This window comes from Dama dama, chromosome 2 (genome assembly GCF_033118175.1).
Source record: "Dama dama isolate Ldn47 chromosome 2, ASM3311817v1, whole genome shotgun sequence".
NCBI lineage: Eukaryota > Metazoa > Chordata > Mammalia > Artiodactyla > Cervidae > Dama > Dama dama.
In genome coordinates, this window is record NC_083682.1 from 48,201,960 (window position 1) to 48,346,138 (window position 144,179).

The 144,179-nt window shown below is 47.0% G+C and overlaps 1 long non-coding RNA gene and 1 pseudogene across 1 annotated transcript; one reads left to right on the forward strand and one right to left on the reverse strand.

Moving 5' to 3' along the window:
- Positions 1–588: 588 nt before the first annotated feature.
- LOC133040651 (uncharacterized) lies at positions 589–83,777 on the reverse strand. The gene is made up of 4 exons (XR_009689021.1): positions 83,693–83,777; positions 81,856–81,936; positions 37,468–37,545; positions 589–648 (listed from the first exon to the last, which is right to left on the reverse strand). It is a non-coding gene; the product is annotated as an uncharacterized LOC133040651 (long non-coding RNA).
- A 47,416-nt stretch (positions 83,778–131,193) lies between these two features.
- On the forward strand, positions 131,194–143,511 carry LOC133068832 (etoposide-induced protein 2.4 homolog; annotated as a pseudogene).
- Positions 143,512–144,179: the final 668 nt, after the last annotated feature.

Below are 144,179 nucleotides of genomic sequence, written 5' to 3' on the forward strand. Positions count from 1 at the left end.
TCGACATATATTTCAAATCACATGAAGCATTACATGAAGAATTACAGTCCCTTCGGAAATCCTGAACACGTGTAGGAAAGAGTCATGTTCAAAGCAACAAGGATGGGGTAAGAAGCACTGATCCCAACTGATCCGTGACCCAGAAATTCCTCCTCTCATCAGGTGAAGCTGTCGACATATCGATTGGAGAGCAACACAGACACACACACACATACACACGCGCGCGCGCAGCTTTGAAGTCTGAAAGGCACATGAAGTGGACCATAAGGTGTATGGCACATTCACTGATAAAACGTTCCCTATTCCCTTCCCGAGAAAAGTGGAGAAACTTTAATCAAGTCACAGACCAGAGAAGACAGGGGGGCCCTGCTCAGAGCTCGGGAAACCCTGCGCACGGAAGCCACTCATCTGCGCCCTCACTCGGCGCTGGCGGGGCGCGTGGCCACGTACACGAAGACCACGATGAGCAGCACTACCACGGCCAGCGTGGGCAGCACCACCGTGGTGATCTGCCGCCGCGCCTCCTGCATGGCCTGCTTCCGCTCCTTCTTGTCCCGGGACGTCTCCTTCTTGGGCTTCCCCTTGAGCTGCCGCATCTTCCCGGGCTGCTAGGAGGGCCACGCCCCTCGGGTCAAGGCGCCGGATCTCCTGCGAGAGAACCACGGTCAAGAACCAACGGAGGGAAAGGGAAAATGAATCGAGAGTGAAAGGCAAACGCTAAACCAGGAGGAGGATCTGCGAGTCGAGGCCCAGGGGGGAAGGACAGAAGAGGCCTAGCCGTGCCTCCGGGCGGTGGGCAGCGGGGACACTGGGCACTGAGACAGGGCTTCTCAGTCCCAGGGCGGCCGACCAGGCCTGGGCAAACATGGACACTAGTGCTTTCATGGTATGAAGAGAGCGCCCACTGCCGCCTCCACTCAGCGGCTGGGGCACCCTTCTCCCGCCCAAGGCTCCGCGTACTCACCTCACTCTAAACCCACCAGCTCCCCAGCCAGGCCCAGCGCCGGACCGCCCACAGCTCCCCCGACCTGGGGCCTGATCGCAGGCCGGGCCGCCTCAGTGAGGCTGCAGAGAGCCCGGGCTCCGCCGCCTCTGCCTCTCGGTCGCTTCCCTCGCCCACCCACCCACACCTCCTGCATGCCAGGCTCTGCTCGCGGGGCTGAGGAAGGCGGGGCACCGCGGTCTGTGCTCCGGGGGTGCACCCTGGGCTGCAGGCGGAGTGGAGAGCTGGCGCAGGCAGACGATACAGGGGGACTGGCTGAGCCCAGGGCCCTGCCGCCCACTCATCCCATGTCTGTAAATCTGTGCCCCAGGGAGGCGCTCCGGGGCTGCAGCGGTGCTGCCGGGGCCCGGGGAAGGAAGGAAACCCGGGGGTAACTCCGTGAAAGTCCCATACCGAGTTTATAGCAACAGAAACAGGCCGCGGCCAACTTAAGTTGAGAAGGAGTTTAGGCCGTGGCCTTGGGCACAGCACGGGATCAAGGAAGCAATGTGACAAGGGGCTTCCCTGGTGGCTCAGGGGTAAAGAAGCCACCTGCAGTGCAGGAGACGCAGGTTCCATCCCTGGGTGGGGACGATTCCCTGGAGGAGGGCAGGGCAACCCACTCCAGTATTCTTGCCTGGGGAATCCCATGGACTGAGGAGCCTGGTGGGCTGCAGAGTCGGACACGACTGAGCACTCCGGAGCCAGCAGCCATCCCCAGAGGTCACTGACACCTCAGGTCTGGAGGCAGCCTCGGGCTGGAGCGCTGCCCGGCCGCTGCCTCTGGGGCCGGGGGGTGGGGGTGGGGGGATGGGGGCGAGGAGGGGTGAGGGACCAGACAGGCCGCTGTCACTGCTCTGGAGGATCCCCCAGGGCCCAGCTTTCCTGCGTCACCATGTGCACACGACCAGACAGGCGGAGGCCCAGCACGCCCGCAGCCCAGCCGTCCAACCTCCACAAGCCAGGCGAGCGTTTTCTGAGCACAGTGAAGGAGCAGAGGGTGAACAACGCCCAACTTAACATCTGGAGAAGGAAATGGCACCCCACTCCAGTGTTCTTGCCTGGAGAATCCCAGGGACAGAGGAGCCTGGTGGGCTGCCGTCTACGGGCTCACACAGAGCCGGACACGACTGAAGTCACTCAGCAGCGGCATCGTCACCTGCTGGGCCCTGGTACAAGCCGGGCCCTTTCGGAGGCAGAGGAGCAGCGGGCGCCCGTATTCCTCCAACAGAGACTTTTGCACCCCAGTACTGTGCTCTCAGTTTTCGCCCAGGGCAGCCGGGGGCCTGTCCCCATCCTGGTGAGGAAGATGACATCTACACCTAAAGGAATGTGTGAAATGGCAGGACATGGAATGTGAGTTCCCAGCTGGGAAAGGATGCCTTTCTTTTAAGGAAAGAATAATGGCTATTTTCCAAAGCCTGATGGAAATCATATGTCTGCCTAAATGGGGCTGCCCGGAACATTTACTATTTGCTATTGGCTGGCATCATGTCATCCCACTGCAGTAACATCAGCCCTCTTGCCCTTCGAGAAACTCTGCCTGACTGTGGATAATACAAAAAAGATACTGGGGTCTGTCTGGGATGAGAGGAATGGTAAGAGACTAGGAGCCCTCTACCATCAACAGGCCACTACTTTTTAGGACCTGACAGGTGTAGGAGCCCCTGGCTTTACAAACCCTCCTTTTCAAATCTTCCAGAGAACTGGCAGGCCAACCTGGGTTTAAACTCAGGATGGATCACTTGCTGTTTGAAGAGTTTGGGGCTTCACAAAGCCTCAGTGTCAGAAGTTCCCGGAGGCTTAAAAAAGCCTCATTCCGGGGTCAGTGCAGGTCTGGCCAGGACTTAGAGGACACACACAGGCTCAGCGGTGGCCTCCCTGCTCTCAGCCACCTGTGCTGTGGGCCTGAGACAGGGCCCCGAGCGTGTCTTCGGCCAGTGAGGGGGTGGTGGGCAGAGGGAAATGCCTCTGAGCTGACAGCCAGGGAGAAGAGAGGCCGAAGCCTGGGGAAGGGCAGCAGACAGAGGGAGTGGACAGAGCCCGAGGGTGGCGGGAGGGGACGTGGAGCTGGCACCGAGGCCAGGCCACCCAGGGGCTGCTGGACCACGGCTAGGGGTCAGGCTGCTCAGAGCAGCGTAAGGGCTGCACACGGGGAGGCGCAAGCTCTAAAAAGCTCTCCAGGCCGGTCCGTGGAGACCTGGGTACAGGGGGATGGGAAGGAAGGTGCTCAGAGCTGGCCAGGGAGGGACAAGGGTGGCTCAGACCTGGTGGGGACGACCGGTGGTGATAAACACGAGGGTAAAAGTGAAAGTTGCTCAGAAGTGTCCAGCTCTTTGCAACCCCATGGACTGTAGCCCGCCAGGCTCCTCTGTCCATGGAATTCTCCAGGCAAAAATACTGGAGTGGGTTGCCATTCCCGTCTCTCTCCAGGGGATCTTCCCAACCCAGGGATCGAACCTGGGTCTCCTGCATTGCAGACAGGTTCTTTACCATCTGAGCCAGCAGGGAAGCCAGTGGGCTTTAATTCAGGGCGTACAACGAACAAGACCTAGTGACAGATTAGACATGGCACGAGAGGGAAAGAAAGTCATGGGGAAGACCTCAGGTTTGGAGCTTGAGCATCTGGGTGGACGGCGATCACGCTCGTGAGGTAAAGGGGAGTCACAGGAAGTGGGGCTGGATTTGAGAAAGGCCATCAGTGCTCTGCGTGCACCCACCCACACGTGAGGAGGCCTGTCAGACATCAGCATGAAGACACTCAGGAAGTGGGGAGGACATGAGTCCAGAGCTTGGTCTCGGCTGAAGGCCTGCACTGGAAGTCACCGGCGATTGAGGATGTGAGCTCAGCAAGGACAAGGCAGATGCAGAAGAGGGCCCAGCCCAGGCATCTGACAGTTAGCACAGGGAGCATGTGTGTGTGTGTGTCTGTGGGAGTCGGGGGTTTGGGGGGCGGGGGAGCCTATGGAGAAGAGGCGCGTGAAGAAGAGAAAAGACTGTGGAGCCCTGGGGACCAAGAGTCGAGAAGAGCATGCTTCAGATGCCACCGGCACAAAGGGAAGGTGAAGCAGGAGCCTGCGGGCCTGGTGACCGGGTAGCTGCCGTGAGGAGCTTCATTTCGGGGCGGGAGGGGAGCGCCCAGGCTGGGGCTATCACAGGAGAGGCCACACACTGTCCCTGAACAGACAGAAGCTGTGCCCGACTGTAAATGGCACACTGCCTCCTTCATTGAGAAAGTTCCGCCGTGAAAAAATGTCAGCGGAACTAAAGTGCTTGCAGTGCACAGCTGATCAACATCCCATCACAAACTTCTCAGTCCTGTGATGACTCGTGACCAGAGACTCACACCCCAGCACTCTGCCTGGTCCTTGGACAGACAGCTGGTCTGAGGCTCTGCTGGAAGCCCCTGGGGGGCCCAGAGAGAAATGCAAGGACGTATGAGGGTTCCCACAGAAGGGAGAAAACCTCAAGGCTGAAGAAAAGAGGGGGGAAATCTTCAAGAGAAAGCTGGGAGCACAAAAGGACAGCTCTGCCTCTGAGAGAAGCAAAGGCAGGAGTTGGAATCCAGCGGGAGGCAAGACAAAGAAGTTCAGGAGGGGGCAGGTCTGAGGGGCCTGGCAGGGATGAGAGGCTTTCCCCTTCTCCGTGAAAGAGCGGAGGGCTTCTGGGCAAACCTAGGGAGCTGGGAGGCAGGCTCGAGGGAAGAGGAGGCAGGAACAACCCTGATGGAGAGGGAGAAGTCAAGCCGAGCAGGGAAACACCAGCCCACACGGCCGACCCCCTTGCGTCCTCTGTGCCCACGGCCCCCCTCTGGCAGGCTGAGGACCGGCTCACCCACTCTGGCTGCAGCCGCCTGGACCGGGTGGCCAGCCAGCCCAGGGCTGGGTCCTCCAGGCCTGCCAGGACCTTTGAAATGTGTGGCTTTGCCTGGAAAGGAAATCGGGCCAATCCACCTCTATTTCAGAAATCTAAACTAAGAAACCTGAATGGACACTGAAGCTGGAAAATCCTGCAGAGGCAGGCACCGGGGAAGCAACCTGAGGCCACGCGCAGCAGACGGCAGAGAAGGCCGCGCTGCGGACAGGAGCTGGGGTTCAGGGGCTCCTGAGAGCTGGGGAGCAGTCCGCCCCTGTCTCTCCAGCACAGCCTGCAAGGGCCTGCTCAGTACAGGCTCCTGAGCAGACCTGTGTACACATGCTTCTGAATCTTGGGATATCTCTGAATCTCTTTGAACTGGAGTTATTTCCAGTGGGTCACTGTGGCCTCTAATGAAGGAGCCCTGGCTAAAACGATTGCTCCAGTTTTACAAACGAGGAGACCAAAATGAGGGAGCGGCAGAGTCCTAGGTCAAACCTGCAGCAGTCTGACCCTGAAGCCTGACTCCTCACCATCCTCCGGTTCCTTCCCCATGGACCTTCCCAGCCCATTACCCCATTGCGGCCACATCGCTGCTCACCAGCCTCCGTTGGAAAGTCGAAGATGAAGCTCACGAGGCGCAGTCTGGCTCTTTCCCAGCAAGCAGCCCAGACTGGATCAAGGCCACTAGCTGAGTTCTAGCTTTACAGCCCGACTTTGACTGCCCCCTGGCCACCCCACTGTCTTGAGCTCCCCTACCAAGGAAATGGAAGACTTCACAAACACTGCAGTTCCACCAATGACCCTCCCCCACAACAGGCCCATAGCAACCGGTCAGCACTGGAACATTCCAACTGGTCCCCAGTGCGTGGTTAGAAGGGAGGTGGGTAGAGAAGAGGAGGAAACATATCCTTTAGTTTTGACTCATTTTATGGGTTTTTGCTAAGATTTCCAGTCTTTTTGCTATATTCGGTCACTAAGACTGAAGTTGTGTCTGAGCTGTGTCTGACTCTGCAACTCCATGGACTGCAGCACAGTAGGCTTCCCTGTCCTTCACCATCTCCCAGAGTTTGCTCAAACTCATGTCCATTGAGTTGGCAATGCCATCCAACCATCTCACCCCCTTCTCCTCCTGCCCTCAGTCTTTCCCAGCATCAGGGTATTTTCCAATGAGTCAGCTCTTTGCATCAGGTGGCCCAAGTATTGGAGCTTCAGGATCAGTCCTTCCAATGAATATTCAGGGTTGATTTCCTTTAGGACTGACTGGTTTGATCTTGTCCAAGGGACTCTCAAGAGTCAAAAGCATCAATTCTTTGGCTTCAAACTCCTTTACAGTCCAATTTTCACATCGGTACATGACTACCAGAAAAACCATAGCCTTTTCTATATATATGTGTGTGTGTGTGTATACATGTGTGCATACACATGCTTATTAAAATCTTTATGCATATTTCTTCCAACTTGGAGATCATAATATACATACAGCCTTAGAGTTTATGAGGGAAACAGTCAGGAGCAGAGGTTAGAATGTGGGTTTGATGCCAGGTTTGAGCTCAGCTGTGCCGTGTTTAGTTATACAACCCTGAGCAATGTACTTAATCTCTCATGGGCTTTCCTCTGTAAAATGGGACAAGAAAACCCGTTTTGTGGAGTTACTGAAAAAAAAGAGAAGGACCGAAGTATTGATTAACAGGCCAAACTAGATGCTCAATACACTAGTACAGAGTAACTAAGTCTCCAGGGATGTTTGTGCGGTGCAGATGCAGGTGAGGAGGGAGACACCAGGGAATTCTGCCCCTTTTTTGGTTTCGAACCATGTAACCCCTGGATGACAGAACCCCCAGTTTTTCTCTCTTCCCTGCTGAAAACCACCAGTTACCAATCTGCTGTTGGGCAGGTTTTCCCAGAGGTTTAATGGGAGAAGTAGGCTGGCATGGCAACTGAGGGAAGGTTCAGAATCACGGAGACCACGCCCAGCTCCCGTATCCCAGACGGGCTGGGCCCTCACCGCCCAGTAAGGCAGCCAGAGTCACATGCGGCTATGAGCCACGAGACGTGGTGCCATCCAGACTGAGCTGTACTGTAGCTTGAAATATTTGAAATACACACCAGAGATTGAAGCCGCAGTACCAAAAGAAAGAAAATAAAATATCTCATTAATATCTTCTATATTAATTACAAGAAATGATAGTATTTTGGAGATACTAGGTCCAATAAAGTATGTTATTAAAGTTATTTCACCTGTTTTCTTCTTACTGTCTTAATGTGGGCTACTCGAAAACACCAAATTCCATGAGTGGCTCACGTGGCATTTTAACTGAACATGCCTGCCCCATGCAAATAAGCACCAGGCTCAGCCTCCTGAGAAGCTCCCACATCGCGACCTTAACTCACAATGTCGAGGACTTCAGACCCCTCACAGCCCAGCCCCAGTGGGTCTCTTCAGCCTCCTCACACCTCATGCGACCCACAGCTACCAACACACCTGAGCGTGCACCGCACACACTCACACCCCACGTCCGTGTTCACACGCACGCCAGAGCTCTGTCATGCGCCCTCCCCCTGTGTAATTCTCACGCCCTTCCCCATGCACTGGCATCCTCTCTGTGCGCTCATCCGTGGTCATGCCCCATGCCCAGCCTTCAGCGCTCCCTCCTCGGCACCAGCACAGCCCTCAGCTTACGCCTACTGCAGCGCTGACCAGGGGCGACCACTCAGCAGCCAGGCCCCTGATGTTGCCACAGGACCAGGCATCCCCCTCCAGGCTGGCAGGATGCCTCTCACATAACAGGGGCTCAAACAAGCGTCTCCGGATTGAACATCAAAGGTGGAAGAGTTTAATACAAGCAGTCATCTTACGCACTCACCACAGAGTTACAGCAGAAAATGGCTCAGTAAAGGAGAAGAAGCTATAGCAGAAAATAACCAAGCAGCTAGCTGCCACTTGGAAATGCTCATCTCATTCTCAACACGGGGTTGGTATCCTCACTCCCACTTTATATGAAGAAACTGAGATTCAGAAAGTATGATGATTTGCCCACATCAAAGACTAACCAACATGGTCTCAATTCCAGTGTAAATCCCATAATGTGTATGTGTGTGTGTGTGTGTGTGTGTGTGTGTGTGTGTGTGTGTGTGTTCAGTCACTAAGTTATGTCTGACTCTTTGCGACCCCGTAGACTGCAGCACACACCAGGCTTTCCTGTCCTTCACCATCCCCAGAGTTTGCCCAAACTCATGTCCATTAAGTCGGTGATGTCATCCAACCATCTCAACCTCTATTTTCCCCTTCGCCTCCTGCCCTCAATGGTTCCCAGCATCAGGGTCTTGTCCAATAAGTCGGCTCTTTGAATCAGGTGGCTGAAGTAGTGGAGCTTCAGCTTCAGAATCGGTCTTTCCAATCAATATTCAAGGTTGATTTCCTTTAGGACTGAGCAGTTTGATCTCCTTGAAGTCCAAGGGACTCTCAAGAGTCTTCTCTAGGACCACAACTCGAAAAGCATTATCACTTGTTAAACACTGAATGAATGAATGGACTGAGGATTTGAACTTGGACTTAATTCCAAGTCCATGCATCCTCTCTGCATGACCCCACAGTGCCTCTCAGTTACCCCACAATTAAGAACGTCACCTATCACATCCTGAAGACTCACTTCCTGTTGCACTACTGCACTAAATCGCTCTACATGTATGTGTGCTCAGTTGCTAAGTCATGTCTGACTCTTTGTGACCCCGTGGACTGCAGCCCGCCAGGCTCCTCTGTCCATGGGATTCTCCAGGCAAGAATACTGGAGCGGGTTGCCATTTCCTTCTCCAGGGGATTTTCCTTACTCAGGGATTGAACCCGGATCTCCCGCACTACAGGCAGATTCTTTACCACTGAGCCACCTGGGAGGTCCCACTAAATCCCTCTACAAATACACAAACCTATTTCCCACTTTGCAGACAAGGGAACTGCGGCTCAGAGAAGAGCCCTCGGTCAGAGTGCATCTGGGCTTCTGCCCCAACTCTGTCTGCTCCAGTCCCACAGCTGCCTCCAGGCAGCCAGGCCATCCCTTGGAAGCATATGGAGTGACGGGGCACAGGGTCAAGGGTCCACACGGGCTCCTGCCTGTCAGCTCCCAAGGGAGGCTGTGCGGGGCGGGCAGGGTGAGCGGGAGCCAGGCCATCCGTAGCCTGCCCCACTTGGCAGCAGGTAAAGCCTGTTCTCGACTCACCCTGAGTCCTGGAAGGTATCCTGCATGCCCACCCCGGCTGGGCCACTATCCCGGGTTTAAAGACACACTGCTTGCTGCTTGGACTCACCATGGGTTAGGCCACCGGAAAGGCCCCCGGGATGTCCCCGGCCACTCGAGGGGCTTTTCCCGCTAAGAGCAGCGTGTCCCAGTAACCATGTGGAGGGGCTGTGAGCTGTGGGCTGCAGCCTCCCCACGCAGGCGACGGGAGGACAGAAACCAGGCCCGGGCGGCAGCCCCGGGGAGACCACTCCCAGGGGTGACGGCTAGAGACTGCCGCCCACCTCTGTGCTGTCCACTTGTTCAAAGCCCCCAGACCTCCCGTCTCTAGAAAAGGCAGTGAGCCTGAGGTGCTTGTGAAGAAAACGCTGCACTCTTCTCCTACTTCTAAATGAGGAAAGCAAACAAACAAACAGCACAGAAGGGTGCGGGCTTCCCTGGCGGCTCCGTGGTAAAGAATCCGCCTGCAATGCAGGAGACCCCAGGTCGATCCCTGGGTCAGGAAGGCCCCCTGGAGAAGGAAATGACAGCCCACTTCAGTAACTCTTGCCTGGAGAATCCCATGGACAGAGGAGCCAAGGGTCAGATACAACTGAGTGACTAACCCACCACCACCAAGAAGGGTGTGTGTGCAGGTGGCGCCGGACCTCACCAGCTCTTCTCCTGGCTGCGTCATTGAAACGGTACAGCATCAGAAGGCTGACCTGCTCCGCGCTCCCGGCCACGAGCCCGGGGGAGCCGCCCTGAGTGCAGGGAAACGTACGCGACTCATCAGGGAGCCTGCTTCACTTTCTGTCCTCAGATGTAGCCAGAAGGGGCCAGTGATGACCCCACTCCCCTCTGCCAGGGGGCCAGCAGGTCGCCGGGAGAACTGAGCAGGCTGGGAGTCCCGACACTCGCCTGCAGGTGCGGCTGACATCAGTGTCTCCGGGGTGCAGACGCGGGCGCACAGAGACAGCCCCCCAGGCTGCAGCGCCCCACTGCCCACGACCTCAGGCTGGGAGCTCGAGGGCCCACGGGAAGAGCAGACAGACAGACGCTGACAGACGCCAACCCGCGCGCATGCTTCTCTCAAGAGGCTGGAAGAAGAAAATAGGTAATTGGGTGGTGGCCGGGTCTGCTACTCCTAAATAAAAATCCGGGAACACTAAAAGAACCTTGGGTGGGCTGCTGAATAACACAGACGTAAAGAGCTGGGGTTATATCGATAAGTGGGATGAGGAGCCTTCCAGCCAAGTGCTTTCTGTACAGAGTCTGTTTCCTCTGCATCTTATCTACTACTGCCCTTTTTAACAAGAAAGAGGAGCGTACAGAGCAACTTCATGTCTGCGCTTTAACTCTCATCCTGGCACTTGTAGGGTCTGGGCAAGGAACCTTTAATCTCTTAGACCTTAAATGACTGTCTGTAAAACAGGGATAAAAATTCCAAGAAATGAATGAAAATGAAAACACAACAACCCAAAACCTATGGGACACTGTAAAAGCAGTGCTAAGGGGAAGGTTCATAGCATTACAGGCTTACCTCAAGAAACAAGAAAAAAGTCAAATAGATAACCTAACTCTACACCTAAAGCAATTAAAGAAGGAAGAAATGAAGAACCCCAGGGTTAGCAGAAAGAAAGAAATCTTAAAAATTAGGGCAGAAATAAATGCAAAAGAAACTAAAGAGACCATAGCAAAAATTGACAAAGCTAAAAGCTGGTTTTTTGAAAAAATAAACAAAATTGACAAACCATTAGCAAGACTCATTAAGAAACAAAGGGAGAAGAACCAAATTAACAAAATTAGAAACGAAAATGGAGAGATCACAACAGACAACACTGAAATACAAAGGCTCATAAGAGACTACTACCAGCAGCTCTATGCCAATAAAATGGACAACTTGGAAGAAATGGACAAGTTCTTAGAAAAGTATAACTTTCCAAAACTGAACTAGGAAGAAGTAGAAGATCTTAACAGACCTATCACAAGCAAGGAAATCGAAACTGTAATCAGAAATCTTCCAGCAAACAAAAGCCCAGGACCAGATGGCTTCACAGCTGAATTCTACCAAAGATTTAGAGAAGAGCTAACACCTATCTTACTCAAACTCTTCCAGAAAATTGCAGAAGAAGGTAAACTTCCAAACTCATTCTATGAGGCCACCATCACCCTAATTCCAAAACCAGACAAAGATGCCACAAAAAAAGAAAACTACAGGCCAATATCACTGATGAACATAGATGCAAAAATCCTTAACAAAATTCTAGCAAACAGAATCCAACAACATATTAAAAAAATCATACACCATGACCAAGTGGGCTTTATCCCAGGAATGTAAGGATTCTTTAATATCCGCAAATCAATCAATCAATGTAATACACCACATTAACAAATTGAAAGATAAAAACCATATGATTATCTCAAATGATGCAGAAAAAGCCTTTGACAAAATCCAACATCCATTTATGATTAAAACTCTTCAGAAAGCAGGAATAGAAGGAACATACCTCAACATAATAAAAGCTATATATGACAAACCCACAGCAAGCATTACCCTCAATGGTGAAAAATTGAAAGCATTTCCTCTAAAATCAGGAACAAGACAAGGGTGCTGACTCTCACCACTACTATTCAACATAGTTTTGGAAGTGTTGGCCACAGCAATCAGAGCAGAAAAAGAAGTAAAAGGAATCCATATAGGAAAAGAAGAAGTGAAACTCTCACTGTTTGCAGATGACATGATCCTCTACATAGAAAACCCTAAAGACTCTACCAGAAAATTAGTAGAGCTAATCAACGAATATAGTAAAGTTGCAGGATATAAAATTAACACACAGAAATCCCTTGCATTCCTATACACGAACAATGAGAAAACAGAAAGAGAAATTAAGGAAACAATACCATTCACCATTGCAACAAAAAGAATAAAATACTTAGGAGTATATCTACCTAAAGAAACAAAAGACCTATACATAGAAAACTATAAAACACTGATGAAAGAAATCAAAGAGGACACAAACAGATGGAGAAATATACCGTGTTCATGGATTGGAAGAATCAATATTGTCAAAATGGCTATACTACCCAAAGCAATCGATACATTCAATGCAATCCCTATCAAGCTACCAACGGTATTCTTCACAGAATGAGAACAAATAATTTCACAATTTGTATGGAAATACAAAAAACCTCAAATAGCCAAAGTAATCTTGAGAAAGAAGAATGGAACTGGAGGAATCAACCTGCCTGACTTCAGGCTCTACTACAAAGCCACAGTCATCAAGACAGTATGGTACTGGCACAAAGACAGAAATAGAGCTCAGTGGAACAGAACAGAAAGCCCAGAGATGAATCCACAAACCTATGGACACCTTATCTTCGACAAAGGAGGCAAGGATATACAATGGAAAAAAGACAACCTCTTTAACAAGTGGTGCTGGGAAAACTGGTCAACCACTTGTAAAAGAATGACACTAGAACACTTTCTAACACCATACACAAAAATAAACTCAAAATGGATAAAAGATCTAAAGGTAAGACCAGAAACTATAAAACTCCTAGAGGAGAACATAGGCAAAACACTCTCGGACATAAATCACAGCAGGATCGTCTATGACCCACATCCCAGAATATTAGAAACAAAAGCAAAAATAAACAAATGGGACCTAATGAAACTTAAAAGCTTTTGCACAACAAAGGAAACTATAAGCAAGGTGAAAAGACAGCCCTCAGATTGGGAGAAAATAATAGCAAATGAAGAAACAGACAAAGGATTAATCTCAAAAATATACAAGCAACTCCTGAAGCTCAATTCCAGAAAAATAAATGACCCAATCAAAAAATGGGCCAAAGAACTAAACAGACATTTCTCCAAAGAAGACATACAGATGGCTAACAAACACATGAAAAGATGCTCAACATCACTCATTATCAGAGAAATGCAAATCAAAACCACAGTGAGGTACCATTACACACCAGTCAGGATGGCTGCTATCCAAAAGTCTACAAGCAATAAATGCTGGAGAGGGTGTGGAGAAAAGGGAACCCTCTTACACTGTTGGTAGGAATGCAAACTAGTACAGCCGCTATGGAAAACAGTGTGGAGATTTCTTAAAAAACTGGAAATAGAACTGCCATATGACCCAGCAATACCACTTCTGGGCATACACACCAAGAAAACCAGATCTGAAAGAGACACGTGCACCCCAATGTTCATTGCAGCACTGTTTATAATAGCCAGGACATGGAAGCAACCTAGATGCCCATCAGCAGATGAATGGATAAGGAAGCTGTGGTACATATATACCATGGAATATTACTCAGCCATTAAAAAGAATTCATTTGAATCAGTTCTAATGAGATGGATGAAACTGGAGCGCATTATACAGAGTGAAGTAAGCCAGAAAGATAAAGACCATTACAGTATACTAACACATATATATGGAATTTAGAAAGATGGTAACGATAACCCTATACGCAAAACAGAAAGAGAGACACAGATGTACAGAACAGACTTTTGGACTCTGTGGGAGAAGGCGAGGGTGGGATGTTTCAAGAGAACAGCATCGAAACATGTATATTATCTAGGGTGAAACAGATCACCAGCCCAAGTTGGATGCATGAGACAAGTGCTCGGGCCTGGTGCACTGGGAAGACCCAGAGGGAGTGGGTAGAGAGGGAGGTGGGAGGGAGGATTGGGATGGGGAATACATGTAAATCCATGGCTAATTCAAGTCAATGTATGACAAAAACCACTACAATATAAAAAAAAAAAAATTCCTAGCATTCAAATATTTTTTGAGCATCTATATCAGGAGACATGGTGGGTAGTTTACAGGAACATGGGGGATGGGCAATCCACAAATGCATAGACTATGTGTCAGATGATGCTACATGCTTTAGAGAAAATAAAAATGAGGGAAACAGAGGCTGCAAATTTAGAGAAATCAATCAAAGAAGCTTCCTGAGAAAGTGACACTGGACCAGAGACTCCAGGAGGCGAGAAAGTGACCAAGGCAAGACTGGAGTCCCCGGGGGCTCTGCCTATGTTGAGAAGAGCAACGCTGGACCGCTGGCTGCGGGGGGCCAGGGCCGAGGCCAGGAAAGGGGTGCAGATGCCAGTGAATCACTCAGGAGGGACGTGGTGGCTTGGTCCCGGGAGGGGCAGGTGTCGTGAAAAGCAGCCGGGCACTGAGAGCTTTCTGAAGGGAATGCCAACACGACTTACAGCAGACTGGCAATGGAGTGTGAAACAATACAACGACTCAAGGTTCTGTGGCCCAAGCAAGTACAGAATGCAGGCACCACACAGGGGCAGGGGAAAGATGGGGGGTCATGAGGCAGGCAAAGCGACGGATGCCCAGCCGCTGATGGTCTCACCACTGAGCCCCGACGGCCCACTGCCCTCCTTCAAAAACAAGTCAGAGTTAAATTTATAGTGATCGGCAATGTCAAGCACAGCAATTTGTTTTAACTAGTTGACCTAAAGCAAACTCAACCGCGGAAAGGGCAAAGGAGACGAGTAAGCAGAAGCAAAGGAATGTGAAAGTCTTGTAAGAGTGTCCAAAACAGTAACTTTTGAAGCTGTTAAGATGCCCAGAGAGAAATACAGTTAACAGCAGCACACACCACACAAATTAAAACCAAAGTTTTACGGATGATATTGGACACGACTTAGTGACTAAACACCAATGCAAGCTTATTATGGGCAGCATGCTCTGATATTTCATATTTTGTTTCATTAGGGAAAATGCCACTTCAATCCATGGAAAACGACTTGCAGTAAAAAAAAAAAAAAAAAAAAAACACTGGATGGAGACCAGGAAGGGCTGGTAAATGTTTCAATCTCATTCCCAGAAGAAATCACAGAAACAGCCTGACAGCCTTTTCCACCTTGATGAATAACACGCTCTTATGAGAATGAAATGGAAGAAACACATGTTAAGTTACAAGCTCTTCTAGGTATTGTCAGTCCTTAAGTGGCAATTCTTGATTCAGACCTGCAGGTTCCCTGAACCTCATCTGCTATTCAATTAGGTACTTTTAGATAGTAGGTACTGAAAGTAAGCATCACTAATTTATCACTTTGGTAATGAGAGCTCAACTCTGTGACAGGTGAAAACTCAGACAAGGTTGCAGGAAAATTCTGAAGATAATCATACCAGCCAATTACATGCACTGCCCTGGATGTCTATTTTTTTAAGGCAATGTTTCTCTAACTTTTCCATCTCAAACATGGCAGAGAGGAGTGGAGAATCATTCCTGGAGGCAAAGCCAACACAGAACTAAAATTTCTCCTCTTTTGTTTTAAAATGTCAAGCAATCATATATGACATCAGCCATTGCTGTTCACCTGGGACGTGCATGGCACTGTGCTAAAGCGGCTCTCAGTGTCCCAGGCTCTCACCTTACAGGCAAGGAATGTTTTTGTTTTTTTTTTAATTTGGCTGTGCCGGGTCTTAGTTGTGACATACAGGTTCTTCGATCTTTGATGTGGCATGCAGGATGCTTAGTTGCGGCATGTGAACTTAGCTGTAGCATGTGAACTCTTAGTTGGGACGTGTAGGATCTAATTTCTGGACCAGGGATCAAATCTGGGTCATTGGGAACCTGAGCATTGGGAGCTCAGTCATAGCCACTGGACCACCAGGGATGTCCTGAGAAATGAGGTCTTGAGAGTCAATGTAACTTGCCCAGGACCATGAAGCAAGGAAGTGGTGGGACAGATTCAAATGCACCCAGTCCAGCTTCAGAACCCCACTGTAACCACTAAGCTATTTGAATTCTCCTCCAACAAAGAGCCATATTTGTTTTCGGTTCAGTTCAGTTGCTCAGTCATGCCCAACTCTTTGCAACCCCACGGACTGCAGCAGGCCAAGCTTTCCCGTCCACCACCAACTCCAGGAGCGTGCTCAAACTCATGTCCATTGAATCGGTGATGTCATTCAACCATCTCATCCTCTCGTTCCTTTCTCCTCCCACCTTCAATCTTTCCCAGCATCAGGGTCTTTTCCAAGGAGTCCATTCTTTTCATCAAGTGGCCAAAGTACTGGAGCTTCAGCTTCAGCATCAGTCCCTCCAATGAATATCCAGGACTCATTTTCTTTAGGATGGACTGATTCGATCTCCTTGCAGTCCAAGGGACTCTCAAGAGTCTTCTCCAACACCACAGTTCAAGAGCATCAATTCTTCAGTGCTCAGCTTTTTTTGCAGTCCAACTCTCACATCCATACATGACTACTGGAAAAACCAGAGCTTTGACTGGACCAACCTTTGTCTGCAAGGTAATGTCTCTGATTTTTAATATGCTGTCTAGGTTGGTCATAGTTTTTCTACCAAGGAGCAAGAATCTTTTAATTTCATGGCTGCAGTCACCATCTGCAGTGATTTTGGAGCCCAAAAAAATAAAGTCTGTCACTGGTTCCATTGTTTCCCCATCTATTTGCCATGAAGTGATGGGACCAGATGCCATGATCTTAGTTATCTGAATGTTGAGCTTTAAGCCAACTTTTTCACTCTCCTCTTTCACTTTCATCAAGAGGCTCTTTAGTTCTTTGCTTTCTGCCATAAGGGCAGGGTCATCTGCATATCTGAGGTTATTGATATTTCTCCCAGCAGTCTTGATTCCAGCTTGTGCTTCATCCAGCCAGATATTTCACATGATGTACTCTGCATATAACTTAAATAAGCAGGGTGACAATAAACAGCCTTGACATACTCCTTTACCGATATGGAACCAGTCAATTGTTGCATGTCCAGTTCTAACTGTTGCTTCTTGATCTGCATACAGATTTCACAGGAGGCAGGTAAGGTGGTCTGGTATTCCCATCACTTCAAAGAATTTTCCACAGTTTGTTGTGATCCACACAGTCAAAGACTTTGGCATAGTCAATAAAGCAGATGTTTTTTTGGAACTCTCTTGCTTTTTCTATAATCCAATGGATGTCGGCAATTTGAACTCTGATTCCTCTGCTTGAGCATCTGGAAATTCATTGTTCACATACTACTGAAGCCTGGCTTAGAGGATTTTGAGCATTACTTTGCTAGCGTGTGAGATGAGTGCAACTGTGTGGTAGTTTGAGCATTCTTTGGCATTGCCATTCTTTGGGATTGGAATGAAAACTGACCTATAACAGTCCTGTGGCCACTGCTGAGTTTTCCAGATTTGCTGACATGTTGAGTGCAGCACTTTCACAGCATCATCTTTTAGGATTTGAAATAGGTCAACTGGAATTCCACACTGCCACTAGCTTTGTTTGTAGTGATGCTTTCTAAGGCCCACTTGACTTCACATTCCAGGATGTCTGGCTCTAGGTGAGTGATCATACCATCATGATTATTTGGGTCATGAAGATCTTTTTTGTATCGTTCTTTTGTGTATTCTTGCCACCTCTTCTTAATATCTTCTGCTTCTGTTAGGTCCATACCATTTCTGTCCTTTATTGTGCCCATCTTTGCATGAAATGTTCCCTTGGTATCACTAATTTTCTTGAAGCGATCTCTAGTCTTTCCCATTCTATTGCTTTCCTCTATTTCTTTGCATTGATCACTAAGGAAGGCTTTCTTATCTCTCCTTGCTATTCTTTCGAACTCTGCATTCAGATGGGTATATCTTTCCTTTTCTCCTTTGCTTTTCTCTTCTCTTCTTTTCACAGCTATTTGTAAGGCCTCCTCAGTCAACCATTTTGCCTTTTTGCATTACTTTCTCTTGGGGATAGTCTTGATCTCTGATTCCTGTACAATGTCACGAACCTCCGTCCATAGTTCTTCAGGCATTCTATCCATCAGATCTAATCCCTTGAATCTGTTTGTCACTTCCACTGTATAATCGTAAGGGATTTGATTTAGGTCATAGCTGAATGGTCTAATGGTTTTCCCTACTTTCTTCAATTTGAGTCTGAATTTGGCAATAAGGAGTTCATGATCTGAGCCACAGTCGGCTCCCAGTCTTGTTTTTGCTGACTGTATGGAGCTTCTCCATCTTTGGCTGCAAAGAATATAATCAATCTGATTTCAATGTTGATCATCTGGTGATGTCCATGTGTAGTCTTCTCTTGTATTGTTGGAAGAGGGTGTTGGCTATGACCAGTATGTTCTTTTGGCAAAACTGTTAGCCTTTGCCCTGCTTCATTCTGTACTCTAAGGCCAAATTTGCTTGTTATTCCAGATATCTGTTGACTTCCTACTTTTGCATTCCAGTCCCCTATAATGAAAAGGACATCTATTTTGGGTGTGAGTTCTAGAAGGTCTTGTAGGTCTTCATAGAACCATTCAACTTCAGCTTCTTCAGAGTTACTGGTTGGGGCATAGACTTGGATTACTGTAATACTGAGTGGTTTGCCTTGGAAATGAATGGAGATCATTCTCTTGTTTTTGAGATTGCATCCAAGTACTGCATTTCGGACTCTTGTTAACTATGAGGGCAACTCCATTTCTTCTAAGGGATTCTTGCCCACAGTAGTAGATATAATGGTCATTTGAGTTAAATTCACCCATTCCAGTCAATTTTAGTTCACTGATTCCTAAAATGTCAATGTTCACTCGTCATCTCCTGTTGACCACTTCAAATTTACCTTTATTCATGGACCTAACATTCCAGGTTCCTATGCAATATTGCTCTTTACAGCATCGGAATTCACATCCATCACCAGTCACATCAACTGGTTGTTGTTTTTGCTTTGGCTCCATCTCTTCATTCTTTCTGGAGTTACTTCTCCACTGATCTGCAGTAGCATATTGGGCACCTCCCGACCTGGGGAGCTCATCTTTCAGTGTCATATCTTTTTGTCTTTTCATACTGTTCTTGGGGTTCACAAGGCAGGAGTGCTGAAATGGTTTTCCATTCCCTTCTCCAGTGGACCATGTTTTGACAGAACTCTCCACCATGACCTGTCTTGGGTGGCCCTACACAGCATGGCTCATGGTTTCATTGAATTAGACAAGGCTGCGGTCCATATGATCAGTTTGATTAGCTTTCTGTGATTGTGGTTTTCATTCTGCCTGCCCTCTGATGGATAAGAATAAGAGGCTTATGGAAGCTTCCTGATGGGAGAGACTGACTGGGGAAAACTGGGTCTTGTTCTGATAGGTGGAGCCATGCTCAGTAAATCTTTAATCCAATTTTCTGCTGATGGATGGGGCTGTGTTCCTTCCCTGTTGTTTGACCCGAGGCCAAACTGTGGTGGAGAAAATGAAGATAACGATCTACTTCAAAAGGTCCTGTACATGCACTGCTGCACTCGGTGCCCCCGACCCTGCACCGGGCCACCGCCGGCCCACGCCTCCGCCAGAGACTGCTGGACACTCATGGGCAAGTCTGGCTCAGTCTCTCGTGGGGTCACTGCCCCTTTCTCCTGGGTCCTGGTGCGCACAAGGTTCTGTGTGTGCCCGCCACGAGTCTGCTTCCCCAGGCCTGTGTACGTTCGGGCTGCTCTGTGGTGGGGTTAATGGTGACCTCCTCCTGAGGGCTTATGCCACAGGCTGTGCGACCCAGTTCTGTTGTACCCAGAGCCCCCGCAGCAGGCCACCGCTGACCCGCACCTCCACAGGAGACACGCACACACGGTTCTGGCTCAGTCTCTGTGGGTCTCTGGGTCCTGGTGCACAAGGTTCTGTTTGTGCCCGCCACGAGTCTGCTTCCCCAGTCCTGAGCAATATTCTTAAACGTTGTTTCCCCCAAACCTTTGGGTAAAACAGGACCCACACTCAACCCAAGGCTCTGCCCACACGCTGGGAAGCACCTTGGGCGTGTGGAACCCTGTCTGCCAGAACTCCTCTGGCTTCCTCACACTCTGTGGCCAGGCGTGGGCTAATAGCCCTTCTCTCCTAGACACGGGACACCATCCTCATGTTCTCTTAGGCATGAACTTCATTAACAACCAATGTATCACAAGCACTGGTTTTTTGTGGCATCTTTAAAATAAAAAATGCATCTCTATGCTAAATTATGGCAAGTTAATTACAGCACCTGGCTGATGGCAGACGTCCTGAGAGAGAGTGAGGCACTGACTGAAACATCAGATGCAAAGAGCAACGGCAACCACATGCACCGAGACTGCAGGCCTGGGCCCTTCTCAAGCACAGCCACTGGAGCTGGCCCCAGAGGGCCAGCCTCACAGAGACGGGCAAGCTCTCTGGACCACTCATCTTTTCAGCAGACACTCGCTGGGCACCTAAGTGCTGGGGACTAGCCAGTGACACACACAGTCACTCACTCACCAGTTCATTCCATCAAGCACTTAGCAGGCACCTACTGCATGCCAGGCCCTGCTCGTCTGCACATACAGACAGATGAACTGACCGGTCCATCTCATCAGTCACTGATTCACCTGGATGCGTGAGGCACTGTCCTGGCAGTGGAGACAGAATCACAAACAACACAAAGTTCCAGCTCTGATGGAAGACACATTCCAGGAAAGGCAGACGGACGAGAGACAAATCAATACATAGCATGTCAAGGAGTGAAGTGCTGTGAAGAGAGACAAAGCAGCGTAAGGTGACAGCAGAGGGCACGCTGTAACACCAACAGCCTTACAGGGCCTGAACCTGATTAGACCGCAGAGGGCACGCTGAAACACCAACAGACTTACAGGGCCTGAACCTGATTAGACAGCAGAGGGCACGCTGTAAAACCAACAGCCTTACAGGGGCCTGCATCTGATTAGACTGCAGAGGGCATGCTGTAACACCAACAGCCTTACAGGGCCTGAACCTGATTAGACCACAGAAGGCATGCTGTAACACCAACAGCCTTACAGGGCCTGAACCTGATTAGACCACAGAGGGCACGCTGTAAAAACCAACAGCCTTACAGGGCCTGAACCTGATTAGACCACAGAAGCCATGCTGTAACACCAACAGCCTTACAGGGGCCTGCATCTGATTAGACCGCAGAGGGCACGCTGTAACACCAACAGCCTTACAGGGCCTGAACCTGATTAGACCGCAGAGGGCACACTGTAACACCAACAGCCTTACAGGGCCTGAACCTGATTAGACAGCAGAGGGCATGCTGTAAAACCAACAGCCTTACAGGGGCCTGCATCTGATTAGACCGCAGAGGGCACGCTGTAACACCAACAGCCTTACAGGGCCTGAACCTGATTAGGCCGCAGAGGGCACGCTATAACACCAACAGCCTTATAGAGCCTGAACCTGATTAGACCACAGAGGGCACGCTGTAAAACCAACGGCCTTACAGGGGCCTCCATCTGATTAGACCACAGAAGGCACGCTGTAAAACCAACAGCCATACAGGGCCTGAACCTGATTAGACCGCAGAAGGCATGCTGTAAAAACCAACAGCCTTACAGGGGCCTGCATCTGATTAGACAGCAGAGGGCACACTGTAACACCAACAGCCTTACAGGGCCTGAACCTGATTAGACCGCAGAGGGCACGCTGTAAAACCAACAGCCTTACAGGGGCCTGCATCTGATTAGACAGCAGAGGGCACACTGTAACACCAACAGCCTTACAGGGCCTGAACCTGATTAGACCGCAGAAGCCACACTGTAACACCAACAGCCTTACAGGGCCTGAACCTGATTAGACAGCAGAGGGCACGCTGTAAAACCAACAGCCTTACAGGGCCTGAACCTGATTAGACCGCAGAGGGCACGCTGAAACACCAACAGCCTTACAGGGCCTGAACCTGATTAGACCACAGAGGGCACGCTGTAACACCAACAGCCTTACAGGGCCTGAACCTGATTAGACCGCAGAGGGCACGCTGTAAAAACCAACAGCCTTACAGGGCCTGAACCTGATTAGACAGCAGAGGGCACGCTGTAAAACCAACAGCCTTACAGGGGCCTGCATCTGATTAGACCACAGAGGGCACGCTGTAACACCAACAGCCTTACAGGGCCTGAACCGGATTAGACCGCAGAGGCCTCCAGGAGAGGCGGGAGTGAGGCTTGAGCAGAACCAGGGCAGGAGGGCCTGAACAGACAGCACCTTTGCAGCACCACAGTGAGGGCCCACAGGCGCCTGATGGCCAGTCGGTACAAGGGGGAGCAGAGAAGGCGAGAAGATCACACCAAAGTGGACCCTACCGACCCACAGCTTCACCGCAAGCCTTGACCGCTGACGAAGTCCAAATATCCTGCAAAAGGCGTCAGCATGCCAGGCTGCTGTGCAGAGCCTCCCCAGTGCAGCACTGCCTGGTCCCCCGTGGGGCATCCAGCAGCCGCACCCCTGGCCCCTGCACGTGGCGACACCAAGAGCCCACATGCCCTCATGCCCACGGCTTCTCACCTCGGCCGGCTTTGCTCACACACAGATGAGAAAGCCTGTCTGAGCCCCTTAGTCAAAATCACGTGCCCTTTTGCCTACATCTACACCTTTAAAATAGCCCGTCTTTGCTCCACTCTTCTTTCTTTTTAAAGAGTTCATCATTTTTGTCCACCTCTCCAACCAGAAGAAGTTCAGTAAGCATTTACTGAATGGTCTAAACCTGTTCCTCTTACTAATGTCACCCAAGGCAGAACTTTGGGGGTTTTTTGGATGCCTCCCCTTCCCCAAATTCCTTGTATCAAATTATCCCCCAAGACCTGTGTTAGGGAAATTAAAATAGAGGAAGTCTTGTTCAGGCTTCAAAGCAGAGCAGGCCTCTGACCTGCCTGGACACTGCCCAGATTCCCTGCCTGCCTGGAAACACAACAAGTCAGGCAACACTTCAGATAAGAAAGGGAGTGGGTCTTGGAATTTCTGAGTCCCTGGAGGTCTGGCCAGTCCCCCCACAGTCTAAGGAAATCCTATGACTCACAAACTGAAATGAACATTGTAAAATGGTTACAATGTAAAACCAGACCTGCATTTTTGCATGCAAACTGATGACAATATCAGTTTGCGGCCTGGAATTACAAGAAGGAGCCCACAAAACTGCAATTTGAAACATCACCCATGGATGACACACCACCTGGGAACCCTGTCCCAGTTGGGACCCCAGATTGCTGTTAATGAGGGCTTTCCAGCACTTCTGAAGTCTGGATGTAGGTGGGCCCAATTTGGTGATATTTACACTGCTATTTCTATTGTTTCTACTTCTTTTCTTTTAATGAATGCATACAAAAAACGGAAATTGTTTATATATTTACCAAGTGGTTTCTTTTGTTAATGAATCCTTTGAACCTAAAAGGAAAGTAAAACTTTTGGCAAAACAGACCTACTAACCCCTTTTCCTAAACATCTCTCAATACATTCTCCTGCTCCATTCCTTGTCTGGTTCATGCAGATTTTTGCAACAGCCTAACCTGTGTTTCCCTGCCTTGCCTTGCTGCTTTCTCAAGCCCTAAGTAGTACAAACATTACTAAATCTCTCTAAAATCACTGCCCATGGATGGGTGTGGACCCACTCCACACACTTTCCCCTTCTGAGCAAAACATACCCAGTAGTAGTTGTGAAGAATCACTGTAGAAGCAAATGCAGGAGATGTACACATTTAAGGTATGGATGACTCATTCCCTGGTGGCTCAGACAGTAAAGAATCTGCCTGCAAGGCACATGACCCAGTTTGATCCCTTGGTTGGGAAGATCTCCTGGAGAAGGGAATGGCTATCCACTCCAGTATTCTTGCCTTGAGAATTCCATAGACAGAGGAGCCTGGCAGGCTACAGGGCATGGAATCGCAAAAAGTTGGACAGGGCTGAGCAACTAACACTTTCAGTTTTTCACATGGATGACTCGTTTAAGTTGCATACATGTTTTAAAGTCTATGGCATCACTGACTCAACGGGCATGAGTTTGTGTAAACTCCAGGAGTTGGTGATGGACAGGGAGGCCTGGCGTGCTACAGTCCATGGGGTCGCAAAGAGTCAGACACGATTGAGCAACTGAACTGAACTCAACTGTTGGAAAGTCATAAGCCAAAACACATTCCTGGTGTAAATGGGCACCACTTCACACTTTAAGGTAAACAATCAACCAACTAATAATGAGAAAGCCAAGCTATCGGGGATTGATAATTAAACAAGTAGATTCCTAGCAATTAAAAACTGTCGCAAATTCAAGATGCTGGCTTAGTACACTCTATTACAGTGCTGTAAAATCTACGGGAAATTCTATGGCCTGTGTAAGTCCATGCTCTATGGGAACCTGAAACCCATGACTGCTCACATGGTGAGGAACTAGACTCCAACTGAAGGACAAGACAGACTCATCTAGAAACTCCAGCAGGCAGGACAGTCATCCCTCAGGATCTGCAAGGGGTTGGTTCCAGGACCCCCGTCTTCAGTGTGCACCCAAGTCCCTGGTGTAAAATGGCATAGTATTTGCATGTAAACTATGGCACAGCCTCCCATATACTTTAAATCATCTCCAGATTCCTTGTAATACCTAACATAATGTAAATGATATGTAATCAGTTGCTGTATGTGGCAACTTCAACTTTTGCTTTTTGGAACTTTCTGGAATTTTTCTTTTTCTCAAATATTTTCCATCCAAGGCTGATTAGAGCCACCAATGGGGAACTCAAGGACATGGAGGTCAGACCACAACTTAACACCAATCATGTTTCGGCAGCTTTTAATGACATCCTTGTGATCACAAGTAGATAGCCTGCAGTCACACCTTCAACTTGGACGTCCATGGAATTTTGAGACCCACACCCTTAGGAACCGCTGAAAGAAACTGCATGTCTGAATCAGATCACTGCCATCCAGGAGAAGCCTTGTAAGTAGAGACCCAGACTATAGAATCCCTACTGTAAAATCAAACCTCCAGGATCTTCCTTGGGTAAAGTCCCATGGGGGCATTCTACAGAATGACCTAACCACTGCCCACCTTTCAGCCCCCAGCCCAATCCATGCCTCTAACTACACTGGCTATGCAGCCTCCTTGAGCCCTCTGGGGGTGCCACCCCCTTCTGACCTCCCAGGCCTCCACTTATGCAGTTATCTGAAATGCCCTCATACACCTCTTTTCTCCCAGCCACCCTTCCCCTTGGGAAATTCCTCCTTCAAGACCCATCTCAAGGGTCACACACTCCTGAAAGCATTTCATGACTGCCTGGTCCCTGACGTGAGTGCATCTGTGTGCACAACACATCTGTGCATCTCTCCCATAACATCTGGGGACAAACTGCACCCCACACTCACCACACTGCACAGAGAGCCCTCATCTGCTATTCCCATTATGTTATAATCTTTGCTTGAAGGTCATCACAGTGATTCATCCAACGGGTACTAGAAAAAATTCCAAACTCAAGGCCACAGAAAAGTTGTCTTAACTTGAAGCCAAAGTGCACCAAAAATAAAGCTGGAATTTCAGAATTCCCATTACCTTGATTGAAAGGCTCGAGGAGAATGGAGAGTGTCACTGGACTCAGACAGAACCCACTTTTCACGTGCTGTTTATGTGTGCATGGCTACACATACACACACACACAAGCAAAGTTCAAGGTAAAAGGGAAAAAAGCAGGAAGGCATCATAATAGGAGAAATGTGTATAAAAAGAAAAGCCGTGTACTGGTATTTTGTCTGTCTCTTTTTTCCCTTATAGAATGTCAGTCTTTTCTTCTACTGGCCTAGAACCAAATTTCATTCATGATTTCCTAAGCTAAAACGTTGTGCACATTTTTATGTCAAAATACTTGGGGGAGGGGCACTTAGAGACTAGCAGTATTAGGTTTTAGAATGTTCATTAACTACATATTGATTATTTACTTATCAAGGCTTCAGAAGAAATGGTGGCCCACCTCCGTGTTCTAAGCATTGGTGGATTGATACTCTGGGGCGTGAGGAACAAAGCGGCCCACCTCTGTGTTCTAAGCGTCGATAGGTTGGTACTCTGGAGTTTGAGGAACAAAGTAGTCCCTGCACCATTTCTCAGAGCTCTGTACCCACCTTAAGTGTACCTTTTATTGCACTAGGAAAATCAGAGTCGCTGCGATCTGCCCAGGAAGTCAAAAGTGAAAGGGCAAAGCATCTCACGACCTACTTCAATGAGAGGGCAACAATGCTGTGGGATCTCTAGCCGGGCCCGGGGCCCAGACTTCGCAGTCCCCTCCATGGGCCCTGCTGGGTGCATGGGTTCCATCCCAGTGCAGGAGGAGGTCACTGAAGCTTTGAGAAAGAAGTGAATGATGAGACAAGCATTGCTAAAGATCCCCTGCCTCCAACATGGTGAGCAAAATGGAGGAAAAGTAGAAGCAGCGCAACCAGTTCAAGGGACTTTGTAGTGACCCAGGCAAAAAACGTCACCAGACCTGGGAGACACATGAGGAAAGGTGGCAGAAGCACCACTAGGACTTGACAATTTGGAGGAAGAGAAAGGTAAGGGATAACAGATGACTCCCCAGTTTCTGGACAGAAAAAGTGAACTAACAGTTGTGCTCCTTAATGAGATGGGGGGAAGGGAAGGTTAGAATGGGGCTGTGGTAGAAGAAGACCAAGAGTTAAAATTGGGACCCATTAAGCTTGAGGGCCCCATGAGACAGCCCAGTTCACTAACTCCTATCAAAGATATAAACAGAGGCGAGAACAAGACAGTGGAGGAATAGGTGACGTGGAGTACATCTCTCTCCATGGATACATCAGGAACACACCTTCAGACACAGAAGTGCATGCAGAACACCAGCTGAGACAGGCAGGAGGACCTGACCAGTGGAAAAGACTGTATAGAACCACACAAAACTCTGGGGACGAAGGAACTAGGGGGAAAAACCAGGAGTGTTAGTAGGACTGGACCTGCCCTCAGTGGGTGAGGGAACTGAAGCCGGGGTCCTATTCCCACAGCGGGGTGATTGTCTGAGTCAGAGGAGAAACAGTTAAGGCTGAGAGTGAAACAGCTGATCTGTGGCAGCATAAATGGAATCAGAATCAGACAGTCCTTGCCGCAGCCATGCATACCCCAGACAGGGATGTTGGTCTCCTGGAAGGCACAGTGGCTGGGAGCTGGAGTTTAGGGATTGTGAAGCAACCCCAGGGCGAGGGTGGCTGTTGACTGTGGAGAGAAGGATCCAGGGGATGTGAGGGAGGAGATCGTGGTGGGAAATGCCTGTGGAGGAAAGCCAGGCACCGTGGAAGCAAGGTGATACTGCTGAGTCCTGTGTAGGGGGTGGAGCATCACCATGGCCTCTCTCCCCACAGCCAGCATCTATAGGGGAACAATAGAGAGGCTGGCCCATCAAACATCTGATGCGCCAATCTACAGAGTAGGACCCCGCCCCGGGGGCCCCTCAATGTGCCTGATGCACCAAACCACAGAGAAGGACCCCAGGCAAGGGAGCCCTCTAAGTGCCTGAGCGGGCAGAGCTACAGAGGAGACTGGCCAAAGAGGCCTTCTGATCGCCAGCTGCAAGAGGCTGGAAAAAAAGACTCTGATAGAGCCATAACTCCTGCAGCGGAGGCAGGCCGTGTCCCTGCACACTTGGTGTCGCCAGGGTCCCCGCAAGCCAAGCAGCTGCACCACCTTCATGCTCAATCCTCACTGGGGCAGAGCTGCCACAGGCAAAAGAAGTCTTTTGTGCATGCACGCAGGGTCGCATCAGTCCTGTCCAATGCTTCGCAGCCCTGTGGACTGTGGCCTGCCAGGCTTCTCTGTCAGGGAGGGGGGTTCTCCAGGCAAGAACACTGGAGCGTACTGTCCAATACTGGCTGCCATACCCTCTGGAGCACTCTATTTCCTGCTGCCCTCGCTGCCACCAACCCCCGAGTACCGGGCGCTGCCAGAACCCCTCTCTGTGTCTATGGAATATATAAAGGCCACTGACAGTTCCCACAAAAGTAAATGCACTAGTTCTGATAGCTGTGGACACTGGAGGCAAGAACACATGGGAGTAGGACCCGATTAGACTCTGAGCTGCCCCCACAGCAGGTCCAGAGACCAGCACCGTGTTGGAGGGCATCCCGGGGAGGTGAGGTGGGCTGCGACCCCCAGCGTGGGAAAGGACTCTGACAGCAGTGACTGAGAAAAACATTTATTATTCTTAAGTTTTGACACGTTCTACAGATTCTTTTGGATTTTTTTTTCTCTTTTTACCCTCCTCTGTTGTAGTTGTCAATTTTATGGGCACTGTGAAATCTAATTAAGCTTTTGAGCTTTTTTTTTCTAAGTCATATTTTTTATTGTTGGTATAAACCTCTGCCTCTACATTGGGCTTTTGCAGTTCTGTGGATTTATCCTTTTTTTTTTTTCAATCTTCTTCCTTTTTTTCCCTCTTTTTTTAATTTTAATTTTTTAAACCTATTTTATTTTTTCTACATTTATTCCTGTGTTTGCTTTTCCTACTGTTCTTTACCCCTTGGAGTTAATCTTTAATGTATATAAGTCTTATTTATCTACCTCTGTTTAACTTTGCATATCTATTCTTTTTTTCTTTTCTTTCTTTCCTTTCCTCTCAAAAAATTTGTTAGTTTTGTTTTTATCACTTTATTTCCCACATGGCACCTTGCTTCAGTTTTGTTTTCCAGTTTGTGCTTTAGTTAGTTTTTTTCTTAACTGGTAAATATAATTTTTGATTTCCTTTGTTCACCAGGTCAATCTATTGTACTTTACTTTTGTTAGACTGTTTTGATTTGTTGATAGGTTTATATGTATATGCATATATTCCATTATTTTAATTATTGTTCCCTGATTTTGTAACTGCCATTTGCCTGGGGTTCACCTTTAGTTTCTTGTTTTAGGTTATTTGTTTTACTCTCACTTAATGCCATAACAAACCACTTGTGGAATCTTGTTCCTGACCAGAGATCAAGCCCTGAGCCCTTGGAGTGGGAGCACTGACTCCAAGATCCTAAACTACCAGAGAACTAACCCAGGGAGTATCAAATAGTGAGAACTCACACAAAGGAAACCACTTGAATATAAGACCTGGCATCACCCAACCACCAGTAGCACCCTATGCAGGACGCCTCATCTAAACAACAAACAAAACAAAAATACAAATCCAATCATCAGCAGACAGGAGTACCACCTCACTCAGCCTTGCCAATCAGAGGAAAAACAAACAAAACCTCAGCACAAATCTCACCCTATACTAAGCTTACACAAACCACCGGACCAACCTTAGGAGGGCAGAAACCAAAAGGAAGAAAGAATTCAACCTTGAAGCCTGGGAAAAGGAGACCTCAAACACAGTAAGTTAAAAAAAAAAGAGATGAATAAACAATTAAAAGGCAAAGAAATACTACACAGATGAAGGAACAAACTAGAAACACAGACGTCCAAATAAATGAAGAGGAAACAGCTGAAAAAGAATTCAGAATAATGATAGCAAAGATGATCAAAAACCTGGAAAACAAAATAGAGAAAATACAACAATCAATTAACAAAGACACAGAAGAATTAAAGAATAAGCATACAGAGACAAACAACACAATTACTGAAATTAAAAATACTCTAGAAGGACTCAACAGCAGAATATCTGAAGCAGAATAATGAATCAGTGAGCTGGAAGATAAAATGGTGGAAATAACTTCTGAAGAGCAGAATAAAGTAAAAAGAATGAAAAGAACTGAGGATAGTCTCTGAGACCCCTGAGACAATATCAAACAAACCAACATTCAAATTATAGGAGTCCCAGAAGAAGAAGAGAAAAAGAAAGGGTATGAGAAAATTTTTGAAGAGATTATAGTTGAAAATTTCCCCAACATGGAAAAGAAAATAGTCAATCAAGTCCAAGAGGCGCAGAGTCCCACACAGGATAAACCCAAGGAGAAACATGCCAAGACACATACTAATCAAACTAACAGACTAAACACAAAGAAAGAATATTAAAAGCAGCAAGGGAGAAGCAACAAGTAACATACAAGGGAAACCCCATACAATTAACAGCTGATCTTTCAGCAGAAACTCTGCAGGCCAGAAGGGAATGGTAGTATATATTTAAAGTGATGAAAGGGGAAAATCTACAACCAAGATTACTGTACCCAGCAAGGATCTCATTCAAAATTGAGGGAGAAATAGAAAGCTTTTCAGACAAGCAGAAGTTAAGAGAATTCAGTACCACCAAACCAGCTTTACAACAAATGTTAAAGAGACTTATATAGTCAAGAAACACAAGAGAAGAAAGAAGATCTACAAAATCAATGCCAAACAATTAAGAAAATGGCAAGAGGGAAAAAAAAAAAAATATATATATATATATATATATATCAATAATTACTTTAAATGTAAATGGATTAACTGCTCCAACCAAAAGACACAGACTGGCTGAAGGGATACAAAAACAAGACCCATATACATGCTGTCTACAAGAAACCCACTTCAGACCTCAAGACACATATAGACTGTAAGTGACAGGATGGAAAAATATATTCCATGCAAATAGGAAGTAAAAGAAAGCTTGAGTAGCAATCCTCATATCAGAAAAAATAGACCTTAAAATAAAGAATATTACAAGAAATAAGGAAGGACACTCATAATGATCAAGGGATCAATCCAAGAGGAACACAAAACACTTGTAAATATCTATGCACGCAACATAGGAGCACCTCAATACATAAGACAAATACTAACAGACATAAAAGGAGAAATTGACAGTAACAAAAAAAAAGTAGGAGACTTTAGTAGGAGACACCATGAGACACCACTCACACCAATGGACAGATCATCAAAACAGAAAATTAATAAGGAAACACAAGTCTTAAATGATACATTAGATGAGGTGGATCTCACTGATATCTTTAGGACATTCCATCAAAATGCAGAATACACCTTCTCAAGTGCACATGGAACATTCTTCAGGATAGACCACATTTTGGATCACAAATCAAACCTCAGTAAACTGAAGAAAACTGAAATTGCATCAGGCACCTTCTCCAACCACACTGAGACTAGACATCAACTACAAGAAAAAACTGTGAGAAACAGAAACACGTGGAGTTTAAACAGCACGTTTCTCAATAACCAACAGGTTACTGAAGAAATCAAAAGGGAAATAAAAAAACTTCTAGAAACAAATGACAATGAAAGCATGGCAACTGAAAACCTATAGGATGCAGCAAAAGCTGTTCTAAAAGGGAAGTTTATAGCAATACAGTCCTACCTCAAGAAACAAGAAAAACATGGAACAGAAAACCTAACTTTATACCCAAAACAACTGGAAAAAGAAGAAGAAAACCCCCAAAATTAGTAGAAGGAAAGAAATCATAAAGATCCAAGCAGAAAGAAATGAAAAAGAAATGAAAGGAACAATACTAAAGATTAATAAATAAACAAAATTGACAAGGCTTTAGTCAGACTCATCAAGAAGAAAAGAAGAACCAATTCAACAAAATTAGAAATGGAGAGGTTACAACAGATAATGCCAAAATAAAAAGATAATAGACTATTATGAATCACTATATGGAAATAAAATGGATAACCTGGAAGAAATGAACAGATTCTTAGAAAAGTTCAATCTTTCAAGACTGAACCAGGAAGAAATAGAAATTATGAAAAACCCAATTATAAGCACTGAAATTAAAGCTGTGATCAAAAATCTCCCAAAAAACAAAAGCCCAGGACCAAATAGCTTCACAGGACAATTCTATCAAACATTTAGAGAAGAGCTAATGCCTATCCTTCTAAAACTCTTTCAAAAAATTGCAGGGAAAGGAACTTCCAAACTCATTCTATGAGGCCACATCACCCTGATACCAAAACCATACAGAAACAACACAAAAAAAGAAAATTACAGGCCAATATCACTGATGAACATAGATGCAAAAATCCTCAAGAAAATTTTAGCAAACAGAATTCAGCAACACATCAAAAAGCTGATACACCGTGATCAAGTTGGGTTTATTCCAGGCATGCAAGGATTCTTCAATATACGGAAATCAATCAATTTGATATACCATATTAACAAACTGAAAGATAAAAACCATATGATCATCTCAATAGATGCAAAAAAGCCTCTGACAAAATTCAGCACCCATTTATGATTAAAACTCTTCAAAAAATGGGCATAGAAGGAACCTACCTCAACATAGTAAAGGTCATATATAATAAGCCTACAGCAAAGATTATTCTCAATGGTGAAAAACTGAAAGCATTCCCCCTAAGATCAGGAACAAGACAAGGGTGTCCACTTTCACCACTATTATTCAACATAGTTCTGGAATTCCTAGCTAAAGCAATCAGAGAAGAAAAAGATATAAAAGAAATCCAGATCAGAAAAGAACTAAAGCTCTCACTGTTTGCAGATGACATGATACTGTACATAGAAAACCCTAAAGATACTATCAGAAAATTACTAGAACTAATCAGTGAATTTAGCAAAGTTGCAGGATACAAAATCAATACACAGAAATCACTTGCATTTCTGTATACTAACAATGAAAAATCAGAAAGAGAAATTAAGTAATCAATCCCATTCACCACTGCAACAAAAAAAATTAAATATCTAGGAATAAACTTACCTAAGGAGACAAAAGAACTGTACCCAAAAAATTATAAGATACTAATGAAAGAAATCAAAGATGACATAAACAAATGGAGAGATATTCCATGTTCCTGGGTAGGAAGAAACAATATTGTGAAAATGATTATACTACCAAATGCAATCTACAGATTCAATGTGATCCCTATGAAATTACCATTGGCATTTTTCACAGAATTAGAACAAACAATTTCACAGTTCATATGGAAACACAAAAGACCCTGAATAGCCAAAGCCATCTTGAGAAAGAAGAATGGAGTTGGAGGAATCAACCTTCCTGACTTCAGATTATACTACAAAGCTACAGTCATCAAGACAGTATAGTACTGGCACAAAAACAGAAATACAGACCAACGGAGCAAGATAGAAAGCTCAGAAATAAACCCATGCACCTCTGGGTACCTTATTTTTGACAAAGGAGGCAAGAATATACAATGGGTCAAAGATAGCCTCTTCAAGAAATGGTGCTGGGAAAATTGGACAGCTACATGTAAAAGAATGAAATTAGAACACTTCCTAACATCATACACAAAGATAAACTCAAAATGGATTAAAGATCTAAATGTAAGACCAGAAACTATAAAACTCTTAGAGGAAAACATAGGCAGAACACTTGATGAGATAAATCAAAGCAAGATCCTCTATGACCCACCTCCTAGAGTAACAGAAATAAAAACAAAAGTAAACAAGTGGGAACTGATTAAACCTAAAAGCTTTTGCACAGCAAAGGACACTATAGGCAAGGGGAAAAGACAACCCTCAGAATGGGAGAAAATAATAGCAAATGAAGCAACTGACAAAGGATTAATTTTCAAAATACACAAGCAGCTCATACTCCTCCATACCAGAAAAACAAACAACCCAATCAAAAAATGGGTAAAAAACCTAAACAGACATTTCTTCAAAGATGACATACAGATGACTAACAAACACATGAAAAGATGCTCAATATCACTCATTATTAGAGAAATGCAAATCAAAACTACAATGAGATATCACCTCACACCACACAAAAAACGTACGTCTAGTCAAAGCTATGATTTTTCCAGTAGTCATGTATGGATATGAGAGCTGGACTATAAAGAAAGCTGAGCACCAAAGAATTGATGCTTTTGAACTGTGATGTTGGAGAAGACTCCTGAGAGTCCCTTGGACTGCAAGGCAATCAAACCAGTCAATCGTAAAGGAAATCAGAACTGCATATTCATTGGAAGGACTGATCCTGAAGCTGAAACTCCAATACTTTGGCCACCTGATGCATAGAACTAACTCATTTGAAAAGACCCTGATGCTGGGTCTTTTCCCAGCATTGATTGAAGTCAGAAGGTAAAGGGGAAGACTGGGGATGAGATGGTTGGATGGCATCACCGACACGATGGACATGAGTTTGAGTAAATTCCGAGGGTTGGTGATGGACAAGGAGGCCTGGCGTGCTGCAGTCCATGGGGTGACAAAGAGTCAGACACGACTGAGCGACTGAACTGAACTGATCACCTGACACTGGTCAGAATGGCCTTCATCAAAAAGTCTACAGACAACAAATGCTGGAGAGGGTGTGGAGGAAAGGGAATGCTATTGCACTGTTGGTGGGACTGTAAATTGATACAGCCACTATGGAAGACAGTATGGAGATTCCTTAAAAAAACTAGGAATAACACCACCATATGACCCAGCAATACCACTCCTGGCCATATACCCTGAGGAAACCAAAACTGAAAAAGAAACATGGATCCTATTGTTCATTGCAGCACTGTTTACAATAGCTAGAACATGGAAGCAACCTAGATGTCCATCGACAGATGAATGGATAAAGAAGTGTGGTACACATACACAATGGAACATTACTCAGCCATAAAAAGGAATGCATTTGAGTCTGTTCTGGTGAGGTGGATGAACCTAGAACTGATTATACAGAGTGAAATGAGTCAGAAAGAAAAGAAAGAAATATCGTATTGTAACGCATAAATATGGAATCTAGAAAAATGGTACTGAAGAATTTATTTGCAGGGTAGGAAAGGAGAATAGAATTATGGACATGGGGAGAGGGGAGGAGAGGGTGAGATGTATGGAAAGAGTAACATGGAAACTTACATTACCATATGTAAAATAGATAGCCAACGGGAATTTGCTGTGTATCTCAGGAAACTCAAACAGGGCCTCTGTATCAACCTAGAGGGGTGGGATGGGAAGGGAGATGGGAGGGAGGTTCAAAAGGGAGGGGATATATGTATACCTATGGCTGATTCATGTTGAGGTTTGACAGAAAACAGCAAAATTCTGTAAAGCAATTATTCTTCAATTAAAAAATAAACAAAAATTTTAAAAAAAAGATACAAAAAGAGCCATGAAGCATAGAGGATGGAGTAATGGAAGCCTGGGGTGGATCTCACAAATGATCATTCCCGCCCTTCTCTCTGGGTGCTCATATGTCCATCTCTGTGCCAGCTCAAGGTGGGATGCACCTCACGGGGAGCTCATGTGGCCAAACTCAGCCAGGACATGTGCAAGCTGCTTCTAAGATGACCTTAAGTAAAGCAGACACCAGCTTTGGGGCTAAGAAAACAGTTCTGTTAACAATTAAATGCAATTTGCATCATAGCGCAATGAGAAGTAAAGCGTGTGTGTGTGCTAAGTCACTTCAGTCATGTCCAACTCTTTGTGACCTTATGAACTGTAGCCCGCCAGGTTCTTCTGTCCATGGGATTCTCCAAGCAAGAATACTGGAGTGGGTTGCCATGCCCTCTTCCAGGGGATTTTCCTGACACAGGGATCAAACCCAGGTCTCTCATATTGCAGGCAAACTCTTCACCATCTGACCCTCCAGGGAAGCCCGAAATGAAGTATACAGCCTGGTATTTTTTTCAACTACAATTATTGTAACAGGTGTGCTGATTTCCTGACACTGATGTTTTCAAGGAATCCAGGCAGAAGGGTCTCAGTATCTCGCCCTGTGTCCTGACAGTTACATTGCTGGGGGTACTGCCCTGTTTGGGGGATCCCAAATAGAACCTCCCCAGGGAAACGTCAATCTAGGTGGTACAGACGCAGAAGAAGGTCTCACAAGAAAAAGCCCAGAGTAGATGGCCTGTTTTTGGGAGACAATGACTCTGAATTTGGCCTGTCTTAAGGAAACAATGACTCTGAGCTTGCATCCTGCTCTGAAGTTAATATGTCTTCTTCGGGACCAGCACCTGGTTTCCTATCAGGATGGATCTATTCTTCCAGTTTTGCCACCAAGGGACACATCAAAATGCCATTCGACATTCTGCTTTCCAATTAAAAGTTGAACCATTTCTTTAAAAAAAAAAAACACACATTTAACTAAATAATCGCACACGGCAATAAAGCACTGTGCTCTCCCGCCTTGATGCACAGCCCCATTTGCAGTTATTTAGAGTGGAGGCAGGAAGATTGTTACAGACAGCCAGATTAAGCTGCCCCAATCCCTGTTAGCGTCTTTCTGTGCTCCGAGAGTAAGACAGTGCAGTATTCACGTAAACTAACTCAATATCCTGAGTTTAAATAAGCCCAAACAAAAAATAAAACTCACAAGACTGGAAGCTCTCGGGAAGAAGAGATCTACTTTTTTAAGAAAGTGGCCTGGCTAGGGGTAGAGGAAACACCAGACACATCTCTGGTCAACAGGTCAAGGCTCCCACCCGAGAGGACACTGGAGTGAGTGAAAAGGGCCCCCAGCTTTGTGACAGAAGCGGCTTCCAAGGAGAACGAGCAAGATGGTGCCAGGGAGAGAAAAACCAGACGCTGTTCACACTGGCAATGGGCCTCACATGGAATATCTAGTACTCTGAGTTTCCAGGAATGGGAAGTTACTATTTGCCCCTGCCTATTTCCTAGGATTGGTGGGAGAAGGAACTCTGGTGGTGAGTATAGAAGCACTTTCTGAAAGGGGAAGAACTCATCAAATGTAGCAGAAAACTGCTGGTTACTGGCAGGTGACTGGAATGAGTCCTCTTAAGAGGATGGTGACCAACAAAACAGATAAAATAAGTAAGGAACATATTTGGGATATTCAACAGGTTCAGTAAAAGCAGGTGAGAAAAGGAACCTACTGACAATAATTTAAAGCAAAAAAAAAAAAGGTTTGGAGCAGGGAGGTGGGCTCAGATGCAACTCTTTGTTGATTGAGGCAGTCTGGAGGATCATATGGATGAATAAATGGGTGGGTGGGTGGAGGAGGGGTCTGCCATCCAGCAGACAAGAGGGCCACAGACAGAGCATGACCAAACCCCACCTCCTGCAATCCCATTCACCACCCACAGAGAGGCGGAGTGGGGTGGGGAGCCATGCTTCCAAGGTCACTGGTTCCCAGACCTGCCTGTCATCTCCCTTCCCCTCAAGCTTCTGGATCACAGCTCTTAATGTGGAACCAAACTGCCCATGAAAAATAAAAACTAGATGTGAAAGCTTTGCTTCATTTCCCCAACAGCCAAAACACAAAAAGCAACTAGAGATTAAAAATCTCTGATGAGTGCTCAAAGAATAAAATCAATTTGAGAAGGATTTGTAGTATAGGCCCTATAAGGGTGGAACGGTGGAGGTACATAGTGAATCTACACATGAGGTGACCACTGCTCATTGGATAAATGTTCATGGAGGCAGCTTCTATGTCTGAGGCACAGTTCAGATACATCGTAAGGAAGTGACTAGGGGAAACACGCAAACAGGTAACTATAATTAGCATGGAAGTGCTACGACGGGGTGAGGGTCACAGAAAGCAGCCCCCACATTCCACACAGCTGCGGGAGGACAGAGAGGAGGGCCACAGAGTGCCCCCCGGGATACAGGTCAGTAAGGAGAACGCGGTACAGTGGGGGTTCAAAGGCAGGAGAAACCACACCAGCCAGAGGGGAAAGCCCTCGTTTCCGAGGCGGGAGCCACTGGTGAAGGCAAACTAGGGCGTGGCCAGGCAGAGGAAGGTAAAATATTACACATAGGGCTGGGTATGTCTAAGAAGCAACAGGGACCCTCCAAACATGGGTTTCCCTCTTAAGAGGACTTTAGCAGACACAAATTTGCTTCTATTTACCTTTTCTTCAACTTCCAAGAACTGCTGCTTCAGTAGTTTCAGCAAACTGACTTCCCGGAAAGGTGCCTTGGATTATTCCTGTTGAGAAATCAGAAGAGGTGTCATAGGTTTGGTGGGATTGCTTTCTGCAGACCTCCTGTGACTCCTCCACCAAGTCCCTGCTGAGAGGGCGGTCAGGTGGCTTCCCTCCCCCCGCTGCTCCTCACCAGCCCTCACCCGGCCCGCCCCTCCCTCCAGCACACCAGGCAGGATCCCAGGCCCCAGCCGGAGGAGCTGCCTCCCCAGCCCCCAGCACGGTGGTCAGGCTGTTCCCTGCATGCCTGAGGTTCCTGCAACAGACCCTCTGCTGATTTAAGCTGGAAGGAGAGCATTTCTTTTCCTTGCAACCAAAAGTTACTTATTTAAAACGATGAGATCCAGTGTTGGGACTAAAAAAAAACACAAGTAGAGGGTGATGAAATAAAGACTTCTGAAACAAAGCCTCAGGAAAAATAAAAGATGAGAGACAGTGACCTGGGCCTCTCAACTACTGTCCCATAATATCTAAGAGGAGAGGAAGACAGAGAGGTGTGAAACCCAGAGAGGAGACCCAGCAAATAAGTCATAAAATCTCGGCGGTATTCAACACTAAGACGGAGACCCAGACACTGGGGAAAGAGGGCTCCTAATATGGGTATTACCCATAACAAAACAAAAAAGAATTTCAATAAAAATATAAAGGTGAGAGACTCTGAAAGTGTCTACAGCACATGAGGAATAATTGAGTAACCACACAATGCCTAACAATACTACAATGAGACGTGAAATAATTTAAAGACAAGTTTTGATGTACTGTGCTGTCCTGTTTTGGTCTTAATAAATATTTTATTTACTCATGGTTGGTGGGTCAACAATTAGTGCTGGGCTCAGTGGGGTGGTTTTTCTTCTGGTCTTGCCTTGTTTACCCATGTGGCTACAGGCATCTGTGGCTCAGCTGAGCCAGATGGTAGACCAGCTAACTCAGTTTACATACTAGTGACTGGTACTAGTCATTCATGCTGTCTTTAGAGTCTGTTTTAGTAAATGCAAACATTTTTCTCCCCTAAGATCTTGAAAGATTTATGCCGACCATCCCCTTGACCTAATTTTCCAATGGTTTCTCAGTGGGTCAACCATGAAATCACCTACTGTAGGGCTAGGGAGTAAGATTTCCATGAAGTTTAAAGATAAGGGCTATGAAAGGGAGGGCTGGGAGGCAGGACTAGAAAGTAGATGGTTTTTCAGGGGGTCTGAATGCCAAGTTAAATTGCATGCATGCTCACTCAGTCATGTCTGACTCTTTGCATCCCCATGAACTGTAACCCACCAAGCTCATCTGTCCATGGGATTTCCCAGGCAAGAACACTGGAGTGGGTTGCCAATTCTTACTCCAGGGGATCTGCCTGACCCAAGGATTGAACCAGCATCTCCTGCAGTGGCAGGCACATTCTTTACCACAGTACCACTTGGGAAGCCCCAAGTTAAGTTGGATGGACTTTATTCAAGCAGCTTAAGAGTCAAGATGACTGTAGGCTGATCCCATATTGTCTGAGAGATTATTACCACTCTGAAAATGTAGAATGTTAAAATTGGGCTACGGAGGGAAAATATGACCCAAAGCACAAAGACGAAAGCAGTCAGCTGGAAATTAAGTCGACAGTAGCCATGATCTTTACCCTTGACGGGGTACTTTGCCTGCTGTTGTTGGCTCATTAGCTGCAGCAAGGGCTTCATGAGCATCTCCCGGCTTTGGGCCTTCTAGGCAGCTTGGTGCTCCAGGGGTTCACTGGAGCATCAGCATTCACCCTGTGGGGTACAGAACAGCGACAGGGACACCAGCTGGCCTGCAAAGCAGGCTGAAGGGCAGCGATCCTGTCTGCTCACCCCAGACCTGGCCCGCAGGAGGCCAGCATCCATCCCCATCTGTCCATTCCAAGCGGCAGAGGCACCTGCTCTAATCTCAGCCCTACCTTCTCCTCTCTAGGCTTGTTTCCTTATCCACACAACCGGGGAGGGAGACAGGACTCATGACCCTCAGAGGGCAGTCTGCAGACCAGACCTCTCTGCTGCTGGTTCACAACAAGCCAAGTACAGAAATTAAGAGCAGTTCAAAAGCTTTTAGTGCTTATGACACTGCTACACAGCCAAGCACATGATCAGGGAGACTGTCTTGCTGAACAGAGCACAGACTTTTGTATGAGTTTCCTGCAAATGCCATTAAAAAAAATCACCACAAACTGAGCAGCATAGCACAACAGAAATTTATCCTCTCACAGTTCTGGGGGCCAGAAGCTGAAATCAAGGTGTTGGCGAGGCCACATGCCCTCTAGACTCTAGGGGAGAGCCCGTTCTTGGCCTCTTTCAGCTGCTGGTGACTGCTGGCATTCCTCGGCTTGTGGCCGCACCAGTCTTTCCTTTCAGTGCCTTCTCATGTGTACACGTGTGTGTGTGTGTGTGTGTGTGTGTGTGTGTGTGTCTGTGTGCGTGTGTGTAAAATCACTCTCTTCCTTTCTAAGGACACTTGTGGTCACATTTAGGACCCACCTAGATATAACCCAATATTCCTAGGTGTTGCAGTGGTAAAGAATCCATCTGCCAAAGCAGGAGACACAAGAGACACAGGTTTAATTCCTAGGTCGGGAAGATCCTCTAGAAAAGGAAATGGCAACCCACTCCAGTACTCTTGCCTGGAAAATTCCACTGACAGAGAAGCCTGGTGGGCTACAGTTCATGGGGTCACAAAGAATCAGACATGACTGAGCACACAGTCACACACCTAGATAACCCAAGATGTGTGTGTGTGTATTAGTTGCTCAGTCATGTCTAACTCTGCAACCCCATGAACTGCAGTCTACCAGCCTCCTCCGTCCATGGAATTCTCCAGGCAACAATACTGGAGTGGGTTGCCATTCCCTTCTCCAGGGGATCTTCCCGACCCAGGGATCAAACCTGGGTCTCCTGCACTGACAGGCAGATTCTTTACCATCTGAGCCACCAGGAAAGCCTCAACCCAAGATGACCTCATCTCCAATCCTTATCTGAATTACATCTACAAAGATTTTTTTTCCAAATAAGGTCAGATTACCCAGACACATCTTTGGGGCCACCATACAGCCCAGCCACCTCAATTGGTTCAGATACTCTGGAATTCGTGTGCGACCAGTTGTTACATGGTGTGCAAGGTACACTCATACTAGTTCACAACTGGAAGAGAAAACCACTGCCCTGACTTTTGCTCTGCTGGGACCCTGGCTCCTCCGCTACAGCCCAGGAGCCCGGGTGAGATCAGCCTGGAACCACCAGGAAAGGAAAGGAGGCTGACAGGAGGTCGGGGCATGGGGGCAGGCCCCCTCACCAGCAGGCAGTGCAGGGCCACTCCTCTCTACCCCCCTCCTGCCCTCAAACGGCTTTAGCTGTGAAGGGATTAAATTCATCATCTGTTGCTACTGCTGTTGTCCTAGGGTGCCTCCCTCATCCCATCCATGCTCAGAATTTTCAGTGTCCGAGTTTGAGAACAGAAACAAAACTGTTTGATTAGAATCCTTGTGTCCATAGCACTGTCCTACTAGTAACATTTGCTCCCCAGCAACATCCTGCCCTATAACTTTAAAAACACTCAGATCCAGGCTTCATAACAGGATGGAAGAGGCACCTGGAAATCTGACAAAGCAAGGATTTCATTTCTCATTAGAAGCTTGCTTGCCTTGCAGGAGCATTCCTTGTCAAAGAAACTACAGTTCTGAGTCCTTTTCCATGTCACATTTCAGCCTTAAAGGGCAGACCATGTCAAAACACGTGAGGATATTTAAATAACAACACTCAATCCAGGTATGGCCATAGCAAAGTGGCTACTCTCATCATTCAACTAGGAGTATGAGAGGCAAAATCTTTCTGGAAGTAATTTGGCAAATTCTTATTAAATGGTTTAAAACTGTATACACCCTCTGATATTATAAAACCATTTTCAGAACTCTAGCCTAGGAAATGAATCTGAAATGGGGACAAAACTTAATGCTCAAGGGTATCCACAGCAATGTTTTACATGAGATTAAAAAAACTGGAAATAAAGTTAATAGTCAATGAAAGAAAATGACTAGACAAATTATGATAGATTTGTCAATAAAGTCTTATGCCATGAAAAGGACATTTTGCAAAGAATTTCTAATAAAAATACCAACTACAATAGCAACAGCTAATCCTTATATGGGTCAAACACTGTCCCAAGTTTATCAGGTGCTTTACAAACATTAACCCTCTTAATCCTCAGCTTGCTAATGTTATTATTCCTGGTTTACAGATCAGAAAATGGAGGCACCAATAGTTAAGACACTTGCTCAAGATCACCCTGCTAGTAAGAGACCACACCCACCCAGTCTGGCTCAAAAGTCTATGGTCTTGAATCCTCTGACAGTCTGAATAATGGTCCCCAAAGGTAACAGGTCCTAACTCTGGAACCTGTAAATGCTACCTTGGGTAGATATGGCACCTCTGCCGGTGAAGAATCTTAAGATAGAGAGACATCCTTGATCATCAGGTGGGCCCTAGATGCCCTCCCAAATGCTCTCACAAGAGAGGCAGAGGGAGATTTCACACACACACTCACACACACAGACACAGACACACACATAGACACACACAGACACACACACTCACAAACACAGACACAGACACACACAGAGACACACACACATAGACACACACAGACACACACACTCACACAGACACACACACTGAGACACATACACACACAGACACACACAAACACAGACACACAGGAAAGGCAGATGCAAACAGAGGCAGGCGTTAGAGAGACGGGGCCACCCGCCAGGATCGCCCACAGGCACCAGAAACCAAGGGTCGAGGGGTGCACTCCCCACCACGAGCCTCCAGGGGGTGCACCCTCCCCAGGCCCGGCTCAGACTTCTCGCCTCCAGAACTGAGGGAATCCATTTCCATGGTCTTAAGACATCCAGTTTGTGGAAATCTGCAGCCAGAGGAAACTAATATAAGTTCCCATGCTGTAGTGCTCTCAACGCAAGATAAAATATGCTAAATGGGAAAAGGAGAAATCAAAATTTATACACAATGATCTTAATTATGCACATAAAATGCATACAAATACAACAAAACATTTTGTAGTGATTATCTTTGAATACTAGAAATTATGGGTAATTTTCAGAATTATGCCTTTTGATATTTTTCCAAATTTCTACAATTAATGTGATTCTTTTACAAAGAAATGGAAAAAAAAAACATTTTTTTAATTAGCAACTCATGATACTTCTGCAACTCTAACTCAATCACAAAAATGAAAAATCAAGAAAACTCCCTGAGGATTTTCCTAATTCGGTCTCAGAGCAACACCTAAAGAAACCAACCACCTGGGTGCATTTCATCTCCTAAAAGACTTTAGCCAAACTTCAGCCTCTCTAAAACCTACCAGTTTTCAGAGTCTGGCAGGACCATGATGTGGCTGAAGAAGTTTCAGGCTTAGAAAGAAGAGGATAGTCTGAGCGGGTGCATGTTTTCCTATCTACCCATCCACACGAGGTGGTGGGGAGAGGGGAGCACTGGGAGAAGTCTGCACGTTCCCAGAGCCCATCCAGCCCAAACTGGCATGGGCCACATGCCAAGAACCAAAAGGACTGGTTACTAAAAATGGAATGTTTGCCTTCTCTGTGGGTGACTTCACAGAGCGAAACATCACACTAAACATGGGCTTAATCTTAACTGAAGTCCGGACTCTGAGCCCATTCTGTTGCAAAACCCTCCTGCTATCATCTGTCCAGGAAGTCAGAGGACCAAAGGCCAATTTCAATGTATCAACATCATATCCTTTGATCAAATACTTTCATATCAAGAGTGTATTAACATCTTCTCCCAATGTATGGACAGAACTGGATCAGTGCAGAAAAGAGGGCGTGCTTCACATTTTGTTTTGCATGGCAGAGAAGGTTGAAGAGTCACTGGTTCCCTACAACACAGGCCAGGTCAGAGCCAAGGGTGTGAAACGCAGGTACAGGGCTTTAATCAGCCCACCCTGTATAGCAGAGCAAGCTCAGGCACTGGGTTGATGGGGTCACAGTGTGCTTTATCCTTTAGTCTCTGAGCAAATGTATTCACTCACTGTTCAGCCAATCGACATACACAAACCTACTACCTGCCAGGCTCTAAGAGGAAGTTGGCTCACATGTCTAAAGGCCCAGTCTCCAACATGCCATCCCCTCTGATGACATGGTCAGGTGAGGTCCCATCATTACTGAGCCTCTCCATCATCCTTCTGGATCCCAAGAATGCCAGCAGCAGCAGAATGCAGACAGGGACGCCTGAACAGGCCCGGGGGAGGTTTAGGAAGGAGAAAAACAAAACGAAACGCTGTAGCGCTATGGACCATCCACCCTCTGTTCCACATATATGCTGTGTGCTGTATATGCTATATATGCTGTCTGCAAGAGACCCACCTCAAAACAAGGGACACATACAGACTGAAAGTGAAGGGATGGAAAAAAATATTTCACGCAAACGGAGACCAAAGGAAAGCAGGAGTCGCAATACTCATATCAGATAAAATAGACTTTCAAAAAAAGGCTGTGAAAAGAGACAAAGAAGGACACTACATAATGATCAAAGGATCAATCCAAGAAGAAGATATAACAATTATAAATATATCTGCACCCAACATAGGAGCAGTGCAATATGTAAGGCCAATGCTAACAAGAATGAAAGGGGAAATTAACAATAACACAAAAATAGTGGGAGACTTTAATACCCCACTCACACCTATGGATAGATCAACTAAACAGAAAATTAACAAGGAAATACAAACTTTAAATGACACAATGGACCAGCTAGACCTAATTGATATCTATAGGACATTTCACCCCAAAACAATCAATTTCACCTTTTTCTCAAGTGCACACAGAACCTTCTCCAGAATAGATCACATCCTGGGCCATAAATCTAGCCTTGGTAAACTCAAAAAAACTGAACTCAGTCCAGTCATCTTTTCTGACCACAAGGTAGTAAGATTAGATCTCAATTACAGGGAAAAAATTGTTAAAAATTCAAACATATGGAGGCTAAATAACACGCTTCTGAATAACCAATAAATCATAGAAGAAATTTAAAAAGAAATAAAAATATGCATAGAAACGAATGAAAATGAAAACACAACAACCCAAAACCTATGGGACACTGTAAAAGCAGTGCTAAGGGGAAGGTTCATAGCAATACAGGCTTACCTCAAGAAACAAGAAAAAAGTCAAATAAATAACCTAACTCTACACCTAAAGCAACTAGAGAAGGAAGAAATGAAGAACCCCAGGGTTAGTAGAAGGAAAGAAATCTTAAAAATTAGGGCAGAAATAAATGCAAAAGAAACCTAAGAGACCATAGCAAAAATCAACAAAGCTAAAAGCTGGTTTTTTGAAAAGGTAAATAAAATTGACAAACCATTAGCCAGACTCATCAAGAAACAAAGGGAGAAGAACCAAATTAACAAAATTACAAATGAAAATGGAGAGATCACAACAGACAACACTGAAATACAAAGGATCATAAGAGACTACCACCAGCAGCTATATGCCAATAAAATGGACAACTTGGAAGAAATGGACAAATTCTTAGAAAAGTATAACTTTCCAAAACTGAAGCAGGAAGAAATAGAAGATCTTAACAGACCCATCACAAGCACGGAAATCGAAACTGTAATCAGAAATCTTCCAGCAAACAAAAGCCCAGGACCAGATGGCTTCACAGCTGAATTCTACCAAAGATTTAGAGAAGAGCTAACACCTATCTTACTCAAACTCTTCCAGAAAATTGCAGAAGAAGGTAAACTTCCAAACTCATTCTATGAGGCCACCATCACCCTAATACCAAAACCAGACAAAGATGTCACAAAAAAAGAAAACTACAGGCCAATATCACTGATGAACATAGATGCAAAAATTCTTAACAAAATTCTAGCAAACAGAATCCAACAACATACTAAAAAGATCATACATCATGACCAAGTGGGCTTTATCCCAGGAATGCAAGGATTCTTTAATATCCACAAATCAATCAATGTAATACACCACATTAACAAATTGAAAGATAAAAACCATATGATTATCTCAATAGATGCAGAAAAAGCCTTTGACAAAATTCAACATCCATTTACAATAAAAACTCTCCAGAAAGCTGGAATAGAAGGAACATACCTCAACATAATAAAAGCTATATATGACAAACCCACAGCAAGCATTACCCTCAATGGTGAAAAATTGAAAGCATTTCCCCTGAAATCAGGAACAAGACAAGGGTGCTGACTCTCACCACTACTATTCAACATAGTTTTGGAAGTGTTGGCCACAGCAATCAGAGGAGAAAAAGAAATAAAAGAAATCAAGAAAGGAAAAGAAGAAGTAAAACTCTCACTGTTTGCAGACAACATGATCCTCTACATAGAAAACCCTAAAGACTCTACCAGAAAATTAGTAGAGCTAATCAATGAATATAGTAAAGTTGCAGGATATAAAATTAACACACAGAAATCCCTTGCATTCCTATACACGAACAATGAGAAAATAAAGAAATTAAGGAAACAATACCATTCACCATTGCAACAAAAAGAATAAAATACTTAGGAGTATATCTACCTAAAGAAACAAAAGACCTATATATAAAAAACTATAAAACACTGATGAAAGAAATCAAAGAGGACACAAACAGATGGAGAAATATACCATGTTCATGGATTGGAAGAAACAATATTGTGAAAATGAGTATACTACCCAAAGCAATCAATACATTCAATGCAATCCCTATCAAGCTACCAACGGTATTTTTCACAGAACTAGAACAAATAATTTCACAATTTGTATGGAAATACAAAAAAACTCAAACAGCCAAAGCAATCTTGAGAAAGAAGAATGGAACTGGAGGAATCAACCTGCCTGACTTCAGGCTCTACTACAAAGCCACAGTCATCAAGACAGTATGGGACTGGCACAAAGACAGAAATACAGATCAATGGAACAGAATAGAAAGCCCAGAGATAAATCCACATACCTATAGACACCTGATCTTTGACAAAGGAGGCAAGGATATACGATGGAAAAAAGACAACCTCTTTAACAAGTGGTGCTGGGAAAACTGGTCAACCACTTGTAAAAGAATGAAACTAGAACACTTTCTAACACCATACACAAAAATAAACTCAAAATGGATTAAAGATCTAAATGTAAGACCAGAAACAACAAAACTCCTAGAGGAGAACATAAGCAAAACACTCTCTGACATAAATCACAGCAAGATTCTCTATGACCCACCTCCCAGAATATTGGAAATAAAAGCAAAAATAAACAAATGGGACCAAATGAAACTTAAAAGCCCTTGCACAACAAAGGAAACTATAAACAAGGTGAAAAGACAGCCTTCAGAATGGGAGAAAATAATAGCAAATGAAGAAACAGACAAAGGATTAATCTCAAAAATATATAAGCAACTCCTGAAGCTCAATTCCAGAAAAATAAATGACCCAATCAAAAAATGGGCCAAAGAACTAAACAGACATTTCTCCAAAGAAGACATACAGATGGCTAACAAACACATGAAAAGATGCTCAACATCACTCCTTATCAGAGAAATGCAAAACAAAACCAAAATGAGGTACCATTACATGCCAGTCAGGATGGCTGCTATCCAAAAGTCTACAAGCAATAAATGCTGGAGAGGGTGTGGAGAAAAGGGAACCCTCTTACACTGTTGGTAGGAATGCAAACTAGTACAGCCGCTATGGAAAACAGTGTGGAGATTTCTTAAAAAACTGGAAATAGAACTGCCATATGACCCAGCAATCCTACTCCTGGGCATGCATACCAAGGAAACCAGATCTGAAAGAGACACGTGCACCCCAATGTTCATTGCAGCACTGTTTACAATTGCCAGGACATGGAAGCAACCTAGATGCCCATCAGCAGATGAATGGATAAGAAAGCTATGGTACATATACACAATGGAATATTACTCAGCCATTAAAAAGAATACATTTAAATCAGTTCTAATGAGATGGATGAAACTGTAGCCCATTATACAGAGTGAAGTAAGCCAGAAAGATAAAGACCAATACAGTATACTAATGCATATATATGGTATTTTAAAAGATGGCAATAATAACCCTATATGCAAGACAGAAAAAGAGATACAGATGTATAGAACAGACTTTTGGACTCTGTGGGAGAAGGTGAGGGTGCGATGATCTGAGAGAATAGCACTGAAACAAGTATATTATCAAGTGTGAAACAGATCACCAGCCCAGGTTGGATGCATGAGACAAGTGCTCAGGGCTGGTGCACTGGGAAGACCCAGAGGGGTGGGATGGGGAGGGAGGTGGGAGGCGGGGATCAGGGTGGGGAACACATGTAAATCCATGGCTGATTAATGTCAATGTATGGCAAAAACCATTACAATATTGTAAAGTAATTAGCCTCCAACTAATAAAAATAAATGAAAAAATAATAATAAAATAAAAAATAAAAAAAAGAAATTTCCAAAATGTCCCAAAAATCAAAACAAATGTGCCACACACTGGCAGCTGTTTACATAGCATTTACATTATGTTTATGACTATTTGGGCTTCCCTGATGGCTTAGATGGTAAAGAATCCTCCTGCAGTGCAGGAGACCTGTGTTCGATCCCTGGCTTGGAAAGATCCCCTGGAGAAGGGCATAGCAACCCACTCCAGTACTCTTGCCTGGAAAATTCCATGGACAGAAGAGCCTGGCGGGCCACAGTCCATGGGGTCGCAAAGAGTTGGACATGACTGAGCAACCAAGCACACATATGACTATTTACACAGGATCTGCAGATGATTTAGAGTATACGGGAAGATACTATACATAATCTATAGATTTAAAGTATATGGGAAGACGTGCACAGGTTTTATGCAAATAGTAAATCATTTCATGCAAGAAACTTGAGCATCTTAGGATTCTGGTATCTGCAGGAGTCCTGGGACCAATCTCCCAGGGGTACCAAGAGATAATTGTACCTTCCAACATACCATCAACATAACACTTGTAATTTGCAGGGATCAGTTGATGATAGTTGAATCTCCCACTTGACCATCTACTCCATACAAGTAGTGTATTAATATTTTCTCAAAGTAATTTTTCTTTTTGCTAGCCATTGAATGCCTAAATCTACCAGTGTCTAGCCTTAAGAAGTACTAATTAAATACAAGGTATAAATTAATGCATGAATAAACACACATAATCAATTTACTAATCTGTAAAAACTGGAAAAGGCAGTTTATACAATTATTTCCTAAAGAAAATTCCAAGGAACCTAATCCTGTGAGACATGCCAAGAAAAGAAGGTCATGTGTTATTCAACTGGTGAGAAATAGTACGTTTTGTAGCCTCTTATCCCGCTTAAAAATTCACAGTGCACATCAGACAATGAAGAATACAGGAAAGCCTTCAATTAAACACTTTGTGAAATTCCCAAATCAACTTAACCACAGACGCCCTTTCATGCTTAACACTTGCTGATATAAGAGAACCAACACTCTAAGAAAACCCTGGGAAAATACTAACCCAATTCTTTGTTTGTTCAAAACACATTTATTAAACCCTGGAAACAATAATAATATAAGGGTGATGAAGACAGGCAACATTAAACAAGTTAATATTTAATAGGCATGGTACTCGGTGCTCTCACCGCCTAAGATAAATGTGAAACCTGGCTCACGGTCTACTGTCTACTGGAAGAGACCCATGAACACGTGATGAGGAGAACCAGTATTAACTGAAGTGACAGAGACATGCACATATATGCACATATAGCTACATACATGTATATATGTATGAGTGTGCGTATTTGCACACACACATAGGAAGGGAGAGGGTTTTCCAGACAGATGAGAAGCAAGAGAGTCCAATTTGTGCAGAGGTTTTATGCACACATTGTTCTTATCCAGTGGTTTCCAAAATATGGTCCAAGACCCTCTCTGGGGGTGCTGCCAGGTCAAAACTATCTTCAGTTGTGTGACATTTGCACTGATGGTGCAAAAACAATGGTGGGGAAAATGGCTGGAGCCTTAGCCAGTAATAAGGCAGTGGCATCTGACTGTGATGGCCGTCACTGTAATCTCCACCACCACACTCTCACAGTTTAAAAAAGAAAAAAAGGTCAATTTCATCTAAGAATATACTAATGGAAGCAGTAAAAGTTATTAATTCCATTAAATATTAACCTTGAGTACACATCTTTTTACTATCCCGTGACAGAATGAGAAGCACACACACAGCACTTCTGCTACAAGCCCAAGCGTGGTGGTTCTTGGCAGGAAAAGGCACTCATACAACCGAGCGGCAAGCCGAACTGGCCATTCTTTCCCACTGAACACCGTTTTAACTTGAAAGAATGACTGACAGAAAAGCGACAGTGACTCAGATCTGAGTGTTTTTAGAATGAATAAAGGGAGCTTGTTAGTTCAAGGAAAACTGACAGTATTTGTTACTAAAGAAAAATTTGAGCTTTCAAGCAAAAATTAAAATTTGGAAAAACTCTATTGGCCACTATGAGCTTTACAGTCTTTCAATACTTTAAGGCTTTTCAGAGGAGAACAGTAGTGACAGTAACTAATGTGATGTTATTCAAATGACTCAAGCATGATGTTACAAAATGCATAAAAGATCCTTTCAAAGTGCAAGACAGACCAAAAGATTTTAATGTAACAGAATATGAGAGACTCTGATATAAGAGTTCAGATTCTATGCCACAACAAACCTTGAAGAAACTACCACTTGTGAAGCTCTGATGTAGGTTCAAAGACTATCCACAATTAACTGAACAGGTTGTTAAAACATTCCTCCATTTTCCAACTATATCCAGGTAAGGCTGTATTTTCTTCATACATAAAACACAATAGGGCATCCGCGGTGGCTTAATGGAGAGGAATCCACCTGCCAATGCAGGAGACAGGGGTTGGATCCCTGATCCGGGAAGATCTCACGTGCTGCAGAGCAACAAAGCCTGTGTGCCACAGCGACCGAGCCTGTGCCCCAGAGGGCCAGAACCTCAGCCACTGGGCCACGCGCCCCGGAGCCTGTGCTCGGCAACAGGAGAGACCACTGCAGTGAGAAGCCTGTGCGCTGCAACGAAGTGAGGCCCCCGCAACTAGAGAAAAGCCACAGAGCAATGAAGACCCAGCACTGCCAAAAGCAAAATTAACTTAACTTTTTTTAATTCTTAAAAAAATATTGCAACAGAATGAAGGCAAAACCACTGATGAGAAGCCAGCTGTCTTCCATTAAGGCAGGCAATAAAGTTATCTGGAAAGTAGCGAAACAATGTCACCCTTCATTTTCTGCTTTGGAAATAGTTATTTTTTCATTAAAAGTTTTATCTGGATTATGTAATAGGTTTATTACTGCTATATTTAAACTAATGTAATAAACACTTTAAAATCTTTTCAACTTCAATTTCTAATATTTTAAGTACTGCTAGATATAATCCACATAAATGAAAGCTCTCTGGGGAATCTCACTAGCTTTTAAGAATTTTAAAAGGGGTCCTGAAATGAAAAGTTAGAGAGCTGCTGTGGGGGAAGGAGAGGGGAGGGTGAAGAGGCAGCCGGAGGGCCAGCAGTGGCCCCCACTGTGGTGAGAGGCCAGGGCTGATCCGACAAGAGTCAGCAAAGGGGTGGGGAGCACCAAGAGGATGCAACAGACGTGCCTGCCAAAGAAAGAGCAAGGACACCATAAAGCTGACCCCTACTCAATGCACATACGATTCTAAACGCCAGTCAGTCTGATGGGAAGTCAGACTGCAGGACACTGAAGGTCCATTACTACAATCTAAAAAAAAATGAAATACAAATTCCTATAAAAGAGGAGGAACAGAAAAGTATTAAAACTTAACGACAGAAGGGAAAGAAGCAGGGTCTCACAAAATAGACTTGCAATCAACTAGAATTCTGCAAAATGAAGGAAATCATCAGTAACAGAGTACAGGGCTTTAAAGATCTAAAGATAACCAAAATCAAGGTGCATTTTGGGCACATCTGAAAAGTGAAAATAAAGGAGCCAGTAAAGAGCAGTAAACTGCAGCAGTAAAGAGGGGAAATGAATGCAGCCCAGAGAAGACAGACAGATGTCTTCACAAGTAAAAAGTTGGGAGGAAATCAGCTCCTATTTCCAGAGCATGGGCTCCATCCACTCCAGGGTGGGGCGGGGGCCGGGGAGCTGCTGGGGTGACAGGGCGCGAAGCACCTGCCGAGGAAGGAGACCCCTGCAGAGTCCAGCACAGGCAGAGGCCCGGGAATCCTCACCTGGATGACCAGATTCTCGCCCAGGAAAAGATGGATCACGCCCATCAAAAACCCAGACCGCCGAGAACAGACTCAACAACTATTAGAATTTGCTCTCAAGGAGCTTCTAATCATTTTTTCGAATCAAAAACAAAAACCAAGGGCCTTCCCAGGCTGTCCAGGGAAGTCCACGGATTAAGACTCCAGGGGCACCAAGCTTGGTTCCTGGTTGGGGAAGTCCCTCATGCCTTGCAGTGCTGCAAACAAAAAAGACAAGAACGATAAGAAAACCAAAACCCACAAAAATCCATAGGCTAGTTGTAGCAAAAATGAGAATGGTGTGCTCTGAAGAACAGAAGGGCTTGGCAAGTTTCCCAAACTCTTTGGGCCTCGGTTTCCTCGTCTGCAAGGCGGGGAGTCCACCACTGACTGCCCAAAGCTGGGGACAGGGAGCGGAGTGGGCAGCGGCACGTGGCGGATGCTCGACAGACGCAAGCTGTACTCACACCCCTGGGGTCACGGCTTCAGGGCCGACGCGGAACAGAGCTGTCACAGCATTACTCTAAGCCAGAAAGTTCCCAACGTCAAGGATCACGGTTGGAAAAATCACCAATGCGTAAGCTTAAAACAGGAATTCGAATGGCTTTGGCCCAGAGCTACATGCACTCAAGAGAACTGCCCTTGTTGACCTCTGGGCCTGTTACCATGGAGCCCAACGGGCCTCTCCAATCACAAAGGGACACGTCAAGGACAAGGAGACTCAAGCAAGAAGGGAGAAAACCTCAAAGCACCACCTTCCGGAACAGCCAACCCCACGGTCAGCTAACTTCCACACACAATTTATCTCCTTTGATGTCATCAGCCAGGATGCGGGTAGGTGCACTGTCATCACCCACTTTATGTCTCATGGCTGAGCTGCCAAGAAGCGGTGCAGCCAAAGACCTCGTCGCTTGACCTGAGGCCAGGACTCCTGCACCCGACCACCCTGCCTGCCCACACAGGGCCCTGAAAGCCCACCCAACAGATGCGGGCTGAGAGCCCCTCGTCCAAGCCAAGCCAGAGACCTACCCTCCTTCACCATGCACAGCTAACGCAACACCCAGGGCGCATTCACTGACTGACGCGCCAAACACTGTCCTCTGGGCGGGGGCTGCACGTCCGTCTCCGAGCCCCTGGCCCCCAGACAGACGCCAGGCGAACAAGAAGCTGCTTCTCTACAGATGGAGCAGGTGTTGGGACGGCTCCGCAGGTGGCGCAGCAGTGAAGACTCCGCCTGCCAATGCAAGAGAGGTGGGCTCCATCCCTGAGTCAGGAAGATCCCCTGGAGAAGGGAATGGCAACCCACTCCAGTATTCTTGCTGGAAATCCCACAGACAGAGGAGCCTGGCGGGCTACCGTCCGTGCAGCCACACAGAATCGGATATGACTTAGCGACTAAACAACAGCGACACGTGCTGGGAACCTGCGGTCCAGGGGGCCTCGGGGCAGGCCGTGGAGGCCTGAGTCTGCATGGTCTCAGGAGCACAGGCAGGTGCCCTGGGGGCCCTCAAAGCCTCCGAGCCGAGGAGGTCAGCAGGACCAGGCTTCACAGGCCCTGTGACCACACGGACTGCACACCCTCCCAACACGGCCGGACCCTGCGACAGAGACCAGGAGCACCCAGGCTGCAAGGATGCAGCTCGGAGGGGGAGAGGACACGGGAACAGGTCCAGACGTCTGTCAAACAGAAACCGTCCAACTTCTGCTTTCACCACAACCTGCAGAGTGAGAAAGACACTTTACTCGGCACCCAGTACGCATGCGCACACCCACGCGCGCACGCACACACACGCATGTGTGCACGCAGCGTCTGAGACGCAGGCTTCCGGCCTGACCCTGGTCAGTTTCTCCACTTCCGGCAGTCCAGTTCCTCCCCTGTGAGCCAAAGACAGGAACCACGCCACCACGACTTCAGTTGTTGTGGAGAAGTCAGTCAACGTGTGTAAAGCGCTTCACAGCGTCAGCCTTTGTCTGTAAGTCTTACTGTACACAGCACAACTTTCACAAAACTCAACCTGACTAAGTGTATTCCACTCACATGCCTTCCTCCCATTCTATGTCTTCTTTTTTAATACTGGCAGAGACCCTCTGGATTAACTTTGGAACCCCGTTACCGCGGTCCTGACCTCCAGCTGGAGACAAGGGCTTGGACCTGGGTGATGGCAACGGAGGGGACAGAGCTGATAGTTTTGGGGTGATTGGTTACAGGGGAGGGGGTGTCAGGTGACTCAGTCCTCTGGGATGATGACATTGTTGGGAGAAAACCAACAGAGACCACCCACCCTGGCCAGGCACCATAGTGGCCACTTGCAGGAGTTATCTTAAACAGGAGGTCCTAGTAAGGAACAAGGAACTAACAAGCTACCACCAAACAAAAGACTTTGAGGAAGTCAAGAGGAGAGACGAGACACCAGTCTCCAACCTGCCAGAATCCTCCTCGCTGGTGCCCACCTTGACTCAACACTGCGTGCGGCAGGAGGAAGCACCCTGAGTCAGAAGGGCTGGCCAGAGACAGGCGGAAATTCACCAGCACCATCAAGCCCGGGACTGCGCGCCACGCGGCAGAGCAGTCCTCCCGTCTCCCGGGGCGACCCTTCCCAATGAAGCCTCTTGCCTTGTCGACACCTGTGTCTCCTGGGAAAATTCATTTCCAAGTGTTAGACAAGAGTCCACTCTCAGCCCCAGAGGGATCCCCGTTCCTACCACGATGTTGCCATTTGAGATGGGGAGCCCCAGGGCAGGGAGCAGCTGTGGGTCTGTGGGAGGGGAGGGAGAGAGGAGACTCTGGGTCTAAACCTCTGCCAGGACAGGGTGAGGGGACAAAGGGGCCTTCACGGTCCACCAAGCAGGGAACCAGGCGGAGAGATCTCACACCAAAACCACAGCTACGCATGCAGAATGCGTTTTTCCAGACTGTGCTGGGGAGGTGGACAGCCTCTGTGAACTCGCCCACAAAGAGTGAGTGATGGAGGACCTGGCGAGCCAGGGCCCCGGCCAAACATCTCTCCTGGTCCACCCAGCAGCAAGCACTAATCACATTCAATTAGAGTCCAACTGCCCACCTGTTTCCTCCACTAAGTGAGCTGCTTCAGGGTAGGGACCACCCTGGGTCATGCATCTTTCTACTCCCCAGGCCTCCCCAGCACGCAGCCCTGCCCAGTGCCTCTGGGAGGTGCTCAATTCAGTGATTCAACATGATAAAAACCCCCAAAAAGGCCACTTACAGTTCAGGACGCTAATATAAGGTACAGCAGATGGGACAGGCAAGGAGAACCTGCTGGGAGAATTTGTGGTCACTTGAGGATGTGGGCCAACAAATTCACAGACAAAAGGAAGCTGCAAAACAATGCGAAAACTCCGCAACACGAGACGGGTGTGGATCTTCATCATAATGATGGGAAGTATTAAGCAGGTCCAGGAGGGAATCAGGAAGACAAAGGAAAAATAAAACTGGAAAGATGGGGCGTAACATGTGTATGTAATTTGACCTCTTCCAAGGTCACCCTGGATGTTGGATTCTTCTCATCACTCCCCTTGCTATATTTTTCCATCAGCTCAAGGCCTTCTCAGCCATGCCTCTGATTCCAATCCTCTGCCATCCTCCAAAGCCCAGCTCCTTGGAGGTTACCTACTTTTCCTACATGTATGTGACTCGTCCTCCCAACCAACTGGAATGGTAATACACACCTTCTTATGGAAACACCCCCATCCTTTGCATAAACAAGGCACTCAATAGCCGTTGATTGACTGATCATGTTTGCATTAAATACCAAATTCAGGTTCAGATTTCCTAGTCTTACCCCGTTTAGTTGCAACTGTTACTAAAGCTGTCATTTTTAATAGTAACAGCTATATTTATTAAGCACCTACACATACAATGCACAACTAAGGACCTTAAATACAGCATCTCCTACAATCCTCAATCTGCAGGGTAGGGATTATTATTTCCATTTTACAGATGACAAGATTGAGGCTCAAAGAGACAACACAGTTGAGTAAGTGGCAACACTGGAATTCAGACCTAAGGCTACTTAACTCCAAAGACAGATAAACCAATCACTCTGAAGTTTCTGCCCTCTTTTCCCCTGGCACAGAGGCCAGAGAACAGCCCATCTGATATGGAGTCCACAGTCAATACTCACCAAAGACCTAAGCAGGGCTCAGCTCACAGAAAGCTTCTTTAAGCTTGAGAAAGCCACAGTTTATCAAGACTCATTCATTCATCTCCTTCGAGCACATAGGTCAAGTCAAGCTTATTTTAACTCCACGACTTAAAAAAAATGGAATGTGCTAATGGCATCACTTGTTTCTGAAAGAACGTTTAGGGAATTCCCTGAGGGTCGTGGTTAGGACTCCATGCTTACACTGAACGGGGCCTAGGTTTCATCCCTGACTGGGGAACTAGGATCCCACAAGCCTCACAGCGGGGTTAAAAAATATATTTTTTTAATTAAAAAAAAAATTTTTTTTAAAGAATGTTTAATTAAACTAAGAAACTAACTATGCTCAGACTAAGCAAATTATTAGTGTCAGGTCATTAGTAAAATAGTCACAAAACGCGTAACAGCTTCCATATCTGCTGTGTTTCAGTCTCCCCAACTCCCGCACATACATGGCTTCATCTGAGCATCTCAGTAACTGTGGGGTAAGACCAAAACAAGACTAAGAGACGCGCAGTAAGTCCCCAACGGTCACAGCTCCTGTAACTCGGGACCTGGTTATAAGCTACAGAAGAAAGCGCTCTGAGCAGCAGGGTCACAGGAGAAAGAAGGAGGGCCTCGGGCAGCGGGGCTCCCAGTGCCCCCCCTGCCTGCAGCATCCTCCCGCCCTGAACGGCCCAGACCTCTCCTGCAGACAGGAAACCAGCACTGCGGAGCCCGCGTCCCTGCCCACGGAAAGGCTCTGGGGCCTGGAGTTCGGGACTCTGGGGGTGAGTCTGAAATGCCTCCCTGCTCCCCAGCCCTGTGCTGGGTGGGGGATGGGGGATGGATGGCCCCCAGAGACGTCCCGTCATCACATCCTCTCCACGTCTGAAGCCCTCCCCTTCATCTCTCTGACATGGCCGAGGGGTCCAAAAGTGGCAAAACCAGCATTAAGCTTTCCCCTTGTAATTTCCACACAGGAGGCTGCCTCAAGCTTGCAATGGTACAGGACAGAGCTGCACTGGCAGCTCCGGATAAACAGAGGCAGGAAAAGAAAACCATTTTAACATCCTACTGTTAGTGTGTTAGTCACTCAGTCACATCCAACCCTTTGTGATCCCATGGACTGTAGCCCACCAGGCTCCTCTGTCCATGGGATTCTCCAGACAAGAATACTGGACGGGGTTGCCATGCTCTCCTCCAGGGGATCCTCCTGACCCAGGGACCGAACCCAGGTCTCCCATATTGCAGGCAGATTCTTTACCATCTGAGCTACCAGGGAAGCCCACATGACTGCAACTACTGCCTTGGAGTGAGACACCTGGGGCTTCATAATAAATTCTTCCCTTTTAGTAAAAAAAAAAAAAAGAAAAAAAAGATTCAAAGGGAGGCCTGCCTGGCCCAAGTAGGTCAAGGGTCTACTTACAGCACAGGGACCAATCAAGAACCGCTCCTGGCAGGTCCCAAGTTCAGAGGAAAGGTGCTTCCCCAGAAAAACAGGAAGGGTGCACCAGTCTCCAGCAAAGGAAGAAGGCTTATTTAAGGCAGATGAAATAATACCACACACCTAAGTATTCAGAAACCCTGCACACAAAACCGCTAAGCCACTGCTCTTTGGATCCCAACCCCAGTAATCTCACTCATTCTACACCACAGCTGACATTATTTGAACACTAAATTGTAAAGCAATTGTGCAGTAAAGATGCATACTGCAAACAGAATTCAGAGAAATCAATGTACCCATTTACATCCACGGAATAATCTAAAACTAGAGACCTCCAAAGAATTGACACTTTTGAACTGTGGTGTTGGAGAAGACTTTTGAGAGTCCCAACTTGGACTGCGAGGAGATCCAACTAGTCCATCCTAAGGGAAATCAGTCCTGGGTGTTCACTGGAAGGACTGATGTTGAAGCTGAAACTCTAATAGTTTGGCCACTCCAATAGTTTGGCCACCTGATGTGAAGAACTGAAACTCATTTGAAAAAACCCTGATGCTGGGAAAGATTGAAGGTGAGAAGAGAAGGGGACAACAGAGGATGAGATGGCTGGACGGCATCACTGACTCAATGGACAGGGGTTTGGGTGGACTCCGGGAGTTGGTGATGGACAGGGAGGCCTGGCGTGCTGCGGTTCATGGGGTCGCAGAGAGTCGGACACGACTGAGCAACTGAACTGAACTGAACTGAGAGATCTCCACAGTTCAGTTTTGTGCTAGAATGAAACAGAAACCATGTTTCTTCATCAACGAGAGCCAGGCTTGCCTCCCAGCTCCCTTCTGACTCCCTACAGCTGAGTGAGAGGTCTCTCCTTGGGTCCACGTCTTTTTACTCCTCTCTGCCCAAGTGACAACTAAAGGCCCTGCTTCTCAGGAAGGAAGCAGAAATCAGAAACACAAACCCAAGTCAACCAAGATGAATGCCAGGGCCCAACTCTCTGAAGAGACTAAAGGGCCAACACAGGAAGCAGGCCCACGGGAGGAAGGAAGTGGGGGAGGCGAGCAGCCTGCAGCCCACCGGGGCTTCCTTCTCCTTCATTAGACACAGCTCTCGACCTCACTGCTGCTTCACAAACACTCTCTGCAGTCACCGTTCCCACTGCTGCGCGTGGCTATGATGACTTCTAAAAGCAATCCAAGAAGTGGGAGCTTTTGACCCTTTTCTCAATGGTCTAGCCTAAACCTGGATCACTGGAATCACCTCCATTTCTCTGCTTCCAGCATCTTGCTTCTCTTCCTGAGCTGCGGCCACTTCATTGTCTCCGTCCACAGACCAGAGACAAACACTGGTATTTACTGGGCACTTCCCTGGTGGCTCAGATGAGAAGGAATCCGCCTGCAATGCAGGAGATTCAGGTTTGAGCCCTGGGTCAGGAAGATCCCCTGAAGAAGGAAATGGAAACCCAATCCAGTACTCTTGCCTGGAGAATCCCATGGACAGAGGAGCTTGGCAGGCTACAGTCCATGGGGTCACAAAAGAGTCAGACACAACTTTGTGACTAAACAACAAACAACATGGTAACCCTATGTTTAACTTTTAAGGAACCCTTAAACATGTCTTGAAAATAGGAAATGCTACAAAGAAAAGCCAGAAGGACACTGAAAGCAAAATGCAAAACCTCAGTGAGATCAAAGAAGTTAAAAAAAAAAAAAGTTTTTCTAGTCTCACCCCTTCTTTCAAGAAGCTCAAGTCTCGGCAGAAGGAACCCAAACAGTATACTTCTTTTTAAAAGGCCAAGAACACTAGCAGGAGAAAGCTAAGACATGTAATTCTTGTTGTTCAGTCACTAAGTCATATCCGACTCTTTGCGACCCCATGGACCGCACATCAGGCCTCCCTGTCCATCACCACCTCCCGGAGTTTACTCAAACTCATGCCCATTGAGTCAGTGATGCCATCCAATCATCTCATCCTCTGTCATCCCCTTCTCTTCCCGCCTTCAATCTTTCCCAGCATCAGGGTCTTTTCCAATGAGTTGGTTCATTGCATCAGGTGGCCAAAGTATTAGAGCTTCAGCTTCAGCATCAGTCCTTCTAATGGATATTCAGGACTGATTTCTTTAGGACTGACTGGTTTGATCTTCTTGCAGTCCAAGGGACTCTCACGCAACTCTACCAAATAATTAACAAGGGTTGCTGCATTTCCACAATATTTTTAACAACAAAATCACTCCTAAGCCAGGAATCCACTCAAAACCACGAGGTGGGCTCTGAGACTTCTAAACCAAAGAAAACATCTGGGAGGGCCCAGCACAGGCCCTAAGTGGGGTGGGCTTGCTGGAAGAGTGGATTCTCTGCTCTGGTTCTCATTTTTAGTGAAACCATTTTTCTCTTTGGAAAGACAGAAGTCCCTAGTGTAAAAGAAAAGAAAAAAAAAAAAAAACCAGAACTGCTTAAAAGATAATCTTCTCACATCATTTGTCATCAGGAAAGTGCAAATTAAGACAAGACTGAGATTCCACTACACACCTATTAAAATGGCCAAAATCCAGATACTAACACCAAATGCTAGTGAAGATGTAGAGCAAAGAACTCTCATTCACTGTTGGTGGGAACATAAAACAGGCACTGGAAGACTGAAGACATCTTAGCAGCTTCTACAAAACTAAAGATACTCCTATCATCAATCCAGAAATCACACCCCTTGGGGTTCACCCAAAAGACCTGAACTTGGATGTTTTTAAACAGCTGTTTTCATGACTGCCAAAACTTGGAGGCAACCAAGGTAGCCTTCGTATCCAACCAAGGTAGGTGAGTAGATACACTGTAGTGCATTCCTAAGTGAAAGAGACCAGTCTGAGAGGGCTCCACTCCGTGCATTCCAATCATAGGTCGTGGTGCAAAAGGTAAACCAGGGGGGGGGGGGGGGAGGACCGTAAACAGAGGAAGGAGGACGGGGCAGAGCACAGAGGGTTTCAGGGCAGTGGGACCCTGTGTGACACTATGATGCCAGATATGCGCCACCACGCATGTGTCCAAACCTGGACACCGGACAGCCCCAAGAATAAACCCCAAGGTAAACGATGGACTCCGGGCCATCAGGATGTGTCTATGCAGGTCTGTCCATTTCAACAACTGCCGCTCCAGTGGGGAGGCTGATGACGGGGCGGTTCTGTACACGGTGGGGGCAAGCAGGAGGAATGTGGGAAATCTCTACCTTCCGCTCAAGACTACTGTGAACTAGAGTTAGAGTGAAAGTGAAAGTCACTCAGTCGTGTTCAACTCTGTGCGACCCCATGGACTATACAGTCCATGGAATTCTCCAGGTCAGATTACTGGAGTGGGTAGCCTTTCCCTTCTCCAGGGGATCTTCACAACCCAGGGATCGAACCCAGGTCTCCCACATTGCAGGTGGATTCTTCACCAGCTGAGCCACAAGGGAAGCCCAAGAATACTGGAGTGGGTAGCCTATCCCTTCTCCAGTGGATCTTCCCAACCTAGGAATTGAACCTGGGTCTCCTGCACTGCAGTCAGATTCTTTACCAACTGAGCTATCAGGGAAGCCCCAGAAACTGCTCTAAAATGTAAAGTCTTAATTAAAAAAAAAAAAAAAGTATGTCCCATCCCTTAAAATAGTATTTCAAATTGGCTCTAAGCCAGGAGCAGCACTTGCAGAAGGACTCGCTGAAACTCTGTCTGGGCCGAGGAGGGATGGGCAAGCCGAGAGCGACCCAGGGCACAGACACAGCCTCTCTGCACCTGCCTCACCGGCTTCGTGCGGCTGATCGCCGCCGACGCTTTAGCAGGACGGCCAGTGGCAAGACAGAAACATGGAGGGACTGCACCAGGAGAGGCCACAGCGACACCTTTAAATTAAGTGAAGAAGAAAATAGCTCGCTGAAGGCAGAGTGAGCTAACCACAAATGACAAAACCGACTCTTCTGACACAAGTAAGACACCAGCGGGACAGGGGCGGCGGCGAGCCAGGAGACAGGCAGGAGCGCCAGCGGCACTCGGGGGGCAGGGGGCCCATCAGACAGCAACTCAATCAGCTGACTGTGCACGGCTCCCCACAGACACACCTGAAACACCAGCGGTGGCCTGAGATTAACTCCATAGCCCCACTTTTGGCCAAAGCACAGTCTAGCAAAGATGCATGTGCGAAAGGCAAATTTTGCCTTTTTGCCAATTTTGCCAGATTAGCTCTAGCAAGCCCTTTAAAGTTCAAACTAAAACCAAGGCCAGGAAGGAAACAAAACGAAAGGTAGCTTATTAAGAATCAAAAAGAGTCATTCCATTCTCGAGAGTGGCTCTGCCTGGTCCCTTGCCCTAAGGGGCTCCCCGCTCCCCTCAGACGTGAGCGCCCAGCCCTCGGCCCCCTGGCCCCGCGGGGCTCTCCCTCCCCTCAGACGTGAGTGCCCAGCCCTTGATCCCCTTGCCCCAAGGGGGCTCCCCGCTCCCCTCAGACGTGAGCGCCCATCCCCCTCACCCCGCGGGGCTCCTCACTCCCCTCAGAGGTGAGCGCGCAGCCCTCGGCCGCCTCTCCCCGCGGGGCTCTGCCTCCCCTCAGACGTGAGCGCCCAGCACCCCTCTCCCCGCGGGGCTCCTCACTCCCCTCAGAGGTGAGCGCCCAGCCCTCGGCAGCCTCTCCCCGCGGGGCTCTCCCTCCCCTCAGACGTGAGCGCGCAGCCCTCGGCCGCCTCTCCCCGCGGGGCTCTCCCTCCCCTCAGACGTGAGCGCCCATCCCCCTCGCCCCGCGGGGCTCCTCACTCCCCTCAGAGGTGAGCGCGCAGCCCTCGGCCGCCTCTCCCCGCGGGGCTCTCCCTCCCCTCAGACGTGAGCGCCCATCCCCCTCGCCCCGCGGGGCTCCTCACTCCCCTCAGAGGTGAGCGCGCAGCCCTCGGCCGCCTCTCCCCGCGGGGCTCTCCCTCCCCTCAGACGTGAGCGCCCATCCCCCTCGCCCCGCGGGGCTCCTCACTCCCCTCAGAGGTGAGCGCGCAGCCCTCGGCCGCCTCTCCCCGCGGGGCTCTCCCTCCCCTCAGACGTGAGCGCCCATCCCCCTCGCCCCGCGGGGCTCCTCACTCCCCTCAGAGGTGAGCGCGCAGCCCTCGGCCGCCTCTCCCCGCGGGGCTCTCCCTCCCCTCAGACGTGAGCGCCCATCCCCCTCGCCCCGCGGGGCTCCTCACTCCCCTCAGAGGTGAGCGCGCAGCCCTCGGCCGCCTCTCCCCGCGGGGCTCTCCCTCCCCTCAGACGTGAGCGCGCAGCCCTCGGCGCAGCCCTCGGCCGCCTCTCCCCGCGGGGCTCTGCCTCCCCTCAGACGTGAGCGCCCATCCCCCTCGCCCCGCGGGGCTCCTCACTCCCCTCAGAGGTGAGCGCGCAGCCCTCGGCCGCCTCTCCCCGCGGGGCTCTGCCTCCCCTCAGCCTCCCCTCAGGCACAAAGCCCAGGAAGGCCCCCTGCCGTTTCCTCCGTCAGGGCAGGTTCTCACTTCCAGTCTGAAGGGAAAACGCTAGGGGTTCTCCCAGACAAACCAGCTGGATGAAGGGAGCATCAAAGGTACAGAAAACATCTTTGCCCCTAAGAACTCGACCCTCTAAGCTAGATGGCTTTAAACAAATCCCAGTATCTCTAGGGCATTTCCGGCCCTGAAATGTATTTCCATCGAGATCTGGGACACATGCCGTGTGTGACGCGCTGACTTTCTAACCCTCTTTCCTTTTTTAATTCAAGTATAGTCGGTTTACAATGTTACAGTAGTTTCAGGTGTACAACATAATGATTCAATACTTATATAAATTATATTCCATTGAAAATTATTATAAAATATTGGGTATATTTTCTGTGCTGTACAATATATGCTGTGTGCTCAGTCGCTCAGCTGTGTGCGACTCTCTGCAATCCTATGGATTGTTGCCTGCCAGGCTCCTCTATCCACGGAATTCTCCAGGCAAGAATACTGGAGTGGGTTGCCATGCCCTCCTCCAGGGGGTCTTCCCGACCCAAGGATCCAACCCCAGTCTCCTGCACTGCAGGCGGATTCTTTACTGCTGAGTCATCAGGGAAACTCCACAATATACCCTTGTTATTTATTAATTTTATACATAGTAGTGTGTATCTCTTAATCCCATACTCTTAGGTCCCTTTCCTTTTTTTTTTTTTTGCTGCACTGCACACAGGTGCAGGATCTTAGTTCTGTTACCAGGGATTGAACCTGTTACAGAAGGTTCATTGGTAGTGCAGAGTCTTAACCACTATACTGCCAGGGAAGCCCTTTTCTTTTTCTTCAATGTATCAACCTACTAAATTGACTCTGTGACTGTGGATTCTGGATGATAGCTTGAAAAGCTCTGTTCCAGAATGCCCTGTTTTAGCTCTAATTTTAAAAATAAATAAATAAAACGGCAAAAAAAAAAAAAAAAAAACAATCAGGAAGCTGGCCCTGACATCTAGCTTAAGTTTCTTAGGCTGCCAGGTCACTTCAATGCGCAGGGCTGCACACGTCCCGGGGCGGACACAGCAGTGACCAGGGTGGCCCAGGGCCTGCACCTGGAGTCCGCTGACCCACACCCAAGTGCTGCCCAAGCCCTCCGGATTCTGGCCTGTAAACTGCGAGCCAGCGCCACTCACCCCCAAGCTTGTCGCAGGCCACCTGCCCGGGAGCTGGTCCCCACTGCTCTGGAGGCCTAGGACGCAGGCGGGAGGGGGCCAAGCCTCGCTGCCGGACAGGCGCGGACTTCCGACTCCAGCCTCCGCCCCGCAGCGCCTGACGCCCCACGGTGGTCGCAGGCAGCTCTGCGGCTGCTGACTGGCCCCTGCACCATGCTGAGGGCCGCCTTCAGACCTCTCAGGCGGGAAAGGTCTGTTTTCTACACGAAGCAAAACCAGTGAGGTGGTAGCAAGCCTAAGCTACGGCCAGGCGCCCGTCCTCGGATCGCGCCCTCAGGCTGGGCAGATGGACAGGTAAACAGGTGACCGTATAACCCACTGTGCCAAACGGTGTAACGGAAACCCAGGAGTCCAGGGAGAGAGCAGCTCATGCTGGAAGGCCCACTCCTTAATCCTAGCTGAATTTTTTTAGTAGGAAAAAAACCACAAATTGCTAATGTATTAAGAATCAAAAACTGCCACCACCAAGCCAAGTCTCAAGCCTGGAAGAAAAGCATCCTTGTCTGCTCTTGTTGTTTAGTCACCAAGTTGTGTGCGACTCTTTTCGGCCCCATGGACTGTAGCCCACCAGGTTCCTCTGTCCATGGGATTTCCCAGGCAAGAATTCTGGAATAGGTAACCATTTCCTGTTCCAGGGGATCTTCCCAACCCAGGGATCGAACCCGCATGTCCGGCATTGCAGGCAGATTCTTTACCAAGCCACCAGGGAAGCCCATCCTTGGATATACCCACAGCAACAGCAGGACTGTCACGACTCCAGCGCTACCTCCCTGGTGTGACTGTAAGCTCCCTGAGGCTGGAAGTAAGGTCACCTGTCCAAAATCACATTACAAATATCACAAGACTGGAATCTCAAAAGATGGAAAATCCTTTCCGGTTCCTCTGGAACTTGCTCTATATTTGTCCAGAATCAAAATTACAAGAGGAAGGAAGAGTGGGTAGGATGAAAAGCCTCCCATAAGGCAGTCAAAAATAAGACTGAATCTGCTGGATGCTTAAGTAGGTCTTCTGAAAGATGAGGCCAGGCCCTCAAAGTTAGACTTTAAAAGTCATCTTAAGATTATAAGGTCACTGTATATGTGTGTACTAAAAGTATTCATATGTCCAATGTGTATATTTGAAATACCTGCTTCTCAGTATGAAGATTCGTTAAAAATCTAAAAAGAGGGTTATCACATGGCCCAGCAATCCCACTGCTGGGAATATATCCAGAAAAGATGGAAACTGTAACTCGTCTAAGATACACGCACCCCACTATTCATAGTGGCACTGTTTACAATAGCCAAGACATGGAAGCAACATGACAGATGAAGGGATAAGAAGATGTGGTATATATACACAATGGAATATTACTCAGTCATAAAAAAGAATGAAGTAATGTCATTTGCAGCAACATGGATGAACCTAGAGATTACCCTAAGTGAAGTAAGTCATACAAAGAAGGACAAATACCACATGATAGCACTTACATGCAGAATCTAAAAAATCACACAAATAAATTTATTTACAAAACAGAAACAGACACTGAAGATAAAACTTATGGTTACCAAAGAGGAAAGGGGAGGAGGATGAGATAAATTAGGAATTTGTGATGAACACATATAGACTACTATACATAAAATAGATTACCAACAAGGACTCTGTATCACAAGGAACTACATTCAGTATCTTAAGCTATATATATATATGTATGTATATAACTGAATCACTTGGCTGCCCTCCTGAAACTAACACAACATTGTAAATATACCATGTGTGTGTGATGTGCTTAGATGCTTAGTTGTGTCTGACTCTGCAACCCCATGGACGGTAGCCGCCAGGCTCCTCTGTCCATAGGGATTCTCCAGGCAAGAATACTGGAGTGGGTTGCCATGCCCTTCTCTAGGAGAGCTTCCCGACCCAGGGATCGAAATCAGGTCTCCCACACTGCAGGCAGATTCTTTACCGTTTGAGCCACCAGGGAAACCCAAAATATCATACTTCAATTTAAAAAAAAAAATCTGTTTCTAACATCCTATTTTGGCATTTCTTCATTTTTTAAATTACTGGGCCTGGGCACTTGAGAATGGCCATGTGGTTAACAAGGACACCCTTAGAGCTCTGGTCCCAGCAAATGAAGCAAATGACAGCTACCCAACTCCCAAACCAAAAATCTCAGAAAACACCTGGCTAAAGCAGGACTCTTTATGCTCCATCCTCTCTCTCTCACTTTGGAGGAGGGAGTGCACTGGGGAGGTCAGTCACTAAGGCTCTCGGGGCGGTGGGAGTGGCTCAGGCCTCTGCACCCGATTTAAAGGTCTGTGGTCTCTCCAAGTCATGCTGGCTTAAAATAAAGACAGAAAGCAGTAACCTGTTCATTGAGTTCCGGGCAATCTCACGTACACTGTCTCGTTTACATCTACTCAGCTCCTTCAGCTATTATTATGATGCCTGGCTTGGGGGACACAGATGCAGAAGTTGAGTAAACAGCCGGGAGGTGACTGGGAGGGACACTCAGATGGGCCCAGACGCGGCCCCCAGGCCCCACAGCATCCATGCCAGCAGGGGCAGCACGTGAAGCGGGCACACGTTCACTCTCAGAAGACGACTGAGTTTCAGTTAATACCCACTCTGATGTCTGAATGCAGTATGCTACCCTAAAGTCTCAGGTTTGTGATGTCCCTTGAGAACCCATCTGGGGACGTCCCTGGTGATCCAGTGGTTAAGAATCCACCTGCCAATACAGGAGACACGGGTTCGATTCCTGGTCTGGGAAGATTCTTCATGCTGCGGAGCAACTAAGACATGTGCGTCAACTACTGAGCCCGTGCTCTGCAACCGGAGAGCAGCCCAGAGCTCTGCAGCTCGAGGAAGGCCACACGCAGCAACAGAGGCCTGGTGCAGTCAGTAAATAAACAAAATTTGTAAAAAAAGAAAAGAAAAAGAACCAGTCTGTGAGCTGGGAGTGACGGCAGCTCACTGGGAGGCAAGCCTGCGCACAGCGCCCAAGAAGAGTGACACGCCCGCGACAGAGACACCAGGAGCAGCAGGCTGACTGCCGGGGTGCTGCAAGAGACTCGGGGGGAGGAGCTGCAGACAGAGACGGGCAAACACACACCCAAAAGCGTGTGTCTACTCCCCAGAAACGCAGGGAAAGCAGTCCTGAGGACAGAAGGATGTCCAGGCGGACAGGCCCTGCGTCCCGAGGAGTGGGTGGAGGTGACTCCATCACCACCTGCGTCTCTTCACGGACCTCACCGCCCCACTGCACTCACCCAAGGCCTTAGGCAAGAACACCTAGAAAAAAAAAAGGGAAGTGGGAGAAAACTCCAAAAAAGAGCAAAATTCCGACGATTCTGTGGTCCATCAGATGAGAGAGCTGGTCTGAAACGTGGCCCCATTTGCGCACAGAATCTGAGTCGGGAGGCCAGCGCCCCAGCACCCACACCTGTTCCCCTCCGGAGGGAGGTCACTCCTGCCTCTGAACAGGCCCAGGAGCCACTACCTGACTCACCGCTCCAGATGGGCTCCCAAGAGCACGCGGAGTGAAGCAAGAGGCCACACTGAGCAGACAGACCTGGATTCCTCTGCTCAACGTTATGCAGCAGCGGGAACGGGAGGGAGCCTGGGGGAGAACAGATACAGGCACAACCTGGCTGGCCCGCAGTGCGCCTGAAACCATCACAGCCTGCTAGTCAGCCATGCTCCAGTACAAAATTAGAGGTTTTAACGAAATTAAAACAGAAATACCTGGGTTCAAGTCTCTAGCCCTGCTACTTACACACTGGGTCTGCTGGCATCCCCTGATGCTGTTTCTTGCCTTACAAAACAGGGACAATGATTCCCATTTCCTAAGTTGTTGTGAGGAGTAAATGAAACAACACACCTAAAAGACTGCATCAGCAAACAGCTGCTCCTAGTAGCATAAGCAGAAACCACCCAGCCCTGGGTAATAACTAGATCTCATTCTTGAAAAGAAAAAGACTTCAGAAAGTTAATGAGGACTGACCATTTTCAGAAAAATCAAGGCCGCGGGGTGGGGAAAAACTACACTCCCCCGCCTTCTGGAAGGATTCTGAAACCTCTCCACCACCGGCGCCCCTACCAGACAGAGAAGTGGCTGGCAGGTCTCTCCTTACCTCCAGACTCTTCACACTTTATAAATATACCACACGACCCACCAGAGAGTGCTCGCTGCCAACCTCCTGGGCAAACAAGCCCAACAATATTTGATCCGGAAATTAGACGTCCAGGCAGCCCGGCCACACTCAGTTCAAAATAGATCTCTGTGACCTACTTAGTCTTCCAGTACCATTCCCAACGCCAGACCCAAGGGGGCGGGCGGGTCCACTGACTTCCGCAGGGCCCTGCCACGGCACCCCAGCTTTCCTGTCATTCAAAACGTGCACTGAAACAGTGACGGCTCGAGAAATTATCTTGGGAGGGGCCAGACAGAAACCTTAGCTTAAAAACAGCTGACTCAAACAGTTGTTAAAAAGCAGAGTCTCAAAGTCATGATGACATTGCACCCCTCTGACCAGCTCCCATGATGTATTTTCATTCATTTAAACAAAAGGCTGCCACCTCTCTTGACAGTCCATTTTCAAGCTACCTATATCCTTCACCCTCACAGTTGTTTCTGGAGTATCTATACCTTCGCCAGGACACAGTGGGCTCCTTGAGACCTTGTCTTCTTAACTGTGGTATTTCACAGCATCTTGGTGCAGCGAGAAGCAAGCACTGCGTTCACCAGCACTGCCTCACCAGCAAGTCTTCCAGGTCCCACCCACTCCCACGCTTGGTTTCTCAAGATTAGGGAATAGGAAGAGACAGACTTTGTTGGCTATAAAGATGAGAAAGGCACAGAAGACCAGGGAAAGCTGCTACATAATTTCAACCACCAGGTAGCTACAAAACAGACCTCCTCTATCATAATTCATTTCACTAGGAAGGTGTGAGCCTTGGGGCAGGAGACGGGGGAACCAGGGAAGTGAATCCAAGGGCCTTGGCAGAGTCAAAGCCAGTAAAATCCCAGAGCATTCCAATATACAGTACAAGGCAGACAATGGAACATTGTCTTTCACCAACTAAGCAACGGTGGAGGAAGCAAGCTGACGGCCAAAACCAAAGGGAACAAGTCAAAGCAAAGCTGCTAGTCTTCACATCCAAATCCACCCTCCCAGGTCTCCAGCATCAGCAGCATAGACTCCTCTCCCAGACTGAGCTCTCAAATACCCATCCCAGAAATTTACTCAGTAGGCCTTTAGTTTGTTTAGCAGTTTGACCCCATCATTACATTTAATCCTCTGCAATCACGAGGCAAGCAGAACAAGCCCGCTTTCATCACCCACTTAGAAATGAGGAAATTGAGGCCACAGCATGTCTAGAAAGAAAGAAAGTGAAAGTGAAGTCGCTCAGTCGTGTCCAACTCTTTGCGACCCTGTGGACTGTAGACTGCCAGGCTCCTTCGTCCCCGGGATTCTCCAGGCAAGAGTACTAGAGTGGGTTGCCATTTCCTTCTCCAGGGGATCTTCCCAACCCAGGGATCAAACCCAGGTCTCCCGCATTGCAGGCAGACGCTTTAACCTCTGAGCCACCAGGTCTACCCCATGGTAAAAATCAGGTCTACTGCACAGACCTTCTAACTTCAAGTTCAATGCCTTTTCTCTAAAATCACCCACACAGTGCACCCAGGCCTGGGAAAGCCAGGTATCTGAGCTCTAGCCCACTGGTCTTCCCGCTGGCTCCTACGGCTGAGCACCTTCTGGAGACAGAACTCGAACACACAGGCCACACACACACACACACACACACACACACACACACACACTCTTCCACCTGCTTAACAAACAGGTGCAGAAACCGTGGTGTCACTTACGTCAGCCACTCGTGCCCCAAGCCAGGTGACCACCCACCTCCCTGTAAACACACTAAACACAACTCCAGAGCTTTCAAAGGAGAGATACACACACTGCTTTCTGCAATCACATGGTGATCGTAGGGCAGGGTAGGTAATCACAGACCCCAGCAGTCACAAATCAGAGATTCTAGACCTCTGAGTACCAGCACCCTGGGTCTACATCCTGTTTCCGGGACTCCTTACTCTCTGTGACCTTAAGCATCTTTGTTTCTCTCAATCTCAGCTTCCTCATTTCTAAAAGAAGGAGTTTAAAAAAAGGATCTCACTGTGAATGTATTTCATGCCACAGAACTTTAAAATGGTTAAAAAGGTAAGTTTTCTATATTTCACCACAATAAAATAAAATGGGCTAGCATTTATATTGTTAAAGAACCTCACAGGTTCATAACAAGGATTAAATAAGAGTTTAATGGCAATTTGTGTGTGTGCAGCACATACTAAAGTGTAATAAATAGCTATTTATTATTTATAGAAATTTTAATATTAATAGCCTTTATTATCTAGGCAATACGTGCTCAACATGGAATGCTGAAACACAAAAAGATAAAAAGAATCTCCTTTAATACTAAAATCCAGAGGCAACCACTGAAATAAAATTCTTTATGGTATTTTTCCAAAGCCTAGATATTTCATAAATTTGGAATATAATATATAGTCAACTTTGTCGTCATGATCCATTCTTTTCTGCAAAACTGCAGAAACAACTCTCTCTACAACATCCAGAAATAAAGGGACTTTGTTCAGGGCAAGGATCAAAAGTTGCATGAAACTTGAGGCAGGAACACAGAGCTCACACTGAACAGCTGGGGACACCTGCCCCCAAAGCCAGGGGGGAGGTGTCCATCAAACCCCAGCCACCTGTTCCTCCCTCCCCATCGACGCTCACCCAGAGAGCAACACCCCGGGGTCTGGCCAAGGAGAACGGGCCACAGGGAAGCCAGTGGGACCTCTGCGCACCAGGTCCCCGCCCTCGGGAGCTCCTGCAGTGACAGGGGAGCCACTGTAGGCAAATCACCCTGGGGCCTGCGCTGCGGGGCACAGGAAGGAGACACGCATGACAGCTGTCCCATCCAGCCCCCGGGAAAGAGGAGGTCACCAGGCCCAGGAGACAAGTGATGGCCCCAAGGCTGCAAGGATGAAACCAGTCCCGACTTCGGGCCAGAAGGGTCCTGAGGTAGCTCACAGATGCCCAGTTTAAAAATTAAAACACACAATAAACAAAAAGAAATCATCAAGGCCGATATCCAGTATGTATGTATAGTCCTTATTTACTATGTGCTTGGGGCACGTCCCCAGTGGTTCAGCGTTAAAGAATCCTCCTGCCAATGCAGGAGCCGCAGAAGACGCAGGTTCGATCCCTGGGTCAGGAAGATCCCCTAGAGAAGGAAATGGCAACCCACTCCAGTGTTCTTGCCTGGAGAATCCCATGAACAGAGGAGCCTAGCAGGCTATAGTCCATGGGGTCACAAAGAGCCAAACACAACCGGGTCCACGTGCTGGGAGCGCGTCAGCACAGAGACAGTGGCGCCTGGGCAAGGACAAGGAGCCTGTTCTAACGGGACCCTGGGGCTCTGCCTGGCTCCCGCCCTCGGGCAAGGCCTCTCTGCCTCTCATGCGGAAATGAGGCCAGACTCCACCGACTTCTGGGGACGCCACATGAGCCAAAACTTCCCGGAGCGCCCGCCAAAGAAGGAAGCTCTTCTGCTGGGCTGGGGAAGCAGCCCCATGACCAACTCCGGAGAAAGAACCACAATCCCACAAAACGCACTTTAAGGTTCTGTCCCCAGTGAGGCATGGGCTTCCCCCACTTTCGTTTCAGGCGGGTGAGTATTCTGTAGGGAAGCAGGGGCAGGGAGCGAGGGGCACCCTCAAGGCAATTCCTGAAATCCGACAGAGGAGCAGCTGCTCCGGGCCTTGGGGAATTTCCATCTCTGCTTACACATAATTATCTCCTAAAGCAGCGCTCCCGGAGGGCTGACAGCGCCAGTGGCCCCAGGTCACCTCCTGGACCGGCTGCTCCTGCACCAGTATCGCAGAGGGAGGCCTGGAAGACGGCCCAAAGCAGGGCCACCCGCAGCCCACTCCTCCCAGGCCCGGATCGCAGCCGTGCCAGGCCCTTTCCTCTGGAGACGCCGAGAGGAAATCAAACGGGAGCCAGATAAGGAGCTCCGACGCCGAGCAATCCGCAGTTATGAGTCCCTGGGGGCCATGCGGGCCAAACCAGCCCAGGCCCGGGCCATCAGGCTAGCCATGCCCGGGGAGCCCTCATTCCATCGACGACGGGGCTTGGACACGGGCCCGAGTGTTTTCACAGCAAATAGGAATGACAGCGCACAGCTCTGCGGGGCCGGCGATGAGCTGGGGGCAGGGAGGGTCTGCGCGCCATGGCTGCCGGCGCGCCCGGCCCCTGTGCCGCACCCTTCCTGGCCCTAAGCTCTGCTGGCCAAGGGAGGCGGCCCGAGGCGCTGACTCCGCTCTTCTCACGGTGACGGAATCCACGGAAGGATGCGGGCTCTGAGCGCCCTGGGCGCACAGGCCTCAGTCAGCAGTTTCTACGCCTGCCGGGGCGCTGCACCATCCCTGGCACCACCCGCTCCAGGCTGGCAGCAAGATGCGCCCCGGCCTCGTCTGCTCTCTCTTCTTGCCTGTGATTTCTGCGTGGGGAGCGGGTGGTGCACAGGCATCTGTGAGGAGGCTGGACAAACAGGAGAGGGCGGTGGGTCGAGGATCAATAGAGCAGAGAGAGACAACCGCCGCAAAATACCCAGGCGCCGGAACACAGCGCTGCAGCGCCATCTAAACCCAAAAAAGCCTCCTCCGGCTGCCCACCTGCCGGTGATGCTCACTGTGCTTGCGACTCGACACTGGCTCCCATCCCACGGGGGCAAAAGGCCCCTCCCAAACACACATGCATGTGCTCACACACACACACGCACACACACGACTTCCACCTTCGCACCCCCACACCAGCCCGGCAGGCGCACGCGTCCACCTTGAGGCCTCCATGGCCGGACCGCATCCCCTTCACACTACAACTCCCCTCAGACACGACTGCTCAGCAAGGCCTGCCTGCACCCGCTTTCAGCGCCTCACCACCCCGTGCCCAGGTGCTCCCCTGACGTCTCAGTGACCATCCCCACCTCACACACTGTTCTGGGTCCACCAGTGTCCCCACAAACCCACAGCCACCTGGAAGCTGAGAACGTGACCCCTTCTGGAGAGAGGGCCTTCAGATGTACACGGTCAGGGTGAGGCCACGTGGAGGAGGGGCCGGCACACAGAGAGGGGTCACAGACACAGGGAAGACGCCTGTGGTGATGGAGGCAGGGAGCAGCGGACGCAGGCACCCCCAGGAACAGGGCGATCAAGGGACAGGTCCTCTCTCGGAGCCCCAGGACAGTGAGAGAACAAGGTCCTGGTGCTTAAGCCATCTGGCTGGTCCTTTGTTGCAGCACACTAGGAAACTGGGATGTGTACCATGAATTGTGATCAGCTATTTATGGTCTGTTGCCCCTCACCAGAAACTAAGCCCCACGAGAAAAGGATTTTGCTGTCTTTTGCTCAATGCAAAATGCCCAATGCATGGAATAGTGTCCGCCTGAAAAACATGTATTTGCTGGACAGAGTCTGAGTGAATGAAGACAAGCCTACAAGTGAGGTAGGGGGCTGCGCCCACCCTACAGAGGGCACAGCTGAGGGGCCAGTGTCCCAGCTCCACTCAGAGACAGCAGAGCCAGGACCGGAACTGAATCGAGACCTGTTGGTTCCTTAGAGAAGCAATCTTGAGCTCCTCCGGGCGCTGAGCGGGCCGCGGCCACGCGAGCCCTCGGGGAGCACGCGCGTGGAGTGGGGTGCAAAAGTGCAGGCGCCCCCTGGGCAGGGCCACGACCTGACCCAGGCCACCCCAGGGCCATGTCCTCGCCTGCAGAATGAGGGCAGCCGGCCGGCCTGCTGGTGAACACGCAAGCAAGGCCCGTCTTCCCAGGCTGCTTCCACGAGGCCCTCTCAGGCCCGGGAGCCGGGGGACAGCCGTCCAGCAGCTGACGCAGGGCAGCGCCTCTGGCGCTCTTCGAGCGCTGCTCTGAAGTCTGGCTCACGCTGCAGGGCACTTGTGCTTGCACGCCCCACAGTCACACCCTGGCACACACACACGCCTGGCCTCACAGCACCCAGAGCTCTGCAAGCCCTGCGGTCTGCGGGCTCGCCTGTGTCCCCACCGGGCAGGCGGCTCTGTTCCTCCCCCGCACACACGGGGCTCCCCCAGCACCAAGGTTCCCTTCTGCCCCCGGACCCGGGCAGCCAGGGTCCTCTGGAACCCTGGGCACAGCCTTGCCCACACTCAGCCGGCAGGCCTCTCCCATTTGCGGGAACCATCAGAAAACAGCAGGGACTTCAGAAGAGCGTGCCATTGCACCCGCATGCATTGCACACACACGCGCGGTCAGGGCAGGAGACCACAGTAACAGCACCCCAGGGCTGGTGCTGTTGGGAGCGAAACCAGGCAGGGGGTGAAGCGAGAGCCCCCCACCGTGGGCTGCACTTGCCGGCCCTCCCTGCAGCGATCTCAGCTCACAGGGGCCCAGAGCAGCAGACGGCAGACTCTGCAGGGCACCCGGAACACTGCGTGGTCCTCTTTTCCTGCAGCTAGAAGAGGCAGCATGTGGCCCATTTACCCGGCGTGGAGAACAGGGTAAACAGACCCAAGCCTCAAGCCCAGAGCCCCGTCCCACCTCCACACTGAGCCACCAGGTTCACAGCTGGACAGCCCCTCTCACGGCCCGGCTCGGCCTCAGAAACAAAGCGGAGAGGCTGTAAGAGGATCCGCAGGACCCAGTCACCCTAAGCAGGGGGGCCTCTGCTCTGACAGCCCACGGCAGGGCCGGCACAGGAAGAGAACCCCAAACCCTCCATCCCGCGGCGTTCCCACAGCCCCGCCTGACCCGGCTCTGCCTGTATCCTCCTCCACGTTACCAGACGATGTGCACTACCACATTTACCGAAGGCAACACTCATTCGTGCATTTAGAAACACAAGGAAAGGGGCTTCCCAGGTGGCTCAGACGTAAAGAATCCGCCTGCAGTACAGGAGACCTGGGTTCAACCTCTGGGTGAGGAAGATCCCCCGGAGAAGGAAATGGCACCCCACTCCAGTATTCTGGCCTGGAGAATCCCACGGACAGAGAAGGCTGGTGGGCTACAGTTCATGGGGTTGCAGAGTCGGACATGACCTAGTGATTAAACCGCCATTAAGGAAAGGAGAATATAAACGAAAGTAGCAGTTGCTTACTACTGCTGAGTGCGTGCTGGCAGTGTGCTGATCCTTACAAACGTGACTCTCGGAATCCCCGCAACAGCCCTGTGGGGTGGGTCCTGATATTATTCCTGGTTTACAGATGAGGAAACCGAGGCTGGGAGAAAAGACAACTTTACTTACATCACACAGCCACGAACGACAGAGCGAGAGCAGGAAGTGGAGCCTCCTCCCACCCCAGCTGCGCCTCCATCACTCCTGCCTCCTGGCCTTCCTTGACCGGCAGGTGCAGGACACTGTCATTAAGTCTGAGCCTCCCAAAGTCCACTGTGCGGCTCAGTCCGCAGGGAAAGGCCCGGTGAGGCCTCCAGATGTTCCCTCTGCCTGCCCAGGACGCTCAGAGACCACCCGTCAAGCATCTTCCCAAGCGAGCCAGGAGGGGGCGGAGGGGCACCGCCTGCTGCAGGGACAGCCCGGCCGCAGGGTGCTGCTTCACACGGGGAACAGAGGTTGTGCCGAAGCCAGAGTGTCTGACTTTCTGGCATGCGTTCCCCTAGCTCAGCTCCCAGGCCTGGCACCTCTGCCTCGTCTACGCAGAACAGAAATGCTATCAATGCGCTGCTTACAAGCACTTGCCTCCTTGGGGAGAGGCTCGCAGAAAGACTCTGGCAGGTCACGCCTGAAATAAAACGATCCATTACAGTGCCCAGCCTCTGGGAAAAGTGGAGAGAACGTGAAACCGGGAGCACTTGCTTCCACTGCCACGTTCCCACCCCTGTCTGCAGGACACCCTGAGCAGAGCCGTGGTCCTGGGGGCTCAGCGTCCCCATTCTCCAGGGCCGTGACGCCTCCCCCACAAGAAAGATCCCAAAGTCAAGTGAGTCTCATAGCCACACCAGCGATGGTGAAACGCCTACTAAGCACTATCCATTTCTATCGTCTGGCAGAATGGCAGCCCACGGGGAAGGGGCGGCCTCATTATCTATTGGTGCTTTAAACCCGCCCAGCCCTCAACAGCACAGCATGGGGATTCGCTCTACCAGTTCAAACATGTGGAACCTGTGGCATACTGACTCCACTCCTAAAAAATGTGTGCCTAACAGTATGCATGTATGAAGATATAATAGCAAAACTAACATGTTAGATTATGTCTATCAATGGAGGACTGATTCATAAATTATGATACATCAATACTATAAAATATTTTGTAGACAAAGTAAAAGAAAGAAGAATGCATGAAAAGATCTATGAGATCCATTATATGAAAAGATCCGTATATATGAAACAATATATATGATGCAATCCAATTTATGCTTACAGAAGAAACAAGACTGTATGTTTCTGGGTCTGGACAGGCTGATTGGAAGTTCCAATTGGTCATGGCTGAGGAGTCAGCAGGGAGGGGCCCTTTGAGGGAGAGGTCCCAGGGGAAGGAGAACTCTGTATCTGCTGCTGGACTTCACTAAGTAGATGGGAGGGTGGGGTGCAAGAGTGTAACAAATTCATGCATGGCTTAGAAAAAGGCCAACAAACTGATCATGATGGGAGGGTGGGGCGCAGGAGGGTAACAAATTCATGTATCACTTAGAAAAATGGCAACAAACTGATTGAAAAATACCACCACCACCACCAAAACAGGATTTTTTTGTGTTCTGGCCAGAAGCTGCCACAGCAATTTGAAGGAGTTTGGGGCCACACTCCAAGGTCTTCACAAGAATGGATAAGGAAGTTCAAGTGCAATCTCTAAGCCACAGACACACCGGATCAGGGTCGACATGGAGGAAGGGCAAGGCAGATGGCGCAGAGAGCTCTGGGCAGCGCTGTGGGGGCAGCAGCTGCCCCCCGAAGCCGCTGGGCTCCAGGAGCCACTGTTCCAAGACTCGCCTCCCTCTCACCCCACGGGATGAGAAGAAAGAGAGAACCAGGGTGAAGGAGGATTCCCTTTCCCACAGCAGAGGGGAGGTCACCCTGTCACCAGCAGAGCCACTCCCAAGTGAAGCTGGAGAAAAAGGGAAAGCAGGGAACGTATCAGTCATTAAGTCATGTCACACTCTGCGGTCCCACAGACTGTAGCCCGCCAGGCTCCTGTCCATGAGATTCTCCAGGTCAGAACAATGGAGTGGGTTGCCATTCCTTTCCCAGGGGGTCTTCCTAACCCAGAGATCAAACCCTGGTCTCGTGTACTGCAGGTGGATTCTTTACCATCTGAGCCACTTTCCTGAGGCTCCAAGGACAGCCGGGCTGGCAGCCCAGCGTCCACCCATTCAACTCCCTCTGAACAACCAGTCAATCCTCCCTTCACATTCAACACTGAAGCTGAACCAGTACACACATCAGAGGGTTCTGCCAACAGAACAAGAACCACATGGAACAAGGAGAGATCAATCAGTGATCTCCTGGGTAAACACAATTACTCTTTCTGCTTGCCCATAGTAACATGTCTGTAAATTTAAAGATTTGATAAAGACCTTGTTTGCTTCCTAATAATAACTAAAACAAACACACAAATACACAGCTAAACACACAGCAAAAAGAAAAAGAGGGGCTTTGCTTAGGACACGATGTTCAGGAGGCAGGCTGACAGCTGACATCCCCAGGTCAGGTGCTTTCCTCCCCCTGGAACAGGAACCCGTCAGTGCAGCAGACACGCAGGGCACTGGAACAGCCCACGGCGAGGCGACCACCCTCAGGACAAGGGACAGAAGCCCCGTCTTGGGGGGAAGGGGTGTCCCCCACACGGCAGGGCAGCGGAGTCGCTGTGCGTCGTGACTCACCGAGGCGAGGCCTTCCCTGCAGAAGCCGGGAGCAGGCAGGCCCAGCAGGGACCCTCAGTCCCCTCGCAGTGAGGACGCAGCCCAAGAAAAGCCAGGACCTAACTAACGGGCCAGAGCTCAGCAGGAGCTACCTAAAGAGTCCGAGTGTTTACGCAAAGAAAACGGGAAGCCTGGGCAACGGACGCCGGCACTGGCAAGGAGAGAGGGCCCAGGACCAGCACACTCCTGACGTGGCGGCGGGCCCTGCACAATGAGGACACGCAGGCCCCACGAGCGCCCCTGGGCTTTGACGCTGCTTCCCTGCTCCCCACCACACTGCACCCCTTGGGGGGTGGGCTCACCTCCCAGCAGGGCCGGCCACCCCGAAAACTTGCCCAACAACCAGCCCCGGATGTATGGTGACCACCCACCACCCCCATCCAGAGCCGAGGCCCATGGCCAGCACGGCCCACTGGGTCCCCCGGGAGCAGGAGGGTGCACATTCCACCCAGGGAGGTGGCCTCCACGGGGCTTTTCCCCTGCGATCGTTTCGCCTGAAGTGTGAACATTCAAGCCTGCCGTCCCTCATGGACTGGGGTCTGAGAACCTGAATTCCATCCCGAGCTGCTCCAGGAAAGGTGGCAACGAAAGCCAGGTGGGCGGGCGAAGACAGGGCAGGGCTTGGGGCTTATCCTGGCACCTTCCTCCTTGAGAGCCCACAGGAGGCCGCCGTGGTTTCTAGAGCGGCTCTCAGTCTGCACATGGCATCAATACCCGCCTGCGGCACTAGACTGGCCGTGAGGGTAAGTGGGGGAGCGGAGACCTGGCCCCTCATCTCTCAAGCTCAGGTCTAAGGACGGAACACCGTCCACGGCCAGCACCCCCCGTGCCCTACCACCTGCCAGCCTCAACGGCGTGAGTCCAACCCTCACGCTCTCTCGGGCCAGTTACCCTGATGGCCTCAGTCCTCTGCTGCCCCTTGGGGACTCCACGCAGCCCCCGGGGCCACCTCTAACCGCAGCCCCAACCCAGCCCGTCTCCAGGACGGAGTCCAGCGCCAGCAGGGCGGCCTGGCCCCTGCCTCCCGGGCTCTGGACTCACAGGCATCAGGGCTGCCACGTGGGCGAACATCCCACCCCAGCTCTGGGGATGCAGGCGCCTCTGAGCCGTCTCCTCATCTGAGCAGGGGAATAACACGACTGACCTCCGGAGCCCCTGTGAGCCCAGCAGAGGACACCCCAGCGATCCAAGAAGGACCACGACTCTGCCTGTTCCCAGGCTGGCCCCAGAGTCTCCGCTCTTCACAACCTTGCTGTGTTACTTCCTCACAGTGAACGAACACGGGCAAGCTCAGAAAAAAGGCACGTTAGAGATCTAAAGATGAAGGGTCATAAACATACAAATTAGGCTCCCAAGATGTGAAAGACACCAAAATTAACTCATTATCACAGTAATATGAGAGGAGGGACGAGACGGGAAGAGAAGAAAAAATCACTTCGGAGGAACTGCTTTTAAAATATATGGCCTTGCGACTTTTTCTTAGACTTCATTTTTTCCAAAGATTTAGGAAGATTACATTTCAAAAGCTCACAAAGGAGACACTTCTGGGTTTTTTTTTAAATTGTTTCTTAATTAATATCTTCAGAGAACTAAGAGGTACTTTTATAGGCTGACTGAATCTTAATAAAATTCTCAGAGAAATTCTGGCATCAGTCACAACAAACACCCTCTTGGAATTTAATTTCATTTTCCGCATACAGCTTACTATGGAAACTCATTTATGATGATACCACCACCAGTCAAAATCTGCCTAGAGCACAAAAACTTCAAAGTGCCACAAGAGATCCTATAGGACTTGATGGAAATTGGTCCCACATTTAGCCAAATACTCATCTAACAGAATTCCCCCATGACAAACTGTCCAGATTTTACCGTCAAAATCACCTCTTCCATCCTCTTCGCAGCCCATAGCTCCCCTACCCTCCCACCACATACTACAGCTCTAACAACGCCTCCTTCCAGCCAGAAGTCCCCAAATTCAGTCTCTTTCCCTTTTTGCACAGAACGGGCAAAAGGTAACTAGCCACATCCATCTTTAGCCCCTACCAAAGACCTGTTCCCTCTGGCTCCTAGTTTGCCTCAAGCCCCGCCTTTCTTTTAATTCTCACTTGAAGTATAGTTGATTCACAAGGCTGAGCCAGTTCCAGCAATCCCCTCCTTTCGGATGATGCTAAGACCCAGAATATTCACTGTGTTGAGAGTGCAGTGGGAAACCAAAAGCTAAAAGAATTATTTATAAGTACAAAAACGTACTTTAAAGCCTATTTCCCTGGAGGACAATTCCTACTGGAAGACTTAATCAATCCCATTATTCCAAGCACCCATGGGCAAGGGGAGAGGAAGGGGTGAATGCTAACCATCACTGAGTACCTGCTGCAACTCACAAGTGCATCTAGTTTAGTGCAAGGCAGATACTATCAGCCTAATTTTACATACACGGAAAACAGGCTCAGATGGATTAGGCGACGGGCTCAGCATATACACCAGGCCCACCAGACACTGGGCTCCTGAGTCATGGACTCATAAGCTTCCAGAGTCCTCGGGTGCTTAGGGTAAAACCTGCCCGGATTGGAGGGCACTTTACAGTTTACACATTGCTTTTCACATATAAGATCTCATTTAATATCTCAATCCTGTAAGAAAGAGTTAAGAATTAAGTTTCCGTGGGGGAGGAGCTTGGGGGAGAAGGGGTACATGCATACGCATGGCTGAGTGCCTATGCCGTTCACCTGACACTATACAACATTGTTAATTAGCTACATCCCAAAACAAAATAAAAAGTTAAAAAAAAAAAGAATTACTCTTCCACTATCACAAAACATTACATGCATGCATGCTGTCGTGTCCGACTCTTCGTGACCCCATGGATGGTAGCCTGACAGGCCCCTCTGTCGGTGGATTCTCCAGGCAGGAACACTGGAGTGGGTGCCATTCCCTCCTCCAGGGGATCTTCCCCACCAGGGATCGAACCCACGACCCCTGCTGCATCTCCTGCATCACAGGCAGATTCTTTACCGCTGAGCCACTGTATCTTATCCTGCCTTGATACATGGTAGGGGCTCAAACGACAACTATTATTAGCACCAGAATTTTTATTAATTTAATAGCTCTCAGTTAAAGTAAAATTTTATACAAGAAACTGACAGAAAAGGATTACTGAAAATGATGTGGTGAGACCCAATATGGATTTGAAAGCTACTAATGGAAGAGAACATTCAGTTATGATAAAATACACACACACACAGAACCCTCCCCGTGCACCAGCACCATGGCTTGACCGTGAATGTGCCATGTGACCCAGCCATGGCATTTCAACTTCTCAGCATCCAAAACAAGATGGCCAGGAAGTGCCTCTCAACTTCCACTGAGAGACTGTCCAGAGGGTCTAAGGAATAGGGGTGGAACAGACACATTATTACCTTGAGCAATTTTTAATGTGCTGTATCTAATGCACTATTTGCCTATTAACTTCATTCACTTGAAACCTGGGAGGTTCAGAAATGCCACATGCAACAGGAATCAGCTCCGCACTTCTCGAGTCAGAACGGAAAAGATGACAGAAGTGTGGTGGTACACAGACGGCAGCATCAGTCAGACAGAAGGAAACCTATGATCCTGTGGCAACAAGAGGGGCTTCCAGGTGGCTCAGCGGTAAAGCATCATCCTGCAGTGCATGAGGCCCAGGTTCAATCCCTGGGTCGGGAAGATCCCCTGGAGGAGGGTATGGCAATCCACTCCAGTATTCTTGCCAGAAAATCCTATGGACAGAGTAGGCTGGTGGGCTACAGTCCATGGGGTCACAGAGTTGGGCATGACTGAGCACTCACCCCACAGCAAGGGGAGATCCTGGGGGTATTATTCTTCGAGTAACGCTGCTCCAAGTGGATCCACTGCACATCCACTCCAGGCTTGAAGGTTCAAACAAAAGAAAAAATTCAGGTCCACAGATGAGACATACATAATTTTTTAAAGCACAGTTAACAACTTTATGGTAATGATAGCTGAACAGGCAATACACTAACTGTCCACCATAATACACCACTGTCCATTTTCAGTACCCCGACTGAAAATCCAGTACCAATTATTGTTAGTTTTTGGTTCTGTTTTACCTTATGCAGCCTCTCTTGCTTCTGAGCTGTGTTAAGTCCACCCTAATTTCTTTATAATAGGCTGAGGTGGACTTTGTGTGGCTGATCTAGATTCACAAGGAAAAAGATGTCAGGTTCCCTCAAACAGCTACTCCTGGCACCTAAGACTGCCTAGCTCATTCTGTATACCGCATTTCGCAGATAAAGAAACTGAGTTCCAAAGAGGGGAAGTGATGCACTGGAGGCCATCAGTTCAGTCGTTCAGTCGTGTCTGACTCTTTGCACCCCATGGACTGCAGCACACCAGGCTTCCCTGTCCATCACCAACTCCCGGAGCTTACTCAAACTCATGTCCATCAAGTCGATGATGCCGTTATTGGAGGCCATAATCCTTGCTAATACATCTAGGCCTAGCACAAGGTCTCAATGCCCGCAGTGTGGGTCTCCAGCTCTATCACTGTTGCAAATGACCTGGCAAGCTTGTGTCTTGAATACAAAGTTTATTTGAAGGGGAAAAAAAAAGCTAACATGAGTCATCTCCACTGTCAAGGGGCACCACACAGATTATTCCAATAAAGCATCTGCAGAACCACTTGTTTCTGAAATAGCCAGCCTCAGTCCGAGAATCAAAGGCCGTGTCTTACGCCCCTTCAGGACGACCACGACTCTGCGAACAGAGGGTCTGCTAGGCTTTGCGGATCTGTAGCCGAACCCAGGAAATACCGACGTGGCTGTTGCTGAAGAGGGGGATGGGGGTGGGTGCGTGAGGCTCAGAGGGGGTCAGAGCTGCGTTTTCTCCTGGCAACGGTTATGACTGCATGCAGCCCAATCCTACTGTCCAAGGGACCCCTAAATATCCCATCCACTCAGGGGTCCCTCATCAACTTCCCAGACAGCAGCGCCGCAGTCGGGGAGGCGAGTCTGGCAGACGGCGAGGGGAGGTACTTGGCCCAGGCGATAGAGGAAGCGCGGCTCGGCCGCCTCCTCCAGCAGTTCCAGGAACTCCCCACCGGGTCTCCGGGCGCCCAGAGGCGTCCCCAACTCTGAGCCCGAACCCGCCCCCCCCCCCACCCCGCCGCGTCCGCCCCGGCAGCGGGGAGGGGGCAAGCCCACCGCCGCTCCACTCCGCCCCCGGCCCCCCGGTGCCCCCCGCGGGCCTGCCTTCCCGCTGCTCACCGCGGGCCCCGCAGGGCACCTGCGGGCTCCAGCCGGGGACCCCGAGCGCGCCCCTTCCTCTCCGCGCGCCGAGCACCCGCGCCCGCCGCCTCCGGCGACCCCCGTGCCCCCGTCCCCCGGGACCGCCGCGCGCCCGCACTTCCCGCCCGGGCCGCGGGGCTCGCGGTCCGCCCCAACTTTCCCGGGCGCGGCCCCGGCCCGCAGAGCCGGGACCCCGGCCCCGCGCAGAGACGCGCGGCCCCGCGGCCGCCGCCCGCGGCCGGCACGAGTTGCGCTCGGGACGCGCTCGGGGCCCGGGCCTCGGCGGCCGCCCGGCTCTGCGCAGGGCCAGCGCGGCGGGAACCGCGGGGCCGTCGCCCCCCGCCCAGCCCGGCCCGGCTCGGCTCGCGCCGCCGCTCACCTCCGCCCGCGCCGCCGCCGCCACTGCCGGGAAGACGTGGCGGTGGCCGCCGCTCGCGCTCCCCGCCTCGCCTCCCGGCGCCCGGGCGCGCGGCCCCGGCCGGCAGCGCCAGGCGCCCTCTGCCGCCGGGAAGCCGAATCCTCCCGCCCTAACCCTAACGCGCCCGCCCGGCCCGGCCGCCCGCCCTTGAGACGCGCGCGGCCCCTCGCCCCGCTCTCCACAGCAGCTGTCCGAGACACTCCGCCGGAGGCCGCGGGCCCGCCTCGGGGAGCCCGCCTCGTGGACCCGCCTCGGGGAGCCCGCCCCGGCCAGCCGCCACTCTTCGCCCCCCGGCGCCCCGCCGCCGGTACGGGTCGCGCCCCAGGAGGCTCCATACCGTTTCTGCTTCCCTGAACCCTAACCCTTGCCCCGGAGAAAGTCAGGTCAGGCTGGGGAGCAGCCGGCTTGCCGTCCCCTCCCCTAGCTTAGCGCCCCGCCCGGAATACCCAAGTGCGCCACAAACACTTCTTACGGGATCCAAGGAGCGAATGAATGACAGACTTTGGCAGCCCCCCACCACGCAGGCTTCTAAACTTCCAGAGAACAGATACCCAGACCTGAATTTGTTTTTTCGTTTATGAATTACACACACACAGACACGTGTTCAGCGTTGCATAAATAAACAAGATTCACAGTTTCAGACCTCAGACCAGCATGGAGCGGCACAGGGCTCACCGCCCAGCTACTCGGGGCTTTTAGTCGAACAGACTTAGGATTTAGATCTTCCACTTAAAAGCTGGAAGCTCTTGGGAAAGCTAATCTCTGAGCGGTTACCTCGTCTATACACTGAGAATAGTAAAACCTGCTTCCCAGGGCTGTTCTTCGCATTGAGACCTTGCATTGTATGTGAAGTGCCTTGCTCGGCCCCTCCACCCACCTATGCTGCAGAACTAAGTGGTAGAAGCCGATATTATGATCACTAATGGGTAGCTATTGTTACTATTATTACTGACCTAGTAGGCAATAAAAACTATATGCAAAATGTAAACTAATGGCCACCTTTTCGTCTGAGGACACCCCTTGTGAGTGTGGAATTGTCACCTACCCAACAGGGCCTCTCCAGTCTCTCCTCTTCCCCACCCGCAAGAATTAACTAATTGGTAGTGGGTTTTTTAAGAGCTGTAGAACCGGCTCTCCTACTGGTTTTTCCACCTGGGTTTTGATGGCCAGTCTCTTAATGAACAGTGTTTGTTTTCTTGTAAAGGCAGTGAATGCTTAAAGGCTTCTGCAATCTACAGCCTCGACTGTTTCCTCATTGCCCCTCTCTCAACACTTGGAGGCCGTCTTTTCACTTTTGACAGTCTCCTTTCTGCTTTGCATGAAAAACAGCAGGGGGTCCAGTGAAGTTGCATCAACCAGGACTGGGCTGGAATCCCAGCCTGTCCACCTTGGGCTTTCTGTAACTCAGTCCCCTGAGTTGTAAACTGTGGAGAATGACACATCTGTGGCATTGAGATTGGTGATGCAATCTGTGAGTGAAGTGCCTGGAACATAAAGGTGTTTACTAAAAGGCAACTGTCGATTTGTTTATTTAACCGGCATTTAGGGAGCATCCTAGGTGGTTAGTGGTAAAGAATCCACCTGCCAATGCAGGAGACGCAGGTTCAATCCCTGGGTCAGGATGATCCCCTGGAGGAGGAAATGGCAACCCACTCCAGTATTCTTACCTGGAGAATCCCATGGACAGAGGAGCCTGGCGGGCTACAGTCCATGGGGTTGCAGAGAGTTGGACACAACTCAGCATCTGAGCCTAGCATAGCACAGCTCAGGGAGCATCCACTGAGTGTCATACATGCTGGGAGAGTGAGGGAAAGAAACATGGGTGAGGTAGGATTCCTGCCCTCAGAAGAGACTGAGGTCTGCTCGACGAGAAGGGCACCCACATCCTTGGGCAGAGGGGTTGGGAGGACATAGATGCTGCTAATATGAAATTAGAAAGCCTTAGTTCCAAACTGAGGCAGTGGTACTGCAGTAAAGATTGCTTTAATTCATTATAATTGTAAATGGTATTTTCCTCTAAATATGTACATAACTTTCCAAGGCCACTGCAAAAATTAATGAATAATTTTATGAGGCAAGCAGAACCACTTGATGTAGGATTCAGTCCCTTAATAAGGTGACTCCAAATGCTTCCTTATACTAGTAATAACATGAACATTGTGTCTTTGTGAAAGCACCATATAGGTTAAAGTTGCACGTCTTGCAATGCATATCTAAGAGGGACAGTTCATACAGTCACCCTAATGGCCTCTGATGACTCTCACCTCCTATGCATGTCCTTGGTGTCGAGCCTCCTCTGTTAAGCCTGGGCTTAGCCGATGGGACATCCACAAACACGGCAAACGAGGGCTGTTTGACGAGCACTTGCACCTCGCTCCTTGCCTTCTTGAAATGCTGTGAAGAACGTGAAAAAAACCTGGTCCAACCTCCTCAAAAATGAAAGCCTGAGGCAGAGAGAGGCTTGTCATCCCAGCTGTAGCGGTTCCCCAGCCAACCCACCAGCTGAATGCCGCCATATGACTGAGCCCAGGCAAGTCTAGCCAAAATGACCCAGCCGTCCCAAGAGTTGTGAGAAATAAAATGGTGGCTGCTTTAAGCCACTGAGTGTTGGCAGCAATAGATAAACTGATAGACATGGGGGAAAGACTGCGGGCGGGAGGAGAAGGGGGCGGCAGAGGATGAGATGGTCGGATGGCATCACTGACTCAGTGGACGTGAGTTTGAGCAAGCTCCGGGAGTTGGTGAAATCAGGGAAGCCTGGTGTGCTCCAGTCCATGGGGTCGCAGAGTTGGATGTGACTTAGTTACAGAGCAGCAGCAGACATATCACACGCAGCCATTTCCACAGTTACAAGGTCTCGGTGAAATTCAGCCAAGAGTCAATACACTCATTCATGTTTTCTGTCATGGAGCACTCAGTTGAAGTTAATATGTCTCAGCTTAACAGAGTATCACACTTCAAGTAATGCCTTCTCTCAAAGTTCTGCATTGAATGACTACTGAACCTGGTTAAAATCCTTTTGTAGCCAATAAGACAATGAGCTGGCAAAACCAGCTTAAAAACCACTTTAAACATAGCTCCTTGGAACACAGCAGGGGTTATAGAGGTTGGGTGTTCGTATCTCCCATTTGATTATAAACTTCTTGATGATGAGCACTTCGTTCTATTTGACAGGGTTTCTCTATAGATCATGAAACATCCGAGAAGGAAGGGAAATTAAAGATCAGCTAATCCCCTACCTCATTTTGCAGATGAAGGCACTGGGGCTCAGAGAATTTAGAGATTAGAAGAGCCTGATAAATTCTCAGGGTCCTGGAGCTAGCTTAGGGCAGAACTGAGAAGACCAAAGATCTTCACACTGTTCATTGGACTGGATTGTTTGTTGGGTTGTTTTTCCTCTGTGACACTGGTTGCTCACAAAAATATCCTCCCTGTGCTCAAAATAGCTTTACAACTTTCCTTTGCATTTAGGATAAAATCCAAAGCCTTCGTCTGGCCCCATGAAGCCTGGTGCAGCCAGCCCTCGGGAGCATCGTTTCGGCTCCTGCTGTCACTGGTCACGCCCTGCCCTCTCTGGTTGTCTTCCGTCCTGTGTCACTCCACTCAGAGTCCAAGCCCTGAATGAAAGCCAGCTTGACCTGGCTTGGTCACGTGGCCTAGCTTGATCACAGCACCAACCCAAGAAGAATAGGCCTCCCCTAAAGAAAGCCCCCCAAAAAATCATCAAAAGAAGAGAAAGTGAACCAAAGGGGACCAAAACCAATGGGCATCTACTACATTATCTCAGGCCTCAGCTTAGCTGTTGCTTTCTCAGGAAAGCTTCTCTTACCTTCTGCATCTCTTATACTCTGTCATGACACTCCTGACATTTCACTGTGCTCATCACATTTTATAATTACATATTTGTTTGTTTGTTTGTCATGGTCTCCTCCCATGAGAGAAGGGACTGTGCTGTTTGCCCACTGCTGTATCCCTGTAACCTGATGTAGAGTCTGCTGCATAATTGGCTCTCAAAATTTATTAAATGAATGAATCAATGAATGAATAATCTAGGCCTTTGACTCTTCTGACTCATTCCATATGACATTAGCTTTATAGGAATGGTGAAAAAACAAAGAGAATGTGGTGCGTATAGATTTGTGGAAGACACACCGTGCTGGGTCCGTCCGTGATACTGTGAGGAGGACACGTATTCACATTCAGGGTGAAGGAGGAAACGATACCTTGCACATCTGAGATGGGCCGTGTTGTGCTGGACTATGCCGTCTTTATTTTCTTAGTTGTATGTCTTTATTTTTGGCCGTGCTGAGTCTTGGTTGCTGTGGATGGATTTCTCTAGTTGCATCAAGCAGGTGTCCCTCTGTTGCGATGTGCGGACTCCTCAGCAGGGGGGCTTCTCTTATTTTGGGGTGTGGGCCCTGGGTGTGCGGGCCTCAGGAGGTGGGGCTCACAGCAGAGCTCTCCTCGGCATGTGGGCTCTTCCCAGACCAGGGATTGAATCCATGCCCCGTGAACTGGCCAGCAAACTCCTAACCCCTGGTCCACCAGGGCAGTGCTGTGCCAGTCTTGGGGAATGAGTTCTAAAAGCCACAAAGTAAGAAAGGGGTGGTCTGGGGTGGGGAAGGCGGCAGGCCTGCATGTTCGCAGACAGGAGTCCTCAAAACTGAAGCTGGGCGCGCGGCCTGGCTGCAGCCGCCCCAAGCACCGCTCAGCATCTGTGGTCACGAAACTGCTCCCTCGGGCCTGGCCCTGTATCGTCTCTACAGCAGGGTCCCAGGCTCATTGTTGATGGCTGCAGACCCATGGAGAGGTTTTTGCTACTCAGAAGCAAAATGAGATCTTGTTAGAGCAATGTAAAGCTAAATGCATTCCATTTTTATACCAGTGGATATTATACTCATGATGGCTTAGGGTTTTGTTTTCAGCAAAATACAACGTTGACAGTCTCAGTTTTCCCCTTAAATGTTTTCGTAATGTTACAGCGCCATGCCCTCTGAAAGCCTTGGATGTGACTGGCTTCCAGTCTCAGAGATCTGGGTGACCCCTGCAAAGGTTCAGCCTTTGAACCATGCCTCTGCTTCCCTTTGTCTCACCTACGTGGCAGACACATTAGCAGGTTAGAATATGGAGCCTAAAAAGGCATCACTCCAGGGACTGTGTCTGTGGCTGTGGGTCAGGAAGAAACTGGGGGTGACTCAGGATTGAAACTTTGGGCTTGGGGTTTGGTCAGTGACAGAGTATGTGTGTGTACATGTGTGTGCACACGCATATGCATGCACGCTCACAGGTGTGTGCTTGTGGCAGGGGGAGTCCTTAGGTCACCAACACTGTTCACCAGAGGGAGGCTACTTGACCCTAAGAGGAGATGTTGTATCAGAGGAGCTAAGATGGTGGAGGAATAGGATGGGGAGACCACTTTCTCCCCTACAAATTCATCGAAAGAACATTTGAACACTGAGCAAACTCCACAAAACAACTTCTGATCACTAGCAGAGGACATCAGGTGCCCAGAAAAGCAGCCCATTGTCTTCAGAAGGAGGTAGGACAAAATATAAAAGATAAAAAGAGAGACAAAAGAGTTAGGGATGGAGACTTGTCCTAGGAGGGGAGTCTTAACAGAGGAAGTTTCTAACACCAGGAAATCCTCTCACTGGGGGGTCTGGGGGAAGTTTTTGAATCGCTGAGGGCAACCTAACTGGGAGGAAAAATAAATAAAACCCACAGATTACATGCCTAAAAGCAACTCCTAGCAGAAAAGTACCCCAGATGCTCGCATCCGCCACCAGCAAGTGGGGTGGAACGGAGAGGAGTGGGTGGCATTGCTCAGGGTAAGGGCCAGGCCTGAATGCCCTAAGGGCAATCAGAGGGAGCTAACATGAGACAGCAACTTAAACTGTGGGATAGCAAGAGAGGGAGAGAAAATTAACCGGCCGGAACACACTGCTGGCCGTTCGCAGAACAAAGGAAGGACTGAGCAATTCTAGAGAAGAGCTAGCTGGCTGCAGACTGGCCCAACCCCTGCCAGAGGCAGGAGGCAGGGGGGAGGGGAAAGGGGTAAACTCGGCCCCAGAGACAGCATCCCCTACCAAACTGCAAACAGGCTTCCAGTCTCTAACCAAAGACTTACTGAGATTCTGGATGGTTGACATCCACTGGGAGGGTCGCAGCTAGAGACCAGCTCCCCAGAAGAGACACAAGGCACACCAAACCGGAGCGCGTGGAAACTGAGGCTGGGACCGTGGAGTGGAGAAGGTGCACAGCTCCCGGGGAGAGTGTGCTCGTCAAGCTCCTGGCTGCCTGAGCTGCTCGGATCGGGAAGGCACAAAACGCAGGCCCAACCGAGTGTGCGCCTTTGTGGAGTACCCGAGAACCTGAACCTGAGTGGCTTAGGCCTGGGAAGTGCACGCAACTCAGAGCCCGCTCCCTGTAGAGCAGCCTGGAGCCTGAGCAGTGTAGACCGGGAAAGCACACACACCGTGAGCGGGGGCAAACCCAGTGTAGCCGGAACACTGCAGGTCCTCCCCACACACGCCAGTGATATTTGTCTGCAGTGACCCTCCCTCTCCGCAGCATGACTGAACAAGCGAACATAAACAAGAGACCACCTCCGCCCGCTTGTCTCAGGGCGGAAATTAGACACTGAAGAGACCAGCAAACAGAAGCCAAATAAACAAAGGGAACTGCTTCAGAAGTGACAGGAGCAACAGATTAAAATCCCGTAGTTAACACCGACTACACTGGAAGGGGCCTATAGATATCGAGAAGTGTAAGCTGGAACAAGGAGTTATTTGAAACTGAACCAAACCCACACTGCCCGCAACAGCTCCAGAAATTCCTAGATATAATTTTACTATTTTTTTAATTAAAACAATTTTTTTCTTTTTTATTTTCTTCTTTTATTTTTTTAAAGTCCTCTATTACTCCTTAATTTTCATTTTCATAACCCACTAGAACCTTGCAACAAAAAAAAAAGACCCTATTTTTATTTTTTTTCCATTTATTTGTATGAGTTAGAGGCTAATTACTTTACAATATTGTGGTGGTTTTTGTCATACATTGACATGAATCAGCCATGGATTTACATGTATTCCCCATCCCGACCCCCCCGACCCCCTCTCTCTCCACCCGATTCCTCTGGAAAGACCCTATTTTTAAAGCAAACTTCATATATATTTCTTAAATTTTTTTGTGTTTTTGTTTTTGCTTTTAATATTGTATTTTTAAGAGTCTAACCTCTACTCTAGATTTTTAATTTTTGTTTTTCAGTATTTGATATCAATTTTGGACATTTAAGAATCCAATCTTCAGTACTCATTTTTACTCAGGAATGTGATTACTGGTTTGATCACTCTCTCCCCCTTTTGACTCTCCTTTTTCTCCCCCAGATCACCCCTATTTCCTCCCTCCCCCTTCTCTTCTCAATCCAATTCTGTGAATCTCAGTGGGTGTTCTGGGATGCGGAGAACACTTAGGGAACAGAGAACTGCGTAGATCTGTCTCTCTCCTCTTGAGTCCCCCCTTTTCTCCTCCTCTCATCTCTATCTCCTTCCTCCCTCTCCTCTTCTTCATGTAACTCTGTGAACCTCTCTGGGTGTCCCTCACTGTGGAGAATATTTTCACCATTAACCTAGAAGTTTTATTATCAATGCTGTATAGTTGGAGAAGTCTTGAGGCTCCTGGAAGAATAAGACTGAAATCCAGAGGCAGGAGACTTAAGCCCAAAACCTGAGAACACCAGAGAACTCCTGACTACAGGGAACATTAAGTAATAAAAGATCATCCAAAAGCCTCCATACCTACACTGAAACCAACCACCACCCAAGAGCCAATAAGTTACAGAGCAAGACATACCACGCATATTCTCCAGCAACACAGGAACATAGCCCTGAGCATCAACATACAGGCTGCCCAAAGTTATACCAAACACACAGACCCATCTCAAAACTCACTACTGGACACTCCATTGCACTCCAGAGAGAAGAAATCCAGTTCCACGCACAAGAACACTGACGCAAGCTTCCCTAACCAGGAAACCTTGACAAGCCATTCGTCCAACCCCACCCACTGGGAGAAACCTCCACAATAAAAAGGAACCACAGACCACCAGAATACAGAAAGGCCACCCCAAACACAGCAATCTAAACAAGATGAAAAGGCAGAGAAATACCCAGCAGGTAAAGGAACATGAAAAATGCCCACCAAGCCAAACAAAACAGGAGGAGATAGGGAATCTACCTGAAAAAGAATTTAGAATAATGATAATAACAATGATCCAAAATCTTGAAAACAAAATGGAGTTACAGATAAATAGACTGGAGACAAGGATTGAGAAGATGCAAGAAATGTTTAACAAGGACCTAGAAGAAATAAAAAAGAGTCAATTAAAAATGAATAATGCAATAAATGAGATAAAAAAACACTCTGGAGGGAACCAAGAGTAGAATAACGGAGACAGAAGATAGGATAAGTGAGGTAGAAGATAAAATGGTGGAAATAAATGAAGCAGAGAGGAAAAAAGAAAAAAGAATCAAAAGAAATGAGGACAACCCCAGGGACCTCTGGGACAATGTGAAACGCCCCAACATTCAAATCATAGGAGTCCCAGAAGAAGAAAACATAAAGAAAGCCCATGAGAAAATACTCGAGGAGATAATAGCTGAAAACTTCCCTAAAATGGGGAAGGAAATAGCCACCCAAGTCCAAGAAACCCAGAGAGTCCCAAACAGGATAAACCCAAGGCGAAACACCCCAAGACACATATTAATCAAATTAACAAAGATCAAACACAAAGAACAAATATTAAAAGCAGCAAGGGAGAAACAACAAATAACACACAAAGGGATTCCCATAAGGATAACAGCTGATCTATCAATAAAAACTCTTCAGGCCAGAAGGGAATGGCAGGATATACTTAAAGTAATGAAAGAGAATAACCTACAACCCAGATTACTGTACCCAGCAAGGATCTCATTCAGATATGAAAGAGAATCCAAAAGCTTTACAGACAAGCAAGAGCTGAGAGAATTCAGCACCACCAAACCAGCTCTTCAACAAATGCTAAAGGATCTTCTCTAGACAGGAAACACAGAAAGGTTGTATGAACGTGAAACCAAAACAACAAAGCAAATGGCAATGGGACCATACCTATCAATAATTACCTTAAATGTAAATGGGTTGAATGCCCCAACCAAAAGACAAAGACTGGCTGAATGGATACAAAAACAAGACCCCTATATATGCTGTCTGCAAGAGACCCACCTCAAAACAAGGGACACATACAGACTGAAAGTGAAGGGCTGGAAAAAATATTTCACACAAACGGAGACCAAAAGAAAGCAGGAGTTGCAATACTCATATCAGATAAAATAAACTTTAAAATAAAAGCTGTGAAAAGAGACAAAGAAGGACACTACATAATGATCAAAGGTTCAATCCAAGAAGAAGATATAACAATTATGAATATATATGCACCCAACATAGGAGCACTGCAATATGTAAGGCAAATGCCAACAAGAATGAAAGGGGAAATTAACAATAACACAATAATAGTGGGAGTCTTTAATACCCCACTCACACCTATGGATAGATGAACTAAACAGAAAATTAACAAGGAAATACAAACTTTAAATGACACAATGGACCAGCTAGACCTAATTGATATCTATAGGACACTTCACCTAAAGTGCACACGGAACCTTCTCCAGAATAGATCATATCTTGGGACATAAATCTAGCCTTGGTAAATTCAAAAAAATTGAAATCATTCCAGTCATCTTTTCTGACCACAATGCAGTAAGATTAGATGTCAATTACAGAAAAAAAAAAACTATTAAAAATTCAAACATATGGAGGCTAAATAACACACTTCTGAATAACCAACAAATCATAGAAGAAATCTAAAAAGAAATAAAAATATGCATTGAAACGAATGAAAATGAAAATACAACAACCTAAAACCTATGGGACACTCTAAAAGCAGTGCTAAGGGAAAAGTCCATTAGCAATACAGGCTTACCTCAAGAAACAAGAAAAAAGTCAAACAAATAACCTAACTCTACACCTAAAGCAACTAGAGAAGGGTTAGCAGAATGAAAGAAATTTTAAAAATTAGGGCAGAAATAAATGCAAAAGAAACTAAAGAGACCATAGCAAAAACAAAAGACCTAAATATAGAAAACTATAAAACACTGATGAAAGAAATCAAAGAGGACACAAACAGATGGAGAAATATATCGTGTTCATGGATTGGAAGAATCAATATTGTGAAAATGAGTATACTACCCAAAGCAATTGATACATTCAATGCAATCCCTATCAAGCTACCAACGGTATTTTTCACAGAACTAGAACAAATAATTTCACAATTTGTATGGAAATACAAAAAAACTCAAACAGCCAAAGCAATCTTGAGAAAGAAGAATGGAACTGGAGGAATCAACCTGCCTGACTTCAGGCTCTACTACAAAGCCACAGTCATCAAGAGAGTATGGTACTGGCACAAAGACAGAAATATAGATCAATGGAACAGAATAGAAAGCCAAGAGATAAATCCACGTACCTGTAGACACCTGATCTTCGACAAAGGAGGCAAGGATATACAATGGAAGACAACCTCTTTAACAAGTGGTGCTGGGAAAACTGGTCAACCACTTGTAAAAGAATGAAACTAGAACACTTTCTAACACCATACACAAAAATAAACTCAAAATGGATTAAAGATCTAAATGTAAGACCAGAAACAACAAAACTCCTAGAGGAGAACATAAGCAAAACACTCTCAGACATAAATCACAGCAAGATCCTCTATGACCCATCTCCCAGAATATTGGAAATAAAAGCAAAAATAAACAAATGGGACCTAATGAAACTTAAAAGCCCTTGCACAACAAAGGAAACTATAAGCAAGGTGAAAAGGCAGTCTTCAGAATGGGAGAAAATAATAGCAAATGAAGAAACAGACAAAGGATTAATCTCAAAAATATACAAGCAACTCCTGAAGCTCAATTCCAGAAAAATAAATGACCCAATCAAAAAATGGGCCAAAGAACTAAACAGACATTTCTCCAAAGAAGACATACAGATGGCTAACAAACACATGAAAAGATGCTCAACATCACTCATTATCAGAGAAATGCAAATCAAAACCACAATGAGGTACCATTACACGCCAGTCAGATTGGCTGCTATCCAAAAGTCAACAAGCAATAAATGCTGGAGAGGGTGTGGAGAAAAGGGAACCCTCTTAACACTGTTGGTGGGAATACAAACTAGTACAGCCACGATGGAGCACAGTGTGGAGATTCCTTTAAAAACTGGAAATAGAACTGCCATATGACCCAGCAATCCCACTCCTGGGCATACACACCAAGGAAACCAGATCTGAAAGAGACACGTGTACCCCAATGTTCATTGCAGCACTGTTTACAATTGCCAGGACATGGAAGCAACCTAGATGCCCATCAGCAGATGAATGGATAAGAAAGCTGTGGTACATATACACCATGGAATATTACTCAGCCATTAAAAAGAATGCATTTGAATCAGTTCTAATGAGATGGATAAAACTGGAGCCCATTATACAGAGTGAAGCCAGAAAGATAAAGACCAATACAGTATACTAACGCATATATATGGAATTTTAAAAGATGGCAATAATAACCCTATATGCAAGACAGAAAAAGAGACACAGATGTACAGAACAGACTTTTGGACTCTGTGGGAGAAGGCGAGGGTGGGACGATCTGAGAGAACAGCATCGAAACATGTATATTATCAAGTGTGAAACAGATCGCCATTCCAGGTTGGATGCATGAGACAAGTGCTCGGGGCTGGTGCACCGTGATGACCCAGAGGGATGGGATGGGGAGGGAAGTGGGAGGAGGGCTCAGGATGGGGAACAGATGTAAATCCATGGCTGATTCATGTCAATGTATGGCAAAAACCACTACAATATTGTAAAGTAATTAGCCTCCAACTAATAAAAATAAATGAAAAAAAAAAAAAAAAGAAGAAGAGATGTTGTTTTAATCTTACAAAGAGGGGACTCCCAGGCGGCTCAGCAGTAAAGAATCCACCTGCAATGCAGGAGCCACAAGAGACACAGGTTCGATCCCTGGGTTGAGAAGATCCCTTGGAGGAAGGCATAGCAACTCAATCCAGTATTCTTGCCAGGATAATCCCATGGACAGAGGAGCCTGGTAGGTTACAGTCCATGGGGTCGCAAAGAGTCAGACATGACTGAAGAGACTTAAAACCCACACATACAAAGGGGAAAACTGAGACCTAGTACGTTTGAGACCAAAGCCCAACTGAATACAGCAGTCAAACACTTAACACCTTCGACAATGCTTCCTTCTGCAGGTACTCAACTGATGTTAAAATTAAATCTGATATGAATTCCCAGAAGCTGCCATTCCAGAAAGACTCTTCTAGAACTAAAAAAGGGGTGAAATTTATCTTCCCTAAGCTGCAAGAGGAAAATATCCAACTTTTTGTGTTTTCAAGGGTAGCATAAAGTCCCATAAATTCACATTCCCACCAGGAGCAAGCCTACCCATGTCATACACTTAGCTGGAATTTGAATCCCTCAGAGAAGACTGCTGTATAAGTTACAAGTATTACAATAAAAACGTCTTTTTTTCTCACTGATAGTAATATCAGACATACATAGATTTTCAAAATTAAAAAAAAAAAAAGACTTTGAGCCAAATTATATCTACTCAATTCTAGGGTAACGGGAGCCTTGCTCGTTTTTATAAAGCCGTAAAATCCCATGTAAGGAAACTTCCAGGATCTCTGCTTTCATTTGTACAAAGACCCCGGGCCTCCCTGGTGGCTCAGACAGTGAAGAATCTGCCTGCAGTGCAGGAGACCCAGCTGGCTCGGGAAGGTCCCCTGGAAGAGGAAATGGCAGCCCACTCCAGTATCCTTGCCTGGAGGATCCCCATGGACAGAGGAGCCTGGCAGGCTACAGTCCATGGGGTCGCAAAGAGTCAGACGTGAGTGACTAACACACACACTGGAGCAGTAATGAAAAGTTAAGCCAAAACCTTTATGCTCACTGCCTCTGATTTTTGAAGTTTAAGTCTTCAGCTAAAAAATGGGAAGGAATCCCTGCTCCACCCCACTGCCAACAACCAAAGCAAATTCTCAAGCCAGGAACACCAGTGGATTCTTTCAACTTCATTTCTTCACAACTTTCTCCCTGCTGGCAAATGTTAAGTTTCTGTTTGAAGAGAAATAAGAGTTTCATTAACTTGCCTGTCTTTGTAGTCATCTAATTCCTTTCAGGGTTTCATGGCTTTTTTTTTTTTTTTTTTTTTTTTGCTTGGGAAAATAAGACCACAGTAACACACAACTCCCCAGAGTCCCATTAAAGGCAGAACAGTTGAAACAGTTGGCATGGATGCAACAGAGCAGAAGACTCTCCGCTTTATTCCATAGGTTGTACTTCACTACAGGTTTTCAATTCCAAACCAGAAAGCAGTGTTTCTTAATTACCTTAACTCTCAGATTCATAACCCTTAAGATCTGCATCAATGACACATATACCAGCTGTCCCTTTGGTCTGGCACAATTTTAACATCAAACGGTGTTTCCTGTCAACGGTGTCCTTGTCCTCAACTGAACCTCATCATTATCAGAAAACACTGACATGGTTTCTGAAGTGTAAGTCACTCAGTCATGTGCAATTCTTTGTGACCTTGTGGACTGTAGCCTTCTGTGTCCATGGAATTCTCCAGGCAAGAATACTGGAGGAGGTTGCCATTCCCTTCTCTGGGGGATCTTTCTGACCAAGGGGTTGAACGTGGGTCTCCTGCATTGCAGGTGGATTCTTTACTGCCTGAGCCACCAGGGAAGCCTGTAGCCTATACTTAAATCTCTAATGGCTCTGCACGTATTTCCTGAGCACTTCACAGGTGTAGACACTGCACTGAGTTTTGTGAATGCAGAGACAAGTGAAAAAGACACAGTCATTTGCCTACCTAGAAAACCTCGCAGACCAGTGGAAAGAAAAATAAACATGCAATTACAAATGATCTTAAGTGTTTTGAAGAAAAAGAACAAGGTATTATAAGAAAGTTTCATAATAGGATTTAGTTCTAAATTGAGAGGTTGGAGAGGAACTTTCTGGAAGTGCCTTAAAGCAGAGACCTGGGCGGTGAATGGGGGTTGGCCCTGTGGGGGGCCCAGGGCTCACATGGTCCTCCTCACTCAGAGATTCTGTGTTTCTTGGATCATGACCAAGACAAGGCATGTGACTTCTCAAAGGCTCGTTGCTTTCAGAAAGAAGTCCAGAGAGCCCCATGTCCACACAGGCACAGACCCAGGACAGGATGCCCAGGGTCTTGCTTTGCTATTCAACCCATACTCTGCTCTCTCGACTCCTGACTCAGCGGCAGCTTGTAAAGGCTCACCTAACCATAAAGAAGGCTGAGCGCCAAAGAATAGACACTTTCAAACTGTGGTTCTGGAAAAGATTCTTGAGAGTCCCTTGGACTGCTAGGTGATCAAACCAGTCCATCCTAAAGGAAATCAACCCTGAACATTCATTGGAAGGACTGACACTCAAGCTGTAGCTCCAATACTTTGGCCACCTGATGCGAAGAACTGACTCACTGGAAAAGACCCTGATATTGGGAAAGACTGAAGGCAGGAGGAGAAGGGGAAGACAGAGGATGAGGTGGGTGGATGGCATCATAGACTCAATGGACCTGAATTTGAGTAAGCTCCAGGAGATGGTAAAGGACAGGGGAGCCTGGTGTGCTGCAGTCCACGGGGCTGCAAAGTGACGTGGGGACACAACTGAGCGACTGAACACCGAAGTGTGCATCACTTAGGCTGGCAGTCCAGATGAGTGCTGTACCTGGCTCCTATGTGTGTGCAGCCTCTACACCTACACTGGAAGCTCTTGGAGAGCAGGTGACTGCTTTTTTCTCCCTGTATGATGCTCACAATGCCCAGAGAAGGGCTGGACTCGTAGCTGCTCTTCAGAGGACACCTTGCTTAATTGAATCTGGCTTCATCTCAGCATTTAGTCATATGGTAAACATCTGATATGAAAAAGGAGCCAAATTAGACAAATAAGAAGAGCTTTAGAAGAGCTGAGATCAAAAGAAAATAGCATGAAGAGCATAGGAATGGAAGCACTTGCTGAAGCTTCCAGAAATGTGGCTTGTACTGTGAGGCCACAGTTCTAAGACACAGCTGTAAGACACAATACTGATTTGATATAACAGCAGTTTATGTGTCTGGGTGTGGGGAGGAGAGCTGGGCTGCTTTCAATGTGTGTTTATATTGAGAGTTATATCCTGATTGTAGAAATATTAAAATGTTCCCAGAAAGTATCTTATAATAATAATAAAACAGTACCTGTCTATGGTTTTCATGGAACTTAAAAAAATTATTTTCTCTTTTTTCTGCCTCATATCCACAGCAATTTTTTTCTGTTCTTTTTTTTTTTTTTTTTTAGCTGTACCTCAAGTTCCTTCTGAGAAATACTTCATCCTCAACAGAGACAGCCTGCTGAGGTATTTAATCAAGGTGCCCAGTTCTCCTCTAGTGCAGGAATGGGCTCCTGACCCAGCCAAGGACACTCAGACATTGGAATGATGATTGTGGGTCAAAATCCTGGCCCCAGATGGAACCTCCTTATTCTAGATGTGGAATGCAGATAAGACTGTCTAGAAGCTTCTGCTACAGCCATCCTCTAGAACTGCCTGGCTCCAGGCAGTTTCTATTATCTACAGCCAAGAAATGCTGTCATACAGTGCTCTTGACTGTTGGTGCATGTGAAACTGGAGATCTTAACCTGGGGTCCATGGGCTTGGAAATGGTCCATGGGAGGATGTCAGGAGGTCCATAGACATGATGTAATTTTTGTACTTCTAGATAAATGTATTTGCAGGATGGTGAGATGGCCTACGGATAGCATTTGCTACATTCTCAAAGGCATCCATGGCTGAAAATAGATTAGAAACCACTGACTCCAGAATAAGGATTCTTAAGCAACATCTGTGGATGAACTTGGTTAGGGAAAAATGATAACTTTGTTTCCCCTAGCTTCCATGAATGTTCCTTTCCATTATGACTATAAGTGACAAATCACAGTAATATTAGCAATATCTGTGACTTCGCCACCAATAGAAGACAGATATTTTCATAGCACTTTATAGTGTTACAGATATCTCCAAATATAATTTACACCTCTCCCTACTTTAAGATTACAGTATTATTAGACCCACAACTAGGTCTCCTTATTCAATACGTTAATAAAGAAGTATTAAATAAAACACGATCACCAAATACTTTAATATTTTAGAACTGAATCTCAATATAATTAGCTTCCTTTGTAATCCTGTATGCTCTATTTTATCCAACTCACCATCTTGAGAGGAAATCCAAGAGCTTCATTAGACTGCCAAGGGTCTAGTCATACTAAAAGGTTAATAGTCTCGCTTGGGAAAAACTTGGTAGGACTGTCTCCCGCCTTACCTGTACTGGCTTCTATAGCATTACCTGTGTAGCATCCTCCCAGCAGTCCCTCTCCTTTCAACAACTTGACGTCTTGGCTCCCATTTTGCAATCTCTGAATCCCTCCAAAACAGCAGGCGTTATTTCCTGTGGTCTAGAGAAACACACAAACACTTCTATGAATCATCAGACAGAAACAAAAGCTAAAAATTAACAAGAAACTCTAAAAATAGAAGGGTCTGGAATAGGTAAATCCATGGAGACAGAAAGCAGATGAGTGGTTGGTTGCCAGGGGCTGAAGGGAGGAGGAGAGGAGGGGTGACTGCTTAATGGATGCAGGGCTTCCTTCTGGGTGATGAAAACATTACGGAGCTAGAGACAGATGATGGCTGGAGCGCACAGCTCTGCGCGTGCACTAAATGCCATTGTATTACCCACTGTAAAAGGGCTAATTTTATGTTACATGCATTCTCTGTCAATGAAACATAAGATAAAATAATCAATAAGTACAAGGAAACTCCATTATAAAGTCACCTGGGAATTCAAGGCCCTACATAGGGGGATAAAGAAAAAGGTCCCAAAGTTGTATGCTCTTTTGCTCCCTCTCCTCCGCCGCCCACCTCTCGAGCGGCCCATGGACACTGCGATTGTAGATCACTCGTGAAATTGCTAATGTGTACCTTAGGCTACACATGAAATTCTGGTCTGCACTTATGCACATTAAAACACACCACTAAATACTCTTCTGACAAGCTATATTTTAAACTTCAAACAAGGTTTTATTGTGCCTGGATGCATTTTAATATACCTACTAAATTTTCACTGGAGTGAAAAACGGCTGACAGTGATGACTGAGAAGGGAGGAGACAGTCTCTGCCATCCTACCCACACATTCTGCTTTTGCTTAGAGGGACTAGGGACTGGCAGCCCCTACCTCCTGAGAGCTCGAGAGAGTTTTCAGGGAAGGTTTCCAACGTGATCCAATAGCCTCCAGCAGGGTCTGAGAGGTCGCTGGAAGGCTTCCCATCCTTCCAGGGTAACTTTAGGACTTCAGCGTCTCCCATCAGGGTTCTCAGTCCTTGCTGGCCTCCGTCAGATAAGACGAGGATTAACCTTCCACAAGCCCCTCTCACATCCTTCAAAATTCCCTTCCTGCCTGGGCTTTGAAATCCTTTTCCTGTTCACCAGCTCTTGTGACTCCACACAGCCTGTGGGATAATGCCCAAGTATCTCAGGTTGAAACCATTTACCTCAGACTGGGACTTGGACTCACAAGACCAAGACACGAACCCAGTCCAAACCCATGGTCTTCCAACTGAGATCACAGACCTGCTTTCAGGACCCAGTGAAGCTCAGGTTCTTACTGTCTCGTGGCAGAAAGAATTCGGTGAGAGACAAAGTGATAGGTAAGAAGTGGTTTTATTCAGAGAGAAACACACTCCACAGAGTATGGGCTGTCGCAGAGGGCGAGTGCAGCCTCAGAACGTGGTGTGGTCAGTTTTCATGCTATTGTTGTTGTTTAGTCGTTAAGTCTTGTCCGGCTCATGTGTAACCCCATGGACTGTAGCCCGCAGGCTCCTCTGTCCACGGGATTTCCCAGGCAAGAGTACTGGAGTGGGCTGCCATTTCCTCCTCCAGGGGACCTTCCTGGGCCAGGGATTGAACTCACTCCTCCTGGGTCTGCTGCATTGCAGGTGGATTCTTTACCACTCTGCCATATGGGCTGGGTAGTTTCATGGGTTCTCAAGTGGGAGAGTTATTCCAACCATTGTGGGTGAGGGATGGATATGGCCAGGAACTGGGCCACTGCCCACTTTTTGGTCTTCGAACTGTCATGGCGCCTCTGGTGTCAAGACATTTAACTTGCCGATGTGTTACAATGAGTGTATACTGAGCGTCGAGGCCTAGTTGTGACTTGTCTCCCATTCTGGACCCATTTGATTCTAACTAGTGTACGTGGTGTCCTCAGCCTTCCAAGGCTGTGCCCTGTCTCCTCTCCTCCTGGTTCGAGCCCAGAACTGTCATTTCAGGAGGGCCCAGACAGTGCTGGTTGCTGGGTTAGGTTTCCAATCCGGTGTCTTCAGCGATGCTTGTGAACATTACAGTTTTCTCATGACCGTTCAGAGATGCAGAGACTAGGCTGGGGTCGCACTCATCAAGCCCTCCCTGCGTCCTGCCACTTCCCTTCCATCCTCCCACTGCCGTTCCTGTGCTCAGCTTCAGCTGGGCTTCCCCTCCCTGTCCCCTGACTGTGTCACAGGGGCCTCACCCAGAATGCCTCTCCCCTCCCCATCCCGAACCCCCTCATCCCTCAGGGTGTGGCTCCCCCTCTCCAGGAAGCTTTCTCAGCCCCTGGGGCGCCAGCCTCCTCTGAATCTGCTTCTTACACCAGCACATACCCAGCATAGCAGGGGTCACCCACAGCCACTCTGGGTCTTGCCTCCCTGCCCTGCCCCACTCCATGCCCAGAGCAAAATCCTCACTCAGGACAGGACCTGTGTCTTTTTCCTCTGTCTTTACCGCAGTACCTGATAGGATTGAGAGATGGAAACCGCTTGCTTCTCTCCATCAGCAGGAGACGGATTTTTTTTTTTTTTTTTTGGAGGCTGAAGCTTTGTGCCTGTTTCGCAGGCTCCTTTCCTCCCCCAGGAAGACTGACAGGCTTCCAAGTCGGTTTATGCCGCCACCGCCCCGCAGAGGGGAGCCTGGCCGCACTCGGGGCTTTGTCCCTGCTGCACCACCTCTTCCAGACTCAACCTCTTCCCTTTGCAGCTGGATGATGGAAAGGGCTCATTCTCCCGTTACGTGTTTAAGGACATCGTCCTTCTCCTGCGGGGACGCTGGGAGATTCTCGGAAGTGAAGCACGGCTGCTTATTCGGGGAAGGAGCAGGTTGGGCCCTGTGTCCCTGCCAAGGGAGTGGGATGTGTGAGGCAGGAGATAGAGGGCCTCCGGGTTGAGCAGCTGGAGTTTGTAGTCTAAGGATAGACGCTCTAAGAGGGAGATAACAGGAGGATAACAGGAGGGGCTGAGCCCTGCCAAAAAATAATAGAGACGAGATACGTCTCATTCTTGAGGTCAAGGAGATCATCCCAACTACACATGCACAGAAAAACTCCTTGGATGTCAAAAGGTGAGTGATGCCAAACCCATTAGCCTCTTCGCTGGAATCCAGCTTGGCTAAGAGATTCGAACGCACACATAAGAGGATCCTGAGATCAATCAAGTACAGACTCGGAACCAGACAAGGGAAGACGGAAGAACCGCCCCATATAAGTGATTTAAACTTCCATGAGGGCGCGACGCTCTCTCTGAGTCTGCCTGTGTGTCTATAGACACATACTGTACTCTTTTTCTTCGTAACAAACACTTTTTCATGTCTCACTACTTCCGGTCTTTGTGGGAGTTCATTTCTGCAGGGCTGCAGGGCCAGAGTCTGTCGCTGGGCACCCGTCCCTGGTGTGGTCCCGCAGTTAGGATTCAGCACTCTGACTCCCATAGCCTTACTTCAGTCTCTGGGCAAGAACCAAAATCCTTCTTCAAGCCACTTGAGGCCACCCAAGATCATGTGGATCGCGCCGGCAAGAAGAAAGGGTTCAGTGGCGTTAGGCACCCACAGGAGGGGACAGGCCTTGTGTGGGGGCTGCTGCCCCGCGCGATTTCGTGAGGCTGGAGACCCTGCGGGGCTCCTACCACGTTCCTCGACCCTGTGACGGTTTCTTCTTCTTTCCTTCTGGGCTCAAGTTTCCTACCATGTTCAGTTTTTATCTATTTTATATCATGTGGCTTCTTCCCTCCTACACTGTCTTGCCTTAGACGTGCATGTCGGGAAAGGTAGTTAGGGGCGGGGTGGGAATGATGACACGTGTTTTCTGAGAAGATGGGTCCGGCTGGGAAAGGGCAAGAAAGCCCAGAATGAGCAGGCTTCACCCAGCTTCCACACAGGACTGGTCGTCACACTGGGGTCACTGTGACAGGTACCGGCAGTCAGAGGAGCAGAACTGGCCGTCAGGGGTACGGTAGGAGGGGAAGGCAGCGTCTGTGGGGGAAAGGGCGTGAGACGAGGGACAGGGGGACAGAGGAAGCATCTGACTCGGGTCAGCGTCAGCAGCTCCCTGGGACAGGCAGCACCCGCCACGGAAACTCTGCGGTGCAAGGACAGGCTGAAGACGAACGCTTAGAAGGGGAGCAGGTTTTGGGCGGGATCCTGACGGAGGAGCAGCCGGCTCCAGCAGGCAGGAAGTAGGGATGAGTGACGTCTTGCGCCCACCCACCCCCGCCCCTGTTGGAGGACAAAGCTCCAACCCATCCCCTGTGGGGAGGGGTGAGGCCTGGAGGGGCGAGGCCTGGGGGGCTGGCATTAAAAAGCACAACCCATGCTGCAGGGGGACTGGAAGGCTGAGCAGCTTTTCCACAGAGAAATCGCTGTGAATCAGGGGCACAGCAGAAGCACAGTTGTATGAGAGAAACAAGGTGTGCAGGTTTGTTTAATTATGGCAGGATACACGTACAGTAAGATTTATCAGTCTAACTGATTTAAAGTGTACAATTCAATAGTATTCATTACAGTAACAGTGCCACGCAGCATCACTACTGTCTAGCTGCAGAACATTTTCATCACCTTGAGCAGAAACCCCAGGCTTCCCATGTGGCGCTAGAGGTAAAGAACCTACCTGCCAATGCAGAGAGATGTAAGACACGTGAGTTCGATCCCTGGGTTGGGAAGATCCCCTGGAGTAGGAAATGGCAACCCACTTCAGTGTTCTTGCCTGGAGAATCCCATGGACAGAGGAGCCTGGCAGGCTGCAGTCCATGGGGTCACAGAGTCAGACATGACTGAAGTGACTTAGCTCGAAACAGAAGCCCCATACCCACAAATCAGTCACTGGCATTCCACCTCCCCACCAGTTCCTGGGCTGCCACTGATCCGCTTTTTGTTTCTCTGGATTTGCCTGCTCTGGACATTTCATTTAAGTGGAATCACACAACAGGTACCCTTTGGTGTCTGGCTTCTTTCACTTAGCATAATGGTTTCAAGGTTCATCCGTGGAGTAGTCTGTGATGGTTAATTTCGTGTGTCAACTAGACTGGGCCATGAGAGGCCCAGATATTTGGTTAAACATTATTTCTGGGTGTGTTTGTGAAAGTATTTCTGGATGAGATGAACATTTGAATTGCTGAACTGAGTCATGCCCATTTCCCTGCAGAGTGTTGGTGGGCCTCATCCAATCTACTGAAGGGCTGAATAGAACAAAAAGGCTGAGCAAGGGAAAATTCGCCCTCTATCTCTTTCTCTGCCTGACTGTTTTCAAGCAGGCATGCTGGTCTTTGAACTTGGACTTAGACTGGAACTTACACCATTGATTGTCCGAGTTCTCGTGCCTTTGGACTTGGACTTAAAACCATATCATTTTGGTTCCACTGAGTATCGACTTGCAGGTTGCAGATCTTGGGTCTTGTTAACCTCCATCACCGTGTGAGTTATTTCCCCATTTTCATAGTATATTCATACTATTCATAACATAGTATGAATATATAATATATTAATATATTTTATATATTTATATATTTTCCCCAAACTTTTTATTTTGGATTGGGGTATAGCCAACTAATAATGTTGTGGTAGTTTCAGATGAACAGCAAAGGGACTCAGCCATCCATACACATGTATCTATTCACTCCCAAACCCACCTTCCATCCAGCCTGGCATATAATATTGACCAGAGTTCCATGTGCTATACCATAGATCCTTGTTGGCTATTCATTTTAAATACAGCAGTGTGTACTTGACCTTTCCAAAGTCACTACCTGTCCCTTCCCCGTGGCAACCATAAGCTCATTCTCTAAGTCTGTGAGTCTGTTTCTGTTTTGTAAGTAAGTTCATTTCTATCACTTCTTTTTAGATTCTACATATAAGGGATGTCATACAATATTTCTCCTCTGTCTGACCTAAGTATATATTGATTTATTAATATATTTTATATATCTCCTAGTGGTAGATGATATGTAGGTACATAGGTATACCAATCGTAACATATTTAATTATGTAATGTATATTTTGTACATATCCTGTTGGTTCCGCTTCTTTGGAGAACCCTGACTGATATATAACATGGATCAGTACTTCATTTATTTAAATGACTGAATACCATCACATTGCATGGATGTACCTTGTTTTGTTTATCCATTCACCAGGGGATGGATTATTGGGTTGTTTCCACCATGACCCAGGATTTGAATCCTGATTAAGTCGAGTCACTTAATCACTCTAGGCACCTGTTTCATCACACGTGACTTTTTCTATAAAGAGTAAACTGGATAAAGCATGTAGAAGCCTGACATAGATAGGGCAATCAGCAAGTTGGTTTCCTTACCTGGAATCAGAACCCAGATCAGAGTCCAACAGCAGAGCTAACTTGCAATGGACCTGGGTTCCTTAACTTCCACCTCAAATCAGAACTGGGCCCAAGCCAGGGCAGGGTGGACACCTCCAGGTGGAGGACAAGCGGTCTTAGCTGTGAGTGTAAGAAGTCGAACCCTTCCTTGACCTCCTTCCTGCTCCCAGCAGCATCCTTGAGGAGTGACGGTTCTAAATCAGGGCTCCAGATATGAGTATGGCTCTGTTTCACAGCATCTCAGGCCAATAAACACTGTGAGGAAATATCTCACACTTGCACTGTTAGAAATACCACACATTTTGCCAGCTTTTGAAAGATAAGGTACACACTGCCATCACACCTTATCCTAGAAATAAGTACTCTTCAGGCTTATTTCAACTTTTGTTCAGATTATTCCAGAGCATGCATTCACATTACATAAAACTTGAGAAAAAATAACACCTATCATTCCCTAAATCACAGTAATTTCAGAAGTTTACACTTACATTCACTTTTTTTATGTGTTCTGTAACTGCAAATGTTGCTCTGTAGATATCATAAAAGGCAATCTGAAAAGTGAGTTTAAATGCACTGAGCCTTCTTTGCTCCAGGTACATGGATAGAAGAGCTTACTGCCTACTTCACATGCATGAGTGACCAGGTCAATACCAGACTAAAAGCTCTCAAGGCCCGTGTGACGTTCCGGGGGCCATGCACGTGTACCCTAACGGTGCAGAGCCTGCTTCCTCACCTGGGCAGGCTATTCACTCAGCAGCACTCGCCGAGGATCACAGGGAGCCACCCACTAGGCCAGGCTCTGGGTTACAGAAAAAAGGAAGGTCTACACCTCCTGCTTTCACAGACCGAGTCAAGCAGGGATTTAGCTAGCACACTCAAGGTCTTACCATGTGCCAGGGGTTGTTCTTGCATTTCATACATATTAACTCATAAGATCCTTCCCACATCCCTACAAGTGGATAACATTATTCATACTATTATTACCCTCATTTCCCAAATGAGGAATCTAAAGCACACGGTGGTTCAGTAACTTACGTGGCTAGTCAGAGACCACTGTGCAGGCACTATGGAAAACAGCATAGAGGTTCCTTAAGAAATGAAAAACAGAACTACCACAGGATCTGGCGATTTCACTCCTGGGTATAGATCCAGAAAAAATTAAAACAACTCAGGAAGATTCATGCAGTATTATTCACAATAGCCAAGATGTGGAAGCAACCCAAGAACCCATCAACAGATGACTGGGTTAAGAAAACCCAGTCATATCTGGGTGGTATATCTATTGTTGTTGTTATTCAGTTGCTAAGTCGTGTCTAACTCTTTGCAACCCCATGGACTGCAGCAAACCAGGCCTCCCTGTCCCTCACCATCTCCTGGAGTTCACCCAAATTCATGTTCATTGAATCGGTGATGCCATCCAACCATTTCATCCTCTTTTGCCCTCTTCTCCTTTTGCCTTCAACCTTTCCCAGCATCAGGATCTTTTCCAATGAGTAGGCTCTCCACATCAGGTGGTCAAAATATTGAAGATTCAGCTTCAGCATCAGTCTTTCCAATGAGTATTCAGGGTTTATTTCCCTTAGGATTGACAACATACATATGTGTGTATATGTATACACACATACATACATATGTATATATATACACTTTGTAAACAAACAGTGTGTGTGTGTATATATATATATATATATATATATATATAGTAGAATATTACTCAGCCATATAAAAGAATGATATAATGCCATTTGCAGCAATGTGGATGGACCTAGAGAATATTATCCTTAGTGAAATAAGTCAGAGAAAGACAAATATTGTAGGTATCATTTGTATGTAAAATCTAAAAAATAATACAAAGGAATGTATATGCAAAACAGACTCACAAATATAGAAAGCAAATTTCTGGTTACCAAAGGGGAAAGGGAAAGGTGGGGGCAAATTAGCGGCATGGGAGCAATAGATACAAACTGTTATGTGTAAAATAGGTAGGCAATAACCATTTATTGTGTAGCACAAGGAATTATACCCCTTATCTTATAATAATGTATAATGAAATATAATCCGCAAAAATACTGAATCACTATGCTGTGCATCTAAAAGTAATACAAAATTGTAAGAAATCGACTAAACTTCAATTTTAAAGAAGAGTCCACCCTGTTACTCACCACAGATAGCGACCCAGTGAGTATTCACATACTAGACCTCAGTGCAAATGACACAGAAACGAAGAGCTGAGCTATTGATTTTACCTGAACGAAGGTAAGGAAGGCATCAGACGTGACTCTGTATCTTGGCCAAAAAAATGAGTAGGGTCTCAGCCAGACGGGACAGGGGAAAGAAAGCATCAAGAGCAAAACTCTGGAGGTGGTGCACATGTGACATAGTCAGGGAATGTTAAGAAAGCCCTGGTGAAAGCAGCAAGGCCACACAGGTGAAAATGAGGAATAGGACACAGGCCGACTCTGAAGACCCTTCTGGTTCTCAATACTGTGCCTTACTTACAAATTGTATCTATGATCCTTCATTCAAGAACACGCAATGCTTGTCTATCATGCTGGCCTTAAGGAAGTACATACCTCTCTGTCCCAGCACCCAGATTTCCTTTCACCAGTTCATATGATGTGTTGTGTATGTCATCATGCATATTTTTAACATCTGCTGTTTCCTGAGCAAACACATTGAGCACGAACTCAGCGTGCAGACCCTCTCCATTCCTACCACACCGTGGGCTTCACGTCTCGCCCGCAGGCTCTGCTCCCTCCGGTCCATGTCCTCTCTCCTACACGGCGTGAATCTGACCATTCTCATTTCCTAAGCTCTTCCCACTTCCACAGCTGACCACAGCTGCCAGTGCGAAGCCCGTCCTCTTCAGCATCGTACTTAGCACTTCTCTCCGCCGTCTGAGGTCTGACCTGTAACCCGTCTCCTGCCTCTCCTCACCCCTCCATCCCCACTCCATCCTCCCCAAGGCCCCCCCGGCACCAAACCACCCCCCACCCAAACAGCAAACGCTGCCTGCCGTCCTGACTGCGCGAATGGCTGTCACGGCTCCCTCCCACAGCTCTGCTCCTCAGGCACAGCACAGCCCGCCTGGCCACCCAGTTACCCTGAAACACTGAGGGGTGTTTCCCCAAGGCTCTCCTGACCTGATTTCTGCATGGTTACTCAGGCAACAAATGCATGCCCACGAGCGACCATACTAAAACAAGTCGTGCTAATTTATGAATACTAACATGGTTAGGTGGTCACTACTTACAGAGAAGTGTTCAGGGTATTTTTAGAATGTGTTACTTAATATTCTTAAGACACCATTTACCAAATACATTTTGAGCTTACCAGAGGGGAAGAGGAAAGGGATAAATGGGAGATCCAGACTGACATATACACGCTACTAAATATAAGATAAAATAGCTAATAAGGACCTACTGTAAAGCACAGGGAACTCTACCCAGTTCAGTTCAGTTCAGTTGCTCAGCCGTGTCTGACTTTGTGACCCCATGAACCGCAGCACGCCAGGCCTCCCTGTCCATCACCAATTCCTGGAGTCTACCCAAACCGATGTCCGTTGTGTCGGTGATGCCATCCAACCATCTCATTCTCTAATGTCCCATTCTCTCCTGCCCTCAATCTTTCCCAGCATCAGGGGCTTTTCAAATAAGTCAGCTCTTTGCATGAGGTGGCCAAAGTACTGGAGTTTCAGCCTCAACATCAGTCCTTCCAACAGACACCCAGGACTTATCTCCTTTAGGATGGACTGGTTGGATCTCCTCGCAGTCCAAGGGACTCTCAAGAATCTTCTCCAACACCACAGTTCAAAAGCATCAGTTCTTTGGTGCTCAGCTTTCTTCACAGTCCAACTCTCACATCCATACATGACCACTGGAAAAACCACAGCGTTGACTAGATGGACCTTTGTTGGCAAAGTAATGTCTCTGCTTTTTAATATGCTATCTAGGTTGGTCATAACTTTCCTTCCAAGGAGCAAGCGTCTTTTAATCCCATGGCTGCAATCACCATCTGCAGTGATTTTGGAACCCAGAAAAATAAAGTCAGCCACTGTTTCCATTGTTCCTCCATCTATTTGCCATGAAGTGATGGGACCACATGCCACGATCTTGTTTTTCTGAATGATGAGCTTTAAGCCAACTTTTGCACTCTCCTGTTTCACTTTTATCAAGAGGTTCTTTAGTTCTTCTTCACTTTCTGCCATAAGGGTGGTGTCATCTGCATATCTGAGGTTATTAATATTTCTCCCAGCAATCTTGACTCCAGCTTGTGCTTCTTCCACCCCAGCGTTTCTGATGATGTACTCTGCATATAAGTTAAATAAGCAGGGTGACAATATACAGCCCTGACATACTCCTTTTCCTATTTGGAACCAGTCTGTTGTTCCATGTCCAGTTCTAACTGTTGCTTCCTGACCTGCATACAGGTTTTTCAAGAGGCAGGTCAGGTGGTCTCGTATTCCCATCTCTTTCAGAATTTTCCACAGTTTGTTGTGATCCACACAAAGGCTTTGGCATAGTCAATAAAGCAGAAATAGATGTTTTTCTGGAACTCTCTTACTTTTTCAATGATCCAGCGGATGTTGGCAATTTGATCTCTGGTTTCTCTGCCTTTGCTAAAAGCAGCTTGAACAACTGGAAGTTCACGGTTCACATATTGCTGAAGCCTGGCTTGGAGAATTTTGAACATTACTTTACTAGCGTGTGAGATGAGTGCAATTGTGTGATAGTTTGAGCATTCTTTGGCATTGCCTTTCTTTGGGATTGGAATGAAAACTGACCTTTTCCAGTCCTGTGGCCACTGCTGAGTTTTCCAAATTTGCTGCCTTATTGAGTGCAGCACTTTCACAGCATCATCCCTTAGGATTTGAAACACTTCAACTGGAATTCCATCACCTCCACTAGCTTCGTTCATAGTGATGCTTCCTAAGACCCACTTGACTTCAAATTCCAGGATGTCCGACTCTACGTGAGTGTGAGTGATATACCTTCATGATTATCTGGGTCATAAAGATCTTTTTTGTACAGTTCTTCTGTGTATTCTTGCCACCTCTTCTTAATATCTTCTGCTTCTGTTAGGTCCATACCATTTCTGTCCTTTATCGAGCCCATCTTTGCATGAAATGTTCCCTTGGTATCTCTAATTTTCTTGAAGAGATCTCTAGTCTTTCCCATTCTATTGTTTTCCTCTATTTCTTTGCACTGATCACTGAGGAAGGCTTTCTTATCTCTCCTTGCTATTCTTTGGAACTCTGCATTCAAATGGGTATATCTTTTCTTTTCTCCTTTGTGTTTCTCTTCTTTTCTTTTCACAGCTATTTGTAAGGCCTCCTCAGACAGTCATTTTGCTTTTTTGCATTTCTTTTTCTTGGGGATAGATAGTCTTGATCAATGCCTCCTGTAGAATGTCATGAATCTCCATACACAATTCTTCAGGCACTCTATCAGATCTAAACCCTTGAATCTATTTGTCACTTCCACTGTATAATCATAAAGGATTTGCTTTAGGTCGTAGCTGAATGGTCTAGTGGTTTTCCCTACTTTCTTCAATTTGAGTCTGACTTTGGCAATAAGGAGTTCATGATCTAAGCCACAGTCATCTCCTGGTCTTGTTTTGGCTTACTGTATACAGCTTCTCCATCTTTGGCTGCAAAGAATATAATCAATCTGATTTCGGTGTTGGCCATCTGGTGATGTCCATGTGTAAAGTCTTCTCTTGTGTTGTTGGAAGAAGGTGTTTGCTATGACCAGTGTGTTCTCTTGGCAAAACTCTGTTAACCTTTGCCCTGCTTCATTCTGTACTCCAAGGTCAAAGTTGCTAGTTACTCCAGGTGTTTCTTGACTTCCTACTTTTGCATTCCAGGCCTGTATAATGAAAAGGACATCTTTTCAGGTGTTAGTTCTAGAAGGTCTTGTAGGTCTTCATAGAACCGTTCAACTTCAGCTTCTTCAGCATTACTGGTTGGGGCATAGACTTGGATTACCATGATACTGAATGGTTTGCCTTGGCAACGAACAGAGATCATTCTGTCATTTTTGAGATTGCATCCAAGTACTGCATTTCGGATTCTTTTGTTGACTATGATGGCTACTCCATTTCTTCTAAGGGATTCCTGCCCACAGTAGTAGATATAATGGTCATCTGAATTAAATTCACCCATTCCAGTCCAGTTCGCTGATTTCTAGAATGTCGACATTCACTCTTGTCATCTCCTGTTTGACCACTTCCAATTTGCCTTGATTCATGGACCTAACATTCCAGGTTCCTATGCAATATTGCTCTTTACAGCATCGAATCTTGCTTCTATCACCAGTCCCATCCACAACTGGGTTTGGTTTTTGCTTTGGCTCCATCCCTTCATTCTTTCTAGAGTTATTTCTCCACTGATCTCCAGTAGCATATTGGACACCTACCGACCTGGGGAGTTCATCTTTCAATGTCCTATCTTTTTGCTTTTTCATACTGTTCATGGGGTTCTCCAAGCAAGAATACTGAAGTGATTTGCCATTCCATTCTCCAGTGGATCACATTCTGTCAGACCTCTCTACCATGACCCGTCTGTCTTGGGTGGCCCCACATGGCATGGCTTAGTTTCATTGAGTTAGACAAGGCTGTGATCCATGTGATCAGATTGGCTAGTTTTCTGTGATTATGGTTTCAGTCTGTCTGCCCTCTGATGCCCTCTCGCAACACCTACCGTCTTAACTTTGGTTTCTTTTACCTTGGACATGGGGTATCTCTTCACGGCTGCTCCAGCAAAGCGCAGCTGCTGCTCCTTACCTCGGGCATGGGGTAGCTCCACTCAGCCTCGCTCGTCTGCCGTGGCAGCCGCCATGCTCATATAGTCTATATGGGAATAGAATCTAAAAACGAGTGGATGTATGTCTAACTGATTCACTTGCTGACAGCAGAAAGTAACAACACTGTAAATCAACAAATCCTTTGTCATCCCCTTCTCCCACCTTCAGTCTTTCCCAGCATCAGGGTCTTTTCCAATGAGTCAGTTCTTCGTATCAGGTGGCCAAAGAATTGGAGTTTCAGGTTCAGCATCAGTCTTTCCAATGAATATCAGGACTGATTTCCTTTAGGATGGACTGGGTGGATCTCCTTGCTGTCCAAGGGACTCTCAAGATTTTTCTCCAACACCATAGTTCAAAAGCATCAATTCTTTGGTGCTCAGCTTTCTTTATAGTCCAATTCTCACATCCATATATGACTACTGGAAAAACCACAGCTTTGACTAGACAGACCTTTGTTGGCAAAGTAATGTCTCTGCTTTTTAATATGCTGTCTAGGTTGGTCGTAGCTTTTCTTCAAAAGAACAAACATTTTTAATTTCATGGCTGCAGTCACCATCTGCAGTGATTTTGGAGCCCCCCCAAAAATAAAGTCTCTCACTGTTTCCATTGTTTCCCCATCTATTTCCCATGAAGTGATGGGACCAGATGCCATGATGGGACCAGATACCATGAATGTTGAGTTTTAAGCCAACTTTTTCACTCTCGTCTTATTCTCATCAACAGGCTGTTTAGTTCTTCTTCACTTTCTGCCATAAGGGTGGTGTCATCTGCATATGTACGAGGTTATTGATATTTTTCCCAGTAATCTTGATTCCAGCTTGTCCTTCATCCAGCCCAGATTTCTCATGATGTACTCTGCATATAAGTTAAATAAGCAGAGTGACAATATACAGCCTTGATGTACTCCTTTCCTGAACTGGAACTAATCTGTTGTTCCATGTCCAGTTCTGACTGTTTCTTCCTGACCTGCATACAGATTTCTCAAGAGGCAGGTCAGGTGGTCTGGTATTCCCATCTCTTAAAGGATCTTCCACAGTTTACTGTGATCCACACAGCTAAAAGCTTTAGCATAGTCAATAAAGCAGAAGTAGATGATTTTCTGGAACTCTTTTGCTTTTTTGATGATCCAGTGGATGCTGGCAATTTGATCTCTGGTTCTTCTGGCTTTTTGAAATCCAGCTTGAACATCTGGAAGTTTACAGTTCATGTACTGTTGAAGCCTGGCTTGGAGGATTTTGAGCATTACTTTGCTAGCATGTGAGATGAGTGCAATTGTGTGGTAGTTTGAGCATTCTTTGGCATTGCTTTTCTTTGGGATTGGAATGAAAACTGACCTTTTCTGTAGCTACTGCTGAGTTTTCCAAATTTCCTGGCATATTGAGTGCAGCACTTTCACAGCATCATCTTTTAGGATTTGAAATAGTTCAACTGGAATTCTGTCACCTCAACTAGCTTTGTTCATAGTGATGTTTCCTAAGGCCCACTTGACTTCAAATTCCAGGATGTCTGTCTCTTGATGAGTAATCACACCATCGTAATTATCTGGGCCGTGAAGATCTTTTTTGTATAATTCTTCTGTGTATTCTTGCCACCTCTTCTTAATCAACTATACTCCAATAAAAATTTTTAAAATTACATATCAAGCATCTCCTCTGTTCCTGAGCACACTAGGTGCTGGTGGTAGTGTAGTGGGCACAACTAGTGAGAAAACCACCATGAAGAGCTTACAGGACGCTCTAGGTGGGAAAGCAGATGAACACAAGAAAAGAAATAAATATGACCATGGCAGGCCCTAACAAGTCTTCATCAGCAAGAAGCAACAGGAGGAGCTGCTTACACCGTCAAATGGCCTCTAAGAAGAGGTGACATTTGCACAGACTCCTGACTGGGTGCACAGAAGCCATGCATGAGAACTGGAGCGAGAGCATCCAGGGTCCAGGGCACAGCAAATGCCAAGGTCCAGATTGGGAAAGCGTTCTCTGGGCATTTGGAATAAAAAGGAGCAGAGTGCATGTATAAATTCGAGGGCAGGAGAGCTAGAGAAACAGCTAGGAGAGCTGTTGAAATGATTCAGTGAGAGAAAGCGTGTAGAGTGCATCATGGATACTCAAAAAGTGCTATCTGTCTATCAATTGTCACCATCATACGAGTTTGTAGAGTTAGGAGATAGATTATACAGGTCACTGCAGCCCATAGGAAATCTGAGTTTTGATCTAAAAACAACCACAAGTCATTGATGAGGAGTTTGAGGTAAGTGACATGGTCTGATTTATTGTTTTTAAAAGATCCAGGGCTGCTCAGTGCACAGAGATTAGAGCAGAACAAGAGTGGAAGCAGGGAGAGGAGTTAGGAGGCCTTTATAAGAATCTGGATGCAAGGTTACCCAACACAAAATGTCTGAACACCCATCTCTTATTTTGATCTTTATACAATTCATAAAAATCAAATTGTATGTGCTTCTGAGTTGGCTGCCCACTTTTGACAGAAATGTTTGTATTTTCTGACATTCATCATGTTTAAAGATGGACAACTTTACATTGTTCTCTCAAGAAGGCCACCAGGGTGTTTTCCAACACCAAAGACCCATTCCAATTCTCCAGGCACCGGCTGGGGAAACTACAGGTCAATTCTGACGCTACCAACCTGGAGTTAGCATCTGATCCCTGTGGCTCAGTTGGTAAAGAATCTGCCTACCACACAGAAGACCCAGGTTAGATCCCTGGAGAAGGAAATGGCAACCCACTCCAGTATTCTTACCTGGGCAATCCCATGGGCAGAGGAGCCTAGCAGGCTATCATCCACGGGGTCGCAAGAGTCAGACGTGACTTAGCAACTAAACCACCACCACTCACAATGCAGCGAGCTCAGCTCCCCAAGGCTGCCTCACTTCAGATGTCCATCACAAGTCCTGGGGCATCTTCTGAGTGATGGGCTTTAAGGTGGGAGTTCCCACCACCCCCTAATCGGTTTGATAGTTTGCTGAAGTGGCTCATGGAACTCCTAAGACACTTCACTTATGATTATCAATTTAATATAAAGGCTAGAGCTCAGGAAGAGTCCAACAGACGGAACACAGGAGGCCGGCCAGCTCAGGGCAGGGCATGAAACTTTCAAGTCCTCTCCGCAATGCCTCCCTGTAGCTCGAGGTGTTTGCTCACTAAACCAGAAGCTTTCCAAACCCTGTTGTTTAGTGATTTTTTTCCCCAGAGTTTTCATCACATAGGTCTGATGGGTTAGTAACTCAATCTCTAGCCCCTCTCCCTCCCCAGAGGCTGGGGAATGAGGCTGAAATTTCTAGACTTCTAATCAAGATTTGGTCTTTCTGGCAACACGTCCCCATCCTGAAGCTATCCAGGGGCCCACCAAGAGTACTTCATTAAAACACAGAACATTCTTTGCATCCTTATCACTCAGGAAATTCCGAAAGATTTAGGAGCTCTGTGTCCAGAACTGGAAATAAAGGCCACATAGATATTTCTGATTATGCTACACCCATCATTGGACTAATTTAAGTATTTTACATGAGAATAAAACTCTTGCTTATTGTATCTAAGATAAAATATCTTAACAGTCTGTAAATACCTGCTCAGATCTGCTAGCATGGCGTGTGTCATGCCAGGCAGGCTTGGTTATCTGTAAGGTCATCGACGTCCCTAGATGTTACCCTCATAGGACTGTTGCTGCTCCCAAAGAACAGACCTGGTGATCTTTTTGTCTTTCTCTTGGCAAATACTTAGCACAGTTCCTAGTACATAATAGTGTAGTAGCTTAGTTGTGACAGACTCTTTGCGACCCCATGGAGTGTAGCCTACCAGCCTCCTTCGTCCATGGGATTTTCCAGGCAAGAGGACTACAGTGGGTTGCCATTTCCTTCTCCAGGGGATCTTCCCAACCCAGGGATCGAACTTGAGTCTCCCGCATTTCAAGCAGATGCTTTACCGTCTGAGCCACCAGGGAAGCCCACATAATAGGTCCTCAATAAATGTTTCCCAAATGTACCAATGAATATTATGTATTATGGACTGAATGCCTGAGTCCCCTTCCCAATTTGTATGAAATGAACTTACCTACAACATAGAAAGAGACTCACAGACTTAGAGGATGAACTTATGGTTGCCAGGGGAAGGGATAGTTATGGAGTTTGGGATGGACATGTACACACTTCTGTATTTAAAATGAATAACCAATAAGGACCTACTGTATAGCACAGGAAACTCTAAAAGTAGTGTGGCAGCCTGGATGGGAGCAGGGTCTGGGGCAGAATGGATACATGTCTACGTATGGCTGACTCCCTTTGCTTTTCCCTTGAAACTATCACAACATTGTTAGAGTTATATCCCAATCCAAAATAAAAAGTGTTAAAATAAAGAACTCCTAACCCTCCAGGTGATAGGATGAGGAGGTAGGGCCCTTGGGAGACGATGAAGTCATGATCAGGTCTCACCTCTCATGGATGGGGTCCATGCCCCTATAAGAAGGGAGAAAGGTCTCTCTCTGACTGCACCCACCAAGGAAGAGGGCCCTCAATAAGGATCTGACTAGGCTGGCACCCTGATCTCCAGCCTCCAACCTGAGAAATAAATGCCTACTATTTAAACCACCCAGCCTGTGGTATTTGTTACAGAAATCCAAGATGAAAGAGACATTATGGGAGCACCTTGGTAAGAAATAGTCCCTTCCCTCAAGGAGCTTGTAATACATTCAAGAAAAAAGGAGACCTGAACCCTAGTATAGTAATTCTTTTTGTGATCCTCACTCGAGAGAGATGCTGGTGTGTGGGCAAAGCTCTCAGACTCTGGAGCTGACGCAGGCGCTGTGCACTCGTGCACCCCGTATCAACTACTGCACCTCTCTGCTCTCCTGTCACTTTCTGCAGAGGGTAGCTGGGAGAAGTAGATAATCCACAGAAAGTGCTTAGATCAGTGCCTGGAACAGAAAATTCTATCAACTTAAACCCCAAAGAGGGGATAATTTTTGTGCTGAGTAGCACAGATGTCAAGGCTAAAGTGTTTGTTTGGGTTAATAAGAAACAAGGTTGATAATGAGATGATGGAAATCATGTTTGACTTGGCATCCTGTGAACCCCACAGGCGTAACCCCAACCCCCACAGAGGTCTCTGGTCATCAAAAGAGCAACTGGCGTTGGCAGCCCCTCCAGGTGGCCGGGACCTTGGCTGGGCCCTCCTCGGGTCCCTGCTGTGGAGCGTCCGCTGGGGAACAATCCAGGCACAGCTGTGACTGAACCGTCTCCAAGAAGTCAGTCACTCTGCTTTTGGCTGGAGGGAGGTTTGGGTGGCCACGACTGCCAAGTTTAGCTGGACGCTGGCCACATGCTGTCAGTGAGGCTGTGGGAAAATGTGACCTATTGCTTCATTCTGTTCTGCACGGGCGCTTCTCCAGAGCTCACTTTCTCTCTGGCATGGAGCTGGTGCAGAGCGATGGAGCGGTGACTGCTCCTCAGGAAAACTGACTCACTAGCCTGGGCTCCATGTGGGTGACCGGTGAGGAGGAGGCGCCTCCTGCCCGTCTGATCGCTCTTCCAGACCCTAGATGGAACATGCTGCCCTCCCGCAACTACCCCCCAGCTGTCGTGGCAATACAGAGAACTGAAAACACCCCAGCAAGGCTCAGAGCCAAGCAGACAGGCTCCTCCCTCAATCTCACCCCAGCCCCTTCCAACTGTCGCCATCAGAGGTATGTCACACTTCTGGAAACACGTGTGGAGAAGCCCCACAGAAAACAAAGGAGATGCGCCAAAACACTCAACCTATCAAATTCTTCAACTGCCCTGAAAATGGGACCTGACACATTTCCAGAGCAGGACATTTTTACATAAAACTGGGTTTTATGTACATATTACAGGGCGACATGCCCATCTTCTAAAGCTTTTCTTCCTGCCCAAAATCTAATTCAATGACACAGTCTGCTACTCTTGCGTTGAATCGTCTTTCACTTCTTTTCTCTACTTTTATATCATTTAAATTGAAATTTATCCTATATCTTATGTTTATTATGTGCTAAGTCACTTCAGTCATGCCCAGCTCTTTGCAATCCTATGGACTGAATCCCACCAGGCTCCTCTGTCCATGGGATTCTCCAGGCAAGAATACTGGAGTGGGTGGTCATTCCCATCACCAGGGGATCTTCCCAGCCCAGGGAGCAAATCCATGTCTCTTCCATTTCCTGCTTTGGCAGGTAGGTTCTTTACCCCTAGTGCCACCTGGGAAGCCCCTATGCTTATTAGAGGGAGGCGAAAGATCATGGTGATGGAGTCTGTTTGGGTTGGAATCTCAGCCTCACCATTTACTAAGCAGTGACTGGATCAAGTCCGCTAACCTCTCTGCTGCCTTGTCTGTAAAAATGGGGCTTTTATGAGGCACAAATGAGATCATGCATTTAAATTCCTTAAGAGGAGCACCTAACATAGAAAGCCCTCAATGAGTATTTATCAATAATACTCTTCTTCCTAAAGCTTTTGGTCAGTCTTTCATATCATCCCCTCTTTTCCTTCTTTAGCTCCACTGACTACTAGCATAACAGGTATTTAGTTCATTCATTTATCATGCTTTTTAATGGATGAGTTATGTACTTTGATTTATGGTGATAATATTATATAGCAGCAGTTAAATTTACTTAGTGTTTCCCATGTGCTGGGCTTTATGCTCAGCTATTTACACATATCATCTCATTTAATCCTCATAATGAATGGCTTCCGAAGGCTGGACCTGGACTAGTGCTGGCACGAGACTAAAATTGTCATCAGTCTAAAAATAAAGCCATTGAAAAGCACTATTCTTTAAAGCTATGTTCATTTAAAGAAATTAACTTTTCCTACTCTTTTGGTGTTAAAATACTCTTATGGTGAGGATAGATGATAGTTTATTTTTTGAAATATTCTTTTTTTGTTGTTTTTTTGTTTTTTGAAATAGTCTTATCTGAAAAAAATAAAAGATTGGCAAACCATGCATGAGTCACTAGACTGTTTTCAGCCCATTGAATCCAATAGTCTAAAACCTGTTCCTCACAACTCTAATGGGTAGATATTATTCCTATTTTACAAAGCAGAAGCCAAGGCTCAGAGAGGTTATGGGACTGCCCAAGGTCACACAGCTAGCAAAGGGCAGAGCCCAGCATCCTAGCTCTTAAGTCCTTAATAACAACTTATAGAGTGCCTACTGCATGCAGCACACACACCTCGTCTTATTCTCATAGCCGCTTCCTCATTTTACAGAATAATGGACTTTGGGGAGTTTAAGAATTTGCCAAGGTCGTAGAGTCTGAAAATAAAAGGGTTGGAGCACAGAATTCTCTGATTCCAGTTCCTGTTCTCTTGGCACCTACAATGTGGCAGACACCCTGAAGCGAGGCTTGTCACAAAGAACTGAAGGACGCGCTCCGGTCCCAGGGGCTCACAGTCTCCACAAGGACACACTCCACAGCCATCATGGTGCCCTGAGAACCACTGGGAGTTGTGCCTGTGATACTTAAAGAGCACGAAGAGGGGGAACTTATTCTGAGGCCTCTGGAAACATTTCTGACAATATTGGGGCATCTTACTATATTTTATTTTAAATAACAGTTGACAGCATTTTTTTTTCATTACAAGCATCTTTCTTGTACTATTGGATTGGCCAATAAGTAAGGAAAACCCCAAATGAAATTTGTGGCCAACCCAATATAATATGCTGCTCTGATTAGTCATTTGGTGTGAATTTTCTGGGATCCCATAGGCTAATCCATTTTATTTTGAGGGGTAGAAAAGATTTGCTCTAATAATAAAAAAAAAAAGCCATCAAACACTTTAGATCCTGCAGCCTCTGTCATATCCTAAAATGACAAAACATTTCTCCTGTACTTTTAACAGTGCCAGTTTGGAACTTTGGGGAAAGACTGGAAAGAACTTGATTCTGCTCCCCTCTGCCAGTCCCAGTGCCACATTCAGAGTTTTATTTAATAGTCTGTAAATAATGAAATAGGAAATACAAACAGTAACTGAAGGTTAAATTATACCAGGCCAAAACAGAAGTATAAAAGCTAAATTTCACTCTAAACCCCAAAGAGGTAGCAGGTGAAACATCTTCAGGCCAAATCCTTTGCTCCAAACTGCACTGCAGAGGCTGAGTCAGATGCTCTGGGCCCAGGGAACTCCCGTCGACGTCACCGCATACTTGGCGACAGGCTCTTAAAGCTACAGGCTGGCAGATGGCCAGCCCTGATGGCAAAGCCGTGCCCTTGGACTTTGCCGTTGAGGGTTAATGAATCACCATGTTTTCAAAAATGTGGGCAGCCAGCTGGCTTCTGACAGGGTTTCGGGAATTGCTAAATCCCAACCTTTGAAGAGAAATATATTTTCTGACCTAACAGGGTAGATGCCTCCACAACGTACAGTGTCCTTGAATCTTGTTCTTTCAAAGTTAAAGATTCTTTGACCCGAGACTTAGAAGCTAGGCTTGCATCATCCTATTTTACTTTATTTTATCCATTTCCAGGAATCTACTCATAATGCTCTTTAACAAATATTTGTTGAAGGACTTGCTATGATACATGGAAAAGTCAACAGAGACAAGTATGTCTAAACTGCATGAAGCTGAGAGTCTCGTTAAAAGCCAGACATGAAATCAATCAAGTCAGTCACACTAGTGAACATGTGCTACTGAATCCACAGACTCAGGAAGGAATGAAATGACGTCTTTAAGAGGGAGCAATCAGGGGACCTGGCCTAGAATGCGGAGTTTGGAGTGGAGAGGGTAAGGAAGAGGTTTCCAAGCAAAGGCCAGGGAGCAGGGGGCCTGAGAGACCGAAGGGCAGGCAGCTGATGGGAGGGGAGCTGAGAGTCAGGCGGGGTCAGGCCAAGCGGGGCCATCAGGGCTCTGTGGTTCATCTGAGCCTTGTCCTAAGGTCAGGTTCATATCTGATCAGAGAGGCCTTTTGGCAAGATACCCTGGCAGCTGTGCGGAGAAGTGGAGGAGGGAGGTGGTCAGATCGTGATGTAGGAAGACCAGTTAGGAGACTCTAGTGGCGGTCCAGCCAAGGCCTGAAGATGCCTTGGCCAGGAAGATGGTAAAGAGGCTGGAGAGGAGAAAGAGGTCTTTAAGTTAAATGTGACAGGGCTGAAGATGGTTGGATATAAGCCTGAGGGAGAAGGAGCCTTAAGGATGGCGCCTGGGCATCTAGTTCTTGGAACTGGGTAGATGCTGGTGCCATTTAGTGAGATGGGAACCCTGTAGAAGGACCAGGTGCTTCGGTGGAAGGTCATTCCATCTCAGCCACAGGGGGTCTGCAGTGTCTTGAGACAGCCTGGTAAGGATGGCTGTCTGAGCGCGGGACTGGAGACAGGCAGGCCGGAGCTAGAGGTCGAAACTTGGGTGTCACCAGGCAGTCGTGGATGGTAAGATGTGAACGGAATCCTCAGAGCCAGGAGAGAAAAGGGCTTGGGTGTGTCTTCAGGGATTTGACCATGCAGCTTGGAAGAAGCAGACGAGTGTAAAAAGGCCTGAGGTGGTTTTGCCGGGAAATAATTCTCCCACTGGTATGAGCCCCATCCGAGGCCTTTTATTCATAATTTTGTATTCTTTTATAGAAAGACCGCTAAATTGAAACTGTTTCTGTCTCCACAAAATCTGGTTGCACCTCTGGCATTCTTAGAGGTAGGAGGAAGTTCAGGAAAACAAACGATACGCAAAACCAGCAGAAGATAGTGTCTTGTGCAGGAAGACTGCTTCCAAGCATGCGAGGCTGCTGAGAGATAAAGTAAGGTGATAGCCACACAGGGAGCAGGCCGCGAGGCAGGGGAAAGGACCCTGGGCAGGCTTCCGGCTTTGGGACCGGGTGGGTGGTGTGCACAGGTAGGAATTCAGGAAGTGGAGCAGGACTGGTTCAGCCCTCTCTCGAGGCTACAGAGAACCTCCTTTCCATCATGGAAATCAAACGTCAAGATCCCTGTGGGCCTCAATCTCTTTTCTTGAAAGCAACACTTTTCCTTCAAATATCCTCATTACTTTCTTCCGAACAAGCTCCACATCCAGAAACTGAAGCCTGCCTCCCTGTGTGGTCCAAGCAGCCCCAAGAAGCATACTCCATTACCAAGGCTCCTCATTCCATACTTCATCTCAGTAATTCCCAGCTGGGGCTTCGTTTCACAGCCTTGCTTGCTTGTCAACTAAAAAACATCCCATTTTCTGCTCATGTTTTGCTTCTAAGCCAAATCACCCCATTATATGTATGCCATTGGATTTCTTTTACCCCAGTGCAGCATCTTCCATTTGTCTTCATTAAATTTCAAATCTGTAGATTTAGTCCATCTCCATAGTTTATGAAAGATGCTTTCCAGTCCTAATTCTTAATGTAATGTGTCTGCAGAGATATCTGTACTGTACTGTGACATAGTCTCCAATACAGCAGACTACAGTAGGCAAGCTAATGACGTCTCGTATTGTTGCAGGCAAATTAAGAGAACCATGATTGCACAGCATAAATCTGTTCTCTGCTTACAATGGGTTACACCTCATTGAACATTTATGCAGGCATATATATTTTACCTCACTTAAATTAGAGTTGCACGTAGCAACATGGATAAATTAAAATATCATGTTGAGACAAAACAAAAGAACAACTTAGAGAATAACATCTGCAATATTATATTATTTGTATAAAGTTGTAAATATGTAAAAACACCATGCACTGTTTGTGAATTCACTCATACATGATATAAAAATATACAAATAAACAATAAATACCAAATTTAAGAGAGTGAGTACCTTTGAGAGGGAGGAAAGGGAAAGGCATTGGGAAGGGGTCCTATGAGACTTCAACTGTATCTGTAAAAGTTATGTTTAATTTTTTAAAACCTCTGAAGCAAATAGAGCAAAAATGCTATGATTTGACAAGAGTGGGAGTTTATTATTCACTATACACTTTGTAAGGTGCTTAGAATATTTCAAAACTTAAAAAAATTCACAATCAAGTGGAGAAATGAAAAGCAATATAAAAGAGGCATTGACAAAAGATTATAGGAGGACAGGAGAAGAAAAAATTAATTCTAACAAGAGTATTTATGATGCTAACTTCATCATCAAAAAACATATGGCCAGTGTATGTGTCTGGTTCTTCTAATTCAAACAATATTTATTAAGCACCATCACGTTAGTTGTTAGAGGCACAGATATGGCTATGGCATCAAATCATACAGTCTAAAAAAGGGAACAGTCTCCATAGACCATGAAATGATAGCCGGGAGATGTTACATTAGGGGTAAGCAAAAGATCTTGAGACACATATATCTGCCTGTAGATGGAGGAAAGCTTCACAGAGTGTGAATCTCTAAGAAATAGAAATCAATAAGAAGAGAGAGTGCATGCATACTCAGTTGTGACTGATTATTTGCGACCCCCAAGGGCCGTGGCCTGCCAGGCTCCTCTGTCCATGGAATTTCCTAGGCAAGAATGCTGGAGTGGGTTGTCATTTCCCACTCCAGGGGCTCTTCCCAACCCAGAGATCGAACCTGAGACTCCTGTGTCTCCTCATTGGCAGGTGGACCCTTTACCGCTGAGCCACCTAGGAAGCCCAAGAAGAGAGAGAAGGAAGGGCAAACAGGTGATAGGTATAGAAGGTACAAAGAAACGGAGTTGTGAAAGCTCCAAGGGACTATCAGTGAGCCTGGAGGGAGACCAGTGTGTGAGAGGCCCTGCAGGGCGTGCTGAGTGCCTGCGTCTAGCCAGTGAGCATCTGTGAGGGGAAGAGGGGAGGGAGGAAAGCGGAAATGTTGTCCCAACCTGTCAACAGAGTGTAGCCAACGGAAGCGATTTCCTCAGGGAGTGACAGCACGGGAATAGGAACGGAGAGAAGGAAAACGCTGGCTGGAGTTGAGGGGAGAGGGGGTGAGGAAAGACTGGAGGCTCTCACCTCAGCACAGGGAGAGACTCTGAGGACCTGAACTCAGACCCAGGGACAGAGGGTCAGAGGAGAGACTCGTCTGAGGGAAATGTTTGAAGTCAAAGCAGGAGACTTGAATAACTGACTAGTTGGAGGAGATGAAAAGGAATAGAAGGAAGAGGTTGAACACTCCTTGAAAAGTTCTTATTGGCTGGTTAAATTAACTCTACAAAGTTATGCTTTACATAAAGTTAAAATGTGTCCATTTTGATATATGATTTTGATAAGTTTTGACAAATATATACATATATGTAACCATAGCCAAGACATGAAATATTTTCATCATCCCAAAGGTTCTCTTATGTTCTCAGCCAGCAAACAGTTCCCCTACCTTGCCCAGACAGCCACTGATACACTTAGTTTCTGTCCCTGTAAATTAGCTTTTCTTTTCTAGAATATTCCATGTAGGTAGACCATTACAGCATGCACTATATTTTTGTGTGTGCCTTCTCTCACTCAGCATGATAGTTTTGAAGTTCATGTAGGATATTTTCTGTATCAGTAGTTTATGCCTTCATCTCGCTGGATATTATTCTGTTGTCTCATGTACCCGTTTTATTCGTTCAGTCACTCACTGATGGATGTTTGTGTTGGTTTCAATTTGAAGCTGTTACAAACAAAGCTGTTTCTTTGTGTGAAATATGTGTTTAATTTCTTATCAAGGAAATAGCTTGGAGTGAATTGCCAGAGTACAGAGTAAATGTAAAAGTAACTTTATAAAAAACTGTCAAATAGTTCTCCAAAGTGGTTGCACCATTTTGCATTTCCACCAGCAATAGATGCTGCTCCATGTCCTTGCCAACACTTACGTTGTTGGTCCTTTTAATTTTAGACATTCTTGTGCACAGAGTCTGATATGACTGAAGTGACTTAGCAAGTACTCATGTGGGTATATAATGGTATTTTATGGTGGTTTTAATTTTCATTTATTTAATGACTGATGATGTTGAGCAAAGTTTTCATGCGCTTGTTCAGTTGTATGTATCCTTTTTAAAGCATCTGTTCTGGGGGCTTTCCTGGTGGTCCAGCGGTTAAAAATCCTCCTTGTAGTGCGAGGGACGCTGGTTTGATCCCTGGCCCAGGAAGATTTCATGCGTCGTGGAGCAACTAAGCCTGCGGCTGCAACTATTGAGCCTGTGCCCCGGAGCCGGCGAGCCGCCACTGCTGAGCCCCTGCACGGCAGCTACTGAGGCCTGTGTGCCTCCAACCCGCGCTCCCCAGCGAGAGCAGCCACACAGCTAGAGAAAGCCCATGTCAGGCAACAAAGACCCGCAACAGACAGAAAATAAAGTGAATAAATCAATAAACTTGTTTAAGTTAAAAAATATAAAGCACCTGCTCTGTCTTTTGGTTATGAGTTAGTTATACACCTTGAGAGACTGGGGAAGTAGAGAAGGCATCAAATAAGATAAGGGAGCAGTGCAGAAAGAGCTGGAAATAGCATTCTCAAGCCTGCGAGAGAGCGATCCCAAAACAGGGGGAATTTCATTAAACATCACCCAGAGTTCAAGTAAAAAAAGACTGAAAAATGAATGGTTGGTTTTTAGCCGTCGTTTTGAAACTGTGGATGACAACCTGTCAAAAGTCAATTTAGTGGAGCTGCACCAGTATTTCTTTTAATGAAATAGATTAGAAAAGTACATTGCAGGTACTGAGCTTAAGCACGGTTTCATGAAACTTATTTCATTATATATGTGATTAGGTAATGGGTAACAGTGTAAGATATAATTTTTGCTTTGGATTATGATGGAAGAAAATCTTGAAAGAGGGAGACCACAGAAGTTCTTCCCAATGTTATCCTTGTACATGGTACAAGACTGAGGATATAAACTCATCTGTGTCTGGGTTTAAGCCCCAGTGTCTTCCTCTTTGTTAGATATTTGTATAATCTTAACTATTATGGAGACTCTCAAATTTTCCCTTTCCTTAAGTGTAGATTGGAGAAGGAAATGGCGGCCCACTCCAGTATTCTTGCTTGGGAAATCCCATGGACAGAGGAGCCTGTTGGCTACACTCCATGGGGTCAAAAAGAGTCAGACCCAACTGAACAACTAACACAACACACTTTAGGAATAGTTTGAGAATAAGGATAGTTAGAAAAAAGAAAGTTAAGTTGCTCAGTTGTGTCCGACTCTTTTTGACCCCATGGACTGTAGCCTGCCAGGCTCCTCAGTCTATGGAATTTTCCAGGCAAGGGTATTGGAGCAGGTTTCCATTTCCTTCTCCAGGAATAAAGACAATATTTACCCAAAGTGCTGGTGACAGAGTTGCCTCTGTGCACATTGGGCAGACCAGGGCCTCTCCCTCAGGGCAGACACAGCCAATGGAACCTGGGCTGGTTTTCAGTTCCCAGCCTCTCTGCGGGGCTGTCTGTTGTAAGGCAAACCTTCACAAGCTTTTGCCCCATGAGGATTAGGTGGGGTTATACCCTTACACTGCTGTGCACAATACCCAGAGCAGGGCAAGCTCTCCATCACCATTGGCTGTAGTCAATACTAGCTGTTATTCTGGGTAAGGCCAAGCCAGATCCCACTAGGTTAAGGAAGTGGAGATAATACATAAGGGCTAGCCTTAAAAGATTTGGTTGGTGAACAGGGAATATAGCAATATTTTATAAATGGAAAGTAAACTTTAAAAATTGTATAAAAATTTTAAATTTTTAAAAAGAAAAAAAAAAGTTGGTTGATGAGAACAACCCAGTGTTCATCAACTAAAGAACAGTGTGATGCAGTGGAATACTATTCAATCATAAAAAAGAGAGAGGTATTAACACATGCCACAAAGTGGATGCGCCTAGCTAAGTGAAGGCAGCTCTTTAAAAAAGGTCACAGATTGAATAATAAATATTCAGAACAGGCAAACCCATAGTGATAACAAGCAGGTTAGTGGTTTCCAGGGGGCAGTGGGAAGAGGGAATGATGACAGACTACTTAAAGGTGGGGGGGGGGGGTTCCTTTTGGGGATATGAAAGTCTCCTGGACCTGGGTAGTGGTGCTGTTTGCCCAGTACTGTGGATGAAGTAAGTGCCATTAAACTGTACACTTTTAAATGGTCAAAACATTACATTTCATATGTATTTTACCATAATTTTTTAAAGCATTATTCAACTTAAGGATGCTTCTTGGCTCTTTCATAACATATCCCCAAGCTATTTGGGAAAAAAATCAGTTTGATTGGGAGCACCACGAGAAAGATTAGCTCAAGAAGGAAATTTCTGTGCAGCTCTAAAAGCTTCTTATGGAGCTATTTTACCTGCTGAGTGGTCCTTGGTGCCAACCCAGGACAGTCTCCCTGTGGAAAGGACCCTCAAACAGTGAGGGAGGCACGGATGGCGCCTTCCTGACCTCATTAAATGTGGAGCGTACACTGTGGCTCTTCCTCAGGGAGAGGGCGGAATTAGGAGACAATTAGCTGGGATCCCCCATGACTGCCTCTCTGGCAGGTGCTTGGCTGTGGCCTTGGGAACTTAGACGCTAAACAGCTCTTTATTATAAACTGATTTCTCAGTGAATGAGGCTATTGGTATTAATAATTAGAGCTAATTTACCATTATGTACATTATCGAGTGGCGCAATACTGTGTATAATTTGGAGCACATGATGATTTTTTTAATGCTTTGCAGTGTGTTCCAGGTATGTAGGGACTTCCTTTGTGGCTCAGCTGGTAAAGGATCCGACGCAATGCGGGAGACCTGGGTTTGATCCCTGGGTTGGGAAGATCCCCTGGAGAAGGGAAAGGCTACCCACTCCAGTGTTCTGGCCTGGAGAATTCCATGGACTGTATAGTCCGTGGGGTCACAAAGAGTCGGACACAACTGAGCGCCTTTCACTTTCACTTCACTTCACTTCCAGGTGTTTTACTCCCCTCTAAGACATTTACTTCTTTTAAAGTTAATTTATTTACTTTTGGCTGCACTGAGTCTCTGCTGCTGTGCTCAGGCTTTCTCTGGCTGTGGTGAGCAGGGGCTGCTCACAAGCAGCAGTGCGTGGGCCCCTCACCGTGGGGCCTTCTGTTGTTGCAGAGCGTGGGCTCTAGGGCGCGCAGGCTTCAGCAGTTGCGGCCCCCAGGCTCTAGAGCATGGGCCTCGGAGTTGTGGTGCTCAGTCTTAGTTGCCCTGAGTCATGTGGGGTCTTCCCAGGCCGGGGACTAAACCCACGTCCCCTGCACTGCACGCAGATTTTTAACCACTGGACTGCCAAAGAAGTCCCAATACATTTCCTTTTCTGATTCTGTCTGATGTGGGATAATTTGAAAATCACTTTACATTCCCAGAGGTGGGCCATGCATACATCTTTCTTCTGGCTTCTTTCCTCCCCCAAACATGCATGGTATGGCCCATTCTAAGAAATTTTAGCCTTCGGCTAAAACCAGTGGAATTTTTTTTTTAATTCTGTAAATAAAATTATTGAGAGTGGGATATATTGGAATGATTATGACAGTAATTAGTATGTCTCTGACTAATCTGCCATAAAACATTTTGGCAGTATCTACTAGTCAATATTTAAATCTCCTTGTTAAGTTATTCATTCAATATTTGAGGCCAAGTAGCAACCCACTCCAGTGTTCTTGCCTGGAGAATCCCAGGGACAGTGGAGCCTGGTGGGCTGCCGTCTATGGGGTCGCACAGAGTTGGACACGACTGAAGCGACTTAGCAGCAGCAGCAGCAGTACAGAAGACGCAGAAATAAATAAGATGTGATTCTTGTTCTCCAGGAACCACTGGTATTGAAGAGGAAACAGGCATAGAAAGAAATATATACTCACAAGTTTAGTAAGTATAAGGAAAAAGCAATCAACTCAACCTGGGGTGAGGCCTTCGGTGAAAATACACATGAGCACTATGCAAAAATATTGCCTCCCTGTAGCCCAAAGATATGATCCCACTTTCATTTATGTAGATCCAACCCAATCTGAGATTAAAATTCACCTGTCTTCAGGGAGCTGAGACTGTCTTCTTTAAACTATTGCTGATACATTTGTTTTTTCATTTATTAGTAGTCTTATTGCATTAATAGTGTTGCTTTTGTTGACACAGTCCAGCATCTCTCCATCAGTCCAAAAGAATGACAGGCAATGAAAAGCTTAACTGTTTTCCTGGCAAATGTCTCAGGCCTGATGTTTATAAAAAAGAGCTTTTGGCCAGCTGCAGGAAGACGGATGGTCACATCCAGACGCCAGTTTTGGGCCATGTGTGTTACTACCCCCAGACTCTTAAAAATTCTTTAATCAATAGATGTTAATGAGGCCTTCCTGCGGTCAGGCTACAGCACAAGGGGATGAAAACGAGAAGCAGGTGTTCTTGTTCTCTATCCAGCTGAGGCCAGAGGTGAGCTGGTTCCTTTTTATTTTGTATTGGAGTATAGCTGATTAACAGTGTTGTGATAGACCACAAAGGGCCTCCACCATAACACGCTTGTATCCATTCTCCCCCAAACTCCCCTCCCAACTAGGCTACCACATAACATGGAGCAGAGTTCCTTGTGCTATACGGTAGGATACCTTGTGATTATCCATTTTGTTTTATTTATTTATTTTTTTAAATGTAGAAGAGTTACATGTCAATCCCAAACTTCCTGTCTCATCCCCCTATTCTCCCCGCCAAGGCCCCAAGCAACCATAAGTTCCTTCTCCAAGTCTGTGAGTCTCTTTCTGTTTGTAAATAAGTTATCATGTCTTTTAGATTCCGCATGTAAGGGGTGTCATATAACGTTTCTCCTCTCTCTTACTTCTCTCAGCATGGCAGTCTCTAGGTCCCGCTGTCTCTTTAACTGGGGTGAGGACAGGGGTGGGTCGGTGGGTGGGGCAAGAGGTGTAGCTTAGGGGGTCTGCCCACCCCCCGGTGGTGTGTGTGTGCCGGGAGCATGCGCAGTACCCGCTTTTTGCTGCCGGAACCTCAGGAACGGCCATTGGTTTGTGGCCTTCGGTGTCCTGTCGCTCCTAACTGCCCCAGCTATGCAGGCATGCAGTTATTTTTAGGTCCTTACAGTTTCTCTGTGTTTGGTTGCTGGAGGAGACTTTGTCCAGGTGCAAGCACTCTTACTTTGGCAGCAGTCCCAGGTCCCAGCCTGTGTCACCCGCAGACTCCAGATCCACATGGGGCTTTTGACGAGGTGGGTGGTGGGTGATGCTTGCTCTTGGCTGACGAGCTGCCCCGCTCCGTCCCTGACCTGTCTCAGGGTCGTGCAGTGCGGGGGCAATAGGTTCAGGGCACTGTTAACACTTTGGTGACTAAGACATTAGTAGGATGATAAGTAAGCATAAATTTCACCTCTCCCAGGCCTCCGTGAAGATATCATGGTGGATAGCATTCCACAGATTTTATTGCCTCTGGCTCAGGCGAAGTCTCTTCAACGTTGTCCAAGTGAAAGGATAAAGAAGACAAGGCAATTCTGGGGTTGGACTGGACCTTAAGGTCTTCTCAACTCACCTCAAGTGTTCAATCATTGATTCATGCATCAGTATTTAATGAGTGCCTACTGTATGCTAGGCACTGTGTGTGGTGCTAGGCTGATTGATCTATGGAATTTACAGTCTAGCAGGGGAGAAAGACAGGAAATGAGGAAGCAGATAAATAAATCAATACCAGACCTCAAATCAGTGTAGGAGGGCGGGGTGGTGGGCGCCTTAGATAGGCTGGTAGCAGCAGTTAGGGCCAGGAGATTAAGGCCAGATGTCACCAAAGTAGGATTGGAAACTCTGGCTGGAGAAGTGGAGAGACTGTAAATATAAGTTTCGCTATTCCACCATAGTGCTACAAGAAGTCTCAAAAAGGAAGCTGAGGGACTTACCTGCTAGTCCCTTTCCAGGCAGACCAGTGGCTACTTTTCTGCAGTCCCAATGCAGGGACCCAGGTTCAATCCCTGGTCAGGGAACTAGATCCCCATACCGAAGTTAAAGATCCCATGTGCCGAAACCAAGACCCAGTGCAACCAAATAAACAAATAATAAATATTTTTTAAATAAAGAAGTTGAGCCTGGAGAGAGGTATGACCTTGCTTTCATCAGTCAGAATTTTAGAGATTATCTAGCTGTTAGGGGCTGAAATTTTTCCCCCTACCCAAATTCATATGTTGAGCCCCTAGACACCAGAAAAAAGACCTTGTGAACAAATAGCAAGAAGCTGCCATTTGCAAGCCAAGGGAGGAGGTTTCTGGAGAAGCCAAGCCTGTCAATCACTTAGCTTGGACTGCTACCTAGCAGAACTGCAAAAAAACTAATTTCTGTTGCTTAAGCCACCTAGTCTGTGGTATTTTGTTATGGCAGCCCTCCCAAGCTAATAGACTAGCCCAAGGGTTATTCAGGTGTTTATTAATAAACATAACTTTGGGTCCTGTGCTCCACTCCATGTAAAAATAAAAAAATAAAATTTTATGTGGGGAATCGGATGTATGTGTGTGCTCAGTCATGTCCAACTCTTTCTCTGACCCCATGGACTGTAGCCCACCAGGCTCCTCTGTCCATGGGATTCTCCAGGCAAGAATACTGGAGTGGGTAGCCATTCCCTTCTTCAGGGGATCTTCCGACCCAGGGATCAAACCCAATCTTATGCATTGGCAGGTGGGTTGTTTACCACTGCACCACCTGGAAAGTCAGGGAAGGGGCTCGAAAGCTGGAATTTAAGCAAGCACCCTCTCAAAAATAAATAAATAATCCAATAATTGTCAAAATTTTAATCTGCACTGAAATTTGAAAACCGCTACAATTAAGATAAACCTGCTCATTTGACTGATCCCAGGAGGCAGATTGAGGAGCAGGACCCTCCAGCCAGGTATTCCGATGCTGAGCTCGCTGCCCTGCGCTCTGCCCAGGCCGGGCCTGGGAGGTGCACTGCTGAGAGTGAAATTCCAGACTCAGCAGAAGCCGCCGGCAGGGCTCTCCAGGCAGTTGGCGGGAGTGGCTCCAACTATCTGTCCCCCTGGAGCTGAGACTGAGGGTGCGTGGGTGCGGTGGGTAATGAGATCAACAGAAAGCAGCGTGAGCGGGTCCTTACCTCAGAGTCACGCCCTGTGCTAAACCTGCAGTCACATGGACGCTTAGTAATTCTGGAATGGGGTTCCATTATAGCCTCTCCGCATTTCTGGCTATAGCTAAAACCTACTCCTTTTTTCCTCTTGGCAAAGAAAAATACTGACCACTATTGTTTATAATAACCTGCCCTATAACGAAAGGCACTGACTGGTAAATTCCCATTTTTTTCCCCTGAGCAAATAGCCATCTTTAATCTTTCAGCAGAGCTCACTTTTTATAAGAATCTTTTATCAATTCATTTGTTTTTATAGTCTTTCAAATGCTTCTTATACTTGGGGACCCCAAACTAGCCAAAATAAAAATGGAATCCATGACGACTGAATAAGTCAATAATGAAGAAACGATTCTCCTTTTTATTCCTCCTTTCTTCTAGGCCATGTTTGTGGTTTAAAAAAAAATCTATAAGAACAAAAAAGAACCCATGCATTTACTCACAGAAGATTCATCATGCAAAATATTAACTTGTGAGAAATAAATGCTTCAGTCTTAACACATAATTACCAGCTTGCACTGACCTGGTCTCTCATGGCTTTATGCAGTTCTTTAGATGCCATGTTCATTTCCTACCTTCTGATCGCCTTGTCTTTTACCTCAAACTTGTTTTGAGCACCTTTTATTATAAAGTACTTTTTCTTTCTTTTAAATAATGAGAAAGTTGTTGTCATGGGAAACCAGAGTTCTGCTATTTACTTAGCCGGAGCAGGGGCTCCCAGGCAGGGAGGGAGGGGATCTTTGGGGACAGGAGTAGATCCCAGGCACGTTAAAGCAGCTATGCAAACAAGCAAGGGCCTGAATGCAATCAGACTGACCTATAGTTAAGAATTTACCAAAACACGATTAGCTCCTGTCACTCTCCTGCTCCAACAGGTGTGTATGTAGGTATGTGCATGTATTACACATACATTAGTGGAGTTTAACATGGATCTTGGTATAGATAAGTGTTAAATACATGGTAGTAATTAATTATGAGCAGAGAAAGAGGAGGAGGAAGAGGAGAGGGAAAGGACAACATTTTCCAGGCAGGCAGAGTATACTTTCGAAGATACTGGAAAATTTTGTTAGTGGACATGTCTGTAAGGGAGAAAGTGACACTGAGTTGGGTGAGACTTGAAGGGTACATCCATCTAAATGCCTGACCCCTAGCATCGGGAAAACTGAGACTTAATATAATCAGGCAGTCCCTCAAGCATCAGTTCTAGTCACAAAGAGCTGGCTGGGTGGATCTGTTATTAGCATCACTGTGACAGGATCCGGGTCATAGACTCTCAGAGTTGGAAAGGACTTTAGAAATCACTGCATGCAGTATTCCACCCAGATATAATAAAGAGTACTACTTCATAAGACTGTCCTGAGAACTAGTGGGTTAATATTTGCAAAGCAAGTGGAATAGACTCTGACACATAGTAAGGCCTCTATGAGTGTCAGTTAAGTAAATAAACCCCCCTTGTTGAGAGCCAAGTGCAGCACCAGTCAAGGTGCCGTTCACAAGTCCTGCCATTCGACCCTCTGCCCAGCCCCTAGTCCCCGTCACACAGAAGGAAACTCAGCAAGACTAAGTGACTCTTCAAAGCACAGAAAGTGGTGTTGCTGGATTCCAACTGTGCGACTTCAAAGTCCCAGGTGGCGCTGGTGGGAAAGAACCTGCCTGTCAATGCAGGATGTGGGTTCGATCCCTGGGTCAGGAAGATCACCTGAAGGAGGGCATGGCAACCCACTCCAGTGTTCTTCCCTGAATCCCATGGACAGACGAGCCTGGTGGCCTACAGTCCATGGGGTCACAAAGGGTCAGACTGAACGACTAACACTTTCACTTTTCATCTACAGGAGGACAGCTATCAGGAGAGAAAATAAATCGAAGCCTGAAAATCACTCATCAAACCAGTTTTGCTGCATTGTTGTTTAGGCGACTAATCTGGGGGTTGGGTCAAAACTGGAAGAGAAGGATCTGAAAGCCAGACCCTGTGAACTTTGGTGTTTGCTTTCCAGAGACTCAGAGTTTCTGCAGCTGGTGAGACCTGTGGGCAGTTAACTGCTGGACGCTTGCGGGTGTGATGCAATAGGGCAGGGGGAGGGGCTTCTAAGGAGCTGGTTCCCGCGGAGTTTCATCCCCCACAGGCTTTAAGAAAGCGCGGCCTCAGCCGCCCAAGGGACGACTGGCGCTGTTGTGTGGTGTCCAGTAGGGGTCAGCAGAGAGGACCAGCAGGCCAGTAGGCAAGCGCTGTGTGTGTGTGTGTGTGTGTGTGTGTGTGTGTGTGTGTGTGTGTGTGTGTGTGTGTGTGTGTGTGCGTGCTGTTGTGTGGTGTCCAGTAGGGGTCAGCAGAGAGGACCAGCAGGCCAGTAGGCAAGCGCTGTGTGTGTGTGTGCGTGTGTGTGTGTGTGTGTGCGTGCTGTTGTGTGGTGTCCAGTAGGGGTCAGCAGAGAGGACCAGCAGGCCAGTAGGCAAGCGCTGTGTGTGTGTGTGTGTGTGTGTGTGTGTGTGTGTGTGTGTGTGCGCGCGCGCACGCGCGCGCCCGGGCCAGGACTCAGTCACTCAGTCGTGTCTGAATCTTTTCTCACCCTATGGACTGTAGCCCACCAGGCTCCTCTGTCCATGGGACTCTCCAGGCAAGAATACCGGAGTGGGTTACCATTTCCTCCTCCAGGGAATCTTTCCGACCCAGGGAATGAACCTGCGTCTCGCACATTGGAAGGCAAATTCTTTACCACTGAGCCACCAGGGAAGCCCTAGGCAAGATTGAGGACACTCAAAAAAATGAGAGAAGATGTGATTGGACTGGCTGCCAGTAAGCTAGAGGTTACAAACCAGAGCTCCAGAGCCTGACAGAGTGAATCCCAAACAGCTCTAGCACCTAAATAACCATATTTAGGTTCTCTCTCCTCCACTTTCCTCCTCTATAAAAGTAGAATAAGAATGACTTCTACTTACACCCTGGTTAAAACAATTTACTGAGATAACTATACTTCAGGTATTTAGAAAAATGCCTGGCATTCCATAAATACTCAATAAATATTAGTTGTAAGTAACTGAGAGTTTCTGAATACATAAAATTCTCACAGAGTCTTTGAGCAGCTATTATTAGCCCTCTTTGATAGCTGGCAAAGTAATGCTCAAAATTCTCCAAGCTAGGCTTCAACAGTAAGTGAACCATAAACTTCCAGATGTTCAAGCTGGATTTAGAAAAGTTAGAGGAACCAGAGATCAAATTGCCAATATCTGTCAGATTATAGAAAAAGCAGCAGCGTTCCAAACAAGCATCTACTTCTGCTTTATTGACTATGCCAAAGCCTTTGACTGTGTGGATCACAGCAAACTGTGGAAAATTCTTCAAGAGATTGGAATACCAGACCACCTCACCTGCCTCCTGAGAAATCTGTATGCAGGTCAAGAAGCAACAGTTAGAACTGGACATGGGACAAGACTGGCTCCAAATAGGAAAAGGAGTATGTTAAGGCTGTATATTGTCACCCTGCTTATTTAGCTTACATGCAGAGTGCATCAAGAGAAATGCTGAACTGGATGAAGCACAAGCTGGAATCAAGATTTCTGGGAGAAATATCAATAACCTCAGATATGCAGATGACATCACCCTTATGGCAGAAAGTGAAGAGAAACTAAAGAGCCTCTTGATGAAGGTGAAAGAGGAGAGTGAAAAGCCTGACTTAAAACTCAACATTCAAAAAGCTAAGATCATGGCATCTGGTCCCATCACGTTATGGCAAATAGATGGGGAAACACAGAAACAGTGAGAGGCTTTATTTTCTTGGGCTCCAAAATCACTGCCAATGGTGACTGCAGCCATGAAATTAAAAGACGCTTGCTCCTTGGGAGAAAAGATATGATAAACCTAGAAGCATATTAAAAAGCAGAGATATTACTTTGCTAACAAAGGTCTGTCTAGTCAAAGCTATGGGTTTCTCAGTAGCCATGTATGGATGTGAAAGTTGAACCATAAAGAGGTCTGAGCACCGAAGAATTGATGCTTTTGAATTGTGGTGCTGGAAAAGACTCTTAATAGTCCCTTGGAGAGCAAGAAGATCAAACCAATCAATCCTAACAGAACTCAACCCTGAATATTCATTGGAAGGACTGATGCTGAAGCTGAAACTCCAATACTTTGGCCACCTGATGCAAGAACTGACTTATTGGAAAAGACTCTGATGCTGGGAAAGACTGAGGGCAGGAGGAGAAAGGGATGACAGAAGACAAAATAGTTGGATGGCATCACTGACTCAATGGACATGAGTTTGAGTAAACTCCTGGAGTTGGCGATGGACAGGGAAGTCTGGCATGCTGCAGTCCATGGGATCGCAAGGAGTCAGACACAGCTGAGGGACTGAACTGAACTGAATGTACATAATGTCAACACTATACATACAGTGAACCTGTTGACTCAGAAAGTAAAGAATCTGTCTGCAATGCAGAAGACTAAGGTTCAGTCACTGGGTCAAGAAGATCCCCTAGAGAAGGGAACGGCTACCCACTCCAGTAATCTTGCCTGAAGAATTCCATGGACAGTGGAGCCTGGCCCACTGGGGTCGCAAAAAAGTCAGACCCAACTGAGCGACTGAACAACAACATAGCTGAAGAAACAAAGGTTTAGAAAATTATGTAACTTGCCCAAGGTCACTGAGGTATAGACTGAGGAATACAGATTTGATGTCTCCAAGGCCCTCTTTTCACCTACATTTATAATCAACAGGAAAGCTCACAGCCCAGGACAATCAGCTCCAGCAGATCAAGGGGCTGAGTAGTGAAGAAGATGGAGAAACGGAAAGGGACGAGCATAACATGGGGATGAAACCAGGGATTTCAATGACTAGAAGCCCAATTCAAAGCCTAGTTAACAGAAGGCAAGTTCAATGGCTTAGATGAAACCAATGCAAAAGGGTTGACTGGAGAGTATGCTGTGCAGGTGACCAGTACCTTGGTCCAGAAAGAAAGCCCCTCAAGCCTCCAACTTCCAAACGCCTTCATCCAGATGGGATGTGGTCCCCAGGGATTCTGTCTCTGGGTCCCAGTACCCTCACCCCTTTAATATAAAGGCCCTTTAATAAGGTACTGAAAGGGATCAGAATATGACACCCTAAAATGTGCCACTTTGGCATAGAGATTATTTCTGAGTTAAATAAGTTAAGAAGTGGCAAATTCAGAAAGAGCTCTTTGCCCTCATCCTACCTGCCTGAAAGCTGACTAAAAAGTTTCCTTTGTGAACATTTTCTCCTTCCTCTCTTCCACATCAGGAGAATAGCCAGGAGGAGACAGAAAGTCAGCCCCAAGATGGGTCTGCACAAACAAGTCTTGCTAAAATAACACCCATCTTCCATTAGTTTTCCCCAGCTTCCTGTGTGGCTCAGCTGTAAAGAATCTGTCTGCAATGCAGGAGACCTGGGTTCGATTTCTGGGTTGGAAATATCCCCTGGGGAAGGGAAAGGCTACCCACTCCAGTATTCCGGCCTGGAGAAGTCCATGGTCTGTATAGTCCATGGGGTCACAGAGTCGGACGCGACTGAGCAACTTTCACTTTCAAATATTTATCTTTCCACGATTTATTGCCCTTGTCTTGTCATTTTCCACGAATATATTGCCCTTTGATACAATAGTGTATAAGCCCCCAGGTTTAACTGCCTCTTTGGGTCTTCATTTTTCTGTGAAGGTCTCTGTGAATGTAAAAAATAAAATATTACCATCAAATAAAACTTGTGTGTGACTTTTCTCCTTTTAATCTGTCTTTTTTAAAATGTTATTTATTGTGGTAAAAGTCACTTAATAGGAAACACACTATTTTAACCATATTTGACTGCACAGTTCAGTGGCACTAAGTACATTTGCATTCTTGTGCAATTCTCACCTTCATTCAGCTCCTGAATTTTTCATTTTTCTAAACAGAAATTTTGTCCCCACAAATCACTAAGTCCCCCTTCCCCCACTCCCAACCCCAACCCCCAAAGCCCTGGCATCTACTAATGTCCTTTCTGACTTTATGAATTTGACTATTCGTTTAAGTGGAATCAAACAGTATTTGTCTGCACTTAGTGTATGCTGAAATGCATTTTTCAGTTCAGTTGCTCAGTCATGTCTGACTCTTTGTGACCCCATGAACTGTAGCATACCAGGCCTCCCTGTCCATCACCAACTCCCAGAGCTTGCTCAAACTCATGTCCATCAAGTTGATAATGGCATCCAACCATCTCATCCATTTCACGGTTCATGTACTGTTGAAGCCTGGCTTGGAGGATTTTGAGCATTACTTTGCTGGCGTGTGAGATGAGTGCAATTGTACGGTAGTTTGAACATACTTTGGCATTGCTTTTCTTTGGGATTGGAATGAAAACTGACCTTTTCCAGTTCTGTGGCCAATGCTGAGTTTTCCAAATTTGCTGCCTTATTGAGTGCAGAACTTTCACAGCATCATCTTTTAGGATTTGAAATAGGTCAACTGGAATTCTGTCACTTCCATCAGCTTTGTTCATAGTGATGTTTCCTAAGGCCCACTTGACTTCACATTCCAGTATGTCTGGCTCTAGATAATCACACCATTGTGGTTATCTGGGTCATGAAGATCTTTTTTGTACAGTTCTTCTGTGTATTCTTGCCACCTCTTCTTAATATTTTCTGCTTCTGTTAGGTCCATACCATTTCTGTCTTTATTGTGCCCATCTTTGCATGAAATGTTCCCTTGGTATCTCTAATTTCTTGATGAGATCTCTAGTCTTTCCCATTCTATTGGTTTCCTCTATTTCTTTGCATTGATCACTGAGGAAGGCTTTCTTATCTCTCCTTGCTATTCTTTGGAACTCTGTGTTGAAATGGATATATCTTTCCTTTTCTCCTTTGTCTTTAGCTTCTCTTCTTTTCTCAGCTATTTGTAAGGTCTCCTCAGACAGCCATTTTGCTTTTTTGCATTTCTTTTTCTTGGGGATAGTCTTGATTATTGTACAATGTCATGAATCTCCATACACAGTTCTTCAGGCACTCTGTCTATCAGATCTAAACCCTTGAATCTATTTGTCACTTCCACTGTGTAATTGTAAGGGATTTGATTTAGGTCATACCTGAATGGTCTAGTGGTTTTCCCTACTTTCTTCAATTTGAGTCTGACTTTGGCAATAAGGAGTTCATGATCTGAGCCACAGTCAGCTTCCAGTCTTGTTTTTGCTGACTGTATAGAGCTTCTCCATCTTTAGCTGCAAAAAATATAATCAATCTCATTTCATTGTTGAGAATTTGGTGATGTCCATGTGTAGTCTTCTCTTTTGTTTTTGGAAGAGGGTGTTTGCTATGACCAGTATGTTCTTTTGGCAAAACTCTGTTAGCCTTTGCCCTGCTTCATTCTGTACTCCAAAGCCAAATTTGCTTGTTACTCCAGGTATCTCTTGACTTCCTACTTTTGCATTCCAGTCCCCTATAATGAAAAGGACATCTTTTTTGGGTGTTAGTTCTAGAAGGTCTTGTAGGTCTTCATAGAACTGTTCAACTTCAGCTTCTTCAGCATTACTGGTTGGGGCATAGACTTGGATTACTGTAATACTGAATTGTTTGCCTTGGAAATGAACAGAGATCATTTTCTTGTTTTTGAGATTGTATCCAGGTACTGCATTTCAGTTTCTTTTGTTAACTATGAGGGCAACTCCATTTCTTCTAAGGGATTCTTGCCCACAGTAGTAGATATAATGGTCATCTGAGTTAAATTCACACATTCCAGTCCATCTTAGTTTACTGATTCCTAAAATGTTGATGTTCACTCTTGCCATCTCCTGTTCGACCACTTCCAATTTGCCTTGATTCATGGATCTAACATTCCAGGTTTCTATGCAATATTGCTCTTTACAGCATCAGACTTTACTTCCATCACCAGTCACAGCCACAACTGAGTATTGTTTTTGCTTTGGCTCCATCCCTTCATTCTTTCTGGAGTTATTTCTCCACTGATCTGCAATAGCATATTGGGCATCTACCGACCTGGGGAGTTCATCTTTCAGTGTCGTATTCTTTTGCCTTTTCATACTGTTCATGGGGTTCTCAAGGCAAGAATACTGGAGTAGTTTGCCATTCCCTTCTCCAGTGGACCACATTTTGTCAGAACTCATTTTCTCAGAAGTGCATTTTTAAGGTGAACGTAATATATGTCCTACAAACAGATTGCACCTTCTTTCCCCCCCTCCCCCGCCCCCGTGCTATACAACAGGTTCTCATTAGTTACTTATTTTATGCATATGCTAAGTCGCTTCAGTCATGTCTGACTCTTTGTGACCCTATGGACCATAACCCGCCAGGCTCTTCTGTCCATGGGATTCTCCAGGCAAGAATACTGGAGTGAGTTGCCATGTCCTCCTCCAGGGGATCTTCCTGACCCATGAATTGAACCCGCATCTCTTAAATCTCCTGCCTTGGCAGGCAGGTTCTTTACCACTAGTGCCATCTGGAAAGCCCATTTTAACCATAGTTGTGTGTGTGTGTATATATATATATATATCAATCCTGGTTTCCCAATTTATACCCCGCCCCCCTGGTTTTCCCCACTTGTTGTCCATTAATCTGTCTTTTGTCAGTTTAATCCTCAGGCCCCAAACACATATAAGAGGGTAGAGAAAGAGGTTTCTTTAAATATCCTACAGTTCAAAGTCTTTTATTCTGCAGTCTGAGAAAGTATAAAGGCAGATATCCTGGGGAAGGCAATAAAATTATTTTTAATATTTTCTAAGATACCAGCAGATAGTGAGTGCTCAATAAATAAATGAGAAAATTAATAATGAGGATAAATAAATGAGGAAATTAAAAGATGTTACAAGAAAGGCAAGTCGTGAAAGCAAAGAAAATCAAGGGAGCCCATTTCACAATTTTATTGAATCAGTTTTGTCACAGTTACTTTTGGCTGTGTGTGGAAGAGTTGATGTCTCTGGCTTCCAGTTGTTTAGGAGAAGAAAGTGAGATACTCCAAGAAGAAATTAGCAGGACAGTTGGGGGCGGAGGCTGCGCCCTGCACAGACAGAGGACAGGAGACCACACTTGCTCATCCTCTGTCGGGAGACCTCCCCGCGACACTGCGCAGAAAGGCCCCCTGGAGGTCAGACAGGAAGGGGGCGCCCTGAGCGGCGGGGGCGCACGGGCAGCGGGCGGGCCGCGGGGGCTCTGCCAGAGCTGTGCCGCGAAGCTGCGCGGTCCTTCCCGATGGAAGGTCTGGGGACACCGCTCTCACCCTCGTGTCGTTGATAGTTTGGGCGGTAAGGAGAAGGCGGACAGGGTCAAACCTTTCCGCGGGACATTGCCAGGGGAATCAAAAACGCCATCTGGGGAGTCTGTGCCCTCTCAAAACTGGATGCTCGAAATCAGCAAAAGAGAGAAGCAGCTTCGGAGAAGGGCGAGCGTGTCCTGACTTAGCTCGGGAAGCAGGGGGTGAGCCACATGCTGTTGGCAGAGATTTTCAATGCTGCGCTTGGAAGGGTGGAGTCGTCTGGTTCCGGCTCCTCTTGTTTTATGAAGTGTTTATTCCTGCCCTTCAGTCGGTAACAACAGCTCAGATTGGTGATCTGGGTGATCCATGTTGGTGATCTGGGTGATCCATATTGGTGATCCGTCACTACCCTGGGATGTCTGCTGGTCGCTGGGGTTCTTCCTCACAACGGTTTTCGGTGCTGTCTGGGTGCTCCCGCTCTCTGTGTTCAGCAAAGTCCTCGGTGCGATTTGGTTTCAGGACACAGCTGACCTGGCACTTGAGCTATCGCCGACGAAGCCTCCCCCGTTCCTTGGCATTGCTGACACGCTCTTCAACCTCTTGCTTGAGGCCCTCTTCCTCGTGCAGAAATCAAAATGCGCCCGTGGCTGTCAGACATAGAAAGGAACTGGCCTGCCACTCTGGATTGGTTTGCCCGGCTTTCCTCACAAGGCAGTCCTCCCGCCTTGTCAGTGGATCCTCTTCTCTGTCCTCTTTCCTTTATTCATCATCCCTGAAGCAAAGACCCGGCAAAGCACAGCTTCTCCAGGTGCGCCTCTTCTTGGTTTTCTTAAACAACAGCCTCTTCCAAAAGACCGTCTCCCTGTGAGCAGCCCTGAGCAGCTCCACTTCTGCGGAAAAACTCCCCTCTCTGCACCATCTCCTGCCAAACTGAAGGCCTGCCTGCCAAGAGCCCCGCCCGCATCCCCTTCTCTCTGAGGAATCTGGATTTTTGTCCCTGGTGCATGTAAGGCAGAATCTTCCTGACACCAGTATGGATTTTAAACACCAGTGAGTCTGAAAGGACCGCAGGTTTTTCTGCAGCTCTTTTCTAGCGTTTGCCAGCCTTGTGCCTGGACTGACTTGAATACCCTTTCTCCTTGGGCCATTTCCCCTCCCACGTCCCCTGCCTGCCTCCCACCACCTTCCTGCCATCCTTGGATGAATGGACTTCTGTAATTGCCGCTGTTGCATTCTGTGGACCTGTTATTGTTACTCTTCTGTGAAGCACATATGTTGGGTGCGGGCGGGTAGGGAAGCTTCGCTGCCCCTGGTCACTGCCTTTAGAGGCATCTACATTTAAGGTTCCCCCAAAGTTAGGGAGGTACCAATTTCAGACAAGTGCCATTGCAACACAGAATGCTCAGAGAAGCTGAGCTTTTAAACTCTGGAGGTCTAAACTTGACTGTTGGCCACTGCTGGGTCTGTGTGGTGTTTCAAAGGAATATTGGATGCTGCAAATAGGAACTAAAGGCGTAAACTTATTAAACCCATTAAACCTGTAAAAAAGGGGGGGAGGGGGCATTGCCTCATGTAAGTGATGCTAACTACCCACAGGCCTCTTCGCTACACCCCATCTTGGCTAAGATGTGCACACATGGGAGGAG